Here is a 113942-nt window from a genome sequence, read left to right as displayed (position 1 = left end):
AGATGCTGTTGAGAATAGTATGAGTTGGGTTGATTAATTGGTGCATTAGAAGGATTATAAGAATGAGGCATAGCAGATGAGTAATGTTTAACTCGTTGAATAGTATTTAAAAATGCAATATACACCATTGATTTTTGGTCTTCAGTTAAGGACTTAATTTGCGGGAGTAACGACATTAAAAACACTTTTCCGGGTCTTCTGGTATAGTTTGACGGTTTTGTAATATTTTTAGTAATGAGGTTCCGAAATTCGATGGGGGATTCTTTATTAGGGTTTTTTTTTCTTTCGTGGCGGTTGTTCCTCTGCACCGGTGTCGTCCATAACTTCTTCTATTGTAATATTTTTACCAACAATTAACCCCACGTCTTCGGTCTCTCCTTCCTGTTCTTCAGATACCTCATCATCACTCGGTTCAACATTACTTTCGGTTCTATGAATAAAATAATTATATATTATTTATTATAAATATACGCCCATTGTGTTAATTAATAATCAATAATGACAGTATTAAAAAGGTATAGGTAACGTTTGAAAGTATCTATGGTCATTCGTTTTTTAGTTAAAAAGTGATTTAATATTTTTTTTATTTACCTATAGGTATATACTATATTATAATGAGTAATGACAGATTACCGGATCACGAAATTTACTACCTATACCTATAAATAAAATATTATCTACCTACCGTTAATAAACATAATTATATATATAATATATTATTATATATTTCTGAGATTACTTACGTTCGATTTTGCATGGTCGGTGTCATAGGCGCAAATCGCAGGGGTGCTAAGGGTGCTTAGCACCCTGAATTTTAATGCTAGCACCCCGAATCCCGCGATTATAACTTATAGTACTATTAACATCACATTTTCAAAATAATTACATTTATTAAAAATTCAAAAACAGTTTTATATTTATTTAATTATTTATAATATAATATGTCGAGTTTACGTCTGGATATATTAAACTGCAATGACGTAAAACATATTATATAATATCATAATAATTGTGAAATTATGATATTAACGGGAAATAATAAATTGTTAAACATATAGGTATATGTGTATGTAAATAATAAAATTCGGAGTATCTATAATCTACGCAGACCGACTGCAACACGACACTACAGATATATAGTTTTATTTAATTAGACCCGCAGTGAGTAATTCCATAAAATAGGATTAAAATAATTTTTAGAGAGCGATCTAGTCATTGATAAAGACATAATTTTGAATAAGTTTGCTGAAAATAAGCGCTCATTGCCTTTACATTTTTAATAAATAAATAATAATAATAAAATGTTTAGTTGTGTTTGTTTGATTTTTATTTATATAATATATAGCATAGTACTATTGGGGTGTGTGAGGGGCGAAGCCCCTCACGAGTTTTGTCTGTTTCCTCAAAAATTTTTGGTGCTTAAGCCCCCCTAATGTTTTTTGGTGATTTGCGCCTATGGTCGGTGTTAAAAATCCTAATATATTTGCATAAATATACGGCGTTGACTTTTTAGATGCTTGTCCAGATTTAGTAACGCATTTACGGCGGTAACTATATCGAAACGATCTCCATTTCTTTTGGAGTTCTATGACTTAAAAAAAGTAAATGTAAATTAATTTAACATTTCTCATTCGTCATTACTAAAGTGCGGATCTTTAGGTTTTTAGGTATTTGTAATTTGTATTGGCTTTATGCAACTTTACGAGAATGAAAAATGTGGGCGATTTATACATCAAAGTTCGTAGGAAAAATTTATTTCGCATATTAAAGCATATTTTGGCATTAGAGAATATTTAGCCTATTTTTCATATTTTAAAATATATTCCATTATTATTCATAAAAAAACATATATTATGTTAATTACTCTTGTTGTGAATTTTTATAGCAACAATTTTTTCTAGGTAAAAAAAAAATCATTAAATCACCTACTTGTTTGTAATCAATTTGATAACATATTCTGTTACTCTCAGTCGGTTATTGTACCATATATTATCGTCTTTGACGAAATTTTAATAAATTTAATGAATTTGTTTTTACTTTTATATATTTTTTAATATTTTAACTCATAATATCTTACGATTTAGTTTTGTAATATTCATTTTTATTTTTTAAAATATAAATAATAGGTCAATTATTTAAATATAAAAAATATTATATTCATATACCAATGTATGAACTGTTTTACATTTTTTATATTATAATAATTTACCTGTTAGGTACCAGAGGAATGGCGCATAACAGTTATTACAGAAAAAAAATATCATATTATCGACATATTAGCATCATATTTTAAGCTTTTAAGAACCTAAAATCTGCTCTTTAGCACTCATTACTAACTTTACACATTACATACCTACCTAGGTACTAAATTATTAAATATTTTAGTAAAGTGCATTACAAATCAAATTAAATAATTTTAATAATATACATAGTACACTAGAAAAATAGATAATTAAATAGGAACATTAAATTATATTTACATTATTTAAATTATCTAATATACATTAAATATTTATTTAATACAATGTATATTTAATTATTCAGATATTTGGCAACCGGGACTAACTTTTCTGCTCTCCACTTCGATTTTTTAATGGGTGTGTCAACCATTGCAAAAATTGTTCGAGAAACATGCGAAGTATTATGGATAATTCTGCAACCAAAGGAAATGGCTGTACCAACAATGGATGATTGGTTACATATATCTGAGGTGTTTTATAATAAAACCCAATTTCCGAATTGTGTAGGAGCTGTAGATGGGAAACACATCAGACTAGAATGTCCCCCCAGAAGTGGTACTTTATACTACAACTACAAACATTTTTTTCCCTTAATCCTCATGGCCATCTGTGATGCAAATTACTGTTTCACAATTATAGATGTTGGATCATTTGGGAAGAAGAGTGACTGTAATATTTTTAAAAAATCAGCATTCGGAAAAAAATTATACGGTTGTAAAAATAATTTTCCACAACCTAAATGTTTGCCAGGAGATGAAGGAGGTACTCCGCAACCCTTCGTTATAATTGGTGACGAAGCGTTTGCTTTGCACACGAATCTTTTACGCCCTTTTCCCGGAAGAACTTTAAATGATAAAAGGCGTATATTTAATTACAGTCTGTCCAGAGCAAGGCAGAATATTGAATGTACGTTCGGTATTTTATCCAACAAATGGAGGGTTTTTCACACCGCGCTATTGGTAGAACCAGGTTTCGCTGTAGCGATAACTAAAGCTTGTTGTGTTTTGCACAATTTTGTTAGACGTAGAGATGGATATAACACAGAAGATGCTCAAAATTGTGAAATGGAAGATGCAATAGAAAAAATTGGAGTAGGCAACTCAACCTCAATGGCAAAAGAAGTGAGAGACTATTTTGTCAACTATTTTAATGAACCGGCTCATGAGCAAAACAAGGTAATAGGCTAATTGTGAGGATAATATTATGCAATATAATGTGTAGTGTACTTATCATATTTATATTACCTATACCTAATACCTATACGGCTATACTTATATTGTTTAAATATTTAAAAAAATGATTTATATGTTATTTATGGATTAAGAATATTGTCATGTGCACTGAATATTAAATAAAAACTTACAAGTTACAACATGATATATTTTATGCTTACATTTTTTTTATTTTTAAAAATTTCCTCAAGTTCATCGAAGTCTTTGATAGAAGCTCTGGCCACCTTGGTCCAACTAACATGTTTGGCATTCTTATCATGGTATAACTTATTTTCTATAAATTGAATATGTAATATTATGATGAATGACGTTTTACGTAAGTATAGTATTACACGGTATACATACTCAGAATAATTAAGTTTGTTAAATTCTAAATTCAAATTAATAAATATGATAATGAAAAGAACTTACCTATATTCCATATAGACTCCTCCTTCGATACCTCATTAATAAATGATTCATTGTCAAACATATTTGACAATTTTCAAATACGTAGGTACAAATATTGAAATATGTAAATACTAAATACTTAAGTATTATAGTTAAACAACAACTAACTAGCTAGTAACAACTGTAACTTAGTAAATCACGAACTTCGTAAACTACAAGTATACAAATACGACAACCGTCGACTGTCGTAAACAAATTATGAATGAACGTAAATAAACGCAGGACAATCGCAGCGTTTAAATGGTTCGTGTGTATTGAAACGCCGAAAATGCATTGGAAATACATTGGAAAAATAATGTTTAATTATAGCAGCAAATCGCGACCGAACGCACAAAATTAAACATGAGCGTTTCGGTGCGTTCGAACGCAACCGAACGCGCGTTTCATTTACGTGTGTGAATAAACCCATATAAAAGTACATGTTTAATTTTGAGCGATTAATCGCGACGTTCGAAACGCACGTAGACGTGCGTTCGAATCGTCTAGTGTGTAATCCACTTTACAGTCAAATTTATAATTAATAGGTAGTCTTAAATAACTGATTAACAATATAAATAATTCAATCAACTTTATTCAACAATATTTTTGTACCTAAGTTTTAATAACTAAATATACAATAACACATTATACCATATTATAAATTATAATATACCTAATACTTGAACGAATGAGCTTTAAAATTACGTGCATTTAAATTAATCGTGATATATTTAAAATTGAATTAACATTAAAGATATAATGAAAATTATGTTAGTAATAAAACATAAAAAAATAAAAGGAAGTTTATGATTGATATTTGGTTTAAATTTTTTTTTAAATAATCGAAACATATATATATGTAAGTTAGCTATGATTATAATATTATCCCCTCAAATTATATGTACTTATATCATATTAGTATAATATAATAACTAATAATATTGAAATGTATTACGTAACTTGATATCATTATGTTTTAAGCTTTATAACCTCGTTAACAATATTTTATTCTAGCAAAATAATGTAACAATGTCAAAAAACAAGCAATATCCTACTAGATTTTTTTTATTTGACTAGATTTATTGAAATTTAAACATCTACAGAGACATGTAGGACGTAATAACATCAAGATTTACATCTGTTCCTCGATTTTTATGAGCTCTTTTATACCATCATTCATTTCCTTAACAGCTTGATATTCGGTTAAACCCATTCTCCTCTTGTTTGAAATATCATAAATTCCACCTTCTGCGTCCGTATGCTCTCCACGAGTACCTCTGACCTAAAGTTGAAATATCGTTTGCATATTATTTTGAATATTAACCTACCTACATAATTATTTATCCTAGATTTAATTAATCATTTTAATGATTAAAATTTTCATAACCTGGGAATTATATAGTTTATGATTTAAGAACAGAAAATAATGATAAAACCAAAATAGTATGTATATATACTTAAAAATAATACGATGGGTTGGTTGAATTAATTTGTACCAATAAAGTATTGCATTTAAAAATTTGTTTGATTGTGAGCCCAGCAACTGACCATTAGTTTAGTTATTATAGGGGGGGGGGGGGGGAGTGTTGGTTAGTACTTAGTTTGGAACAAGTGTATGTATAACAAGAATTTATGATTAAGAACTATCACCGTCAACTTGACATCGTCCGGTGTGCCAGACACGTTTTTAAGACTGAAGCCAGACACCATACCACACCAAACCACTGTTGAATTTATTATTACTTATTATAAATTTATTTATTGTAAATAAAATATGAATGTCATTAATCGTGTTCATTTTTAAGTCAATACTGTCATTCAGGTTTGAATATGTTCGACGTTCATAGTGTAAATAGGTATGTAATAGGTTAGGTAAATCATTTAAAAAATTAAAACTGTTATTACTTGTAAATTATATTTTCCAGCAATTTCTTCCAATTTGGCTTTGTCCGCAGCTAATTTAGGCAGTTGAATATGAACTGATGCACGGATAGTTGTCCCCAAGTTTGTTGGACAGAATGTTAAAAATCCCAACCGGTTATGATGCGAAAAAGGAAGTCTTTTTTCCACATCGTTTACCGCTGTTACGAGTCTTGCATACACCTGCAGTAAACAATAATTGACATGTTTGATAACTGCATAATTATATATTTTAATGGATTATAACCTCTCCCAAGTTTCCTCCTTGTTGCATGGATATGAGCCTTAAATGATCTTCTTCATTGCACCAAACCAGGAACGTTTTGTTTTCGTTATGGAATATACCACGGCCGGTCGGCCAGAATCGCGAAGCGTTAGCAGCCTATTTCAACATAAATACCTATTATTATATTACCTAATAAAGTATAATTTAATAGTACCTAACTAGCAACTACTTATTTAAAATTGCATGGATATTTTCGTGAAATTATTCAACGATACATAATTCTTAAGCTATCTTTGAATATTAAGAAGTATACCTGCTATTATATAGAGCTTAATGGATTTTAATTTAAAACGAAAATGTTAAAATTAGGAATAGTATTATATGCCGACTTTGTATTATTCATATAATAAGTTATGCGTAAGATACGCGTTAACCAAAATATTACACCTCTGCCCCTCCTTTTAATAAATTCCTTTAAGGACACGTACTACTATAGAGTATATTTTTACAATAGAGATTATCTCATGGTGAATCTCAATATGAACCAATATTTGTCTAATCTAAATGATTTCAATAGATACATTGGTAATAAATTTAAATTTTAAACGGTGTCATAATAACACCAAAATATTCAGGTTGGTAATAATGACAGACTAAAAACTAGTTAAAATATAATAAATTAGTCCATTGAGATTTAAAATCAAAAATTCGGATGTGTTTCGGAAATGTTCCTGTTATACAGTCGACTCTTGGTAACTCGAACCTTGATAACTCGAAATTTTCGATACCTCGAATAATTAAAATTCCCCTTTAAATAACAATAACACTTAATGTTTAAATAATCTTGTGAACTCGAAAATTAATTTGACAAGTTTTTGATATGTCAAATTTTCTTATCCAAATTTAGTACTAAAAATAGTTTATCAATGCAATTATTTTTCATTAAACCCGAACATTATAGTCAACGACATTATTTGTAATTTAAACCTTGATAACTCCATACAATAGATATCACTTTTAGTTCTATGCCGTCTGTTCGTTTAATCGTTTATCGTGTAAGTATGACAGTGTTAAGACAGTGGTTATTATGGCCCAAAAAAAGAAAATTAACAACATTATCACTTTACGAAAAAGTGAACTTGCTTAAAATTATTGAAAAAGGCGAAAAAAACAAGACATAGCCAAAGACATACTTTTAATAACTCGAAATTTTTAGTAAGTCGAATTTTTTTTTACCTCTTGAACTTCGAGTTACCGAGAGTCGACTGTATTATGTTTAATATTATGCATTTATCGTTGAAATTTAAGTACAATAACCACAAATTATATGCATATTGTGTTTAAAATAAATTATCATATTAATAAACATAAACATTTTGGGATTCGATATTATAATGCGGTTATATTATTGTTTAAAACAACTTATATGCACACATAACCAACAAATTACATGAAATTAAACCAAATGTAGATTACTGTCCTTTTTATCTAAAATTGGCCAGAAAATTTGAAGTCATCATCACCTAACTTAGAATCAACCTCACAAAAATTTCACTCAACTTCTTTATAATTAAAAGGGACACCTCAATACGCACCGCATGAGAGCTCGCATCGACATTAAAACATTTATACCGAATACTGAATATATGCCCAGTTCAGAGAAAATATTATACTTTCGGATATATCTCAATCAAACTCATCATCCCCCCCCCCCCTATCTTCTTAACATAATATAACTATTAACTTTACCCACTCAATGTATTTTCAGCTAGTAATTACAATTCAAGTTGTCTATTAGTATAATTTGTACATTTTTACCTATCATACACATTATGTAATTTGAAACCTTATAAATATCATTCAATAGTCATTGACGCCACGGTTTTATAACAGAAGTATACAAACGGACATATTAAAGGAGTTAAATGTAGGCAATCTTAGATGCACGTTGAATACCATGCAAGCATAGGTACTATGGCAATAATTATCCATAAACATATAACTAGTAATAATAACTAATATGTATTTGTTAATTTTTAATGGATGATTTTTTTTGAATTTATATTTAACTAATAAATATTACTACAAGCTTATTTCATACAAAAGTTCAATATAAAACATTTTAAAAGTGAACCCTAACATGCTAAGAAAATAATAAGATAGTTTCACAAAAATTAAAAAATAGATATTTATAGTTTGTATAAAATTTGAATAGTAGATGTATTTTTTTTTCATTTATAAACAAATCCGTTATTCTAAATTATCAAAATTTAAGTTATTTCATTGTTTATCAAAAAAATGAATGTAGGTATGTAATGTGATGTAATTCCATTAAGTATTATATTATAATAAATATTACACCTACTTGCATTTCGATATTTTATTTATTTTTCTAGGTAAAATAACTACCAAATCTATACATTGTATACCTACTGTGATTATTATATATCAATACAATATTCTAATAATATATTTACAAAACACAAAAATAATTAGTAAGAAAACGTAACACTGGCATTTGTTTTTTCCAGCATAATAGTGCAAAACATAGCAAATTTATGTTTAGCAGATCACGTGTAGCTTAAAAATTAGAGTGAATCGACCTCTTGTGACACTTGATGGTGTGGACATTATCTGTGTTAATGTGTTAGTTTTATATGATAATTCAATTTTTAATTTATGCTATAATATTATGTACACAAAACCTGCTAAAAAATTCAACCATCATAAAAAAACCACTTAAAAACACACAAATAATATACTATCAAGTTTCATAAGAGATCGATTCACTCTAATTTTTAAACTAACGAAGCTATTACACGTGATCTGCTAAGCCCAAATTTCATAATGTTAAGCACTGTAAAACGGAAACAACAGAATGCCAGTGTTTCGTTCTCTTAAACAAATTTTTAACAATTTAAATAGCTATAATCATAATATACACATCGAATATTATTTTTATTTATATTCAACATTTACATTTTAAAGATATTATATTACATACCTATATTTTCTTATATACCCAAAAGTGCTATGTATCTACTATCTGTTAGTACCTACTTAATAGTACGCACCTGTAAAAATCTGTCACCTTCCTTAAATAGAAAATGGTCATCGATTAATTTCTGCTGTACATCTTTAGACATGCCAGTTAAGGGATAAAACTCTCCTTTCAATTCACCGCTAAGTCCTGTGAGCGTGCAAGAAACCTTATTCTCTATCTCCTTGTACTGCTCTTCGGTCAACAATGGATTGAACGGATATCCTTCTAGTGAACGGCCACAACGTACCCTCGTAGAAATTATATACTTGCACTATCGAAAAAATGCAAAAGTTTTGAATTTTTGGTTCAAGTTTGTCAACAAATAAATATTATACTTCTGGATCCAGGTCACCAAGAGTGTTCACGTCCCCCCAATTTTTTGCGGGATGTTTGTCCGTAGACTTAAATCCTTTATGATAGTCCTCGATGATTGGATCGAATATTGGCGCAAACACTGTGTATGCGTCAGCGTCGGGAGCATAGATACCAACTCCCGAATCATGGTTTTCAAATCCTTAAATATATGTGTATATAATCAAATAAATAAATAATAATAATTAAAAAGCTGTAAAATAATATTATTTAAGGTTCAAAATAAAAACTATCGCATTTTTATCTAAATTTTTTTAGTTGTACCTGCATAGTGTATTATTATAAATATAAACTTACTGCTTTATATTTGTATTAAGTACTTTGTCACTTTGAACAAAATTGCCTAAATTATATCGTTTAAGTATATCATCACTCTTTTTTTGTACATTTTATATGAAAAAATATTTTTTAAATCTTTATAATATTATTTTGTTATGTTAAAGTAGCGTATTTTATGTTCTATAAAATCAATCAGTACATTGAAAATGAGATTCAATAAATCATGAGTCATGACCGAAACGTTTAGCTGACTTGCTTGTACGAAAGTATAATATTATATAGAACACTCTTACCATAACATTGGATTCAAAACGCGTCTACAAGCTTCAACGATAACATCTTACTTGATAATAATAAGTAATAACTATTATTTAATAACATAGTCCTCACACATACACTCTGTGTAAGACATACAATTACATAAATACGACTCCCCTCAATCCTTGGTTTTTATAATATTATACAAAGGTAGATTACTTACAATTATTTTTTTAACAACTGAAGAAAATATGATATATATGTGTTATTTAGAACTGTTTTAGTATCTACTATTAAGTTTAAAAAAATTAGTACAACAAAAAAACTGAAAATAGACTTGGACTGTATACACCTTTTGTATTTTGTCTACTTATTATTTCTATATACCTTTTTAAATTCTTTTAAAGTAAACATTTTTTTACATCCAATATTCGTATTTTATTCTTATGTAATAATGCTTTTAAATTATTTCAATCTTAATCAAAAACTTATGAGTATCAAATACATAATGCATATCCGTTAAATTCTGACCTTGAAGATTAATGCAGGTAAGGGTTTCAGTGTATAGGTTTTGGGAAGCAGCGATGCTGAGTACAGAATCCGGGATATTGATCCTGGGGCGTCAAGCAGTCTAGCTCGAATTCCCAGTGACCTACATTTTAACGCGCGACATCCCCGACAACAAAAAAAATGTGTATACGTGCTCGGAGTGTCGACAATGAAAACGTTGTTATACGATTTATTTACTTATGTCATTAATCATTAGTGAAAAAGAATAGTATTTTGAATTTTATTTTTTTCATTTTCCTTAGTGACATGGGCGTTGCCAAAAAGGTGTCTAACGGATACATGATTGACAGCAAATGTTCTAAATATAACCGAAAGACTGAAATGCGTCAAACATATAAAAAATATTTAATTTAATTTGAAACAACCATATATGAACTTACTGCAATTGGTAAAAATTAAATTAACTAAAAATTATTAGCTGTAAATATTTGTAATATAATAAAAAAACGAGAGCACAGATAATTATATTGTACCTATAATTTTAGAAATAGTCTATTTTTTTATACCTATTTTATTATTTTTATAGTTATTCAAATTAAACTAATATACATATTTTTGTGCAATCGTCATTTTTATTTATTTGACTGATATATATATATATATATATACCAACTAAACTATATATTTTATTATTGTACAATTTAGTTGAAAAATACCTATACTAATTTTTTTTATTAGAAAAATAGAATTTTTGATCTGTTTAAAAATTATACGATACGTCAATGCGTATAAATACAGTTAAAAGCATGCATGAATCTGTCGAAGATGTCCATTGATAAATTATAGCAACTTCGAAGAAAATTCAATGCAACCAAAAAAAATTACATTTAAACATCTAGAATATAAAAACATATTTTTTACACAATTCTTAAAATCATAGTGTTATAATATTATCTAAATAGTTGCCTATCTAATACAATATAATCCATAGCAAACATAATGCAATATTTAAAGAAATTCTAGGTATTATGTTTTAATAAATATTGTTACTTTAAACATTTCTATTAGATTCCATTTGTGTGTATAGGATACATTAGTCTATACTTATAATATAATATACAACTCTAATTAATTTTTAAAACAAATCAGGTACCTATTGTGATTAATTATTATATAGCAAAAGACTACAATTTTTTTTTATTTATTATATAGAAGCATAAAAAATGTATACTAATCGTGGTGAAATGTATTTCTCTTCAAGCTATTTGAATAAATAATATTGAGTCTTAAACAAATTATTGAAGTTTTATAAAATTAAAGTTGTTCATACCATATATTTAGAAGTTGTATTATTTATTTCAAACTATTATTTGTGCAGATATTCACCATAACTACGATAATTCTGCACTTGGCAAATGTTATATAAAAATATTTAATTTTCCATTTTAATATATTTGAACTGCAATGCCTACATTAATGTCATAACTTCAATGTACGATATGATAATTAAATACCTAACATGAAGTTAATAACTTTTGTTATTTATTGTAATATTATTATACCAACGTATTTCATAATAATAATGACCTTATATCGTTATATATAATAATGTGTTATAAATTATTTTGAGCGTAGGCTTACCAGATTGCACACAATCCAAAAGTGTCGATCCAAAGTTGGTCTTTTTGTTCTTTAATTCATCTAGTACCTGTTTTGTCAAATATTTCTTTAGCAAAGATTTGCTGTCAGAGGAGTTTAACGAACACCAACCATCTTCTAATTTTGCTAATACTGCGGGATCCATGTTGAAGTAGGTAGGTATACAGAAAAATATCTAAATTTTTAATAAATTAAAAAATAAAAGTTCCTGAATTTTATTTATCACATTTTACAAAAAATTTCAATTTTTAAACAAATAACTATAAGCTAAGATTAAATATATCTATCCATGTACATGTCAAACGAAACTTTTTAGAAATTTTAATTGAAAATAATACATTAATTTCCTAAAACCATAATACAATTTCACAAGTCAAAACAGAATATATATTTTTTATCATTTCATGTTTATAACACACAAATTATTTATTATTTTTTATTATTTTTTAATACAATTTTAATTAAAGAAATAATTATTACCAATATTGTTTTATCATAATATATTGTATATACCTTTAGATAATATTCAAGTTTTTGTGTACCTAATAAAAGTACTGAATATTGTACTGAATACGTTTTTAAATCATACAACTATCGTGTTCTTCAGCTCAATGTAACTGAAATAGTTAATTATTTTAAAGTTTTATTGGTACTCCTTCATCTTTACTACCATTCCACATACAAATAACTATCAAATAAATTATTTTGCCATAACAATTATTTTTGATTTATTTTTAAATATTTGATTAAATAAATTTATAATTATATGTATTAATATTTATCCATAAAATAAGCATTTATAGGTTATTAAGCTACCTTTTAAAACTTACTCTATAAAAAAATCGACGTTTATTGGTTTTTAGCACTGTTTTATTTTACTAAAATATGATGAATTGGTTCTTCGTGTTTATCTTCATCACAAATAAAAACGGAAAATTAAGATCACTATGGTAACTATAATGTCATAATGATTAAGGACAGTTAAACAATAATAAAAATAAATTATCGTATTAGATACTATATATAGTGATCACTGAATGAATTTTCAATGGAGTTTTTAAATGTAATATTATTACTTTTAGGTAACTAAAGTTTTTTTGATTGTTTGTTTTTCAGTCATAATGTACTACAACTTTTAATATTTAAATTAAATTCCTTAATTTATCTTAGTAAAATATTACAATTTATCTGAAATGTATGATTGTATTTAAAAACATTAATTTAAAATAATATGAACTAAATCCCTATAAATACTTTACAATTATTCTAAGAAAAATCGATGTAACTACAATAATAATGTTGGACATCATTAAACAGTCCACTATATTAATCATCTAAACTATATTTATTAATTCATAAAAAAAAATACTAAATAGTATAATAAAATTTAAATAAATAGTTAATAACTATATACAATGTTTTATTGAATTTTTTACTTACGCCTTCCTTAGATTTTTTAAAATAGTAGCAAATTTATGTATCAGTCACACAGGTGAAGTGTACCGTAAGCGATATATTTTGATATTGGGGAGCTTTATCGCCGCCAACAGACCTGCGGCCTTTAGTTTCCTCCCGACGTAGTCTGGCAAAGCCATGCGCTTTACGCAGCACTCACGCCTAGGCGTATAGTATCGATATAAAATTTCACTTATTATTTTATTTTATTAAATTACAACGATTGTCTACTTACAATGTTAAACATTGAACAATTTAAAAACATTGTTCACATTTTTTTGAAATATAATTTGTTTTAAATAGCTTTATGCATAATTATATTTTTAATATTTTGAACAATTAGGTACCTATTCAATTGATATTATTTGTATATTGGGCATTTAAACATTTCGGTTATTACTCCTGTCAACAATGATGAATCTATTTCTCTATAGATAAGTAGTTAAATAAATTATTCTGGTATTTAAATTATATACTATACAACATAAGTAAACCACATGGTTTTATAATTAACTAACTTCTTGTACTATACAACTTCGTCCTGGTTAAAATCAATCGATCTTACTAGTTAATCATCTTCCATTTTGTTTCAGTTGAAATATGATATTTTGTATATACTATGTATAATGCAAACACTATTACAATGATAAATTTTTGTCAACATGACAACATATATTAACTTGAAATAATAATTTAATATATATAATAATAATTATTATTATTATTATTATTATTATTATTATACACTATTATAATAAGCTATAAGGAACCTTGTATTGAGTTTTCAAGCATTACGACCCATGAAAAAATAAATCAATCTTTCTTATGTCTATTATATACAAATATAGGTAGTCAGGGTAGGGGCACAAGGGCCATACCCCCCCCCACCCATGGGCCATATCATATAATGTATAAAAAATAATCGTAAATTTATTAATTTTGGCTATGTATTGGTTGGAAGTTAAAATTTCAAAAAATGTAATGTTTATTTTTTTATCAAAACACCGTAGATTGATAAGCGTGTCATTATCATCAATATTTTCCAAATATTTTGAAAATTAAAATCGCTGCTGTTATTTGAATGTAATTTATTTAATTTTTTTTGCCCCCCCCCCCCTTGTAGAAATTCTGGCTACACCACTGTAAGTAGCTCAAAAATTGTATAGCCGCGTATAGAAAATGCAAGTATAAACATTTAATTAAATTATGATCTACCAACGTTCATCTTTTTTAGAGTTACATCAAAAAAAAATTATAATAACTAAATGAGATAAAATAAAAATATAAAAATTTAGTTTCTGGTTTTTTCTATGTCCATAATATTGACATTCTTAATAATCATATTACTCCATATACGAAATAAACGTTGAACGCTAAGTTTTTTCAAATACCAAGAAGAATAATTATTGTATGTGTATATAGGTATTTTGATTTTCTCACGATTTCCAAGTGACTTCAAATCTAACTTTAGTACGGCCAAATGACAAGAACTGTCCAGTTTGATTCGCCCCAAAATACATTGTGTTTTTACGATCTGTAAAATACACATAATTAAATAAGTTTCGTTAACATAAGTTACATGCTTTTATTATATATATTAGGTACTTCTTGTATGGCTTCTTGATCATCTTTCAAAATTCTATTTAGTAGTTTTTTTATTATTTCGACTGTTTCAGTTGTTTGTCTAGCAACCTTTTTTATGACAAACAATTAATTATTATCTACTAGTACTTAAAATTAAATTTTTTCAATAATAATAATAACTAAAAAATGTCAAAAATATATCATTTTATTGATTCGGTATTTATTATACGTGGTCACTGCAGGTCACGTGGACGAACTCCTAAGTATAAAACGTTGTCGCTATAATTATTCGCAGCATCATAATCGTGAATCAAAACCATAATATTAAATTATGATATTTGTAGATCACAATATGAAAAAATATAAATCTATCATTTTATTGACTACACTAAATTTGAATGTAATAGAACGGAATTTGATAGTCAAAGACAAATTTTGAAAAACGGACACATCCGCACAGAACATTAGTGTTTAAGTTTAAATATAGGTATCAATAGTGTAACCGTGGGAGGAGGGTTATAACTGCATGTAGAGACCAGATTTATATGAATTTAAAATCTTTAAAATAAGATGTTTCTATGCTTTATAATTTCATCAAAATAATATTTTATAAACAAAAATATTATTTTATGAAAAAATGTCGTTTTCATAAAAATGTATTAAATACTGAAAAAACAAAAAAAAATATTTAAATTAATCCTGATTATCAAAAAATTATTCAAACAGTCAATTTTAGTCTATAATATAGAGATAATAGATTGGTCTGCCTACCTATATTGTTTATTTGTATTTTATATGTGTGATTGTAGCACATAGTTATATAGGTACCTAAAATTCAGATTTATATGAATTTGAAAAAACAATAATAATAACATTTATAAGTAATAAAAACAAAAATGTATTGTATATTTTTGAATTTCTTAATTCATGTATAACTTATGTGCAATGCTCGAATTGGGAAAAGATAAGTAGAGGAGCTCAATCCAACGATTTAAAAACTGCGTTCCAAGTGCACAATTAATCAAAACAGACCCGTGGGGGGCAAAGCCCCCCACACCACGCTTCCCACCACCAACCTTACGTACATTTTGAATACCTACCACTTTTCAGCTAGGTACACATAATTTAATTGTATGAAAAATACTGATTGTTATACATATTATAATATTTTTAATGTCTTCCATTATTATAATTTTAATAATTAATTGAACACAAAATGACTCGAAAAGTCGAAATTCGCCAAATTCGATCACAATGAAAAATCGAAAAATTCAAAACACCGATAAATGATAACTATAACAATAATAACTGAAACTGATAACATTTCGTTCGGAACCATAGAGTAAGATCTTAACCTGTATTCAGAACACGACTTTTTTAGATAATACCACCACACACTTGTATCTGTGCACCATATCTATTCTATGAACTGTAGAAAAGTACGGCTGTAGATATTAAACCGTGTAGAAAAGATATGATAAATTATTAAACTATAATATCAAAAATGATTTTGATACCTATGAAAAATAGTAAAAATTTTATATAATTGACATTAATTAAAAATCCATATTTTAATAAAAATTATTTCGGTAATTAGTTTGTACCGTCCCCCCGTCTAAGTAAATAAAAATAGTAGGGGAGCACCGCCCCCCCTGCGCACCTCCCACCCGATTCGAGCACTGCTTATGTTGGTATTGAAATATATATTCCATCTAAATATTAATACATTTTGATAAAAAATAACAACTGTCAAACAATTATTGACAATATAAATTTCATAAAATCTTTATCAAGTCTCGATAAATATTTTTGTTTTATTAAAATTTAAAACTATCTATCACATACTATTATTATCAGTGTTAAAAGGTCCATTTACTCTTTGGTTAGATACCTAATTTTAAAAACAGTAAGTTTTTATAGCTGTAGTTGTAGCAAAAGCATTGTGATTATTCGACCTTTCAAGATTTGAGCCTCTAATAAAATAGCCTCAAGTGTCTACGATAAATACACTTACTGACTTTAGATAATCTATTTCTGTTTCAATTATCATATTTGTCTGTTTCATTGTATGAAACAAAGAAGACGCAGTGTTGCGGAAGTCCGTAGAATCATTTTGTATTTTATGATAAAGATTTCCATATGATTCGTATTGAGGATCTATTTGCATTTCCTATTTAAATTGCATATTTTAAAACTTTATTTGTATATAATAATTTAAAATCAAAAAAATAATAAACTAGATGAGTATAAAAAATATAGATACAGATTTCGATACTGTTAGTGAAACTGAATCAAACCCCAAAATGTCATCATCTAGATCCAAGGGTAATAATTTATCGAACGATACTTGATTACTGTTAAACATTTCTTCTTTAAGCTCTAAAACAATAAAAATAAAAATTATGATATAGAAAATATAATCATCTACTAAAATTTAAAAAAAATGCATGAAATAATAAACTTGCTGGATATTGTTGAAACATTTTTATTGTAAACCATTTGTAAATAATTGTTTTCTTGTTTGGTTTTCTCAATCATCTCACTATAATTTTTTATTTCAGATATATATTCTTCTAATTTTTTATTTTCTTGTCTTAGATTGTTCATTTCTATAAAATTAAGTAGAAATTCTATAAATGCCTTTTTTACAGTGACAGTCATTTTTTAAGTATTGAGTTGGTAGTTGTAGGTACCTCGTACTTATACAGCAATAGGTTAGATATCTATCCAACTAAATACAATTTCAAAATTATTCTTAAGAGTACGTAACAGAGGTATTTATTGTCTCCGTCTTACCAGTGCATAATATAGCAAATTTACGCATTGGTAAGACGGAGACAACAAATACCACTGTTACGTACTCTTAATACAGATAAATTACGATCAACTCATGATAATAGTATATCCTAATTGATTTTAAACGGTCAGCGCCGGCCCAAGATACGAGCGAACCGGGTGATTGCCAGCGGCATTACTTTTATAGGGGCACTTTTAATATATTATGAATAGGTATTTTATAAATTTTAGTGTAATATTCTGTTATAAATTTTTTTTTTTATTGATTATACGTCACTTTCCAGTTTTTATTATTATAATACAAACATTAAAAGTAATATACAATACCTTACATATTATAATCATTAACCCGAGAAAACCAAAAAAGTATGTGTTACAGCCGATACGTTTCAGATATAGGTTAGTCGCCATTGGACTGTGTTGCAGGTTATTATTATAGCTATTAATCAATATTCAACTCGTCTGGAAAAGGAATTTATGTGTCTATCTCTATATTAAGTATGTTGAAAAATTGTAAACTAGAACTAAATGACTGTAGAGGTCAGGGATATGACAATGGGCAAATATTAAGGGCAAAATTAAAGGCGTTCAAGCACGATTATTAATTTTTTTATGCCATGTGGTTGCCATTTACTGAATTTAGTATTCGGAGACAGTGTTTCTTGTTCTATTGAGTCAAAGAACTTTTTTGGGAAGGTTCAAAAAATTTATGTTTTATTCTCTGCATCTTGTATATCGTTAATTAATTGCTTGTAGCACTATCCAAATCTATTAATGTATATCGCTAATTTGTTAACCTAGTTATTTATCACATATTATGTTAATAATGTTTTTATAAATAGCTAAAAATGTTGTACATTATAGTATTATACCTAAGTTTAGACGACTTTGTCGGTAAAACTTTATAAATAATTAAAAAAAAATTCTCTACACCTGTTGGACGTTGGTTTATCTCAAAAAAACATGTAAAATCTTTAAATGTTAATTCACTATGTGAAACTCGATGGGAATATAGAATAGATTTTATTCGTGCTATTAAAAATGAAATCTCACAAATAATAGATGCACTGATAGAATTAACTGAATTAAATATTGCTGATAATTTAGTTATTTCTGAAGGTAATTCATTAATTCAATTCATAGAGAGATTCGATTTTTTAGTTTTGTTGTGTTTTGACAAGATATTTTATCAAAAGTTGACCTTGTAAGTAAGTCAATGCAAAGTTCAAAAATGGATATTAGGACCACGGTTTTACTTTTGGATAATTGTTCAAAGTTTTTACAAGATTATAGAATAACTGGGCATAGAGAAGCTATAAAGTCTGATAAAAAATTAACTTATCAATCAAATGTCGATCCGAAATTTAGAGTCACTCGTGTAATACGTAGAAAAAAACAATTTGATTACAAATCTAGAGACGAAGCTTCAAAACCCCCAAAACTCAGAAGTGTATATCAAACAGCATGACGTATTAAATAACATACTAGACCAAGCAATATCTTCTATTTCCGAACGTTTTGGAAAAATTAAAGAATTGAATGATACTTGAGAATTTTTGTACAACTTAAAATAAAATAAAAACCACGACAATCTATTAAAACCGTGGAAGGATCTACATTAAAAAATTAACGATTAAACGAAAGACAGTGTGCGATTTGAATGGTATAGATTTTTGTAATGAAATTGAGATTGTACCTAAGACCATTATACTCTAAAAAAGATAGCTGTTCATTGAAAATTTTAGCATTTATTAATTATAACAAATTACAAGATACTTTACCAAACTTATTGGTCGCTCTAAGAATTATGATGATAATTCTTGTAACTACTGCAAGCAGCGAGAGAAGTTTCAGTAAATTAAAGTTAATTAAAACGCACTTGAGATCAACAATGACAGAAGAACGTCTCAACAATTTGGCTTTAATCAGTATAGAAAATGATATAATTTTTAAATTAGATCTATACGAAGCAATAGAAAATTTTGCTGATTTAAAATTTAGAAAAAAATGTATATTTAAAAAAAAAGTGTTATTATTATTATTTAGTATATTGTATACGATTAAAGAAATACTTATAATACATATTAACTATAAATAACAATAATAACATATTGTATCCAAATAAGGTTTGCAATTCTTTGTCTATTCATAAACATAAGAATGTTAAACAAAATATGTAGGTAAGTGTAAAAAGTATTAAATTAATTATAGAGAATTTTTTTAAGGGCACCTATGAAAAAATTGCAAGGGGCGTCAAAATACCTTAGGCTGGCCTTGTAAATGGTATATGAACAGTGAACATTCTAATGTAGGACTAGTAAGGAACTATCTTTAAAATTACAAAATTTAACGATTTAAAAGAAAACTGGTATGATATTTCTTGATACTTTTTTACAATATTTTTAAATTTGTTGAATCAATGTGGGTCTATGATAGTCCAATGGCACCATTTTTTTAGACAGATTTTTGCTAACCATATAAAAATTTTAAATTGTATAGTTATGTCATTGATTAAAATTATATAACAGCTGTATATAGTATTATTTAGATACCTCTTATGGCTGTATGTAAACTGCGGCAAAATTTACCTTTTTCTAAAAGTCGATGTGTAAGCTGTGGTAAAAAAAAAATTAAGATTATACAATCTGCGACAAAACCGATAAAACACATCATACAAACTGCGGCAATGTATTTTATATACTTTCTATATATACTACGTATACATATCGTTATGATAATCTATATACACGTTTATCGTTTAATTAGGTAGGTATAATACCTATTACGTGTTATGACAGCTATAAGTATCTCTTAGAGTATAAGGCTTAAATATAAAGAAAAACCAATTTTTAAATATTGAAAAGTATGTTATTGTTAAAAAATATTTTAAAAAATCGTATAATCAAAAAATCAATTTTAAAATTAAAAAAATAATATTATTATTAAAAATTATTTAAAAAAATCGTATAATATTCGTATAATCAAAAAAAAAAAAATAATAATAATATAATATAATACGTATTACGTGTTGTGGCAGCTATTGGTATCTCTTATTAGAGTTTTTAAAAAAATCATATAATCAAAAAAATAAATAAATAAATATTAATAATACAATAGGTATTTTTTACAATAGCTTAATTAAAATTTTTTCGTTTATTCTTAAAACATACTTTTTTCAAAAATTCATATCTTGAAATTTGTCCATCTTCTTTCATTTGTCAAAAGTTTTCATTTTTGTTAGTCATAATATTCATATTTATTTGAGCTTCATGTACTTCAGCAATATCTTTAGGAAGTGGTGGGTGATATTTTGTTTTTTTATTATATAAATTTCTACGAATATATGAAATATCATTAGTTAGTAATTTGTTGTTTTCTAAACTACGAAGTTCTTTTCTTATTATTTTAGATGGCATTTCATTTATATTGCTTTCAGATAATTTGCGTTTGATACTATTACTTACTATTTGACGTTCAATTGTAGAATCTGATTCATGACTATGATCCATAACTGATTTTTCTTGCAGTATAGTGTTTTCCTTTTTGAAGACTAATTTGGCTTTGCATGTTTTTTTAGTGCATTCCCAAGTTTTATTACCATTTATTTTTGATTCATATTTAAATTTGAATTTAAAATCGTTTAACACTGTTAATACTTTGCCATTCTGGCTAAACATTGTTGAAAATTCCATGACGTAAAATATACAAAATGTTTAACTACTTTTATTAAGTAACATCTAACACTTCAACACTTGTAAGTAGGTACTAACTAGTATAATCAAAAGTAAAGGAATCGATAATACCGATATGTTTCTTTAAAACTTAAAAATACATTTGGATTTACCTTACCAATTTGTACTCAAGACGAAACATCACATAATTAATTTAACGATATACGCACATAGGTATGTACTATATATAGTATATATAGAAAGTATATAAAATAAATTGCCGCAGTTTGTATGATGTATCTTATCGGTTTTGTCGCAGATTGTATAATCTTAATTTTTTTTTGCCGCAGCTTACATATCGACTTTTAGAAAAAGGTAAATTTTGCCGCAGTTTACCATCTCCCCCTCTTATCAGTGGCGCCGAACCCTATGTACTGGTGGGGTAATCGCCCCACCTTTGAAAGTGGATGGGTTGGTTGTAGGTGATTAGGGTGTTCGTGGTCGTGAGTATGATTGTGATGTATGAAAATAATTCATACAGGGAGAAATAAAATATAAATATTCCTGAATATCAAAAACCCTTGAGAATACACGATTTAGTTAGGTGTCTCTGGGTGGAGTGGGTATTAGTTTTTGTACTTTGCTCCATCTATAAAAATTGAGTTCGACGCCAATGCCTATTATGATAGAATAATTACTAGCAATATTACCATTTGTGATATATTTGTAAACCAGTGGTGGATTTGAGGGGGGTGACGTGGCGAATACCCCTCCCTAGGGAACCTATTTTACTTAAATTATAGCGCCGTTTGATAAAATGAATATAAAATTCATAAATCATAGCTATAACATTAAACTTATAAATAAACGATACAAAAAATGTGAAAAAAATGTATTTTTTTATTATGAAAATCGGAAATGCGTATTCAGTTACCTACGTCTTTGTTATTACCTATCAATCTATGATACCAATTCGCTCCCTCCTCAAATGATTTTCAGATACGATACTGCTATAAACACTAGTTTACACTACAGACACTACATGCAGTGTTTATTGTACAATACAGAAAATAGATGAAAAATAAATGATTTTTAGTTTATTTTCATTTTAATGATTTTATTTATTTAAGTTTTTTTAGAAAATATACCTTATATATTTAATCCCTCGAAATACAATCGAGATTTACAATATTATTGGTATTGCATTAAATGTTTATTTATTTCATCGTCCCATACCAAAATGTATAAAAGAATGTTAAAAAAAAGTTGAAAAATTAAATAAGAGTATTTGGACGTAATAAACAACACTATTGTACCAATTCGAATACATTATATAGACTCACCTTTTAAAGCATTTTCATATCTAGTAACATTTTTCATATGTTTAATGGTAATTTGGTCATTATTTTGATTGGCCAACTCGAGACTATTCTTTAGTTCATCATAACATTTCATTAGAAAATCCATTTTTGTATTAACTCACAACGTTAACATCTTAAAATATTAAAAATTAATTAAACGCGAATATTGAGACGAACTGATGTGAATTGTACATTTTTTACATTTTAGTCAAATTTAGCGACTAACCTTCTACTTATTAAATAATGAATTAATTAAAATATATTATATTTTTGGAGGCTGATTGGCTTAGAAATTATATCATAAATTTAATCCTTTATTGTAATTTGTAAAGATATTATAGATATCCACAACGATATTTATTTAATTTATTGTGGAATATCAGTGAATGTACCTATACGTAAGGGGTAGACTGGCAGGATGGATAGGTGGCCATCCAGGCCCTCTAGAAATGTTATGTTGGGTCTCAATATTTGTTTGTTAATTTTAATATTTTTTTCAATGCCTAATCGCTACAGATAACCAAAAACGGAAATACAGTAGAACGCGTTTAAGACGCTCTCCAAGGGACCAGTTAAAAATAGCGTCTTAAGCAAGAAATCGTATTACGCGGGAACAATATATTAAATTTTTTACTTAGCAGAGTGTAATACAAGTTACAAAATGAAACAACTTGGACAGACCTGGTGCAGCCGCAATGGCTAAAAATTATTACCTACCTAATACGAGTAGATTTATTTTTGGAATTATGTATTTATGTAACAAGTAATGACTAACGATACACGTCAAGGCATCATGAAATTGTATTATATCTATATTCTATATTTTATTGTCAATTTTCTATAATAGGTCGACCAATATAAATAATTAATATCGTAAATTATGAGTATTTTCCAAAATATTTGTATCTGCTACTAAATTATTGTTAAGTTTATAACATTTTCGAATTTGGATCATTTCATAATTTATTTATGACATGTTTTTATCTTTGAAAGTTTGGTTTTATACCTACTTAAAACTTACAAGCATATTCTGGTAAAGTGAGTAGTAAATACTAAATTTATAACTGTTATTTTTTTGATGATTTATTATTTTATTTGTAATCGTAGCTGTAGGTATTACTGGTATTACTAGTATTATTTTTAAAAGTAGGCAAACAATTTGAATTATAATTTACAGTGCATTTTTAAAATCATTTTTAAATATTTTTGCATATTACAGTTCACTTTTTGTTATTATTGTACAATTACGTTAGGCACTTTACTAAAATTGTAGATTTTTAAAAGGAAGTGATCACATTTTTAACAACAATTGTGTTATTATTATTCCACCCATAAGGCCAGAAAGAAATGGCGTTCGTTAATTAGTGGGGGGGCTTTCATTTGGACGAATGACCTAAAATAACATATCGTTTGGGTGAATTTATACTTATCATTTGGGCGAAATTTACAAGGACCGATGATTTATCTAATAAATCATTTGGGTGAGTTATAATATCTCATACGCATTTATTCAATAAAATGTATTATACTATATTCTCATATAAATTATCATAATAACTATTTTTTTTATTAGTATGGTATTTCATGCCCATTTGTCGAATATAATGAATTATTGTTCATTTTATGTTTTGATATTCTTCCCATGATTTTAATGTATATTCTTGTTTTTCTTTAATATTTTTACGTAATATATTGATTTTTTGTTTGTTGATAGAATTAATTTTTAGTAAGGTTTCTGTTTGAATTTCTTTTAAAATATTAATTACTTGATAAATATTAGGAAGTGGATGATAATATTGTGAGTTATAATTACTGTGAAATAATTCAGCCCCCTTAATAGTACGAGGTTCATCAGATGGATATTTTGCCCACTGCAAAAGTGGGGATTTGGAATCTTCTGTAATATAATTATTTAGAATATAATCTGAAAAATCAGAAATATCGGTCGGACAAATAGACATCAGCTCGGTAAATCCATGTTCAATTTGATCTAATGGTAATAGCGGTAAACCAAAGAAACATTTCAACCAATCGCAAATTTCTGAGTTATTATTCATGTAATACTTATTACTTATATGTAAAACAGTATTTTTCTGAACTTCCTTGAATCAATTTTGTGCAAGATGGAAAACACAGCAAATAATTTGGCATGTTGAAAAACATTTAAGTATCCGAATAAAATTTAGTATTATTTAATTTAGTATTTATTAAAGTTCTACATAAATGAATAATTTCATACCACATTAATTCGTATTGTCGAGTAGTTTTAGGTGATAAGAAACAAAATACGCCGGGTACATAAAACTTTTGCTTGTAGGTACACGTGAAATGTAATATAACTGAAATAAATAATACATAATATTCAAAATCGCATAACAATTTAAGATTAGTTGAGCATGTATTATAATCATATTTTTTTTCTTGATTAACAAAACTGTTCATCATTAGAGGTAATATTTTCTTGAATTTCATAAAGCTGTTTATACGCGCTTCCTCTATGGTATGAAGCAAAGTAGGATAATAACCTTTTCGGACACGATAATATCGTATATACACAGCCTCATAGATGATAAATCAGAATACATAATTTCGTCTTCAGGTTTCGGGAGTAATGTTGTGGGTATAATTTTACCTGGTTTTAAGTTCAAATCTATATTGGCTTTTATTTTTACAGCACTGTTTAATTCATTTAATGCTATAGTCTTCGAAGTCTTCGGAGGATGATTGTAAGATGTGTTATTAAATTTAATAATATAAGACTTATTTGGTGACACTAATACACTAGATCCACATTTTGTATCTGCGCGCCGAAAACGTACTGAACCATCTTTTAAAACTTATTTACAAAATTTATATTTTTCAATTAGGTACTATAACTTCGTTATTTCTTATAGAATCGAATTTGGCATCAACTTTCGTATCCATTTTATTATAAATTTATAAATATAAGAAATGTTTTGTTTAATTTTATAGACACTGTTCCGACAACTATGACATAAAGACTAAATAATAAATATTATAACCACTTTACCCGTAGTGCATTTATAATCAAATAAATTTCACACTTCATTAAATATCTGATTAGATTAGACATTAGACAAATGAAAACCCACACGTCTATAGTACAATCTAACAAATTATCGTTCACTATCTATTAGCCGAAACGATATGCCTAATAATAATATTATTAAGCTGTATTATATTTAGCTGTAGTAAATATTATAAAAATTATTGTAGACGTAGGTACGTTACTTCCCCATAATTCAATATTTTTTTTTTTATTAAAGCCGCAACAACTAAGGTTATTGGCATATTGTACAATGTAAACATTAAATTAGGTGCTAGATAACATTATGAATATTTAAAGTATTTAAGTACAATGTAGATTATTTATAAAGGTATAACGTTAAAATATAGAAGTACAGCATTGGAAGTGAGAGAAAGATGAAAAGAAAAAAATACAAGTACAAAATAGATACAAATACAAATACAAATGTCAGATAAGGTTATACAATTTGGTTATTTTAAGAAACTTTATGATAACTATATACAGGGTGATTGATTTATCATAAAACACTCATTATTTCAAAAAGTATTGACTTTTTTCAAAATATTTTTTACATGGTTTCAAGTAGTTAAAAAACCAACGTTTTTATTAAAAAAATATTTTTTATCCTTATCATTTTTTAAGTTTTTTACTTTTTTGAATGACAACATAGAGTTTTAATTTCATATTCCAAAGCAGAATATTTTTCTAAGTATTTTGATACAAAGAAATCGAATTTGGGGCTAGTAGTTAATGAGTTATAAGTATTTAAAGTTTAGACAAGCGAAGTAGTGGACAAATATTTTGCAGGGTAACCCCGTACCACTTCACTCTGCCAATCTAAACTTTAAATACCTATAACTCATAAACTACTAACCCCAAATTCGATTTTTATATATCAAAATACTAAGAAAAATATTCTGCTTTGGAATATGAAATTAAAACTCTATGTTGTCATTCAAAAAAGTAAAAAATGATAATGATTAAAAATAATAATTTTTTAATAAAAACGTTGGTTTTTTAACAACTTGAAACCATGTAAAAAATATTTTGAAAAAAGTCAATACTTTTTGAAATAATGAGTGTTTTATGATAAATCAATCACCTGTATATAATTTATAAATTCGCCTAAACGATCAGTCAATTATTTCTCACCCAAATGATATATTATGCTTTACTCAGGTAAATGTTGTGTTATTTGCCCAAATGAATGACGCCCCAAAAGATGTATACCTTTTTAGTTTGTAATAAATCCGCCGGTGCAAGATAGATTCTATAGGTACCTAGTCCAGAAAAATTAACGCAAATATCGCACGTCATTATATTATTTTACGTTTATTATATAGGCACCGTGCAGGTACTGAAGCTTTTATATAATAATAATATATTATGCTTATAGGTGCAAATAAGAGGGTGGCTAAGTCCCCAAAAAACTAATGACATACATGCACCACATTATATACATAATAAGTGTCAATAAAGTGTTCACTATAAACATGAGATTCGGCCCCCCTCCATATCTCAAACACGATTTTTGCCTATAATAATTATGCTATATATTTCTATGAGTCGTGTCATAATCCGAAAATCATCATATTATTATGACCGTTTATCTTTATAAGTTTTATTTACTTCATAAGTATTTTTTGAGCGTGGAGGGTATTTGCTGTGATTAGTTTTACATTCTGATAGGTGTACCTAATGATGCTAAAAGGAATTTTATTAAACTAATTTTTTCATTGAAAATTTAACACAACTACAACACGAGTCGCTATTGTTTGATAGTTTACAAAACTTATAACGGGACTTCGGGGCTTTGTCCACCCCTGCCTACTAGGCGTTGACTATATCTTAAAGATATGTGATATATAAATGTTTTGCTTATAGTTACAGCTATAAATAGTACTTACAGCTTTTAAAAATAACAAAATAAACTGTTATGTTCAAAATTCAAACTGTAAAGTTCTCACAAGTTATAACTTTCTGTACCTAAACAGTAATAATATAGCACTATATAAAATAATATACTTACTCAATTGTAAGGAGTAAGGACCAGTTATATGTAATAGGTATACTTTATTTTAAGTGGCTTGAAATAAAACTCACTTATTCGTGTACAAAATAACTAATAGTTTAAAAATAATTTTATAATACTATGTGTAGAGATTATATAGTCATAGCTACATAGGTATATATATAGTTACTAAGATACAAAATTGTTAGTTACCAGAGACGTAACTAGAAAGGTATTAGGTATACTAAAATATTTAATAGGTAGGATAAGCTGAACATAATAATATATTTAGGTACTTGTCTCACTGGATATCTACAATAAAATCACAATAATTTTTACCACTGTACCTATGTTGTGTTAATAGCACTTGGGATCCATTCGATTTTTGTTGTTAGAATGTCTTATTATACTTCTATAGGTATCACTGGTACTAGGTATATTAGATATATTATAGCTAGAGCCCGGAATTGTATTCTTTTGCGTATTTTTTATGAGTCTATGCAGTCAGAATCTTTACGAATCATGAAACAGGTGTAACAATGGCAAAAATTTTTTTTTGCTTATTTGAGAATATTTCAAGATAAAATAATATTTCGTATAATAAAGAATATTATAGAATATATCGATTAATTTATATAGGTGTTCGATATTTTTGGTAGCAGGGACGTAAATAATATAAATTATATTATGTCCGATAATAGTGATAATGATATGATATTGAAAATATACAATATATTTATATACCATCGTCCATCGTATATACGATTTTTATACCCTACGTAGTAATGTGCTGCAATCCACTGTAGTATATAAGTCATAAGATATGTGACTTATCTAAAATAACAATGCCCGACAAAAAATAGATTATTACACAAAAATAGTTAGCTCCAAGCAAAAAGCATATTTTTTATGATTTTTAAAGAATATTGGAAGAATATTTTCAACTTTTTAAGAGAATATTAGCATCTTATTTTGGCTATTTTTAAAGAATATAATTCCGGGCTCTATTTATAGCCAATAACTTATAGAAAAAAACACTGTATTGACTTTTAAGTTTTTAACTTGATACAGACGATACAGTTTTTTAAATTATCTTAAAATACAGAAATTTAAGTTTATTAATCCTTATGATGTTAAATTATTTATTGATCAAAGTCCATATAGGTACCTATATAGTACCTACTATCTAGTACCTATATCATCGATACCCATCTACCTATAATACTTATGTTAATATTTTCCTTCATAAAAAGCTAGTTTACATTTTTCTCTTTTTTTTTTTTGTTTAATTAAAATTATATCAATTTTCATCTAAATACTATGTTAGGTATATATAAAATATTTGGTTGATATTTTAGTATTTTACCCTGTACCGTGCAATATTGTTTTTTTTTTTTGTTTACTGTATAATGAAGGAATAATAAAAAGTAATTTATAATTATTGTCGTATTTCTCTCAAACATTAATTTTAAATTTTCAATATTGTAATTTACTTTTCCTTTTTTTTTTCTTTTTTGTCTTGTTAAACTTAAACTTAAATGTTGGCTAATAACCTTTGTAGTTGAAGCCTGTAAACCTTAAATAAAAAAAAAATAAAATTAATTTTAAACATGATTTAACAATTTTTAAATTCTTAAATACATTGTGAAAATTTCAAATACTTTTTAGCGTTTAAACTAAAAATCAAAATTAGAATCTGAATTGTCACGTTTGCGATTTTATTTAACAACTAATTTTTTTTTTATATAATAATAAATTAAGATTATTTTTTTTGTTGATTTATTGATTCATATTAAACATAATATAACAAAAAGATGATATAGATACAAGCCGGTATCTAACTCTTAATAATTCAAAGGTAATATATCATATATATAATATATATCGGTGTGTAATAATATGTTGATGTATTTGTAAGAAAATTATGATTTATATTTTTTTTTTTTTAGGAAAATGGATACACTATTCAGGTTATATTTTAAACCGGTGGAAAAGGATTAAATATGTATTTAGTTTGTAAGATAAGAAGGCTATCGTATAATTTAATTATTTTAAAATATGTGTACTCTATATATGACTATGGAGTACCTAGACGCTCGTTAAGTTGATTAGGATGACGCACTGGTTGAACGAGTATCTATCGAATAGCTATAGGTAATACTGTAATAGTTAAATCCTTGCCAAAATTAAAAAAGAATAGACTGACAGAGAATACACAAATTCAAAAATAAATAGACATATAATATGACAACTGACAAGTTTGTCTTAAATACTGTATATGTAGGACGTTACGGTTTTTATCTACTATACCAACAAGCTGCTCCGGTTTAGTAGGAATATATTAGGAAAATAACGCACGTTTGGATCTTTGACAACTTTTTTACCTGTGTAATGTGTTAACTATGACAGCTTGTTATGTGCGTATACAAAACAAAAAATGAATAATTAAGTATAAACAAAAAGCTCGTAGACTAAAAATACATACATAATACTTATAGAGATGTTGTGTAGTGTATATAACACTGTAACGACTGAACTACATAATACATAGAAGCAGTCATTGCGATGATATACCTAGGTGCCTAGGTATACGTAATATTATATCACCTTCAAATTATTTCATTTTTATTTTGGCGAGTTTTTACGGTATAGTAGTTTGAAAAGTATCAATTTAGCTTCCTATTAGTACTTTTCTAACTTACCTATTCACAACTTTCTGAGCACTCTGAACTTCTGTTATTAGAGCTGTTAAATGTTATAGCTATTTAATTATCGCTGAGAACTTTACAAAAGCTTTGAATTTTTGATTTATCCTATTGAATCATTGGATGAAATCTTGCAATTATTACTCGCACAAATATCCGAATTGGTTATCCGTTGTAGGCTACCTCCCTCGGATACGGCGTCATGGCCGTCATTGAATATGAATATATCTATCACTTTTGAACGCATGATTTGAATATTTTTCAACTCGAATATCAATAAGTCAATTTAAATAGTTATAATTATGTTTTATATCAATAGTATTGATGCATATTGAACATACAAATATATACAATCTTCAACAAAACATTCAGTGAATTCAGTAGATTCTTTTCAATATTTTATGGTAAGTATCTCAAATAAACCTGCTGTAGAACAGTTATTATGAATCATTGGAAAAAAAACCAACGAAATAAACCAAAAAAAAAAAAAAAAACAAACAATTAAAAACTAAAGGAATAAAAGACCACGGGAAAAAACTAAACGAAAAAAAAACCATGAAAATAAAAACCAAATTTTTATATTTTACCATATTATATTATTATTATGTCATGTTTCATTAGACATAAGTTTTAATTTTCTAATTTAAAATGTAGATCAATAATTCAACTGCCCGTGTGTTCTATCTGTTGAATACTTTCGTAACAAATTTGTAAATTTTGAATAATTAAAAATTATATATATATATATATTTATATTTAAATTGTTCATATTTAAATATATATATAAAACAGCTTAACTTTGTTATGCTATTATGTTTTGGGAGTAGTATTTCCGTGTTGGGAAATTTTAGTTAACATCATTCAATTAACATTCTATTTTTTTTTTTTTTATTAGCTACCTATTAGTATAAAACTATGATAGCTCATATTCTATATCTTATATTTTGTACCTATACATATATGGCTATATGCTATAATTTGTGTATATATTGTATATATGGTCATAAAGATACAATAGAGGCATAGAACTATCATTAAGATTAAAAAGGCACACTGGGCTACTGGGCTATACGTTATTCAATTGCATTATTGTATACGAGTATATTAGGTACCTCATTCATACAAAGTGCCAAAGTCGGCCCTAAAAGTTGTTTGACTTATTTAGACTGTTAAGATTATACAGACGTCAGGCACATCTGCATCATTTTATTGTAGGTATTAGTGGTATTACCTAGTGGCTAGTTATTATATAGATTATTTAGTAATTACACAGTGTAGTCGTATAACATAGGTATTTCATCGAACTGAAGTCATTGAATTGTCGTGTTTAAACTTTAGTTTAAGCTTTTAAGTTGTCATTTTCAAGTTTTTCGAGTTAGTTTTTGTATTTAATTATGGAAATAATTACATCTAATAAAAAAAAGTCAAAATAGCGTTTAAAGGCAATTTGTTCGTTATGAAATACGCGGGTAAAAAATATTATACATGGAGATGTAGTAAAAAGAGTTGGTTCTTTAAACTGCCCAACTATTCTCCACACCACTATATTTTTAACACAACCAGTACTCAAAGTAATGCATGAGCACCCAGCTGAACCAGCAATAATTTATGTTGCAAAAGCCATCAATAAAATTAAAAAGACTGCAAAGTGTTCTGGAGCTAATCCGTCGCAGATGTATGCTGAAGCTGTGTCTCATTTTCTCAATCAGATGACTACAATAGACTCGCCAGAGCAAGGATGAGCTTGTAAAAATTGACGTTTTATACGTGATCATGGCCGCTTAGTTTACTTAGATTCCAAATGACACTGCTATGATAGCAGTGCTATCTATATCACATTATGCAATTACAGTCCTGAGTACAATGTTATTTTATTTTATAGCATCATCAAAAATCATGAATTCTATTTTCTTACACCTCCAATAATATGAATGATATCAGATGTCAAAATGTCATCAACATCAATAGAAAATATCAAAATCAGATCAGTTAAAAATATTTTTATCTAATGGTCTATACACAATACGTCTATCAACATAATTATTAGTTACCTACCATAAAAACATTTTTTTTTTGCTTTGTAAAAAGAATGGTCATACCCTAAGAAACATAACATTTATTTTTGTAAGATAATTATTATTATGTTTCTCATTAAAAACTTAAACTCACATTTTATATTTCAGATGATGGATTTCTTTATAATAGGAATTTATATTTGGCAGTTCTCTTAAATATTTTACTTGTTATTTCATATTTACCCGAGAGTATTGTCAATGTTTTCATAAAAAGTAAATGCTAAATTGTATTGTTATATTATGATTAGAGAAACTATATTATGCTAAATTATGCTAAAATTAACTTCCACATTTCTGATTCATATTAAACATGGGTGATGGGTGTGATATGCCTGTAAGTAAAAATAAAATTGAGGAACCCTATAAACAAACAATAAAAACTAATTAGGCATTGACATTATTCGTTGGTTACAAAATGCATTTGTAATCAATTACAAAATTAAAATTATAAATGTGCATATTTTCTGTCCTAAGACCATCAATTTTAATTAGATGTTATGTAATAATTTATTGGATTAAGATAAATTAGTTTTAGCAAGGAGCTAAATTAAAAATTTATTTTTGAAAAAAATAAAAAATGTTGGTACTTTTCGGTTATCGTACCCCCAACGGTCAGCCGGCCGACTGCGGCGGCGGTCGGGATATACCGATTCCACCATCGTACCCCATTATATTTATCTCAATGCTTCCATCATTAAAATATTTTTTATTTACAATAATTTTTTTGGTATTCATATTGTATTGGTATTAATACTTTTTAATAATTTGTTTTTGTATTGATGTTTTATTATACTTTATTAGTATTCATATTTTATTATAATTTCTTTGTACTCATATAATTTCATATCATATTATTTTATTAAAATAAATTACATTTTTGGCAAATATTTATTTATTCATATGGCAATAAAACTTGACAATATTTAGATAAATATAATGGGGTACGAGAACGGAATCGGTATATCCCGACCGCCGCCGCAGTCGGCCGGCCGACCGTTGGGGTACGATAACCGAAAAGTACCAAAATGTTGTGAAAAATTATTTCATTTAAATGACGATCCTCTTCGGCGATGCACTGCTCAAGACGGTCCCTGAAGTTGCCACTTGCCCATCACTTTCTTCACCATATCGTCCAGAATTTCGACAATTTCACGTCTAATTAACTCCTTCAACTCCTGAATGTTTCTTGGTGGTTTGTCCACATACACTTTTTACTTTACAGGGAGTGATATCGGGGACCGCGGAAGCCAGGGAACATCATTTAAATGAAATAATTTTTCACACTCAAACATTTTTTATTTTTTTCGTTTTGTAAATAAAAATTACCATGTTCCTATACAGATTCTTTTTACTTTCAACCCAATATGATCAAATTTAACAATTTGACAGAGTTTTTAAATGTATCCGCCTTTTCTTGACCACCCTGTACTACACTATAGTATAAATACAAATAAAAATGTTTTAATGCAAAAACATATTTTATTTTAAAGTTACAATAATATTATTTAATGTCATTGAGTAGGGCTCGGATTTAAATGCCCTTTCAAAAAATGCATTTATGACCTAAAAACTCTAAAAAATGCCCTAAATATATCAAAAAATGATGTTTCAAAAAATGCATTATTTATTAAACGCACACCACCGATATAATATTATCGCTCGATAAGAAAATAATCCGATAAAAGTTTAATTGTGTGCAATAATATCGGCTAATTGGATGGTGTGACATAAAGGTTGTAAAAACCGGAAAACCTGATGTTAAATTAGTTCAAATAGTTCAAAATGAAAATAATTTTTATTACGTAGTACTATATTACTATGTAGTATTTATATTTCAATAATGAGGTCAATTTTTTTAGTCATAATACGACAAATAGGTCAAAAATGTACTAAAAAATTAAAAAATGCATTAAAACCGTCAAAAAATGCCCTAAAAATGATGAAATCCATGCAAAAAAAAGCAAATGCCCCAATAAATTATTGTGGTTAGATTGCAAAGTACTTGAAACATATTTGTAACTTGGAAAGCATCGCGTAAGATATCCCAAAAAAAAAAGATGCAAATGCATTGAAATCCGAGCCCTATCAATGAGTAATTAATAAAACTGAGTTAGGAAATGCTATGAATCAGTAAGTTTAATAAAATATTCCAAATTATTTAGGTAGGTACACTTAGTTTACACAATATTTTAAATACAATACACTAGCTTTTTTTTAAATGAAAATGTTTTAACTATATGAAAATAAAATATTTAATAAAACAATATGGAAATTGAATAATTAACATCACAACATTGTTATATGTGTATATTTATGGGTTTTCTTATTCAACAAGATATTATTTGATTTAAATATTCTTTTCTGCAATTCATATCATCTGCTGGTCTATTATGTGGTGTCCAGACTGGTTCTCCAACAAAGAATCTTTTGGCTTTGATAAAATTCTAAAAATAAAAATAAAAAATATAATATGTGTTACCTTACATTTTTAAGATTACAAATAATTGACATTTCATCAAAAAAATATTTATTTTTTTGGTATTAATTACTGATGCACAAACATCATCCAATATAAATGGGAAAATAATTAAAATTTAGTTATAAGTTATAACCATAGACCTTTTGGATTTTACTAATAGACCCTCTTCATCTTTTTACATTTCTACCATACCAAGACATATGGCGCTTATTGGCGCCTTATTTATACAACATATATATTTATATAGGCGGATAGGCCTACCGGGCAACCGGGCATTTCCCAGTGGGCCTCCTTCATATTTCGGTAATGGGGCCCTTTAATATCATATGTTATTAAAAAAAATTTCATGTGGGGGCCCCTTTTTAAAATTTTCCGGTAGGCCAAAAATGGCCCATGTATATTATATATTTTTAATATACTAAACGCCATATCAACACACAACTAACAATATATTTGGTATAGCCTATGAGTAAAAGGTCTAACAGATTAAAACTTGTTTCTACATCTTTATATTTTAAAAATAGCTTTTAGATAAATATTTAAGGTTTTATGATTTTAGTTTGGTAAAAAAAATAGCACTATTCTCTGTAATATATATATTAAGGGCATTATTTTGTATGAACCAATGTAAATCAAATCACACTTTTATCATCAAAGATGTTCATATATTATTATACATACATTAGTATCTAATGTGAAACGATGATAGATTCCTTTTGGAATGATTAACAAATCACCAGGTTCGACTTTAATACGTATCCATTTGTCATTCACACCATCTCTAACATCAAAGTAGCCTGAGCCTTCCAAAACCAATCGAATTTCTTCATCTGTATGTAAATGCTCCTCAAAGAACATTTTTAACTAAAAAATTTTTTTATTATATACCGTGTGTCCGCAGAAACAGGGTACACTTTACCACTCATTACCGGCCTGTACATATTTTTCAATTCTGTTTTCGGGACATTAAATTAAACTATTGGATCTTTAATTTCGATGACTTACAATTTTTTTTACTCACATATTTTACGCATGCGCAACACAACTTCACTTTTTTTAAATGGCAACCCCTATTTTGAATATCATTTTCGGATTAATGGATTTTTTTTAAGTAATTTTGATCTAACAACTACTACTCTCAATCCAATATTGACCGAATGAGCGTTTTAAATAATGGAGGGACTTTCGAACAATTTATCGAGTAACTTATGTTAGTGATTTTTGTAAATTGAATTGTAAATAAAAAATATGTAGTTAAGTTTAAAATAATAAAATTAAAATTAAAAAATAAATGTTAACAAAATAATTTTTTAATGTTTTTTTTTTTTAAATTTTAAATCGCTCTCATTCGGTCAATATTGGATTGAGAGTAGTAGTTGTTAGATCAAAATTACTTTAAAAAAAATCCATTAATCCGAAAATGATATTCAAAATAGGGGTTGCCATTTAAAGGTTAGTAAGTAAAGTAAAGTTGTGTTGCGCATGCGTAAAATATGTGAGTAAAAAAAAATTGTAAGTCATTGAAATTAAAGATCCAATAGTCTAATTTAATGTCCCGAAAACAGAATTGAAAAATATGTACAGGGTAATGAGTGGTAAAGTGTACCCTGTTTCCGCGGACACACAGTATATATATTTTTGTATTCTATATAAAACAGAGTAATTGATATTCAGATGATTTTTATTAAAATTTATGTGAACAAAATTAATTTTATTTATTTAACAATTTACACTATGCACCTACTTTACTTTCATAGTTTGGTAAGCATTCTTTAGAACATGTTATCTCATCCTCGTAAGAGTAACCTCTATCTTTCTTGATGGAGTTTAACAGTTTATCATTGGTAGGATCTAATTCATTAATCTGCAAACGATTAAAAATGTAACTATCAATTAGGTACTGAAGATATTTAATCGATTGGGGGAAAAATACAACACTCATTAAACGATTTTAAGTATTATATAGAAAATATTGTAAAACACCAATTTTTGGTATTAAATTAAGTATTACTCATTATTATAACTTGAAAATTTGATAATTTAATATAGATAAGTTTTTTTAACTGTTCAACATTCATTTAGTCTTAAATATTTTTAAGATTAAATAAAAGAATAGTGTATTATATTAAAGTAACAATCATTAAATCATATTAAATAATATTGTAGGTACTAAAACTATTTCAACTTTCTACCATTTACCTACTTTAACACAAGATATTATAAAAATATGATTGTAAACATTAAAAAATAGTTTCTTATTGAAAATCAAAATTTAGGAGAGCCTACACAGAAAATACCATTTGGTAATCTATTGGGAAGTTATTAAATTAACTAATCATTTAGGTATATTATTAGATACTTTGAAATGTTCCACTAAGGTGAGTTTATATAAAGTATCCAGATCAACAAATTTGGGTGGCTGCATGTGGTGTTCTTCACGTTGATCACCGCTCCAACTTTCTGCCATGAACCATGCTTTTACCATTGTGAAGAAGTTGGTACTAAAAGTTTAAAATGAAAATAAAATGTTGAAAAACATATAAAAATATAAAATAAAAAGTTCTTAACTAAACTTACAATAGATAAAATGACTATTGCTCCTTTCACTTAAAAATTATAAGTAAACAGCAATTCAAGATGTTATTGAGTACAAGACTGCAGAATAGGTACTGTCGTACTGAATACTGGTTGTAAATTATTACTTATTATATTCAGTGAGCACTTGGCACCATGGACATATTATAAAACATTTAATATCATCTTATCAATATTAAACGATTAAAAAACTACTTGTTCTGAATAAGTTGTTCAAGGTAACAATGAAAAAATAAATAAAAATTTACAATCGCCAATCGGGTAGCAGAAAACAGTCGTACTCGTACGACTAAAGTCTATAATATTATAAGATTATCAAAATAATTAATTAACAACTTAATATATTATCTATGACCTCCCACTACTATGTTACCTAAAATGGCTACAATTAAATGGGCTGATTAGAAAATAGATTAAGAATTTTATGGTAAATATAATTTTTTTCAGGTTTGGACTTTACTTCTTCAGTGTATATTATAGTAGTGTACATTTTGTACAACCATAGACATATAAATATATGTTATATATTTATATGTCCATGTGTACAACACAGTTTAAAAGGACGCCACACGCTTGTGTTGTCTCTGTCATACAACTGCGGAACATTGAACATTTTACGTTCAGCAATTCACGTTTAGCTCCACTAGTTTACAATTTAGAGTGAATTGACCACTTTTAAAAATTAAAGATAACATCATTATCTGAGTTGTCATTCGGTCTTTTTATTATATTTAAATTTTAAAGTGAGTAATGAGTATTTTAAGATACACAATTTTCAATTTTAAAAATACTCATAAATCGCTTTAAAATTAAAATAAATGTAATAAAAAGCCCGTGTAATAACCTAGGTAGATAATAAATAATAATATAACATTTAATTTTATATGAAGTCAATTCACTCTAAATTTTAAACTATATATAACTCGCTTATTCTGACATAATATCATATCCATGAATTAAAAAGTGTATTTTAATTCGTAACCATAACATTGATTTTTTTTTTAAACGATACAGAGTATTGCCAATGGTCAATGGCATTGGCCAACTTTTTTTATAGACTTAATAGTTCTTGTAAAAACTAAAAACATTACGAATCATAAATCAAGATCATAATTAATAATTATTAATTAACCAGAACCAGAGCGCATTCTGGTAGATGTGATAAATTTGAAGTTGGGCCATCATTTTTTCACACCAGCTGGCGGTCGTGGTTTCTGGCTTTATGCACCTCGGAACTTCGACCATTGCCACACAGCCGTCTGCGGTAGTGCGGTCTGCCACACTGGATAGTGGATAGAGCATTAGAGCAATAGAGCTATGATTTAAAATCTTGAAGCATAGCAGCAGTTCGGGCCCGAAGTCATCACTACGCATGCGCAAAACTGTTTTATGATAAGATATTTCAGATTACTGATGAATACACAAAACACAAGTCACAAATCACTCAAATCAGTAGTCACTAGTCAGTACTCAGTACCCAACCTTGGCTATACTTCAAGATATTTTTAAATCGTAGTAATACCACAGATTATATAAAACATTTTAAATAATATGTGGTAATACTATTATATTTTTAGATCATAATAATATTAATATTATTAATATTATTTTATTTATTCCGTGATAGTGGTGTGGACCGTGTGGTTAATGGTTATATCACAGAATAGATTAAATCTATTCTGTGGTTATATACTTTTATCACAGATAATTATATAATCACTAATCAGCTGTGGTTATATTCCGTGAAATTCTGTAGTATGAAATATGAATCAGTTGATAGACGTCAGACGATAACAACAATTATATACAATAACATTGAACATTGAATAGTGAATATTGAAATGTCTGAAATTTAAGCAATAAGGCATTGTAACAAAAAATTTAAAGTATTCAACTGGCCCACTGAACTATTGCAATCTGGAGTATAGTGTAGACAAATCAGACAAATTAGGTTTTATGAGTATTATAGTCACACAGACATCGAAAATGGGAAATTCATAGAATTGGGATTTGTAATGTAGCATTTGCAATTAATCTCTCTTGTGGTGTTTGAGGGTTAATGCTAGATTCAATTATCTTTAGTGTTTATTTCGATTTTCAATAATCAAACTGATTTTCTGGGTTCACTTTTTCAACACAATTGAATGATTTTTATTGGATAGATTCCAACGTTGTTTTCCACAATGTGCTTGTATCCATCTCTGGTGTTGCAGAATATTTACATTTAAGTTACAGTAACACATCCAAATTGACTGTTAATCTACCGAAGTTAAAATATGTCTTTCGATGATGGAGTGCAAGCAACCAACTGCGATGCGACAAAGTGCAAGTATTCAGCTGTGAAGATGGGCTATTGGCAAGATGATTTCATACAGTATTTTGTTACCGGCTACGAACGTAAAACGCCGGAGATTAATCGAGGATATTATGCTCGTACTAAAGGTGTCGCCATGTTTATGGACAAATTTTTAAAGGTATTTTTTTTTTTATTCTTCAAGAAGATTTCCAAAGAATAATGATCAACTATACTTTATAAGTGCAGTCATCACTTGATTGTTTAATCTAAATACTTTTAATTTTATGTTTTTGTAGAAAACTGGATCAAACTGTCAAATCATTAACCTTGGTGCTGGGTTCGACACTCTCTACTGGAGACTGAAAAATAGTGGAATAACAGTTAACAGTTATATTGAAATTGACTTTGCTTCAGTTACATCAAAAAAATGTTTTTTAATAAAAAAAAATAAAATTTTATTACAGACCATTAGTCCCCACGGTATGTTGACTAATAATTGATGACTATTGGTACAACATTTATTTTTATTAATCTCTAATTATTAATTATATAGAGGGTGAAGTCAAAATCATAGGACCAGATTTACATGCACCTGATTATCACATAATTGGAGCAGATCTTCGAAATCTGACAGAACTAGATAAGAAATTAACTCAAAGTGGCATACAATTTGATGTTCCCACAATGTTTTTAACTGAATGCGTTCTTGTCTATATGGAGCCAGAAAGTTCATCAATGTTATTGCACTGGATTGCTAAGAAGTTTGACGACATTTTTTTTATTAATTATGAACAAGTAAAAAATTGAAGTTCTCTATACCAGCGTTTCCCAAACCATGGGTCGCAAAAATTTTTGTTGGGTACTCGCACTTACGATTGCAGTTATTTTAGCAATTGACAAATACTCATGTTATATTTTATTTCATACTCTATAATTCTATAATCTATACAAAATTAAGCAATTTTCTATTATACTAATTTTTTTTTTATATATATATATTTACTAAGTTATTATTATTCAGTATATTGTATTTGTATTGTATTTTATAAAAAACTCAATGTTAAAATTTAGCTGGGGGTCGCGTACCTAATAAAGATCCAATTTATGGGTTGCTTTTGCAAAAAGTTTGGGAAACGCTGCTCTATACCTAGATAAAATTGTCTATAATGTAAATATTGATTGTTTAGGTTAATATGAATGATAATTTTGGAAGAATCATGCTTGATAACTTACGTAATAGAGGATGTCAGTTAGCTGGTGTTGATGCATGTTTAAGCCCTCAAACCCAAATGGACAGGTATGAGTGAGCATTCAATCATTATTTAAAATAATTAAAAGATATTTATATTTTATTTGTCAAATAGATTTGTAAGAGTTGGTTGGGATAGCGCACGAAGTTGGAATATGATAAATGTATATGAATACTTGCCTGAAGAAGATAAATATCGTATGGAAAGATTAGAAATGCTAGATGAACTGGAACTGCTTCAACAATTGTTACAACACTACTGTATTACAATAGCCTGGAAAGGCATAACCATGGCTGACGTGGATCATTTATAGCAGTTACAGCGGCAGGTTATCAATGACTTAGCTCATAACCTGCATATTGGATGTTGAACAAAATTTCATACATTTATATATTAATATTCAATTACATCTAATTGTTTTTTTTTTTTTTTTTTTTTTAACAATTTATCTCATTATAATACTATGGTGTAATATATAATAAGGTTATATAATTTGATCTTATATTAAATAGTAATAACATAATATTTAGCAGTAATATTAAGTATTCATAATCAATGGTTAAAACTACAATACACAACAATGAAAAATTTTGATAAGCTTGTTTATTTTGAAAAAATAATATAACATACAATTTTAAGTACATACAGTATATTGCAACAAAAAACAAATACACCAAGTTAGAAAAGAATCTTAAAAAAATATATCACAATTATTTGGCTTAATTAATTGTTAAAATGGTTCATTAAATAATACATTTTTTATAAAACAATGTACCTACTTATTTACACCTATTAACTACAAGTAATTGTGTTTGTCTTCCCTATATTTATTTATTTCATTAATTCACTGAACGACAAAACAGTTTATATTCAAATATTTTTGTTAAGGTGTTTAAATATAAGTAGACTGATTAGATATTGTGTAAACTAAGTATCTTTTTTGAATTATATGTTAAGTTTCATAAATAAAAGCTTTGAATATATTATTTGGTATTTACTTGTACATAAAATACAATTTACTACTAACATATATTTTTATTTGTCAATAAATGTTTAAATATTTATTTGCGTTAGTGATTAAAATTTAGGAAGGTTAATATGAAATTCTGTTTGCTTATATATCATAACTAAAGCATTCTAAACAGTATTTTGGAATGTACATACTACCGAGTTTAGGTAAATCTCACATTGTGTTTAAAACCTTAATATTTAACATCATTAATTATTACAAATAATATAAATACTGAAGTATGATTTAAAAATTTTAAGCATAAGACATAATACTCTAATTTTATTTCAAAATGAGATGAAAATAATTGAAAATTAAAAAAAAAAACCTATCTAAATAATTTTTTTTAAAACACTTGAATAAACATCAGTTGTTTTGTACAATATTAGGCTAGTTAACACTTTAAAAACAAATTCGTCATTTAAATTAAATATTTAAATACATAGGTAGAATGTTAAATTATAAACTTCTCATTCATAATTTATCTGAACAGTTTAATAAAACAAAGGTATAAAAAATTTTTTTACATATTTAAAAATTATACTTATTCTAAAGTTACAAAAAGTGGACGGAACACAAATGTTCTGATAAAGGTGAAATCATTGTAAAACGATGTTATGTCTTCCTGCTTTATTTTGATACTTGGACAAAGAAGTTTGTTGTAATTATTAATTTGTTTTAAGAAAACTTTTTATCAACAAGTATATAATTTTAGCATTATTTTAATTAGCAGATTATATTAAATACATTAAAAATAAGAATTTAAATTTGATACACTTATATAAAAATATATTTAGAATCATACATATACTTTGAATTTTAATTCGGTAAGAGTTGTATAACTAAAATATTGAAATTTGAACTAACTGTATGAATATTTAATACATGTTACAACTAATGAAATATTTTTAAATTATAGTAAGAAATACTCTATAATTTATTAGAATTTCAACGCACTATTTATTTTTTCTGTGACTCATAGACACAACTAACGTGGACAATTTTCTATTGTTAGTTAAATAATTAAAGGTGAATTGATCTATTACCAAACACACAAGGAAAAAATATGTATGAATGTTATGAGTATGTAAAATATCACAAACAAAATGAAAAATTATATAAAAGCCAATGTACAAACACAGATATGTTCAAACTTAGTTGTTTAAGATTGATAATAAATCAAATTCATTCTGATACAAAAATGAATGAACTTAGAAAGAAATTTTACGTGTTACGCATGAGTTAGGCAGAAAATAAATAGTTAACTACCATCCTCTTAAATCTAATAATTCAAAATAATTTTAGTTTTTAAGTGACAGTAATGTCAATTAAAAATTGATTAACTCAAGTCTTGACTAACTTTTGAAAAAACTATTTGAGCTGTTATTTTAAATATATAATAACATATATACCTAGTAGAGGACACAATGTATGATACATCAATTTATATTAATTATACACTGGCAATTCTATCGTTAACTGTGTTTAATAACAGGAACTATCTAAATTTTAGTCAATCATAATAAACACTTTCAAGTTTTGGTATATACTAAGAAAACATATATTGTAAAAAATAAAAACTATAGCCAGATTTGAAAATTGCAATAATAATGATCACCATTAATACTTCGTTGTTTAAATTAACCCTTTTATTTTATACTTTGATACATAAATTTTTTTTTAATCCAATAAGAAAAAGTTGATAAATAATAATATTATATTACATAAAAACAATCTTGGATTTTAAATTCATTACTTTAAGGTAAAATGTTTTGAATTAAATTGAGTCACTGAAAACATATAAATCATCAGAATCATTAATTTAATTTAACTTTATAATACAGAACTCATTTTAATTTAATCTTAGTAATTTAACAATTCAATGAAAATATTTGTAGATATTCTAAAAATGTACATATTTGTTTTCAATATGTGCCGTCATAATATTTTTAATTTTTTCAAATTTATATAAACAAATTTTCATTGAGAAAATCTATCAATAATTAAATATAAATATTGCGTACCAATTATTAAAATTAAAAAAAAAAAAACGAAAATTTAACAGTTACATAGTTTGATATATTACAAACAAACTAAATGCATTTTTTTTCTACATTTAACAATTTAACTTTTTGTTATTTCATTTTTAAAAAAAATATTAGCTTGAGTTTATTTTTCACTAAGAATCATTTCCATACTTATTTAGTATTTATTATAATTTTAATATAATTTACTAAAATTATGATATTTGAAATAATAATTGTAATTTTTCTAACTGCAATTTGCTAATAATAGTTACTACAAGATAATAACAAAATCTGTTTACTATATAGTGTATATGATTTCTAGAAAAATAACTTTTGAAACTTAAGTATATTCATTGTTCTAATCATATTGCTATAATTCAATTATCTTAGTGTAAAATAGTAGGAATAAGTGTCTTTTAGCCTCTTATTTTTTTTAAAAAAAATCATTGAACACACATAAGAAAAATAAGCACATTTAAAAAATGAAGGTAGCATTATAAATTACCATACATTTTTTTAGTTACATTAAGACAAGTAGTAACATAATTAAAACAAAAATGAGATCTTAAAATTGTATCTACTTTGAACTTTTTTCTACATTTGTTCTAGTTATATAACAGTTTCTGAATTAACAGAAGCATTACTACGATAAGCTGGTGGAGGTTGATCTGATGGGGCAAAAAAAGTGGAATGAGTGTTAACTTGTCTGGGCCGACCTCGTGCTCCGTGGAAATTTGAGTATGTTGAACGCGCTGATGTTGGACGTTCAGATTCTGTGTCTAAGGCAGGATTTACAATGCCTCTGTTGACATGTCTTAATTCAACTCGACATTCTGGGAACAATGGATGACTTGAATCATTAGATGTTGAAGAATCGTTCAAACCATTATCTAAAAAAAAATTTTAAGTTTATTAAATAATAAATACAGAGGTAATAACACAATTAATAACTATTTATTCACATACTTGAATACTGTTGTTGGATAAGTCTAGAAACAGGATTTTTATGTTTTCGACTAGAATATTGAGAGCTAGATTGTCGTCTAAGATATGGCGGTGGCGCTTGATGTGGAGGAGGTAGAGTACCCCTTGATGTTACACTTCTTCGTTTTACTCGTCTAGGTGTCATGGGTTTAGTATGAGAATTTTGTGGATCTAAATCACCATCTGGTATGAAGTGCCATTAATATAAATAATATTAATTTATAATAAATTTAAAAAAAATACTATTTCAAATGAATTTTACCTTCACTGCCACTGATGGTGCTTATTTCTTCAATTTCATCTCCTCGGCGTGAACTATATTCAATAGAGTATATTGGTGTAATAGTTTTTGGTTGCTTACTCTTGTAGTAAATTCCTAAAAAATAATTAATTTATATTAAACACAGAAAATTTTTTTTTTAAGTGCAATAGAATCTGTAGTGTCAAAAATCAGATCCTTTGTTATATATTGGGAAGACGAACACATTTTACTTTAATCTATGAATTAAAATAATGTCAAACATACATTTGGTTTCTCTTAAGAGGACGCCACACCCGCATGTGTTGTCTCCGTCTTACAAACGTATAGCATAGCAATATCTGTTTAGCGCGGGACAACTTTACTCCCTTTGTATTTATAGTAGAATTACCAAAATTCCACAATGCATAGGTAAGAACTTTATCTGTGTCATACCGTCGTTATTTTTTTGATAACATAAATATAATTAAAGTTATAAGCTTAAGAAAATACATTAATTTTTCATTAAATTACTTAAAATTATTGGTTTGTGCTATCAAAAAAATAACGACGCTATGACACAGATAAAGTTCTTACCTATGCGTTGTGAAATTTTGAAAATTCTATTATAAATATTGAGGGAGAAAAGTTGTCCCGCGCTTAACAGATTTTGCCATATTATACGTTTGTAAGACGGAGACAACACATGCGGGTGTGGCGTCCTCTTAAACGAATATCATTTATAACTATTAATTTCCAATAGTTAACAGGTTTTTAATTTTTAATAATTAATTTACTTAATAATTATCACATTTTATGATTAAAATTAACCATTACCCAACATTTTTAATTAAAATCTTAACACAATTTTTTTTGAACGATGGAACTTATCTTGAACGAACAAAATCGTGTATTATAGCCTATAGGTACTAAAAAATATTATTGTTCTTTTATTTTACCATGGAACATAACCTAGAATAATGCGGAATATAAAATGTAGACACTTATTGGTGTTCTGAATGATTATGTACATTAATAAAATGGTAAATTTATAATTATCAGATTAAATAAGTTAACAAGAATTAAAAAAAAAAAAATATGTTTAAATTGTATAATAGGTTAATTCACGCTAATATGTATTAAAAAACAACAAAATTATATTGGAAATGTAGAGGAAAAACTTGCCATGTGGGTCAGAGAAAGGAAATAAATGGTGTAATGGTATTCTCTAAGACAATCACATTATTTCTTAACAGAATGTGAGAATATTCTATTAATTATAACTTAGATTAAAATTAAAAAGTTAGATAGTCCATTTTTAATATTTTAGCTGCTGTTACCAAAATAAAATATGAAGCATACATGAGATTAAATGCATGTGTAAGTTACAATGAATGTGTGTATAGCGCTAATGCAATTAAAAATGTCATACGCATAATCTAAAAATAAAATTTGCATATTATTAATTATTATCATGTTTAATTTTTCTGATTTATAGGTATATAATAAACATACCTTCATCTCTAGATTTTGAGCAACATGATACATACAAGCTGCAAAGAATACCAAAAACCTAGAAAAAAAGAAAAGTTAATGTTGGAAAAATATAATTAAATATTGCATTAATAAAAACTTACAGCAAAAAGTATTTGTAAGGACGCTTGAGCAGTTTCAATTTTTTGATAATCCATAACACATCCAGTGATCAAATCTGGTCTAACTGGCTTGATAGCATCTTCTTCAATGCCTGTGTGATTTGGATAAAAGAATACTCTGCAACCAGGACCATTAGATTCCCACCAACTAACACTATTTGCACCAAGACTCATCACATCAAAACCCTATAATATAATAGGTAATAAATCATTTTTTTCAAATTGAAATGACTGTAGACATTTTATAACATCAAAAACAAACAATCTAAGATTTTTATTTTATTATTGCAAAATTAAACTTTATTGGTAACATACTTACATCACTAAAAATTGAAAATTCCAAATAATATAAAACTACAAATATATTCCAAATACACCAAACAATACTCCATGCTGAATACTATAATAAAATAAGTAATAAATCAAAAGGGCCAACTAATAACTAATAAAATTATAATGTAATCTACATTTTATCAAGCATCAATAAAATGTGACATACCGATAATAAGTATAATACATCTGATTGCAGTACACCAAATATTCCAAAAATAATAAACAAAAGTTCAAAAAAATTTGCTAATACTGATCCCCACATAAATCCGAGAAAATCAAATGCTTGTCTTGCTCCAACTGAAACCTGCAAATGATAAATTATATATTAATTAGTGAAATATTTATTTTTTTCATATAAATAAATAATTGGTACTTTTCTGTTATCCCTACTACCGCAACTCTCAATTCTGTTATCTCGACTACCTTGCTGATGCTGCGACAAACTCAATTCTGTCGTTTCGACTACCATAGTACTATCCATATAGTTCCTATTTTAATACATAATACACATCATGAATTACCATTTAAGAAATAATGTATATTAGTATAACATTTATTATTAGCAATCACATAAATAATCACAGTAGAGTTATTATATATAAAACAAAAAGTCATCAAAATTATCAATAAAACGTCAAGCGGTAGTCGCGGCATCGAGTGGTAGTCGTGGCATCGAGCGGTAGTAGGGATAACAGAAAAGTACCAAATTATCTTAAGAATTGTGGAATTCTGAAATAAATAGATGTATATTTGAGTAATCATAAAAGGTCCATGTCATTAATTATAAAATAAATAGTATACCTAATAGTTTACATTAGTATATACTTCAATTAATAATACATAAGAATAAAAGTGGCAATATTTGCATGAGACAAAAAAAGGCTAAAAAAAAAGAATCGCCCTTATTATTTCTGATGTCGTAACATTGGGATAGTCTTTAATAAACATATAGGTATATTATATTAAGGTTGTTCAGTATGTCATTTATAAATTTGGAAGTTAGAAATCATTCACTATGAACATGATTTCAAACTAAAAATCTGTAAATGTGTCATGCTGATGTAGTGATTATATATATTATGAACTTTAACAATGTAAATCAAAAAATGCAGCATACAACATACATGTAATTGTGAAGAGGGACTTAGTCAATAATGATGGCCGAGATATCACAAACAAGATGGAAATGGATATTACATCTGTAATTTCCAAATTGTTCAATGCTTATTATATTTTATAGATTACTAACATTGATACCTAACACATTTTATGATTACCATAGACATTAATAGTACCTACTTCATACTTGCTATAACTATAGTAATACATTTATATAAGTAGGTACTTATTTATTTAAAGACCAGAAGTGTTTCACTTTACTTAGCACAATATACCAATATTATAAATAACTTACTAACACAAAGGATACAAGACTGACATGAAACATTTTATATTACTGTAATAACAACATAATTGTATCACATAAATGCATGTGTATAAGCCAACAGAAATCTTCCTAGCGGATATAATTACCATTTGAAACAGGAAAATGGTGAGCAACAAATATTTACAAAATTCCATGAAATTAATGTATGCGTTCGAGGCTACGGTAAATTACTACGTTTTACAATCAATTTCCCGTTGTGGAGAGCAGGCGTCATCTTCAGTAGCATCATCACGACCAGCTAAGCGTTCCATTGTTATTAGTCAATCGTACTTCCGGTTAGATGACAACGATGATGATACCTGTGTACGAATATCGCGATTGAAAAGACAATGCCAAATGGCAAATTCACAGTCCTACAGTCGAACCCGATGTACCGATGTCCGTCTGAAGTCGAGACACTGGTCCATACGAGTAAATTACTAAATGGTAAATTGATTGATCGAACAGCGGCTGACGAAGATAATAATAACACCAACCTATTACCTAAACATAAACGAATGTATTGCGTTTTGCGTATTATGATTAAATATTTTACTCGATAATTTACTGTATCAAGAGCGACTGTGTTGTGTGAGTCAGTACGAATCTCGCGAAACACGATATTAAAATAACGAACAGACGTGTGGAGAGTGGGGATATGCATGCGCAATGCACTTATACGAGTACATGGCTGGAGGACAGGACAGGACAGGACAGGTGGCAGGTGCGTTACAATTTTCAGGATGTGATTACATTATTAAATACAACAACTTGTCGTTGTAATGGCCAGTGGGTAGTTGGTACACAGCACCACTCACTACCGTCTAGACCAGAGGTTCCCAAACTGTGCGCCGCGATGTGTTGTCACTTTGTCAGGGGAGCCGCGGCTGTGCCTCATTGCCGACCATGTTATATGGTCTAAAAATAAACAACGATATTTTACGACGACGAACACGGTTAGAAAAAAACCCACGGAAAAAAAGCCCAAGAAAATTAAAGTGCAATCATTGTAAATTGTAATATTTTATAAAATATTGTTGATTGTTGATTATACAATGGATTTACAATCATATAATATTTTTATTTCTGTGATAGAAATATAGAATTATACATTTTTAACAAAACATAAGAACAAAATATTCACGTTTCTGGACTTGTGGTAACATAATAATATAGATTGTATTGTTAATTATCACACGTACAAATCAAGTGTTGAATTAACAACAAAACACTTATTAAGGCCATTAAGGGTTAATTAATAATAATTTACTTGGATTAATTTAACTCATTTATTAATACAATTATTAGAATCAATATTTAATACAAAATGATTTTGACATTATAGCTATTTTAAATATAACTTATTTAGGTTGAAGGGTTGAACTATAAAGTTAATTCAGCTACACGCTGGTGTTACCTTTAACTACCCAAATCACATGATTTACTTGTAAGTTAACTTAGCTGTACAATAATGATAATTACTATAAAAAGCTAAGTTAAAACAATACAAAATTTAACTTAAGTTAAAAAGTTTAAAAAAATTAATTAAATACTATGTATATTATTTAAAATATGTATCTATATATAAATGTAAATACATTATGTATAATATATTTTTTTGGGCTTTTTTTCCGTGGGTTATTTTTCCGGGGTGTATTTTTTAGTTTGGGTTTTTTTTGAGGGGGGGGGGGGGGGGTTCCGTGGCCATTTTTTCCGCGATTCAATTATTTTATTTGATGAAGATAAACGACTGTTCGTGTCTGCCGTCTGGTGAAATACAATTTCTGCGTTAGACGTTAGTAGTACACTACTACACTAGTACCTACCTATTTAGTATTTCTTACCTTATACACTTCGGTATTAGTCTTGGTATGGTATAATATTTTGTTCAAGTTTCTTAAGAATATATATTTAGTAAGTTCTGTGATTTTCTTTAAGATGTGACTTTGTTCTGTGTTTAATTATTATGGATCGATTTTTATTTAATTGTTTTCTACAAATAAACTATGTCTAATTTATACTTTACCTAATAAAGTTAAAATTAAATATTTCAGGGTATATAATTATATAAAATAAATATTTCCATATTATCTATTGAAAATTATACATGTTTATTATTTTATCTATTTTATTTGAAAAAGGTCATACATTTTATTAAGGGCACTATGAGCAAACTTCAGTTCTAAAAGGGCGCCACAAGTATGAAAAGTTTGGGAACCTCTGGTCTAGACAGTGTTTACAGCAGCTGCAGCTGCAGGCTCGTCCGCTCGGTACACTTGTTTGTTTGTTTTGTAGTTTTGTTAACGAATGGATCAGGGGGGTATAACTCTATACGGTGGGTCTGATATACACTTTTAAGACACGCGCCATACCAACGTAATATATGTCGCGTACAATTATAAATATTTGCGTGACGGGTCACTCTGTTTTTGCCGTTCCAGCACTCGGCAGTAATTTTGTTTACATCTAGTGACGCGTCATCGAGTATCGACATAACCACATAACGCAACGCCATAACGGTTTTACTAATTTTTCAAAACTGTTCCGTTTTAACGATTTTCAATTTAACTTGCTTTTGTTTTTAATTGTTAAATTAATAGTTTTGGTGAATAATTGTTACTGTTTCGCCATGCCGTCAAATAGTTGTGTTGTGATTGGTTGTGACACCAAATACACTGACAAAACTGTTCTTCGTCATAGGTTTCCAAAAGAAAAAAACACATTTGACGCTTGGGTGAAGAGATCAGGAAATAACAAATTATTAAATAAACCAATTGACATAGTTTATAAATCTTTTGTTATGTGTGATAAGCATTTTGAAGAAACTTGTAAAAGTCCTGGATTTAAAAAGTTGATTACTAATTCATTGCCAACTCTGAATTTACCAGGTAAATATATTATTTTAAGTTTATATAATATGTTGAAATTTTCAATATTTTGTAATATTTGTTTTTTTGTTTATATGTTCTATAGTGATATATGTTTTGTCAGCCTAAATGTTCTTACTTCTTAGTTATTCCTATAACTTAAGATAATAAGATATCTACGTATTGGGTGCATATAGCCAATACTTGACATCAGTTTTAATCAAACGGTTGAAATCAAGTATTGGTTGTATCAAAAAGTTTAAATTACATTTCTATGGTTTGACAATTTATCTAATCAATGAAAAATTATCCAACCATACGAAAAAAAAAACTTTTTTTGTACGTAAGTACAATTTTTGTCATGTATAAACACCGTCAACTGTAATATGGTGCAATTATGCATAAATATTATAAACACTAAAAAATGGTTTTGTTGATATTTTGCTTCACCTTAGTGAGTGAGTTTTTTTATTTATTTATTTTAAAATGTTTTGGAATATTGCATGCTATTACTAGTTTGTTTACATGTTATATAATAGCATTGATAATGAGTACCGTTTGCAATAACCATAATCAATAGAGAATGCCTTTAGTGACTGTAGTGCATGAGCATGAGTTGATTATTTAAAAAAAAAATGTAGTGCATGATATTTTGCTATTAAGTTTATTGTTGGTGTAAAAATGTACACTTGTTTCTTTTTATTTTGATATTGCAGCACATTATTAATTAAAGGTAAATTTGGATTTAGGTATAATTGAAGAAGACATGATTAATATAGTAGACAATCTTGAAGACTCTATGGCAATGAACATCAGTATTGATAAAAGTAAAAACTTTTTTTAATATTCAAATTATTGTTTTAGTTAAATTATCTAACACAATTTTTACTATCATTTTAGGTATAACTATGGCAGCATTTAGAGATCCTGAAGATTCTTATGCCATGGATATTAGTTTAGTTGGAATAAGTGAAAGTGAAATACCCAATTCAAATCCAAGTGTATCTGATACCATGGATATTAGTTTAGTTGGAATAAGTGAAAGTGAAATACCCAATTCAAATCCAAGTGTATCTGATGAACCTAGAAATGAAGGTAACTATAAATGGGTTGAATGTTTTTTTGTTTTATTATTAATCAAATTTTGATTTTAGTTATCAGTACAGATGTTTTATCGTGTCAATCTAAACAAATCAGAAAAAAAAACAAAGTTAAGGGTTTGTTGGTAGAGATGAACATGTGTAGAAAATCACAATTGACTCCAAGAAAAAGTCTTCTTTATGATGCTGTCAAAATCTATAGACAAAAAAATTTAGTTGTACACAAACGATACACAGAAACTAGAACTCGACTAAAAATGGCTGATAAATTTATAAATACTAATAAAAAGTCTTTATGTGGACTAAACCAGTTCACTAGACAATTTATTGAGTCTCAAATTAGAATGCAACCACAGAAGCCGCGTGGAAGACGTTTCACAGTAGATGATAAAGTGTTTGCCCTGTCTCTGTTCAAGCAGAGTGGAAAAGCGTATAAAACACTTTCAAAGGTCTTCGCTCTTCCTTCCCGGAAATCAATTATGGATTTATTGAATAAAATACCGTTTGATACAGGAATCAATAAAAGGATATTTGATCATTTGAAAACTGCAGTAAAGAAATTGAAAAATAAGCTAGATCGTTATTGTTCAGTCATTTTTGATGAAATCTCAATTTCTTCATCATTGCAATTTACTGAAAAAAATGGAAAAGTTATTGGATTTGAAGACCTAGGTAACAATAATTGTTTACCAAATTTTTCTGATAAAGCACTTGTTTTTATGGTGAGAGGAATCAGAAAAAAGTTTAAACAACCAGTTGCTTTTTATTTGACCAATAGCAGCATGAACAGTCTTAATTTATCAACTATACTTAAAGATGTTATTAAAGCAGTGCAGTCAACAGGCCTTACTGTAATTTCTACAGTTTGTGATCAAGCCCCATCCAATGTTGCTGCTATCAATCGGTTAATAAAAGAAACTAAAGATACTTCTAATCTTAAAGCAGTGGAAAAAAATGATACATTTGGTTTCCAAATTGGTGGTCAAGAAATAATTCCACTTTTTGATGTCCCACATTTGCTAAAAGGTCTGCGGAATAATCTTATAACTAAAGACTTAAATTTCACATATGAAAATAAACAGAGAAAAGCATCGTGGAAACATATTATTCAATTTTATGAATTTGATAAAGACCAAAGTACAGAGGGAGACCGTCTTGTACCTAAGCTTTCTGACTCTCATGTTTATCCAGAAAAAATTAAAAAAATGAAGGTATCAATTGCAGCCCAAGTCTTCAGTCAGCGTGTTGGAGCAATCATGAAGAGAATGGCCTTAATGACAAACAACTCTAACTTCACTGGTAAGCTATATATATATTTGTAACAAACCATTTAAAAACATGAAACAATATTATTTTCAACTTATGTTATTGCTTGAACAATTAATGTTATTTTTCATTTTATACAGTACTTATAGTTTTTATTAATTGTTATAGAATACAAAGGCATTGACTCTGGGGCAGAAGATACTGGCCAATTATGCCTATTTATTGACAACCTTTTTGACAGTGCCAACGGAAATGTGATCAAGCCTAGCCCAGGTAAAGAGCTTAGTAGTGCAGTAACATTAAATTCACCTCATTGGAAGTTTTGGCCAAAATGTCTTGATGTCCTAAGTACCATGAAGTATGAAACAAATAAATCAATTCCATCAGTTTCAAATTGGACAAGAACTATTAAAGGAATGCAGTTAATTTGTAAAAGACTATTGAAAGATGGTTTCAAGTATGTTTTACTTAGAAATTTCAACCAGGACCCTATTGAAAACTTTTTTGGTTCAATAAGAAGTCATGGAATACGAAATATTAACCCAACCCCTGCGAACTTCATTTCTTCTTTTAAAGCTCTTGTTATTAATAATTTTACATCTAATCATTCCGTTGGTGCAAACTGTGAAGACGACGACTGCGATGGAGTCTTAGATAATTTAAAAGAATTTTTATTCAATGAAATACCAATTGAATCTGTTGTTGAAGAAGCTGATTGTAATGACCAATTACAAACTACTTTAGTGTCAATGCCACCCAATAACGATAATATTATAACCTCTGGCAGTAGAGCTTATGTTAGTGGGTGGATTATTAAAAAAGTAAAGCAATTGACTAAAAATTGTTCTACCTGCATTTCAAAACTTTGTGCTACTTATCCTTTGGATGAACATTTTTTAATTCAAGAACGCCAATATTCACAATGTCACTTATTTTACCCGGATAAAGAAACAATAGATGTGTACAGTTTGATAATAAATCTGTTTAATTCTAATTTCCATAAGTATGTATATAAAAATAATGCATTTGGTGAATTGTATTCATTTGTGTTTCTCAGAATGTGCCTATCCAAAATTTAGTTTGCAGTGAACATGATTTATTTAAAATTTTTCTCAAAACAGCTTGTAAACTATTAATTTATTCCTATGTAAACCATATAAATCGTATTTTGAGTAAAGGAGAAAAAAACAACTGCACTTCTGATCCTATAAAACTTGCTGCTATTTCTTATCATGATAAATATTCAAAAAAAAAAAGGGTTTTGTTACGGCAAAATGTTAATTATGTATAGACAAAATTATTGCATTAATTTACCTTTAGCAAATACCTCTGTATTAAATTAATTGTATTTTATGATAACAATGACACAATGTAAAAAAATAGTAAATAATTAATTGTATTTTGAACTAATATTTTGATGTTTTTAATTAAATATTTACGTAGATATTATTATGTATAAATCTATAACCCTGACAAAAATTATGTTTGTACTTTGTAAATAATTGTATATATTCTAATATTTTATGACAAAAATTATGTTTGTACTATGTAAATAATTGTATACATTTTATGTTTTATGACTTAATAAATATTTATTGACATAATGAATTTAGTATATTATTTTATTTTATTTAGAATATTTGAAAATTTTATTCTTAATTTTTAAAATAATTTCGATAGCAATTATATCGATACAATAGTATAAATATCGATATTCTATCAGTAATATCGATGGTTGACAATCGATTGTTTAGTAATTAAGACAACCGTCGGGAGCGCTAGTATCGAACTTAGTATCAAAACGTTTCACGGGAGTCGCCTTTCTATTTAATCTCTTTTCTATGGAATGGATCTTCACCATAGATATTAAAGATCTTCACGGGAAAAAACCATAGATAATATATACATTATCTATGGCTGACATACCTGTTTATTTTATCATGGTTTGAACGTTTGAAGTGTTTCTGTCGTACTGCTGTACAGTATGTTCATTATTGAGCAAGTATAACCATAGAAAAGAATAACTGAGTATAACTGTTATTATATTAAATCAATTAGAATAGGTATGGTTTTAAAATATAATTTATAGAGACAAAATTGTCAATAATGTACTTTTAATTTATTATTTAAATTAATCAACATTTAAGCACAAAATTCTTTTAAAGTATACATTATATAAAATTACTTTCTACAGTAAATTATACATGTTAAAAAATATTAAATCACAAATTAGTTAGTATAATTATATATAGTGTGTATAAATAATATGCAAATTGTAAAAATAATGTATAATTGTGTAAATATAAACATTAGTCAATAGTCTTTGTTAAGTAAAAAAATAAAATAATATTATTTAAATGTAAGAGTGGTCAAACTTAGATTTGCTTATGTTAATTATTTCATCAGTGCAATCTTTTAAAGATTTTTTGATAATTATTCCTTAGCAGAGGACATAGTAGTCGTTTCCAATTTTTTTTTTACATAAAACGCGCATATATAAAATTCATCTGAATTTTTTTTAAACTCAAGTCTATTTTTAGCTAATATATCAAGTATTCTTTTAGAGCATTATTCTGGTCTTCGTTATTTAAATTTGATCGATTGCACATTCCTGCAAATATCTTCTCTATTTTATTTTTTATTTTACTGTTATTATAATCATCAGTGTTATTTGTAATATTCATTAAGCCACGATATATCACTAATGGTTAATTAACTGGTGTCATTACAGTGTCGATACCTCTATACCATAGAAAAAAAAAAAAAAGGAACTTTTGATTCAAAGTTTAATATTTGGTTTGGTTAAAGTGGCCAGATAATAATTCTATAAAAGCGGGACAAGTATTTAAAAGGAACCAGAGGCTACTTATATATCAAAATGAAGTATATTACTTTATATTACGATAACAATAATGTAAAGCCGGGATCCGGCATCAATTACTATTTTAGACCGTTCTGTGACGTTTTATCGATTACTCGTTTCATGCAGCGTGTAAGAAAACATTTACAACCTCTTAATTATTGATTATTTGATTATTCTCATTACGGCGTTTAAAAACATATTTGAGGAACACAACTGGTAAAAATCGGTTGAACGGCTTAGCAGTTATGAATATTCATCGGGATTTAGTCGTAACCACAGACGAAAAAATTGATACTCCAGCTTTAAAAAATAGACGCATTAAATAAACTAAATTAAAATTTATTTTAGATTCTGAGCGGAGCGATGAATGTATTGATTTTACCATGATGTGTGTTTTTATTTTTTGTGTCTGTCATCACGTTTTGGGGCAGTAAAAATGCTTCGATTTTTGACTTCAGTACCTCGTTCGATTAAAAAGTGAAATAATCTTATTTTTATATATATTCTCATTTTTCGACAAAATCGATTTTGGTTTTTGATGTAACTTTAAAACGAACGACCATAGATACATGCAATTTTCACCGAATATTTATATAAGTATATTCTATCCACCATGCAATTTTCAAAAAATTTCGACTTAAGTTGAACTATTCATAGGCATTTGAAATTTTCGATCATTATTATAGTTTTTTTAAAATTAATATCGATAGCAAATTTATTTGTTAGGCAGAAAAGCTTGAAAATTTAATACAAGGCTCTTAACATATTATTACAATAGCAGTAGAAAAATAAAATAAATTCATAGTCACAATTTTTTTTTTATAAGCATTCAAAGTTTTAACTTTGACAAAATACGTAAAAATCACGAAAATTCACAAATTATTTTAAGCTTTAAGCTAGAAATTCATAAAAAAATTTCTTTTTAAATCTAAGATTTCAAAATTTAATACAAGATTCCTTACAAGTTTTTCAATCTTTATCACAAATAAAAAGTCCACCGGAAATTCAAATTAAATTTTTATGAGCATTTGAAATTTAAATTTATACAACATTGGATTTCCACTGGATTTCCACTGGATTTCACATTTAGCGTGATTTTCTTATTTTGGTGTAACTCTAAAAGTCTATAACAAATGACCGCAGATTCTTGAAATTTTCACTGAATGTTTATATAGATATTTCATATATTTGATAACATTTTCAAAATATTTAGATTTGTTTTGAGCTGTTAACTGACATTTTAATTTTTCAACTTTTTTAGTTTTTTTTTCTATAAATATCGATAAAAAATTATTTGTTCGGTAGAAAATAAGCTTGAAAATTTAATACAATGCTTCTAACACATTTTAACAATAGCAGTTGAAAAATAAAATAAATTCATGGTCACAATTTTTTTTTACAAGGATTCAAAGTTTGAATTTTGACAACATGTAAAAATCACGAAAATCACGAAAATTCGCAAATTATTTCAAACTAGAAATTTATTCATAAAAAATTTTCTTTTTAAATCTAAGGTTTGAAAATTTTTAATAATCTATAATATATCCTAGACAGATAAACCGTCTTCGCTCAGAATCGTTTTTCGTATACAATGATATAATTATATCATTGGATTCAAATTTAATTCCATCCATTACAGTAACCTTCTTGTAACCTACTGTACAGCAAAGCGACATCCACGACTTACCCGCCTTTTTTTATTTTTTTTATTAATTATAATAATATGTATGTGAAAAATTTAAAATTTAAATATACCTACGTAAAGTTATCAATTTTGTGTGTATAATTTTCAATTAATTTTGAAAAAAACCGGGGGGGGGGGCCTTAGAAATATCCAGCTACGCGCCTGTACACAAGTAACATTAAAAGTAATATAATAATAATAATAATAATAGTATATTTTATTATTTATGAGAATGGTATTTATCATTTGATGTAATAGCTTTTGAGCAATATAGGAGAATTTTTTCAAAAAATTATAAAATTCTGAACAATTAGGGTCGAAAAGTATAAGTCGGTACAGTTTTCTGTCCCGCTTTGATCATAATATTTAGCGGGACACCTACTTGAAAATCGGTACTGTCCCGCCAAAATCGGGACGTCTGGTCACTTTAGGTTTGGTTCACTTGGTGTTGTAGTCAGTGTGGCGGCGTGAATAACTATTTTTTTAATTTAGGTGGTGGTGGTTAACCACTAGCGACTAGCTTCTATATTTGCCTCATGAAATAAAATAGTTCACGCCGCCACTGGTTGTAGTGTATGTATGAATGTGTTTACAAATGTTATAGTTAATAACATTATTCAAGCCAGTACATTAGTAAGAATGTATACAAATATGACACATATCACAGCGTATACCACATTCAAAACTACATGATGAGTAACTCTTTTCCACTTTATATTTAATATTATTATCTTTTTCAGAACTTACTAACCAATAATTGTACTACTATATTTGATGGGCATACATACCCAGTTTTTACAGACCCTCCACGTTTTGAACTTTTTTTACCCTATTTTATTACCTAAGTATTTAATATCATTGATATTTATTTTTTTACATATTGTATGAATTAATTTAAATTTCTTACATTATTAGTAGTCCTTGAATTAAAAGATCTTTGACAAAAGTAGTATATATATATTCTTTATCTCTACTATGTTTTTGAGATGTTTGTTTTACATACTGGCACCCTTCCTTCGACACCAAATTTCCATTTATTAAATTCTTTTAGAATTATCTTAGTAGCATCAATGCTCACAATAGATCTTATTGCCAGTGGCGTACGCAGAATTTTTAATGGTGGGGGGGGGGGTTACCATATTATTACCATACGATTTTTTCATAACGACGTACTTGCGTACTAAAAAGTAAATGTACAATGTGAGTAAACAAAATCATTATTCATATTTTATTTGGTGGGGAACCCCCCTACCCGGTACTCCACTGCTTATTGCATCTATATTGTACCTATATTGTATCCCTTGTTTATGTTAATTATATTAAATTGCTGATAATTGTTGTGTGCTGAACTAAATAAGGAACTAAATTTTATTCCGTAAATTAATTAATATTAATAATAAAGTTATATATAAAATTAATTGAATACAATACAATTATAGTACCTATATTAAATTCAACTCATAGGATTCGCCAAAGTCTAAAATACCAACAGAATTCAAGCCTCTCAATAATTATACAAATGCTATCATAAATGAGCAAACCACCATAATTACAATCATAATTTTTATATTTTCATATTTTTTGTACCAATAATATATTATTTAAAAAACGTGCAAATAATATAATAACTAAGTTATAATAGTAGATATAGGTATATACTAAATAAGAAAATAAATAAATATTCCATTTGTTATTAAATATAATAACTGCACTGTAAATATTTAAATTTAAATTATTATTTATTTTATTTTGCCCCCGCCGTCATTAACTCGTAATCTGTCTATGACAAATTAAAATATTAAATAAATCACGGCGCATTTAATCACCATAACATTTGATAAGTACAATATTGATAAGACTAACTAATGACGGTCATGGATCCGGAGTTTTTTTTCTGCGAATATCCATTCGTGTTTTGTTGTTGTTGATTACTCTGCTTACCCCTTTGTCCATTGATTTCCAAGTCTATAATAAATTAATAAGTATAATAATGATCATATCATTAGAACATGGTCATATCACAGATTATATAAAAAAATGTATTGTAATTATTATTATTAATATTTTATATAATCTATTCTGTGATATTAACCCCGTGGGCACGGTTTAAGATATATATATATATATATCTTAAACCGTGCCCGTGGGTGATGGACGCATAGAGTAATATTACTCTATGGTTGCCAGGTGGACGGCGGTGTGGTGCCTGTTATCACACTGTTATACACGGAACACAGTGCAGCCATAAATCATAATGCGGTTTAGTGCATAGACAATATGAACCACAGATATATAAAAACAGGGGGGTATAACTCTATACGGTGGGTCTGATATACACTTTTAAGACACGCGCCATACCAACGTAATATATGTCGCGTACAATTATAAATATTTGCGTGACGGGTCACTCTGTTTTTGCCGTTCCAGCACTCGGCAGTAATTTTGTTTACATCTAGTGACGCGTCATCGAGTATCGACATAACCACATAACGCAACGCCATAACGGTTTTACTAATTTTTCAAAACTGTTCCGTTTTAACGATTTTCAATTTAACTTGCTTTTGTTTTTAATTGTTAAATTAATAGTTTTGGTGAATAATTGTTACTGTTTCGCCATGCCGTCAAATAGTTGTGTTGTGATTGGTTGTGACACCAAATACACTGACAAAACTGTTCTTCGTCATAGGTTTCCAAAAGAAAAAAACACATTTGACGCTTGGGTGAAGAGATCAGGAAATAACAAATTATTAAATAAACCAATTGACATAGTTTATAAATCTTTTGTTATGTGTGATAAGCATTTTGAAGAAACTTGTAAAAGTCCTGGATTTAAAAAGTTGATTACTAATTCATTGCCAACTCTGAATTTACCAGGTAAATATATTATTTTAAGTTTATATAATATGTTGAAATTTTCAATATTTTGTAATATTTGTTTTTTTGTTTATATGTTCTATAGTGATATATGTTTTGTCAGCCTAAATGTTCTTACTTCTTAGTTATTCCTATAACTTAAGATAATAAGATATCTACGTATTGGGTGCATATAGCCAATACTTGACATCAGTTTTAATCAAACGGTTGAAATCAAGTATTGGTTGTATCAAAAAGTTTAAATTACATTTCTATGGTTTGACAATTTATCTAATCAATGAAAAATTATCCAACCATACGAAAAAAAAAACTTTTTTTGTACGTAAGTACAATTTTTGTCATGTATAAACACCGTCAACTGTAATATGGTGCAATTATGCATAAATATTATAAACACTAAAAAATGGTTTTGTTGATATTTTGCTTCACCTTAGTGAGTGAGTTTTTTTATTTATTTATTTTAAAATGTTTTGGAATATTGCATGCTATTACTAGTTTGTTTACATGTTATATAATAGCATTGATAATGAGTACCGTTTGCAATAACCATAATCAATAGAGAATGCCTTTAGTGACTGTAGTGCATGAGCATGAGTTGATTATTTAAAAAAAAAATGTAGTGCATGATATTTTGCTATTAAGTTTATTGTTGGTGTAAAAATGTACACTTGTTTCTTTTTATTTTGATATTGCAGCACATTATTAATTAAAGGTAAATTTGGATTTAGGTATAATTGAAGAAGACATGATTAATATAGTAGACAATCTTGAAGACTCTATGGCAATGAACATCAGTATTGATAAAAGTAAAAACTTTTTTTAATATTCAAATTATTGTTTTAGTTAAATTATCTAACACAATTTTTACTATCATTTTAGGTATAACTATGGCAGCATTTAGAGATCCTGAAGATTCTTATGCCATGGATATTAGTTTAGTTGGAATAAGTGAAAGTGAAATACCCAATTCAAATCCAAGTGTATCTGATACCATGGATATTAGTTTAGTTGGAATAAGTGAAAGTGAAATACCCAATTCAAATCCAAGTGTATCTGATGAACCTAGAAATGAAGGTAACTATAAATGGGTTGAATGTTTTTTTGTTTTATTATTAATCAAATTTTGATTTTAGTTATCAGTACAGATGTTTTATCGTGTCAATCTAAACAAATCAGAAAAAAAAACAAAGTTAAGGGTTTGTTGGTAGAGATGAACATGTGTAGAAAATCACAATTGACTCCAAGAAAAAGTCTTCTTTATGATGCTGTCAAAATCTATAGACAAAAAAATTTAGTTGTACACAAACGATACACAGAAACTAGAACTCGACTAAAAATGGCTGATAAATTTATAAATACTAATAAAAAGTCTTTATGTGGACTAAACCAGTTCACTAGACAATTTATTGAGTCTCAAATTAGAATGCAACCACAGAAGCCGCGTGGAAGACGTTTCACAGTAGATGATAAAGTGTTTGCCCTGTCTCTGTTCAAGCAGAGTGGAAAAGCGTATAAAACACTTTCAAAGGTCTTCGCTCTTCCTTCCCGGAAATCAATTATGGATTTATTGAATAAAATACCGTTTGATACAGGAATCAATAAAAGGATATTTGATCATTTGAAAACTGCAGTAAAGAAATTGAAAAATAAGCTAGATCGTTATTGTTCAGTCATTTTTGATGAAATCTCAATTTCTTCATCATTGCAATTTACTGAAAAAAATGGAAAAGTTATTGGATTTGAAGACCTAGGTAACAATAATTGTTTACCAAATTTTTCTGATAAAGCACTTGTTTTTATGGTGAGAGGAATCAGAAAAAAGTTTAAACAACCAGTTGCTTTTTATTTGACCAATAGCAGCATGAACAGTCTTAATTTATCAACTATACTTAAAGATGTTATTAAAGCAGTGCAGTCAACAGGCCTTACTGTAATTTCTACAGTTTGTGATCAAGCCCCATCCAATGTTGCTGCTATCAATCGGTTAATAAAAGAAACTAAAGATACTTCTAATCTTAAAGCAGTGGAAAAAAATGATACATTTGGTTTCCAAATTGGTGGTCAAGAAATAATTCCACTTTTTGATGTCCCACATTTGCTAAAAGGTCTGCGGAATAATCTTATAACTAAAGACTTAAATTTCACATATGAAAATAAACAGAGAAAAGCATCGTGGAAACATATTATTCAATTTTATGAATTTGATAAAGACCAAAGTACAGAGGGAGACCGTCTTGTACCTAAGCTTTCTGACTCTCATGTTTATCCAGAAAAAATTAAAAAAATGAAGGTATCAATTGCAGCCCAAGTCTTCAGTCAGCGTGTTGGAGCAATCATGAAGAGAATGGCCTTAATGACAAACAACTCTAACTTCACTGGTAAGCTATATATATATTTGTAACAAACCATTTAAAAACATGAAACAATATTATTTTCAACTTATGTTATTGCTTGAACAATTAATGTTATTTTTCATTTTATACAGTACTTATAGTTTTTATTAATTGTTATAGAATACAAAGGCATTGACTCTGGGGCAGAAGATACTGGCCAATTATGCCTATTTATTGACAACCTTTTTGACAGTGCCAACGGAAATGTGATCAAGCCTAGCCCAGGTAAAGAGCTTAGTAGTGCAGTAACATTAAATTCACCTCATTGGAAGTTTTGGCCAAAATGTCTTGATGTCCTAAGTACCATGAAGTATGAAACAAATAAATCAATTCCATCAGTTTCAAATTGGACAAGAACTATTAAAGGAATGCAGTTAATTTGTAAAAGACTATTGAAAGATGGTTTCAAGTATGTTTTACTTAGAAATTTCAACCAGGACCCTATTGAAAACTTTTTTGGTTCAATAAGAAGTCATGGAATACGAAATATTAACCCAACCCCTGCGAACTTCATTTCTTCTTTTAAAGCTCTTGTTATTAATAATTTTACATCTAATCATTCCGTTGGTGCAAACTGTGAAGACGACGACTGCGATGGAGTCTTAGATAATTTAAAAGAATTTTTATTCAATGAAATACCAATTGAATCTGTTGTTGAAGAAGCTGATTGTAATGACCAATTACAAACTACTTTAGTGTCAATGCCACCCAATAACGATAATATTATAACCTCTGGCAGTAGAGCTTATGTTAGTGGGTGGATTATTAAAAAAGTAAAGCAATTGACTAAAAATTGTTCTACCTGCATTTCAAAACTTTGTGCTACTTATCCTTTGGATGAACATTTTTTAATTCAAGAACGCCAATATTCACAATGTCACTTATTTTACCCGGATAAAGAAACAATAGATGTGTACAGTTTGATAATAAATCTGTTTAATTCTAATTTCCATAAGTATGTATATAAAAATAATGCATTTGGTGAATTGTATTCATTTGTGTTTCTCAGAATGTGCCTATCCAAAATTTAGTTTGCAGTGAACATGATTTATTTAAAATTTTTCTCAAAACAGCTTGTAAACTATTAATTTATTCCTATGTAAACCATATAAATCGTATTTTGAGTAAAGGAGAAAAAAACAACTGCACTTCTGATCCTATAAAACTTGCTGCTATTTCTTATCATGATAAATATTCAAAAAAAAAAAGGGTTTTGTTACGGCAAAATGTTAATTATGTATAGACAAAATTATTGCATTAATTTACCTTTAGCAAATACCTCTGTATTAAATTAATTGTATTTTATGATAACAATGACACAATGTAAAAAAATAGTAAATAATTAATTGTATTTTGAACTAATATTTTGATGTTTTTAATTAAATATTTACGTAGATATTATTATGTATAAATCTATAACCCTGACAAAAATTATGTTTGTACTTTGTAAATAATTGTATATATTCTAATATTTTATGACAAAAATTATGTTTGTACTATGTAAATAATTGTATACATTTTATGTTTTATGACTTAATAAATATTTATTGACATAATGAATTTAGTATATTATTTTATTTTATTTAGAATATTTGAAAATTTTATTCTTAATTTTTAAAATAATTTCGATAGCAATTATATCGATACAATAGTATAAATATCGATATTCTATCAGTAATATCGATGGTTGACAATCGATTGTTTAGTAATTAAGACAACCGTCGGGAGCGCTAGTATCGAACTTAGTATCAAAACGTTTCACGGGAGTCGCCTTTCTATTTAATCTCTTTTCTATGTATAAAAATATATAAAGTATTTTTATATATCTGTGATATGAACCCGGGGCTATCAAACATTCGTTAATCGTTATGTATTATATTTATTTTAGCCTTTGATAAGGAAAAATTCATTCATCTATAAGGTTAGGTACTGATAAAGTGATAACTGAATATGAAATATGAATACTACCTATAGGCTATAACTAAACCTAAAATTACTTAATAGTTAATACGTCTTATAGTTAGTAGATATTTATAATAAAAATTAAATTTATTATTTTTGTTATTTAAACTGTATCTGTGTTAATATATTTGGTAACTTGCCCATTTTTTGATATTGTAGTCTTGTTTATATTATTACTAAATAATAAATTTATAAAATCAATAGGTAACATTTGAAAATGGAAACAGACTATCAAAATGTTCAGAAAACTCAATTTTGTAACTATATGGTAAGTTGAACGTAAAAATCGATTGTTCCAACTACCTATGTCCATATGTTTATTATTATTTAAATACTGAAAACTGAACTATAATGAATTGTATAATATTATTGATAAATAGAAGTATGTATTATATTCTTATAAAAGAATGTCAATATTTAAGTCATTGTTTATTATATGGTTGTACATATTTTTATTTTAGCCAGAACGAGTGCAGACTGAGGGAAGGCGAAAACTTATGTCTTGGTTGAATCAGCAAATGAAAATTAATTTAATAGATGGTCGCATTTTGGTAGGAACATTTGTTTGTACTGATAAAGATGCTCATATAATACTTAGTACATGTTATGAATACTTTAACGAAAAAGGTGAGTTTCTTAATAAAACAAATTACATTATTTATGATGTTGAAAATTTTCATGAATGAAAAATAATCAATATATGTTTAGATTTAGATACTGGAGAATCTCGACTTTTAGGTTTAGTAATGATTCCTGGGCGTCATATTATTTCAATTCATACAGATGTACAGCAAACAAATGAACAACCTATAAGTTCATAAAATTTTGAAGAAACATGAAAGTACTAAATAAGTGCAATTATAATGTAATTGTTGTGCATACTTTGTTTACTTTTATTGTTGATATTTAAACAATTGAATAATATATAATATAAAAGTTCTAAAACATTGACACTTTTTGAAGGATAGATAAAAAAAAAATTAAAAATTCAGAAACTTCATGTAATAGATTATCTATCTTGTAATAAATATTGATCTTTTATACTATTTATATTTTATAATCAATTGCAATACATTAATTTTTGCTTGTTATAATCACCGATTTATAAAACTGTTTGTAGGAATCTAAAATTTAAAACCTAAGTTAAATTGTATGTTTGCGATGATAAATTGGTATTTTATTGGATATTATATTCTCTGTGTGAAGAATAATTGTCTTTCCTTTATAGCTTTAGATTACCAGAGCTGATTTTAATCATGAAATAATTTTAGATTGAAAATAAACATGTGACACTTAAGTGCAATCAATTTATTTGAGTTTCATAAGTATCTTTACTTTATTGTTAATTTTATTTTGTACTATTTTTTTTCAATTATCTATCATGTGTATAATGCATTTTATTATTATTAAATTTGTTAAGATAGTTTAACAAGTTTATAAATCGACTAGTTAATTTTAGGAACAAAAAAGTTCTTCTTTACATAGTGAATTAAAATGGCTTATAATCTAATGAGTATTACTACTTAGATGACTGTTAACAGACATGGGTGTTTTTACTCTGGATAAATCAATTTAATTACAGTATTCAGAATACTTGAAAGTTTGATTTAAAAAATACCTCTGTATTAAGGCAATAAAAGAATCCTTAGAGAATGGATATATTACAGTATTTTTATTACTGCATTACTCTAGTATCTGAACATTCATACAGTCATTTATTTTGCTGATAGTGTAGTTGTATGAAATCGTCCATAACATTAAATTATTAATAATATAAATAATATACATATAATTTAAAATTTTTTATTGAATTGTAAAACATGACTTGAAGTCTTGTATTGAATATTCAAAGCAATAACATTTAAAAAAAAAATTAAAGTATTAGGAAACCGAAATTGCCTTAATTTTTAGTTTGTTTTTTCTGCCGTTTTGAAAATTGTTGACGTATGACTTCTGAATGTACCAACTAAGTTTATTTTTCTATCAGAAAAGATATTGTTGAAGAAAATCAAAGCGTTTTTACTGCTCTTAAAGGTGATGACAGATTCAAAAATAAAACACACATCATTATAAATTCGATACATTCATCGCTCCGCACAAAATCTAAAATTATGATATTCAGTTGTAGTTTATTATATTTAAAAAAAATGATTATCATATTTAAATTCACGCGGTAATTTGAATGTTATCACCGACGTAGATATAGAATAAATAAATGCATGAAACCCATTTATGATGTGTGAAACTACGGAAACTACGGTGGCTTAACAATCATAAATCATAATAGTTGTCAGTTTGACATCGGATCTATACCTCCATAGGCTATGGCATTTTTTTTGTAGGCTCATGGCGCTCATCACTTTTTAAAATTTTACCATAATATGTTAATTTTATTCTGTGATGTTAAGTTATTCACCAATCACCACTCGGCACTCACTCAACTGGTCGCATAAATCAAAGCCTAATGATTGGAGAATTTAACATATAGGAAAAAGTGGGGATATGCAAACAAGATTCAAATGTTATATTTTACAATGGTTATTGGTTAATACCACTTCTACCTTATTATTATTAATATTATTACCACGGTTTAAGATATACCTATATATATTATATACCTGTATATCTAAAACCATGATTATTACCATAGACCTTATACTCTGGTATAACCACAGGTCTATGGATTATTACACATGATACAATATGTTGTTGCTGATAATGCTGATATACCTCAATGTTAAATTGTTAACTGTTAACGAGTTAAAAAGTAAAGACTATAAACACCAATGTGTAAAAATAAATAGTTGAATTCTTATTAAGTAATTACCTATTTCTTATACTTTATTTAACATTTTCAAATTAATATTTTAGGATTTAATTCAAGTATTACATTATATTGTTTAAGATAATAGGTATATCTTGTAAGTTATAAATGCGTTGTATTATATTCACAAACTTCTATGCTGCACACATAGGTACTAGGTAGTATAGGAACATTTGATGATATTTAAAAGCATTGACAATTGTTTTTGTTAGAATGAACTCTAAAGAGGAATTTTTATCCAAAACTGAACGGACTAAGTGTTGGTTGTCTCGTGATAATTTTTGGGAATGTTTGCGTTCCAACAATGATAAAGAAGACAAATGTACCGATCTCAGACTAACCTATGAATCATCTTGTCCAGTTCAATGGGTAAATCAATGTTCTAATACTTTAAAATGAAATTATTACTTTCATATTAATCATCAAATTTGGTTTGAGGTCATGGTTTTTTTAACTTCTAGTGAGGCAATAACTCCAAAAAATAACTAAGTTTATATACTGTTTTATTTTCAATTTCAGTACTTAACCAATTTATTTTTTAACTTATGATTTAATATTTAGCTAAAATAATATTTGCATACTTTAGATTTAGTTATTTAGGAAGGTACTATACCCTATTCAGTTTAAAAATGGCTCACTCTATGCTATATGTAAAAATTGCACATTGATTAGGGATCTACTTGCACTGCTGCTAATCTATAGTTTTCCATTAACAATTGGTACACGTAGAAATCGTACAATGATTCTCAACTTCATTTTTAGGACGGAGGAGTGGGTTGAGCTTATTCAGATCCTTACAACTAGCTATTCTATAACTGAATAGAGTAGAAACCTACCGGTGTATTCAATTAAATGTTAAAAATTTGAAAAAATAATATATTAATTGAATTACATTTTCAGGTAAAACACTTTGATAGAAAATATAACTATTTGAAGTTTAAAGAAAAAATGGAAAAAGATGGATATGAGCCTTTAAACGAAAAATAATATACTCAATTATGATGTTAGTTTAATTGGTAGGTAACATTAGTAGTTATTATAGTTTATTTGAAATTAATTTTACTATATTAATTTATTTATTGTTTAAACATTTTGTTTGTTATGTTGAAAAGTTAAATTTAGGCATGATTTAAATGTTGTACCTAATATAGTAATATGTAAGAATAACAAAAATTAAAAATTGCTTAAATAATAAATATTTATTGCAGTTGTTATTACCTATTTCAGTATTTTACTTTACATACCGTCCACCGATATGACTTAAATCAATTTTAACTTTCTTCTTGGTATTCTTAGCTTGACTTGAATAGTTATTCAAATTGTAATTTGAATATTATTTCAAGTAAATTATAGGTAACTTGTAACAAAATATGTGTTTTAAAAAGGTTGGCAAGTCGAAACTACTACTATACAATAGGTTTAGGGTGGGTCACTGTAATGGATCTGTTAGATTCAATGAGAATTCAAATATTCAATGATTTTGTCTAAATCACTGTAGTGTTGAACACAAAAAATAATTCGGCACAGTCCATAGTTATTATGTTTCGTGTTAATTATCACAAAAGCTATAAAACGTATTTTCATAGTGGTAGAATTAAATAATTGTATTAGTATTGTAATAATCTATGCTATTTTTCTTGTAAATAATATGATATATTTAAGCCAAAACCAAGTAATCTCATCTCACTTCGGTTGACAGTACTAAACTATTTCAATTTCACACCAAATGTATTAATGACTTTTGTTTCAATTTTTACTATTTAAAAAATTTTTTTTTCAGTTTTAACTGTAGTAATACTCTTTCAAATATGTTGTCCTCTCAAGAGTTACTTGACAAGTTTAGCGTGGAAGTATTTAAAAACAATTTTCAATACAATTATACTTCTATGACCGTAAGTATGTTGTAACAGGGTGATTTATTTTATGTATCATACATAACATACAAACAAGCTTATCCATTTTTTTATGATTAGAAGAACAGATTTTTAAATTCTTGAGATTTTTTTATTCTACTTAAGGAGTATTCTGTGGAGATATAAACTTATATTTTTAAAATTAGAACTCCTTGTCAATTGTAAAAGTCAGTGGGTAATTTTTCTGAAAAATGTAAATGAGCAGTTTTTGAGTTTTGTAACTGTGTTCTATTGTATGAATGGTCTATTATTAATGGGTTTTTAATGATATAGATGAAGGCTATGATAATTTAAAACTTAGCTATTAATTTTAATAATTTACAAAAATGCCCTAAGTATAATAGTTTCATTACCAATAAGTTAAGACGACTTAGTGTCTGGAAAATTTTAATAAAAATAAGTATAATAAACACTAGATCCATTATTAGTCTCATCTATTTTATAATTTTGTAAAACATTTGACATGCTTGTCATCCTGTATAATATTGTTAAATGTAGTACATTTTGAATTTTAAAACAGTAAAAAACTGTAGAAAATACGCTTAAAATAAAGCAATTATTAGCTCTAAACATCTTTTAAATATTATATATTATATGTCAGAGGTTTTCATACTTTTCATGGTATAACCCAATTTGGAAAATTCTCAAATTTTGACAACCCACAATCTTGTAATGACATTTTTTTTATTGATTATCACCGTTATTGCGATGACTTTTAGTCCAGTAGGGTAACAGTAACATGTCACTGCCAGACTGGTGCACTTGTAATTGTCGTGGATAATGATAATAAGTATGATAAAACTAAATTCAAACATCCAAAGTATATATTTTATAAGATTTAATCGCATGGAAATTTTGTATCATTTTTACTTTAGTTTATCCATATTATAATATCTTTTATATTTATATTTATATATTCTCAAATAACCTATAATATTAAATATCTAACATTTTTGAAGTATATAATATTCTAAACCATTATGTGACCCACCAAAAAATTGAACATAACCCACAGTTTGGAAACCTCTGTTATATAATATAATCTAAATTATTTAATATTTTAGTAGTTCATCATAATCATTAAACTGTTTAATTTCAATTTTATTTTAAAATGAAAAAAAAAATCACTAAAAAAAAAGCTGATTAAGATTTATTATAAACTGAATTTAAATAATATAAATATATACTCAAGTAAAAAGTATATATTTTAATGATCTTTAACATTTAGATAGAAAACATTTTAAAAGCTCAAAAGTTTAACACATTATAGTTTTATAAATTTTATTTTTAATTAACAATTATTTTGTTTAGTATTTACAATTGCAATAAATAAGATCAATCAAATTTTTCCACTATGTATTTTAATAATTATTTTACATAAAAGTATAAACTATCTATATTTTATTAATGCACAATAAATGTGTTCAAATCACATTTGAATCGATTTTGTCATAATTAAATTTATATTTACATCTGTTATATGATATTTTTAATTACTTTTCAGGAGTTAAATACTTATCTTCAAAAAAGTATTGATAGTGATGTAGACTGTTTCACAAAAAATCATAAATTCCAAGATATTTTTAAAAATATTCACTTTCGTTTAATAGACATAGTTGATTACAAAAAACATGCATCAGACTATCAAAGTTCTCTTCCTGAAATTTTATATCGAACATTTTATTTAGTTAATCAATGTTTAACAAATCAACAATCTAATAATGAAGAAACAAATAAATGGACTTTACCTATGAAATTAGATGAATCAGATATTAGTGGTTCTAATATTACATATTTTACAAGTCTTGGAAAAGAATTTAAATTACCATCAGATAAGTATGATCGATATTGTTTGCTTATTCATGTTGGTGCTGTTAAATGCTTTCAATTTGAAAAACAATTAAATTATATAAATAATTCAATTGAAAATATTTGTGATTTTTGCTTCCATAATAATGAAATAAATTTAGAAGCTTTAAAATACTTAACGGAATGTATGACAGTTATAACAAAAGATCAGTGGAAAAAGTCATCAAAATGTATTTATAAGGTCCTAATGGGTCAAATTAATCATTATTTACCATCAATCCATGATCAATGTATTTTACTTTTGAACAAATGTTTAGACCTTGAAGATTTAGATTATATAATTAATATAGTAATGATAGAAATATCATGGTCTTTGAGAACTAAATTTTATATGTTGACTGTTATTGCATCAAAATACGGTGCCAAAAAGGTATATAATATTTTCTAGCTCATAAGTTCAAATATATTATTGGTTTATTACCTATTATTATAATTTTAGATTTTAGAGAAGTATGATATTTTATCAATTTCAATGTGGAAATGCTTAGATGAACCATACTTGATGTCCCCTTGTATGGATCTATATAAAACATTCATTAAAGATTTAAGTGAAGATGATTTTAGTACTTTAGTAATGCAGCCAATTATTAATTATCTGACTAATAACAATATTAATTCTGAGTAAGTATTATAATTTTTTGTTGAAATTTTAAATGTAATTTATGTCAATATTTTGTATAGACATATATTTAAACAACTACAATAAAATTAAGTGCCACTAGTGGGTGGCTTCTTATTAAGTACTCATATTATTTATTGTCCTTATCATATATGCTTATTGTGCATCAATTGTACAGATTGTATATATTATTGTGAAAAAAAAGTATTTACTATTAATATTTTTTGGAAAATAATAAAAATTGTTAAATGATAATTCATTGATACTTTTTTACACATACATTTCAAATTAAAAATGTATATGGCTTTATACATTCTTTTATTTCCAAAATCATAATATCAAATCTTGTGTGGTATCTCATACTATATTTTCTATCATTAATTGTTAAAATTGAAAATGTTAAGAATTTTTAACTATGATAAAAATAATAAATAATAAATAATTTAAATCATATTGTTATCTTTATAGTTAATTCTATACAAATTTTAACATGTAATGCGTGCAAATTTTGTGTCTTTTTAACTGATTAACTGTTATTATAATTTCTAAACTGTAAATTATTAGCATTAATATTGTTTTGAAATTAGTAAGAAATTTAAAAATTTAATTTTTCAGGTTAACAAGGTATAATTTTGTGACTTACCTATTACCTCTATTGAAAACCAAACATATGGACAGTTTATTGATGTTATATGAAAAAATTAAAATTTATAAAATATGTAATATGAAATCTGATTTATATCTTCAAATACATGTATTAAAAATGGTTTATAATACTGAAGTAGAAAATGTTCAAGAAATACTTGATTTATCTTTGAATTCTGGTGATGCTAAAATAAGATCTGTAGCATTCACTATTTTGTGTTCTTCAAAGTTATCAACCAATATATTGGATTTTATTTACAATTTTATTGTTGATAATATAAACAGCGATTGTTCAACTCTCAGGACAGAACTTGTTTCTGGATTAAAAAATATTTTATACAAGTCTAAGAAACTTAATACATCTATACTCACATTTTTAAACAGATTGCATGTATTCATCTTATCAAATCTAGTTCCTGGTTCAAATTATCAAAGAAAAATTACATCATTGAAAATATATTCGGTTATACTTAAGTATGAAAACAAAAATTATGTTTCATATTCATGTAGACATTTACTTTTTATAAATTTATTAGATTCTGAAGATATTAGAAAAATATGTAGTGAAATATTAGTGTCATATTTTAGTGTTGTAAAAGAAGACAAAATATATTTAAATAATTGGATGAAACTTGGTATAAACTTATGTTATGATCCTTTATTTTATAAAAATGAAAGTGGTTCAACTATAATATATACTGTAACTACATTAGCTTACAAATCTAGACTTAAAATTGATATATTCAACATAAACAATTCGTCTGTGTCTGCATACATATTAGATTTAGCAAAAAAACAAGAAAAACAACTAAAAGATAATTTTGTTAGCAATGTGACACATGGCACACTTTATGGTTTATTAGATGCTCTAAATAATTTGTCATTTGAAAAAAATTCTCCGGAAAAAAACAAGTTAAATGAATCACAGATTGAGTTGATGTTAAATTTGATTGAAGACAATTTGAATTTAATGCTTGACACATTATCTTCTAAAATGGATGAAGAAGGTATATTTCTTATATATACATTTTTAATATCATTATTTTTATTATTGGAAACTTATTATTCAGGTAAACCTGAGGCACCATCTTTTGCTCAGATGGATGTAGCATTAAGTAGTTTACGTACATCAAATCAAGAAAATATTCAAACACCAACGAATCAATTTCTTTTAAACTTCATTTGGATAAATATTAAAGTATAAATATATCATACATTTACAACAATTATTTTATTCCTTAAATATTAAATAATTTGTACAGATTTGTTGTGATGTTGCGAGCAAATATGCAGTTATGTTGGCGATTGGTGATGTTTCAAATAAACTGAATAAAAATACTCAAATAAAAAGATGTGCGGATATAATAGCAGACGTGTTAATTAGGTGTAGACATAAAGGTGCTATGGAAGCTACTTGCAAATCACTGGGGATAATAATTAAACATTGGAAAGAGTCACTAAATTGGTGTCAAAATATGTTGACTGACCATATTAATTGTATGAAACCAGAAGATGAGATATCAAGAAGATCAGCTGGAGTACGATACCTTATACATGCAATTGTATCAAATAATAAAGTGAGTTTTTATAAACATTATATAAATTGTAGACTCTGATTCCATTTAAAATAAGGTTTTGTACTTTTGTAGTTAAGTCTAAAATAAAATTTTTAATTGTGTTAGATTTTTAGTTTCAGTATGACCTACTTATGAGAAATTTTCAAACTTTTGACTGATAATTATCAATTTTTATAAAAAAAAAAAATGCTAATTTAAACATATGGTGAAAATTTAAAATATTTACAGTTACTCATTTTGGAGTTAAGTACAATATAGTATATACTATAAAGTATTAACAAAATATCACAGGCTTAATGAAACAAAATAAAACCGGATAGTTTGCTATAAATGATTTTATCCCTTATAATTGTCATTGAATAATTATTGTAACTGATACAATTAAATAAATAAAAATTAAACTCAATGATAAATCATTGTATAAAATAAGGGAAATATAGCTGTGGTATATAAGTAATAAGTGCAGGGCTGGGCTGATCAATAGCTGCACTCCTTGTAAAATAAAAATTTACGCCCTCTCCCTAGATTTTCAAATTTAATTATATCAAATTTTGCGCCCCTCGGCCCGGCCCTGAATAAGTGTATTTCAAACTTCTATGATTAATAATTTTTGAATAAAAACAAAATAATACAATTTTATTGAAGATACATTTTTGTAATTATTTAACTATATATTTGAATATCTGATTTTTAACATTGAATAAATTTTTTTTTTTAACACTTATAACAAAAATTGTAATGTATTCTTGATATTTTTTAATTTATGTTATTATAACTTTCAAAAAATGTTGTATTAAATTTTCAAATTTATTATAACCCAAAAAAATGTATTATTATAAATGTTAATTGATAACAAAAAACTGTAATATAAAATTAGAACATTTTAAATATCTATGATTACTCAATAAATTTTTAAAAATTATAATATGACTAGAAAATGCTAGTATAATCATATGGTAGACATTTCAAGTCTACTGATATTTCTTTGTAAAAACAAAAAAATCAAAACATTTTGTTGAAAACAAGAGTTACAAAAATATTTCCGTTATAGACACTTATAGCAAGAAATCAAATAATAAACTGAATACTTTGAGAGATTGTAATAAATAGTTAAAAAGGCGTGTATACCAACACCATTTCATAGTTGTTCATGACTATTTTTTAGGTAACTAAATTCTGCTTAGTTACTCTTCAAACACAATAATTGGTTGTTTCGATTAAAAAATTAAATAAATAATATTTCTATCATCTTAAACTTTTAAAAATTTATTTTATTATAATACACCTATTTATTATATACGTGTATTTTTAAAATTTTAGAACACTGTTAGAGATTGTGTTGAGCAATTATACAATATAGCAAAAGAAAATGTGTGTGTTGGTATTGATACTATTGTTGATTTACCCCAAGCAAGAGCCCAACATCTATTAACTGCAATTTTTTCGAACGCGTCAATTTCTACAAGTATTTTATATTGTTTTATGGAAGATATGATCATGCTTTGTATCGATAAACTCAATTCTTCTCTTTGGACAATCAGGTGAGTTGAATGTTATTGAATAAATTCAGAGAATGTTATACTAACATTTTGAAGACTCTAAAATTTTAAATTTTAAAATGCTCATACCTTGATATAAGATTAAAATATAAAAAACAAAAACTTACAATGTGCTTTAGATACCTAGGTATCTTAGACTTCGCTTGTTATTTAATAATAGGTCAATTTACTCTAATATTAAAAATAATAAGAGTTAAATGAATAAATTTGATATGTTATGTGTAGGTAAGGTGGTGGCAGGTAAGTAGACAACATTTGTGGGTATAATGTTCTCTTAAGAGGACGACAAGCCCACATTTGTTGTCTCAGTCTTTTAAGTGTGTTTTATACCAAATTTATGATCAGCAGTTCACATTTTATTTCGTTAGTTTAAAAATTAGAGTGAAAAAAAACACCTATTATGAAACAAGATGGTATGAACATTAAACTGAGTTTTTGTTGGAAGTTATTTTTACGAAAATTCAGTTTTTAAGTGTGTTATGAGCATTTATAAGACTGATATAAATTTATTATAAGGGCATAACTCTCTTAAACACTGAATAATCTAAAACAATCTCCAACAAAACACAGATGATGTTCTTTCCATCAAGTTTCATAATAGGTTTATTCATTCTAATTTTTAAGTTTATAGAATAAAACGTGAACTGAGTGTAAATTTGTCATGTTATGCGTTTGTAAGACTGATACAACAAATGGTGGGTGTGGCACGGCGTCCTCTCAAGTCTTTGATAAAATGTTTGAAATTATTGGTTTATATTAATTTTTTTCAAGGAATGCTGCTCTTCAGTTTTTCAGTTCACTCCAAGTGAGATTGATTGGTCAAAATCGTTTAAACAATGATTGTTGGTTATCTCATTTACCACTAGAGCCATTACTATATCATTTTCCACGATTGATGCAACGTTTACAATCTTTATGGTTACAAACAAACTGTAAACTTTCAAGTCAAGCTCGATTAATCCCATTCATGTCTCTATTGAAGGGTGCAAAAATACAGTCATGGAGTTTGTTACCATTAAACCATCAACAATTTTTAAAAAGTCTTCGATGTAATTTGTGGTCTATTGGTTTTGGTATTGAAATATATACTGTAAGAAACATGGCAGCTCAAGCTTACGCCAACACAATACAAGTAAATGAAATATCATCAACTCTGAATAACATTAGTTATGAAATAATAAAATGTGATGGAAGAATTAATTTTACAGAATTTAAAGGTTTTAATTATTTGCACGGGTTGATGTCAGTGTATAAATGTTTGAAAGATGTTTATTATATGGAATTTAACCAAGAATATGAGGTTTTTAAAATAGCACATGAATATTTACCACCATTATGTAAATCAATATATGTATCAATAAACTGTGAAGTAATAGATCCACTTCCTTCAAATTCATCGATTGAATACATTCATGTTAAACAATTAATGATAAAAAATTACATCTCACAACAAATCACATCAAACTTTTCAGACTTTAAAGAATTTTTTAGGAACGCTGATAAGCACACAACTTTAAGCTTTTTTAGATGCCTTAGAGATTGTAACACAGGATACGAAAATGGCGTACATTTAATAAGTAAATTAACCGATTTACTTAGATGGGAAGTTGACGACAAGGACATATTAAAAGAAATTATTCTGAACATTGAAGTGCTTTTATATGTAAGACATGAAGATATTAGACTTGAGTTAGAACTTTCTGATACTCGGTTTTCTGAAATATTACAAACATGTTTATTATGTTCAGAAAAAGATTTTATCGCTATGCTACCAGTTCTCACCTGGTTATGTCCTAGAAAAGTTTATACAACATTTTTGCCGATTGTGCTTAAATTCATCGATTGTGACTCTTATGACTCTATTGATAGATGTAGTTCATCAAAATCTCTATTTTATTGTAAATACACGAAGAATGATGCCAGACTGTGGTTTGCAGTTGTTGAGTTATTGCAAGATGAAGACACTAATGTACGAGTTGAGGCGACAAGGTTTATGAGTCACATAACTGAAAAAAAAGCTTACTTACTAAATCCTTATATGTGTTTAAGGAAAATGTTTGAGATTGACATAGTATCTTCTATAATAAGCCCAAGGGTTGCATTTACCTGTTTTTGGGACCAGTTATCTAAAATTAAAGTACGCACTAAATTTGATGAAACAATAAATCCATTCTTTAATGAACAGTCTAATGTTTATCAAGAACATTCAAATATCATGAAATTGGCTTTTGAAGGTCTCAAATCTTTGATTAAGTTAAATGATCATCTTGATTATTATAAAGAAGAAGTAAAAAAATGTCTTGGTACTTTAAAAAATGAATGTGAATTTAAACATACATTAATTGATGAAGATTTAATGATTTTAGACACATATTCGAGTGTACATTACCAGCAATTATACTATAAAAGAGAAATTTTAGTTTTATTGGATTTCAAAGATTATTTAAGTATGTTTTTTCCAATACTGAAGTTTATTGATTTATCTATTAAACTCTCTAATGCTTAAGACAATGTTAAAATTAGTGTTCGGTAGGTCTTAGGTTATTGATTTAATAATGCTGTGTATTAAATATTAATTATTACATTTTTTTCCAACTGTATAAACTACTGAAATTTATTAACATGGGCCTTAATGTACATAAGTGCATTTAATTAAATATTATGTTATAATTCTATTCTTAAAATGTTTTAGCTGTATGGTTTTTTTTATTTTCTAATTTCAACTGTAAGTTATGTCACAACTATGTATGTATGACTATAATATTTCCCATTGGAAATAAAAAATTCATAAATTTAATTTAAAAGTAATGGTTTTAATTTTTATTTATTTTATCATTTGATACTGACTACGTTTTGAATTGAATGATAATCATATCAACTGCAGATTTGTTTTTTTTTCAAAAATTAGTATTAAAAGCAATAATACTGTTTGTTTAAAGTATATTATACAGTCAATAAATGAATATATTTTAATTACAAATAACTTATCTATCTAATGGTTAATAAATGGCAGATCTACATTGATTGAGGATAATAAAAATTTAAAAAAAAAATCCAGTGTTAAGTCAAGTATATTATATTCAATATGACAGAAAAAGGTATTAATTTACTAAGTAATACATGATACATACGTAAAAATCTTATTTATTTATTGATACCAAGATCATTAATGTATACATACAAGTAATAACTGTACTTTAAAGTAACAGTGCAAGTTAAATAGAAATATATAATCAATAATTATGTAATATTATTGACATTTTATTTTTATTTTGTAATAATAAATATTTTAATAACAATTTTAAAAAGGCAAAAAATGTAAACAGATCAGCAAACATATGATTTTGTATACTTTTATTGTAAATTAAATATAATATAGATAGATACTGTCAGCCTGTATTTGAATTTTAGGCATCCAGTTATGAAGTTTGGTATATGGTTAATAAATTTGTCCATAGTAATTTAAACAATACTTTTATACAGTTGAACTAACCATGAATAGGTGTGCATTAAATTTGGAAAGTTCAAACACTTGACTAGACTGTTAATTTTCGTCTTTATTTGAATATTATTGGCACAATTTAATTAATACTAAAACAAAATATTTAAGCTTTTATTAGAGAATTGTTAAATGAATAATGTTATTCAATTAAATTTAAATTGGCTTTCATAGTTTAAACATCATAAATAAAACATGACAAATCAAATTTCTAGTAAGTTAGAAAAAATAAATTTATTCTCATTTATTTTTCTATTTAACATTTATAAATAAAATAAAAATAATAAATATAGTACAAAGATCAACAAAACAAAAAAAAAAAAAAAAAAAAAAAAATGAAAAACTATATTACGTTCTTTTTTAAATTATCCAGTGGCAACTGAAATATTAATTAATAATTAAACATAGAGATGTACTTTTCTGCTCAATAAGTATTTATCAGAACAGAAATATTCAATGATACAACTTTTAATTTACAATTTTTCGTTTAAAAAAAAAATATATATAATAATAATACATACATACATACATACATATAGCCTTGATAAAACTAATTAAGAATATAACAATAATTATTTATTTGTATAATACATTATGTGTATGCTTGTTTTTATATGAATCAATAATAAATATGTTTATTTGTGTTTGTATGTAGCATTCAGGCTTGAGAAAGATGGAAGGTGCCATGTTTAAAAAAAAAAAAGCTATAATTATGATAAAAAATGTTCTGTGACATGAATTAATAGCGTATCAAAATGGTGGAAGATTTATAAAAAAAAATTTAATATTCAAGGCAGATGAGATTATAAATTAATATAAACTAGAATTATTATTTTTTACTGTAACAGACTGGAGTTGGATAAAACTTACAATTTAAACATCAACAACCATTTTTTTGTGTATATCTGTATTGCCAACAACAGAGCAGAACTCTTCAAAATTAATCTTGCCATCTTCATCTTTGTCTGCAAACAATATAGTTTTATCCACAATTTGCTGAAGCTGAGTATCTTTTAAATTATTTCCAACCATCATTTTCAAAACCTAAAGATAAAAATAAAACGTAACAGCTAATTAATTATTAAGACAACCAAGAACTTCTAACTAATTAAAAAGGTAGTAGTTTTACACAAATGGAGGTAATTAAACTCAATAATTATATAGGTACATACTTGGAATAATTCACCATTTGATATATATCCGTCATTATCCATATCATAGATTCGAAAAGCAAACCGTAACTTAGATTCCTTGTCTCCTTTAACACTGAATTGAGAAACTCCTTGAATAAATTCTATAAAAAAATATAAATTGTTAAAACAAAATACCTAGACACAGACAGTAATACCGAAATCCATGTAGACATAACCATTACCTTTGAAGTCAACTTCACCATTGCCATCTTCATCGAATATGTCTATAACTCTTTGTACAAGTGGGTTCTGTTGAAGCTCGGGCAAAGATAAAAATTCGTCCAAACTCAAAGCACCGGAGTTGTCCAAATCAAGTTTGCGGAACCGTTTGCCCAAACGTCTGATTTCATCGGCATCGACTGACAAGAATAAAATAAGAAACATATTAGTCCCACACAATGGTTTGGGTACGAAAACAGAAATACGTGTAGGTACTTACAGTTTGAGCACAGCTCCATCGGAAGCGAGTTTTCGTTCCCCTGGAAATCATTATAAGACACATTTAGTTTATGGTCCGATACTCAAGCACAATTTTTACATACCATGGTCGGAGGTGAAATACGGTGGAGATATTGAACTGAAATACAGTTATAGTAGCAGACGACAATAATGGGTGGCCGCAATACGAAATGATTAGAGATTTCTGTTTCGGTCGCGTATAATGTCTAAACGTCGTATGTGTATTGGATTTGTATAGAGTAAGGGAGCGCGAGAGCGTAATACAGTAATACTAAATGATAAATACCTATAATAATGTGTGTGTGTATAATGTGTATGTGTGTGGGTGAAGTGTTGACCGGGGAAGTGGGGAGAGCTATTATTTTTCGTTACCACTGGGCCCTGGGGAGTCTCGAACCACCGCCCTCAATCCACGGTATATATTCCTACCTATATAATAATAAATAAGCATAGCTGATAGTATCAAGCAACAAAAATATCGATTTAGATAACATACGAAAACAGCTGTAGCAACGACTTCGTGCCCCGCTCGTTGACGTGCCTTGGTGATCGCCACTATAATAATTATAGTCGGCTACCCTGGCTAAGGCCCTACCCTGGCCCAAGACGATGATAAATTGATAACACAGCTGCTGGTCACAGAGACACAGAAACCTGAAACAGAATACAATCTGATAATTCTGATAATATTGTACATTAATTCTGTCGCCACAATTCTTTATAATCATGGTACATTAATTGTATTTTATATGTCGTACAGTTATGTACTGTGACTGTCGTACTGATGTACGCAGAAAAAGTTTTGGGGAATGTTTTAGAAAAGTAAAACATGTTAGCCGGTTTTTCACAGACACAATGTAATATAATACCTGTCTATTAAAGAATAATATTACCATTCACATTAAAATAGAATAAGTACATAACCATACAAAAACCAAATATTTCGGCGGATGCTTGAACATCCAAAACATCCCCGTGTGGCCGTGTATATATGACATATGTTCATGGCCGTGTGTATGTGCCTGACGAACGGTCGAATTGCGTATACCCAACAATTCAATTGTTTAAATTTTCTCTCTCGGATGCACTGCCAAAGGCCACGTCGTCGTCGTCTCCGTCACCAAGTAGTTACTAGTTGCTCCACTACACCAGTACTACCGCACTACACATTGTACACCACGACGTCGTCCACAACTGTCAACTACTTACTTAGTTACCACGGTTTAAGATAGAATGGTTGAGCGACGATTCATACAATCCCACGGTATATTACGGCGGAAAAGTTTCTTATCCAATAAATGTTTTTACTCACTGGATACTAGCGCTTCCAGTGCGGCCATGTTGGCACCAAAAACAATAATCCCAGACAGCATTTTACTATTTACTATTTAGCCATACTTCAAAATAGAAAATAATATTATATAGAATTTTATTCTGTATGACTGTTAATATACTACAGTATATAGCAATAGCCATTCACATAAACAGCGATAAAGGATGCAGCTGCTGGTATTAGATTGGAAAGCTATTAAATGCCAATATAAAATTGACATTTGTTAAAAAAAATTACATTGTAAAGTTCTTCTACGTTTTCAATCATAAAGTATTATGAAGTAGGTCCTATATAACAGTGGCAGTGGCGTGCAGACAAAACACAAATGGGGCCTGGGCTCCACTTGAATGTGGGGTGGGTGTGGATTTATTTTTATTTTTTTATTTAATAAATATTGTGTTTTCATATAACTGTAGAGAGGCCCTTAATAAAACATATATTATTTGTAACTTTTAGTTTTAGGTGGGTGGTGGGTGAAAAAAATTAGCTTTGCCCCACATGGAAAAAGAGATCTGCACGCCACTGCTATATAATAATAATTAATTATTATAATATAGTATTAATTATTATTATTATTTAATGAATTTAAAGAATATCAAGAGTATGGTGGTAATTTTGTAGATCCGAGATCGCGCCACGGGGCAGTGAGTTTTTCAAATTTTTGATAAGAAACTCTACCGCCAAAATATCAGACCTCGTCGCTTAACCATTCTATCTTAAACCTTGCTAGTTACTACTCTGGTACACCATTTATTTTTTGTTCGACGCCGCCTAAATGCCTGATTACAGCCCCCACCACATCATCAACAGTACTTATTCCCACCCCCCGACCATCTTCAACACAACACACGAGTACACGAATCGTCATCGTCTCGCCGCTGTAACCGTCGACCGAATTACGTTTCTATAGTTTCCTTCTTTTATCACCGACCGTTCGCCGTGAACGCAGCGCTCACGTCATATATATACACATACCCACGTACGATCGCAAGCAGAAAAATGGCGTCAGGCGTAAGTGCACGTTCCGTATCCGGGCTTATCCCGGTCATCCCGTTGTCATCGCAGTCATCCTGTTGTTTTTCAGACCCTGTACACGTATTTGAACAACTTCCGGGCGTACAAGGCCCTTATAGCGGCCCAGTACAGCGGAACCGATGTCAAAGTCGACCCGGCGTTTGAATTCGGCGTCACCAACAAACAAGAGGATTTCCTCAAGAAGTTCCCCCAAGGAAAGGTGAATGAAATATTTCAAACAAACGCCGAAAAACGCCAGTCAGTCGGCAATTCGGCGACATATGCCCACCTCAACACCACCCCCTCCCATCCACCATAAAGCCCTTCGGCGGCATCTATGTGGTCTATGATATATATTATATAATATGCTATATGTTTTCCAGGTACCGGCGTTTGAGTCCAACAAGAAAGAATATCTGACTGAGAGCAATGCCATCGCCTATTTTGGTTAGTAAGGGTACGGTGTAACAAAACACTCGGATTTTTCCAAAATATATATATCGATTTATTTATTTAATTTGTAGAAACTAGTGATACCTTGTACAGGATTCAATGAATATTTTACACTTAAGTTTTATCTCGGTTTTATACATTTTAATCTCGAAGAAGAAATTTTACATTTATTTTATTTTTGATACTCTTAAATTATAATCTTGACCCAATTTCTTGGATACTTGTGTCATTCTTATTGTTGAGACTAATTTGATCTACAGGTGACAATATTACAGAATATCATCAAAATGTATGTTACTCAAAATATTAATGTGTATATTCAATTTTATGTTATTTTTGGGGTTGAAAATACAAGTGTTTAGTGTTTGATTATTAATTATATTTGAATTTTAATAGTGTTTGTAATACATATTTTTAATTAATATATAATTTAGTATCCAGTGAGCAACTCAAAGGGTCTACTCCATACGAAAAAGCCCTCGTACAACAATTTATTAGCTATGCAGACAATGAAATTTTACCAGCTTCCTATGCATGGGTATATCCCTCACTTAGCATTGCCCAATTCAATAAATCGGTAATATTGAATTATATGATTTATTACCTAATTATTTTAAAGTTTTCAAAAATATAATTGTAGTTTATTTTTAGTCTGTTGATAAAGCTATTGAAGATGTCAAAGGAATTTTGGAGTACTTAAATAATTATCTACTAACGAAAACATACTTAGTTGGTGAACGTATTACATTGGCCGATATAACTGTTGCTTGCTCATTACTACAATTATATCAACATGTCATAAATCCAGTTTTCATGTAAGAATATATATTTATAACTATTTATAACCTCAATCAAAGGCGAGCTATTCATTTTAAATTTGTTTAATTCGTAACAAAATGAGGTATATTGATGTATTACAAAGTATTGATCTGATAATTTGTAATCGCTTATCAGACGGGCCTATGTATTCAACATTTAGATTTTTAATTTATTTTATCATACTTCCTATTTAACTGTTAAAGTAATCTTTATTATGTTTTGGTCAGACATTTCAAAGTATAAATTTTTTAGGGAACCATTCACCAATGTAAACAGATGGTTTGATACCATTGTTAACCAGCCTAAAGTTATTAAAGTCATTGGAAAGTTTGAGTACTGTCAAAAGACTCCTGAATTTAACCAAAAGGTCTACTCTGAACTCCATGGTGGATCTGGAGATAAGAAACCACAAGCTAAGAAAGAAAAAGCACCTAAAAAGGCAGCAGCACCCAAAGAAGTGGTTCAAGAAGAAGAACCAGATGCAGCTGAACTCATTTTAGCTGCTGAGCCCAAGTCCAGTAATCCTTTTGATGCTTTACCTAAAGGGTATTGTATAATATACATATATACATTGTTAATAGTTAAAGTTAACTTGGTGCATTTAAATTAGAACATTCAATATGGATGAGTTCAAGAGAGTTTACAGTAATGAGGAAGAATCCAAATCTATTGCTTACTTCTGGGACCACTTTGACAAAGAAAATTATTCAATTTGGTTTGGTGAATATAAATACAACAATGAACTACAGAAAGTGTTCATGAGTTGCAATCTGATTTCTGGTAAGATTCAATATATGAAACTTTATTTTTAGAACCATTAGTTAGTAACTATTAGAGTTCAAAAATTACAGATAGTGGTTACATTATACCAATTAAAAATTAAAATAACATAAGCCAATAGAAATTGGGTATGATCAAACAAATATTTGACACAGTCCCTGGTGTTATGGTTGTTGCCACATTTGACACAACGTAGATTCACTATAATGCGACTGTGATCGTATTGCTGACATTTGCATTCAAAAGAGTAATGAGATTGATGTGGTTTTTCGACAACTATTTTGAAGTTAAGAAGGGAGGATGATTCGAAGATGTTCCGGTTAAAATCCATTGCTTCTAGGACAACGGTGAATAGTAGTAGAGCCTGTTTGCTAATTCAGTGGCGGATGTTTAGCACACTTATGATTGAGAAGCCCAAATCCTGGAGGGCCTTCTCTTATCTTCAACAAGAATAATATGATTTAGATTGTAGATAAACACTTTGAAAGGGTGAATATGACAGGGTGCCCACGTATGGCATTCTAAATCCTAGCCAGTTGTTGCAGTAATCGACAAGTTTATTGTAACCATCAAAATTACAAGGTTTGATAGTTAGAGAGGAACCCTTGGCGATAGCCTTAAAGTCATCGGTCCCTACCAGAGATATAAAATCTGCTTTCAACAAGTAGTTAGTAACATTACTTAGGACTATTGGCGGTGCTGGCATGCTCAGAACCTCAACTTTTCCATCACTGGGTTGTTTTTTTGGTGGCCTAAGACTTGCTTTTCTTTAGACTTTTGATGATTTGACGAAGAGGAAGACGACAAAATCTGTTGGGTTGACTTCTGTGTAGTTGGCGGGACATGACAGACGTGTCTGCGTATTATCGTATGAACATGATTAAATAATAAAACTGATAGTAATTACGTGCGTGACGGTGGATGACTCAGACTTACATATGAAACATAAAAGTTATACTCTAACCCACAAGTTTTGTGTATGCATTCTGAATTAGAATTTGATAATTTGAAAGCTTGGTTTCCTCAATTTCATTCTAGATATAATTTATACAAATATTTCCGTATTGGCAAGTGCAGGAACAGAACATATGTTTCTTTCTGCTCTTGTGTGCTGAAGATACAATTATTAAATATTATTATTCAATTAAATTTAAGTTTAATGTACAATTGATATATTAATAATTTTTGTGAGGAGAAAGTGTATTCTGTTACATTTTTTACACTAGTTTTGATTCAACTCTAGAACTTGAATCAATCAATGTTTAATAATCGAAATTTAAATTTGTTTTGTAATAACTCGCATTAGTGTTCAAATCAAAATTTAGATTCTGCAAATAGAATATACTACAACCAGCACGTTATCTCCTATAAATGTGTATTAAAGAAAATACTGAGTCGTGTGGAACTATATCTCCCTCTGTAATTATAATAGAATTACCAAAATTCCATGACATGAGAGAACTTGATCTGTGTCATGTCGTTTTTATTATTTAGATATAACCACGGTTTAAGATAGAATGGTTAAGCGTCTGAGGTCTGATATTTCGGCGGTAGAATTTCTTATCAAAAACATGAAAAACTCACTGTCCAGAGGCGCGATCACGGATCTACTAAATTACCACGATACTCTTGATATTCTTTAAATTTATTAAATAATTAATACTATTTTATAATAATTAATTATTATTATATAGTACCTACTTCATAATATTTTATGATTGAAAACGTAGAACTTTACAATGCAATTTTTTTTAACAAATGTCAATTTTATATTGGCATTTAATAGCTTTCCAATCTAATACCAGTTGCTGCATCCTTTATCACTGTTTATGATGTGTATAACTATTGCTATATACTGTAGTATATTAACAGTCATACAGAATAAAATTCTATATATTATTTTCTATTTTGTGGTATGGCTAAATAGTAAATGGCAAAATGCCGTCTGGGATTATTGTTTTTGGTGCCAACATTTAGTGATAGGCCATGTTGGCACTTTAGATCATATACAATGGATGAAGCCATCGGGCTAATTCTTGAAGCCAGAATAATCCAGAGCCCAGACTGTTTGTGCGCATGCGCGTAATTCTGATTGGTTAATAAATTATCACAAAAAATAATATGATCATAATATCACATGGACATATGTCTATGTAATATCATATACTATTATCAGTCACTTACCCATTTACGCATGCGCAGTAATAACCAAGGCTCTAGCATTTTCAGTCATTTTGACACAAGCATATACCGAGTGGCTGCATCCATAGTATATGATCTAAGGTTGGCACTGGAAGCGCTAGTATCCAGTGAGTAAAAACATTTATTTGATAAGAAACTTTTCCGCCGTAATGTACCGTGGGATTGTATGAATTGTCGCTCAACCATTCTATCTTAAACCGTGGATATAACATAATTACAATTAAAGTTAATGATTAGAGTTTGAAATTTTAATGTAACTATCAAAATTATTGATTAGTGCTATCAATAAAAAAAATCTGACACAAATTATCTTCTTCCGACTTCCCTATGTGTTGTGAAATTATGATAATTCTACTATAAATACAGAGAGAGTAAGGGCCATTCTTACAATGCTCGGTTAGTGCCTGATAACACTAACCGTAAGAATTTATCATGAGTTAACCGATAGAATTCTACCGGTTAGTCTTAACCGACACTTAACCGGAGATTGTAAGAACGGGTCTTAGTTAGTTTTGGTATGTTGTTCAATTACACAAGACTGAGATAACACGTGGCGTGTGTTGTAGTATCTCTCTAGTATTTATCGGCTTAGGTTAACTAATAATTATAATTTGAAAAGAGTACTTTAAATCTAATTTTCCAAATATTTGCTTTTTTACATTATCAATGTTGGTATTTAGTTATTATTTATCCAATTTACTCGGGCCTTAGATATATCTAAACTAAAATATTAGAATCAGATGCGTTTTTAGTTTTATAGTTCTTATCTTATTGAAAGTAGAACAATGATTAGTTTGGAAACTTATACTACTGAATGTTTTACTCTTAATATTAATTAGTTGATTAGTTAACATTTTAATTTTATAAACATTAAAAAAATGTGAGTGCTATTATTTCTTTATATTATAAAATTCTTTAAAATACATTTTTTTTATAGGAATGTACCAGCGATTAGATAAGATGAGAAAGCAAGCTTTCGCATCTGTATGTCTCTTTGGTTCAGAAGGCGACAGCACCATCTCTGGTGTTTGGGTTTGGAGAGGACATGATCTTGCATTTGAAGTAAGAATACAATTTTTTTTTTTGTTGCTCATTTCATAAAATATTAATTGTTTTTTAGATGAGTAATGATTGGAAAGTTGATTATGATGTTTACACATGGAAAAAATTGGATGCCAACAGTGAAGAAACAAAGAAGTTAGTTAACGAATATTTTGCATGGACAGCCAAGGACAAGGATGGCAGACCCTTTAACCAAGGGAAAATATTCAAATAAATACTGGTTGCTTTATATCTAACATTGATCATATTTAATAATATAAAAAGAAAGAAACAAATGTTTATATTTTGCCAAGTTTTGTTTGAATTCTTTCTAATCCTTTCCTGAAAATAACAAAATAAGTCTAATTAAATGGTTATGATGTTAAATGTAAATTAATCTAAACAGAGCATGTCAGCACAATATTTATCTGCTCAGACCCTGCACAACATTGATAAAACACATTAAATTAAGTGCTTTTTATGACTGTTAGGTAAAATTATTTATTAATTAATAGGATATTAATAAATTATAAAGAATATTTTTGTGTATTGGGTAACACAATTATTTGTCATTTGTTGTGCATCTCCCACCAACAACCAGTAATAACAAGCAGTCTGCAGACGACTTAGGTAAAAAAAATGTACATGGTACTTGAGAGAATTGATGTCATTTACAAAGTGAGAATTTCACACTGAGTAGCCCTCAGTCATATGTGCGAATGATTATGCTCTTTTGGAATAGAGTATTTTATTATTTTACCCAAAACAATATAGTAAAGGTATGTTTTACTAAAAAAATGTCTTAATGTGTTTTGTCTACTGTGCATAACGAGAGAACTGAAACAGCAATGTGATGACACTAAAATTAAGGGTTTTAGGTCCAGTAATTTATTAATATTAAAGGACATTAAACATATTATCATATAAAATATTAAGATAAAAAGTGTTTTACCTTAAAGTATAATCTGAGCCAATGCCTCTTTTCCATTCAACTTTTTCTATTTGTGCTATAAGTTTGGGTAGGAAACAAGTGACAAAATCTGATGAAATTGATATCATGTGATCAAAAAATTCAAAAATTAATTTTGAAGAAAATGCTAAGTGTTCTTCACAAAGAGTATTCAATGATGATATGACTTCATTTCTAAACATAAATAGCTAATATTTAGACATTGATAAAATCAAAAAATTATTTATGGTGTGTACTTGATTTCATCATTAGAATGTGAGACACTTAAATTAATAAATGTATTGATTATTTCATTTGTGATTCGCTTACAAATATTGGTTTCTTCGCAAAACATTGATACTGAACAAATCCGCATTAATGTATGTTGGATAATTGATAAAATTACTAATTTATTGTTATAACTCATTTTTATAATACCATTTATGTACTCTAAAACCTGTAATTAAAATATTAATAAAATGTAGTATTTTGAATTGGGATACCTATATATACTTGTGCAACACTGCTGTCTGGTGTTCGGTGACGTTTGCTCAAAAATGTTGATACAAGTAATTCTAATAACAAGGCACGTTCAGGGATTTCGTTGTCTGGTTTTTCTTCAAAAAATTTTAATAATGGTAACTCATCTGATGATTTAATTCCAACCAAAATTTTTGGAAAATATAAAGAAATCAGTTCACGGAGACAACGGGCTATATACGGATCTGTTTTTGGATCTATAAATAAATAAACACAATTAATTAATAATAAAACATAAATAAATATATTTAAATTATGTTTTGGAAACTAATCTATTGAAACTTTCATACTAAGGCGAAATAATCCTATAAAGTAGCGATGTAAACTAGATAGTAAGGCAGTTATGACACTTGGATGTGTTTTGAAGTTAGGACTTCTCAAGGTTACACCCAGGAGCATGGAGTCCAATAACTCTTGAAGGATAGTATTTGGTTTACCCTAAAAAAAATAATTTTTTTTTCATTTCAAATACTTATGAGAATGCAATTGTTCTCACTTTAATATAAATTAATGGCGAAATCTTTTCAAACACATAACCAATGACCATATATAACCTATATATTTCATCATTTTGTTTGTGTTGTTTAATTAAAATATTCACCCATATTTTGATACTGTAAAAATAGTCAGATACTTTTTCACTCATCTTTTGGCGGAATTTTATATCCTAGAAATTATAAAACAGGTAATAAATTATGAATCGCTATCAATTATTTTTATTTCATACCTATTTATATATAAACTAGGTATTTGTTAATAAAATAACTGCATTAATATTTAAATTTTAAATATGGTTTCAATAATTGTAAATTTAAAATAAAGATATTTGGAATTCAACTAATAATAGTTTATTAAAAACAATGTGTATTTAAAATTTTTTCAAATATAAAATAAAATATATTTTTAATTTACTTGATTCTGATGATACTTAATGCTTAGTAAATCTAAAAATGTGATAAAAGGGTCCACACTTGTTTCCAAATCATTTCCAGAGTTTTTAAATAATTCTTTAATCTCGCTAATATTTGATACAAATTGAGTAATTGTCATTGTTTCATTAAATGTCCAGTTCGTGATCAACATAGAACTATGTAACCATGCCTAAATAACATAAATATTTCATACATTTTATTATTTTTATTTATTTTCATATCCACACTCTAATAATAATTAAATAACATAAGCTAAAATTAATTCAAAAAGTTTGTACTTACTTTAATTAATGCTAAATTGTTGTATCCATGAACATTAGCAATGACATTTTCTTTAATTATGGTTGATAAGTATCGATTAAGCAATCTGAAAATTTACCAAAAAAATTATACTGTAATAGAGACATAAATATTATTACTTTTAATTATAAAATAATCACTTTATATTAATTCCTTGATTTATAACAAAAAAATTGAATAACATCACTTTTGTGTCAGAAAATGCAGGTATAGATGAAATAATTGTAAATTTTGCAGCAATATCTGCTACGATTGTACCACAGTCGACTGTTAAACACGACTTTTTTAAGAACGGCAACAAGTAAGTGTATAATGAATTATATAGTATAAATATTTCATTTTCTGTAAAAATAAAAAAGATTTAATACAAATAAATAAATCAAGTAATCGATTTTTAATGTTATTTTTTTTTTTTTATGAGTCTATAGACACAAAACACAATATTTAAAATTGAAATAATTATAAGCTCTAAGCAAGTCATCATATTTAAGTTTTTTTAAATAATGGTTCTAATGTTCCGAATTATGAAATAAGCATAAAGAATTATTGTCATCTAAAAATCAAAATATGTTGGGTTCATAAACTAATAAAATATGTGAAAAAATATGTATAAAGTAAATTGTAAATTGTACTTTTTCATTTTTATAATTTAGATTTATAAGAAGAACTTATTTGAAATTTGGAACATTAAAAAAAGTATATTATATAATTTGAATATAATGCATTATAATTATTTTGTTTCAGTTGTTTCACCTATATTTATTGTTTTATTTCATACAGAATTTATCAATAGATTTTATCAGTAGATAGATTTTTAGATGTCCACAATAAAAAGAATATATTATACCTAAAAAATTGTTGATTATTAATAATTACAATAACATACAAATTTATAGTATAGTGTTGTATTGTTGGTTTGATAGCCCCCACCATACGTTTATTTTTTAGATATTATAGCATACTTATTATAATTATATTTAAAGTACAAAAACTAACAGGTAATGTCTTAAGAATAAAATATAAAAATACATTTTAGTTTTATTTTATATAATTAGAATAGCTATAATATAACATTACCATGTGAGAAAGGCATGGATTGATCATTTCCTACTTTTTTTAGCTTCTTCAGTATGATTAAAACTGTTTGTAAGACTTCATTACTATCCAATGGTTTAATTGTACTAAGATAATTTTCAAACCAAGGACCTTCAAAAACAACTTATATTAATTGAAATTGAAAATTGAAAAATAATATATTTTAAAATTACCAATAAGAGTATGTTGCCCATAAGTTAAACATTCACTAAGTACAAACACTTCTTTAAGACCATCTAAGTAAAGGGTTATGTATTCTTGAGATGTGGTATTTAATGTATCTGAGAGTGCTATTCCATATGCATTCATTGAAGTGTTTTGCTGTGAATGCAATATTAAAAATGCAACGGTACCTTTCCAATATGTCGATCTAGTATTAGGGTCTAATTTTTGTTCAGAAATTAATTTTACAAGATGTTGATATTTAAGTGCCTAAAATATTTTTAAAAATATAATATATAATTAAAAATATAAATTAATAATTTTTTATTATTTTCTTACTATTTGTGATGTATCATCTGACATAATTGACAATGTCAAGAACAATGTTGTAAAATTATAAAATCCAACATCATTAAACGACATGAGTTTACTTGGTGAGAATTTTGAAAATATTCTACCTTTTATTTGATTCCAATCTTTTGAATTGTATTTAATGTTTTGTAAATGGAGACCTAACAAAATACATTCAATTATTTAATTAACAATCAATTCCAGAATTTGATGCATAAACTTTGATTTCCATTATAAAATATTGGTATAAAATCTATGAATATGACATTTTTACATTAATAAATAACAATATTTTCACAACATCAATAAAAACATATTGCTTCTTGATGTTTAATCTAAATTAAATCTATATAAAGTAAATTATTTAAAAATATAAATAAATAGTATAAGTTACACAACATAAACAGTAAAATAGGGAAGTTACATACCAAGTAGTCTTTGAAATAATTGAAAACTATTGTAATTCGATAATAATTCAGTTTGTTGAGCAGAAAAGAGATTGTTTGTCTGAATAAGAAGTTCAGAACCATTTTTACTAAAATATCAGATATTACATGACAATAAGTACTAATTTATTTAATACACATACCTATATATTATAATACATTTTTGTATTACCTGATACAAGCAATATTCTGTATCTTCATGTCTGATGAATAAAATGTCGAGTTCAGTCTTTTATGAAAATATTCCCACAACACAATTACTGGTTCAGTATTTAATGACAATATTACAATATTTTCCAATAAATAAACTGATAATTTTAATTGAACTTCATTAGGCTCATTATTAAGAAATTCTTTAAGAATGGATACCAAACCACTATCTTTCAAGTCCTAGTTAAAATAAAAATAAAAATAATGAATTCTATATTTATTAAATCTAACTTTAATAAAATAATCAAAATATGCTGTGTTAGGTGAATAAATTTACACAATATTTTAAACAAAAAATAAAATAATTAAAGTACCTAAAAACAAAACATTGGACAATTTAAATTCTAATTTATTGATACAACATTTCTTGCCACATTCTTCACATTTTCTTTGAGTGCCGTTCTTAATTTATTTAATTCTTTTATTTTTTTATTTAATCTATTGTTTTAATGACTGCTAATGCAGAAAAAAACAACTGTTGAACATCAAAAAAATTTCATCTTCCAAACAACTAATTGTAATTCTTCTTACTTTATCTTTTTATATATATATATAACTATACCTGCTATATCAACTTACTGCTAATATCTAACTGTCTAATATAATTAAAAATGGTTCATCATATTTATCATCAAGTCTAATAATTGTATTTGTGATAAAAGAATCCCATATATGTTCACTTTAAAAATGACAAAAGAATTACATGAACACTTAAGAAGTATTTCAATAATTTAAAAACAAAAAAATGTTATAATTAGTTTAAAGCAAAGTTGTTATAGCTCAACAATATTACATCTGATAAGATACAGATAATTAAGTATGCACTATAATGACGAGGAATAAAAATTGTAAATTGTAAATAGTAAAATTGATAACAAATTAATGAAGATACATAAGTGTACAAATAACTTTCTCATATTTTCTAAGAAAAATATATTTGAAAAACTGATTTCCTTATAGCTTTATTAATATTCTAAATTAATTGGGTTTATTATCATAAATGAAAAGTAGAACTTTAATTCTATTTACTAAAGTTTATAACTGGCGATAACAATCAAATAAACTAATATCATTATTAATTATTTACCTTTGAGTATTTATAAGCAATATTAGTGAAACTTACTATTGATGTTGATTTGTCAGATCGTAGTAAACTATTTAAAAGCCATAATCGAAAAATAAGTTCATCACAATCAACATAATTGACATTTGTTAATGCTGTGTTGAAATACTGCCAGAAGTTCTAATAACAAATAAATGGAAATTATATTACTTCTATACAAAATAATTGATGATGAAATACACTTACATCAGAATTGTATAATACTTGTTGTTTATTAATTAAATGCTGTATGAGTACCAAAAAGTCATAGGTACAATTACAAAGTAATGCATCTTTGAATTGGAGATCTTTGAGTTGTAGCTATGGCAAAATATAATAAGGATAAAATTACAATATTGATCATAAGTAGAATTATATAAAATAAGATCAGTTTACTTTTTTGAATCTATTTCTTGCTAACTGTACTAAATCATTTAATGCATTATGTAAAGAATGTTTAAAAGTGTCTTTACTTTTAGGTAATTCTGAGAGCAAAGATAATTGAAACCATCTTACATCCAAATGACAATGATATAAATGATAATAAATGTTATTCTGTAAAAATAAGAAGAAAAATGTATGTTTTAATATATATTATTAATTATGCTATTTTTATCCAATGCTATTGAATACAATTTGAAATTTTTGAACATGATGGTTCAGTTATAAATTTACATATACAGGGTGATTTTTTAAGCATGCTCGCCCCATTTTTATGCTTAAATTATGCATATATTCAAATTTCGATTTTTGGAATATTTAAGTGTAGTTAAAGGCGATATTTTTAAGTACTTAGATTTTCCACAACTTTTAAGGAGTATCCTGTAGCGATACCAACTTTGGTTTTTCAAATGACAACCTATATGTTTTAAAGCAAAATGTGATTCAGATAATTTTTCTGAAAATTTTGACATATTGCAATCAAAATTCGAACGAAAACTTCCAGAGTTATTCTACTTGAAATACTAAGGAATAAGGATAAAAGTCTAATACTTAAATGCCTACGTTGTAAATGGATACACGTACATATTTCGCATTTGTGCTATTGTACACTATTGTTCGGTATTTTATTATAAGTAGGTATACCTATGCTATACAAATATTAACGTTGCCTATAAGGTATAGGTAACATGGATAAAATAAAAAGGATATTATTTTATTCATATTTTCTTTTCTTTTGAAAATTGTCAGATGCAATATTTGGCCATTTAGTAATAAGAAGTGATTATTAACAAATATTTTATTTTTATATTGTATACCGAATTATAATTATCGTATCCATTTACAACGTAGGCATTTAAGTATTAGACTTTTATCCTTATTCCTTAGTATTTCAAGTAGAATAACTCTGGAAGCTTTCGTTCGAATTTTGATTGCAATATGTCAAAATTTTCAGAAAAATTATCTGAATCACATTTTGCTTTAAAACATATAGGTTGTCATTTGAAAAACCAAAGTTGGTATCGCTACAGGATACTCCTTAAAAGTTGTGAAAAATCTAAGTACTCAAAAATATCGCCTTTAACTACACTTAAATATTCCAAAAATCAAAATTTGAATATATGCATAATTTAAGCATAAAAATGGGGCGAGCATGCTTAAAAAATCACCCTGTATAATTATATACAATTGTAAATTTATCAAAATAGTTAAATAACATATATTCATTAATAACTTCAAAGAACAAAATTAAATGCATTGAGACAGTTAATGATGGATACTAATCAAAAATCAAAACCCTACCATTTATATTAAAAATATTGTCATTCTTAAATTAATTTTCTTAAACATTATACATAAATATTGATTGTAAATGCTTGCAAACCTTCTGTTTTCTATGCATATAATATAAAGTAATTGACAAATATTAGTACATTATGTTGCCCAGAATATTTAAATACCATTTACTTATTTTTTATTGGTGTAGATACTACACAGTAGTTTGAAAAAATATATTATAATAATTAATAGCAAGTATGTTTAAAAAAAATGATTGCTACCATATAATAATGAATAAATTTGGTATTGTTATTTGTATGGAATAATTGTTTTTTTTTACCAAGAACCTACTTTAGATTTTCATATCTAACTATAAAAGATAATTGTTTATTTCACTGCCCCATCCTGTATAGTGAAAATATTTTACTTTGCAATCAGATGAAGATAGTGCATGTTGTATAATAGTTTCAGATAAATTATGAAACTGTCCAAGTGTAGAATATAAATGATTTAATTCAGATTCAATTTTTTTCCCATGACATTCAATCAACCAATTATAACTTTCGCACGCCTTCATTCTGGAAGTATAAAATAACAGATACAATAGGATCCAACAATTCTATTCATATAGGTATAGAAAATAAATAAATTACCTTTGAAGACAGTCTCTTAAAAATATAAGAAACTCAGAAATTTGCTGTCTAATACTATAAAAATTAATTGTTTTGCAATTACTTTGTTCGTGAGACCTGATTGTCTTATATTGATCTCGTACAACAGAACTTATGCTTAACAAATGTTTTCTGAACATGAAAGTAATATTAATTATTAATTTGTAGTAATATTACATTAATTACATACGTACTTTGCCATTCTGAATAGTATAGGAATATCGTACACAAAACTATTACCCTTATGAAACGAATTGCCAAACAATATCAAACGGTCTGATTGATTTTCATCATTATTTATAATTGAATTATTGAAGTTCTGTTCACTTCTAACAAATTGTTCATTAGAAATATTTGGTCGTCCTTTGCAGTTAAAACAATTAAATGATATTGTGGTCTGATCTAAATATTAATACATTCAAATATTAAATAAATATATATGTTGTACACAAAATAATATTATTTTAAGCACTGATCAAAAACCTATATAGATTATAGATATATTAGATAAATATTTTTCTGATATACTTACTTTCATTTTCTACATCACGTCCTGCTGAGAACAAATGCATGATATCCACAAAAGAGTGAAATTATGTTAAACGACGAAATTAGTAAAGCACTTGGGTAGAAACCTAAATGTCACCCTCAGAACCTCTACGGTCGTCCTGCCGAGAGTTGATACTCTCCAGTCTCTGCCGAATGTTACCAATGCACTTAGTTGGAAATTAGAAAAAACAGTAAGAATCAGAAAGGTATAGTCATATAGAATATATTATTTAATATTGTAAATTGAGATGTACTAATTACAGTAATTTGTATACTATAATGTTATCAGTTCCTTTCAAATGTCACGTTCGTATGAACATTCTGGCGGGAAAATGTTAGTTCATGACATGACCACTTGGTACTTATCGCTTTTTTATGTTTGTAACCACATTTATTATATATATACATACATAATATTATATTTAACTATTGTTCTGTGGTTTTATAGAGCCGCTGCCGCCTGTTGGTTTAAAGTACGATGATACGAATACAAAACACAAAGCACGGTAATAGATATCTAAATCCGTGTCACTAAGACGTACTTCCGGACTTCCCCCCCCTTGTCTACGCCACTGAGACGTAGTGTAGTAATAGTATTACAGTAATCTGGTACCGACTGTACCTAGACCATGGCTAAATATTTAGCCATGTATTTAGCCATGACCTAGACTACGAACTACGAATTGAAATACAGAGATGAATGAATTACTCAAATTTAATTAGTAATAATTATGATTAAACTTGTATTTTAATATTAATTTATAATTATAATCAACCCTTATGAATTAACATAATAGGAATCCAAGTTTAGTTAATATACTCTGAACGTCTGAAAAAATGGACATGGTAATGGTACATAATAAAATGAACAATTATTGTAATTAATATGATTAATTAAATAATCTTTATTACAGCTTATAGATCTGAGTATCTTACTGCCAAGTAGTAAGTTGGTAAATAAAAATATTATGATTTAAATATCAAAGTACCAGTTTAAGATTGGAATAAACGCAGTTTAACTCCCAAGCCAACATTTGGAATTTTATTTTTAAATTTGTATTTTTTATGATAGTTGAAAAAATCGCCAATCTTGATTTGTAAGTTATGGTCAAAAAACTTGTAATCGCTTGATTTTTGGAAATATTGTGTTTTAGAATTAAATTTTTTTTAGAATTTATTAATATTAATATTTTTGTGCTCTAAGTGTTGGAAAAATCATTAAAATTTACCTATTTAACTTGTTTCTTATATTATTGAATAAACCACCTAAAACCTACAGTTAAATTTTACTTCATAAAAATATTTAAGACCATCAAATTATGTCTTATTTTTCGACTTCAAGACACTAAGTGACTACTGAATTATCTACGTTATGTATAAAACCCAGAACCCTTAGATCATATACTTCTAAGATAAAACCAATAAGTTGGGTTCCAAAGTTGTACCTACAACTAAAGAAGAGATTATTTATTTATTAAGTAACGTTTAATTCATTTAAAATTAAAATTTTTTTATTCCATTTCATATTTTAAATTATTATTATTATTATTGATTCTAAATTTTGATAAATGTATTTGATCTATTCAGTATTCAGTTGAGATCTATTATCTGGTCCATTAACCATCAAAAATTAAAAAAAAAATGTTTGTAATAATAATGTTGGGTAGGTATGTATTCTAGTATACGATTAAATAAAAACATGTTTTGAATTTTTATGTTTATTAATAAATTGTTTATAAAAAAATTTAAGAGCTTTAGTGCTTTACAAACTATAATATCAGTAGTTCAGCAAATCAGTTAGCAGCAATCATATTTCATGTTTCATTGAATAAAGAATGCCTAATTATCAACCTGCCTATAACTCATAAAAATAAAATTGTGAACCAAAATGTATTATCTGACAATCAAAATTTTCAGGAAAAAAAACTATCAGAATCATGAACTATTTTTATTGTTAAATACAACAGTGTGCTTAAATAATTTCAAACTATTGTAAGTACATTTATGTTAATGATGAATTTTTTTTTTTAATTCCATTTAGTTAATTAATCCTCAAAAAATCACGTGATTTGGTATAAAATATAAAAATTACATATCATGTATATAATTATTTATTAAAAAATAAACAAATATAAGTATATTATACCTAATGTATAAAATATATTAGGTACTTACTGATAATACCAAACAATAATTTCATTGTAATGTAATACACAGATCAATACTTATTTTAGGTTAGGTCCTCTTGTTTAATGAAAAATATACTCTTAATTTATATAATAACAAGAAATAAATCTTATTTCATTCAGTATCAAAAATTTAAAAAAAATAAAAAAAAAACAGTTACAAAATATTGCTTTGTTCATTTAACTTGTCCAACTTGGCACAATTTGTTTAAATATCCACTGTTGATTAGCATTATTTGAATCACACGGTGTTAATATTACTTGATCAGATGATGGATGAACACTAAGACACTTTCTTGTAATTGTATGTTGTAACAACTTGTTAGTCTAAAAATAAGTGAATACAAGTATTAATTATATTTTATTTAATCTTATATTAATATTGCTTTGGAGTGTATTATAGTTGGTCGCATCATTGTCTTTCTGACTGCAATGTCGCATTATAAATTTAAAATAAAAATAATCATATTTTATTCACAATTGTAAATTGTATTAAATAAAATCTCTATGTACATGTATTAATGTTAAGTATAAATAATTACAATCTATGAATAATGAGTAGGAACAATAAGGTAATTTTAATTAAGTTTTTAGTAACTGGAATAGTTGAATTGATAAGTGTCACCTGATAGATTAAATTAGTAAATTTCTAAGGCAGGTTTTTTTCAAACATAACTAAAGATTTTTTGAGTTATTAGGGTTTGTGGAGGAACATAGTCAACTAATAAGTGAGCTTTAACAATGGGTTAGCTTGGGTGAAAAAATAAAATAATATCATTTAGTCCTTTTGGTGGAATTGAGAAAATTATTATTTTGAATAAACCAAGGAACAAAGACAAACTGATTGGAAGGCCTGAATAATTCTTAAGTGAAAATATTTGGCAGAGCGGCCCTATATCTAAACACCACAGAACTACACTAGTCTGATAACAGTTTATTACTAAATGATATCTTAGATCAGAAAAGTGGGTAGAGTAGGTTGATTTTTCTATTTTAAGTAGATATCAGGCATCAGCTCTCCATTTGTTTTATCTTTCTGACCCACAACTAACATAGCAAACAGAACCAATCCTGTGTTGTTTAGTAAGTGTTAAGGGTACTCTGTTGGGTACCTATGTCATTCTAACTGATTTGCTCAATTTTAATTAAATTATGAGTATTTTGATATGTAGTCAAATTATGAATATTGGATATTTGTAATAGAATAATAGAAGTATAGGCCTACAATATAAATATTACAAAAATTAATATATTTATCTTAGATTATTACGAGAAATAAATGTGATTATAATTATTATCAGATCATGTTAAAGCACGCAACACATCACAAATGATTATAAATATTAAAATATATGTTTTATTTTATTACTATTTTTAATTCATGACAAAATAGTAGTTTGGAGATCTCAATTGCTGATAAAAAAAAACCTTTGAAAAATGAACTTATTTAAGTTTTTTTGGAATGAAATATTTTTTTTTTAACCACTTAAATTTATTACTAGTCAAGTAAGACTGCTGGGAGCCTTCCTATTCTATAGTTAATGGTATTTTATGTCACCACACTTAATCATTATATCTTGTCTGTATAGATTGTAAATAAAATAAATAAATAAAATAAGAACTACTTAAATATAAGGTTGTAAAATACAATAAAAAAAATAAGTACCTATATAGGGAGGGGACTAAATAAATATATTATTATATATATATGTACATTTTATTTATACATCATACTTACAGATTCATATTGCCATGGCCCATCAACAGTTCCTAATGGACATACAACTAATTTTACATTTTGCCGATCAGCAAAAATACAACGTTCACCAACACCAAGCTGTCCTTTTGTATTCAATCTAAAAAGCTATAACCAAATTAAAAAAAAAAAAATGTATTAGTGCACAATTTAAAAAAAATAAATATTTTTCATATTTGATATTTTAATAAGGTACAAAAAAAATATTTATTTATTTATCCTACAAAAATCAGAGGGGTTTTAAATGAATCAAATTTCCTAAGATAAATAATAATCAAAAGATAGGTTAATATGTAAGAGTTTGAATAAATTAAGAGGCGCAGATTGTTTTACCCAAAATCAACCTTTCCCATTTTGACAATTTTAGTTGTTGTAATATTAAGTTGGTTATTTTTTTAAATAATATATTATATTATTATTATAATTTATAATTATTGTTTGCCAAAATGTTGGTTAAGTCATCCCAAAAGTTTGTAAAAATCCATATTAAATAATACACTATTACAGTAATAATACAAATTACAAATAATAATTATTATTATCTACCAAAAACTATTTAAAAAAATTGTCACAACTACAAGTCTGTATAATAAATAATTTGTTTTTCTTCAACGTGGTTTTCTCTGTATAAGGTTAAATGAAACTCAAATATTATTTAAAATATTGTATAATGTTTTTTTTTTATACATACTTTTTAATAGACAATAATATGAATTATTTAAAAATTGTTGAGATGACAACAATTTTACTAAAGAATAATAATATATTATATTATTTAAAACCCGTTGATAACTTTATTCTAAAACAATTAAAATAGCTTTAGTTTTGGGTTTGGTAAAGGATGTAAAGGTAACAGGTCCTGGACAATTTAGATACAAAAAGTTAATTTAAAATACCTTTTTATCCTTTTTTTTTTCATTATAATCACAACTACTATTAAATTTTAAATTACACAGTGAAATATCGTTGATTATTTCAATTTCCTACAGTACTACATCTGCTGTTTCAATGTATAATAATTAAATAAATGTACTTTATGGATTTTTTGCCAAAGTGACAGTGACAGTAAATGATTGTTAATGACAGAATTTAAGACCAATTAAACGAGTATGGAAATACTACCACAGATTATATAAAACAATATAATATAATAATATATAATTATTTATATAATCTGTGATACTACAGTAAGTTTAAACAATACTATACTTAAATGCGTGAATTATGGTAGACTACCGAAAAGTCCGGTATATATAATTGGATAAAAGGAAAAATGTGATACATAGTTGAACATTCCATTAAGTATTAATTTAAATTAGAACTAGGTACTGTAATTGTGTATGATTTACTTGAAAAAATAAATCATTAAAATATATAATGTATATTGTTTTTGAATGAATAATTTTGATTTTTTTTATATAGGCAATGCCAGTAATGATAATTATTGTTTTATATTTTAAATATTATTCTTTGTATACCAAACTCATTTACCGCAATTTGTGAATTATGTTATGTATAAGGTCTAAAAACCAGAAATATACAATTTTGAAATAATTAAAACTTAATGGATAAGTACCAACCAACAAAAAATATTGAAACTATTCTCTAATTCACTAGTACAAAAAGTGGTAAGAAATGTGGACATCTAACAATTTGATTTTTCTTAATATCAACAAATCCTACAAAATTTTAATGTAATGACTACCGATGAGAGTTGTAAGATAATCAACACATACAATTCTTTTAGAATTTTTGTTCAATAATATCTATTTTATTTAAAGCTTTTAATTTATTTTGTGTAATTTACCACAACATACACATAACGTCACTGGTTCCTTACTATTTTAGTAATTATATTTTATGAAAGTGAAAAATTAAAATTTTTAATGTGTAGTCAGATATATTGCTTATATTTTATAGTATTATGTGTATACCTAATAGGAAATGTATACATTTTACTCATAAGTACTAATCAACCAATAAAAAATAATATCACATTATTTAATAATTAAATTTAAATTTTATTCTAAATATAAAAATGTAACTAACATTGTTAAAAGTTTAGCACCTTAAAATCAACACATACAGAGTGTCCCGCGAGGATTTACTCATTGTGATATTTCCTTAGATAATAAATATATCATAAATCTATTTTTTTTTGTTAGACTCACATAGACAAGGGATACATTTTTATTCAATTAATTTAAGGTTAAAAAATGTTGACCTTTCAATATTTTATATTCATTAATCACATGAATTTTTTTTTATAAATAAATCGGCAAAAAACGGGATTTTATCTGAGTGGTAAGTCTCCCTCTACGGCTAACTGGTATATCCTCACGGGACACAATTGTAAATCATAATATATCTATAATCTCTTAAATGCAGTGTTATGTTTACTAATATATTATAGTAAAAATATTTAAGTTTTTCTTATGGTGGTAGTATAAAGTATACATATATTATAATCATAAATGTTTATATTAATTGTTTACCTGATTGTTTCCTTGTCCATGACATAACTCTACACCTACTAATGATGGTGGTTGATGACCTCTGGTATCTAAACAAGTCATTTTGCCGACATTTTTTAACTAAAGATAAAACTTGTGTTATTAAGTTATCAAGTTAAAATATTTTATACACAATCAAATAAATTACTTACTTCTCCCCAGTATAGATTTGGAGGAAGTTCAGGAAACTTTGTATACACATCATATGCAACGTTTTTCATGAACCATGAGAAATCTTTGCATTGTAGTTTATCCTTCAATTCTAATTGTTTGGATATATCACCCATGTCTAAGTAGCGTGCTAACGGTTCTCGAGTATAAAAGAATTCTTTGTGTTTATTGTCAAACCATGTCTCAATCACACGTTTGTAATTCTGAAATATTAAATATAGTATTGTAAGAATAATATTTTAAAATGTAAATGATCAAAAATATTTAATACGCACATAAGTAATCAAAGGTCCTTTAACCTTTTTGCCAAGTTCACCAAAATTATATGGCATAAATCCACGGTAAACATGTCCAACTCTGGAACAAGGGACCCATTCAATACTACCACCACACTGCCAAACCTAATATTAAATATATAAATCCTATTAACTTTAAAATAATTCAATAAATATAGGCAATTATACTTTAACTGTAAACTTTAGATTCAAAAATGTGCGATATTTCTACTGAATATAGCTAAATTTAAAATTGTGTTAATATGCATTAAATATAATATAAATTTTACTTTGAATGACAATTCAAAATTTTCTCCTCCCCAAACAAGTAACCCTGGATCATATGCTCCGAGTTCTAGAAAATAATTTCTATCTATGGCAAAAAGACCACCTGCGTGAGTTGGGGACCTTGAAATAATTAAAGTGTATGTATTATTATTTTGAAATTAAATGTATTTATGCACATAGAAATTAAAAATGAATATTTATTACTTATAAGGTTCACTTTTGTAAATTCGTTTTCGTTCTTCTTGAGCAGGTATTTCAATTTCTTTATAGAGCATACCCCATTCAAATATACCACGGAATAAATGATCTTTTTCGTAAACTGGACGATACTCCCAAGTATTATGATCAATTCCATCAATCACAGGTACTGTCATAATTTTTCTGGTAAAATAAAAAGTAATATTAAATCTCATGTGTAAATAAAAGCTTAAGAATAATTTCTACCTATCTCGGGCAATTGGTGCAATTAATGGTGGTAACCAATTGTATCCAACTTCGCAATGAGCATCTAAGAATAAAATTACTTCCCCCCTAGCATTTGAAGCACCCTTTGATCGAGTTCTAATCAGTCCTTCACGTTCAGAATTTCTAATTAGTCTTACTTTGCCATTAAACTTTTCAATATAATATTCTAGTTTCTTTTTTAAATTTTCTGAAAATATATTAAATTTAAAAATGAAACAGCTTTTAGTAATTTTTCTCAATAGGTACTAAAAATTACCTTTATTACTAAAGTCGTCAACCAAAAGAATTTCTTCCAAAAATTGAGGTGGAGTTCTATTGAGAATACTATGTACAGTTCTCAATAAAGAAGACCAACCTTCATTATGAAATACTATTATTACACTAGTACGTGGTAATTTTTCTGGATAAGTCCAATATTTACACCTGTGGAATTTAACTAATTAAGTAAAAATGTCAATATATAAATTGTATATAATGTAGTATTACTCCTCTTCGCGATGATCTGGAATTGATCTATTTAGAGAGATATCGTCTGAGCAAGCCATATTCATGCCATATTCGGATAGAGACTGTAAAGCTTCATTTTCTCTGTCACTCGGAACATGATGAGCTTTACCTTTTTCTCCAGGACCCGGTCTATTAGTTGAAGTAGAATACTCAAAATTACCAAGGATTTGATCACGGTAAATTGGTACCTAGAAAAGATGAAATGCTTAGTAAACATTTCATAAACAAACATAAAATTCATAAAATAAATATAAATACTTAGATACCTGATTTGAAAATCTAGAATGTTTGGGAAACGTTGATTCATGTGAGTTTTGTATATTTTCTGAACGTTTATATAAAGCCAATAATAATAGTAAGATAATAAAAGTACCAATACTAATTTTGGCGAATTTGTTGCGCTTTAGCTGAATAATTCTAAATCTTAAAGACATTTTTGATGATAGGAAATGAATACCTAAGATTAAAAATACGATTAATTGTATTTGATATTATATGCATTTAAATTTTAAGCATCCACTGTGTGACATGTAAATATGTAATGGTAATTCTAATCTGAGTATAATTGTGTTATATATTTTATAGAATAATTAGGTATCACATTAAATATAAATAAGACGTTGTTGGTATTTATTTACTTACATTAGCAATATCAAATATACAAACGGTGTAAAAATATAATTAAGTAGTTTAAGTAGTTAAGTCCCGGTGTTATATAATCGAATGCAATCGTATTAACGTACGCAATAATGGGAAGATGACATTATACCAAATAATATAGGAGAATTTGTACATGTTTAGGTATGTTTATTGTTGACGTATTAAATTTTAAATTTTATGGTTTTTGTTTGCGTGATAACGCAATCGATGATAAGAAAAGCACTATCAATTTACAATAAAGATACACGTCGTAACCACAATAATTTATATCTTTGTGGTTGTAACCATATATTTTTGTATTATATTATCTATGGTCATAACAAAAAATACCACAAGTGGTGCCAATTGGGAACAAATCTAATTTAGCGCCCAACCGAATTTTCAATTTTTCTTTTGCGGAAACCTGAGTATTTTAACGAGTTTAGAACGATGGTGCAAAATTAATTGGCGGAAACTATAAGTTTTTATGTTATACCCTTTCGAAGTTCACAATTTTTGGTATTTTACACATGCCCACAAGTGCAAAACGCTTTATTTTACCTAACAACATTTCAATTTTTTTTTTTTTTGAAAACTATGTAAATCAACATTTTGAAAACGATGGCATGAAAATAAATTATTTGAAATCAATAGTTTTTAGGAATAGGCCTCAAGATAAAAACAATTTCACTCGTTATTAAACGAAAAGAAATGTAGGTAATATAATATTAATAAATTAAATATTTATTTTATTTAAAAAAAAAAAAAAAACTAGTATCGCCGTTTCGGCCTCAGCCCCAGATTCCAATTTCGATTCAGTCTCAGACTCCGACCATGCAGACTCGACTACATTATTTATGTTGGCAGGGTTGTAAAGATAACTGACCTAACTAAAGCAACTAAAATAATAGTTTCCACCAATTAATTTTTTCACCATAATCGTTTTAAAATTGTGAGCTTCGAAAGAGTATAACATAAAAACTTATTGTTTCCACTAAATTATTTTTTCACCATCGTTCTAAATTCGTTGAAATACATAAGTTTCCGAAAAAAAAACTGAAAAATTCGAGTGAGCGCTAAACTAGATTTTATGCCCTAAATGTATGCCTCATTTTTTAATTAGGTATTTATAATTTATACAACAAATAAACAAAATTGATTTTATCAAAAACTGGTGTTGCATAAATGTTCCTGTTTTCCCGATTTTTATTTTTTGTTTTTTTTTCGATTATTTTTAAAAGTAGACACTGTGAATTTCTTAAATACCAACTATATATCCCACTAGAAGCCTAGACCTAACATAACCCTCACTATTTGAAGATATATTTGGTATAAGAAATGTCACAATCACTGTAAAATCAATATATTTATCACACGGTCGGGAATTTAATATCCTATATTTAAAATTGGTATATCTATCGGGAAAAATTATTCTAAGACAGCGGTGTACCAGATTAGCCTATCTAGAACGCCGCGTGACCATGACATTTTATGGAAGTGTATTAGTTATAAAATAAAATCATCCTGAATTTCTTTACAAAGAACTATGAACTATTAATTTGCTTAACCTCAAGGCAAAAACAATGTCTTTCATGACAATGTGATTGAAGCAAACTATTTTAATACCTAATAATATAATAAAAAAAGTGTACAGAAATACCTGAAAAATTAAATAACTTTTGTTTTAATCAATATATTTATGATTTTTTAAAATGGTAAAATTTATTAAATTAAGACTCATTAATCCAAAAAGAAATAACATTAAAATAAAAATAGATTTAACTAGTATTTATTTAAAAATTCTCATAAAATATTTCTAAAAAATATATACCTTTTTAAATTTAAAATTACGTTTTTTACAACTATATCAACTTAATTTAATTAAAATAATGAGATTTCAATAATTTGACTTTTTTTTTTGTTAGTTTAAACATAATATGTAATAATGAGAAACAAAATGTGATGTAAAACTGTAAAAGTATATTGTACCCAGATAATGAGCTTAGGCTTTTGTATTTCACCTTTTTGACTAAATTTCATAATCAGAATAATCTCTTAATTAACAGAGTCTGTGAATGACACAGACCTTTCTTCCAACAAAAAGTAAATTCAATGATCTTTACTAATTATTGTTCTATTATTGTTCTAATGCTCAATATTAACTGGGTGCTTTTGTGAGAATTTATTGCAAGAGCTTATATTTTTTTGCGCTAATAAATATGAGTTTTGTTTATAGAAGGAAAACTGGAACTATTTATTTAGTATAGGTACATTTTATGGATAGAGTGGATAGACACAAGAAAAGTTTCTTATTAAACACCACCGAATATTAACGTACAATACGACCTGTTGTATCTAAATCTATTTCACTGGTATTAGTAGTTATCAGTGTGAAAACAACGTTACACAAGTAAAAAATTACTGAATTTATATTTTTAAATATTACATAAATATTTAATATAAACTCCAATTCAATATGTTTATCGGCATTCAATAAATATTGAATATATTTTATTCAATAGTATTATCAATTACTAAAAAATTAACCATAGATATTTAATATTAAAATTAGATATATCATAATATTATTCAAATAGTTTTTGACCAAAACACATAAAATGTAGAGTTTCGTTCTTCGTCGATTTTCAGTATCTTTAGTTGAATATTGAAAATAGTTCATTTTTACTGTAAGGAATAAACATTTAATTAAATTAAGTATATTATCTATATATAAATAGTAAATCGTTATTTATGTTTATTATCATTGATAAAGTTATTTTATATGAATATGCCATTTACTGATTAAGTTTATCGGAACCATTCAAAGTTGTATATTACTTACTATTTCGTGTTCTATAGAATTGTCTTATGTTTATCTAACACATAGCTGGAAATGGGTAATTCATTAATTCGTGTTGTTCGTTAGGTATAGTCGTATAGATAAATTGACGATGATTATAGTACCTAATATTACTAAAATGTTATACAAATCATAGTAGGTATAATATTTTATATTATAAAATGTGTGGTGACTAAAACTAGCAATTACATTTTATAAATGTATCTATAACTATAGATGTATTTTAGTTGGTAATTAACAATTAATTATAATTACAGAAAACTCATCAAAAGCTGTCATAATATGAACGATATGAGTAATAAATAATAAGTAGGTATATTATATACTAATGTAACATTACTAACACGTTCGAAATAAATCCTAGTTATTCTGAATTTATTAATAAATTTAAAATTGGGTATATACTTTTTAGTAATTTATAGATAAAATTATGTATTTTTAGATTCTGAGCGGAGCGATTACCATGATGTGTGTGTGTGTTTTTTTTTTTTTTTTTTTTGTGTCTGTCATCACGTTTTGGGGCAGTAAAATGCTTTGATTTTTGACTTCAGTACCTCGTTCGATCAGAAAGTGACTCAAGTTGGTACTATGGGGGGGGGGGGGGGGTCAAAAGTAAAAAATTCTTAATACTTTTCTAAATAATCAAGAAAAACAAACTAAAAATTAAGGGAAAAACCGGAAATTTTACGCACACTCATTTTTCGACAAAATCGATTTTGGTTTTTGATGTAACTTTAAAACCAATGACCATAGATACATGAAATTTTCACCGAATGTTTATATAAGTATATTCTATCCACCATGCAATTTATTTAGACTTAATTTGAACTATTCATAGGCATTTGAAATTTTCGATCATTATTAGTTTTTTTAAAATTAATATCGATAAAAATTTATTTGTTAGGCAGAAAAGCTTGAAAATTTAATACAAGGCTCTTAACATATTGTTACAATAGCAGTTGAAAAATAAAATAAATTCATAGTCACAATTTTTTTTTATAAGCATTCAATGTTTGAATTTTGACAATATACGTAAAAATCACGAAAATTCATTTTAATCAATTTAAATTATTTTAAGCTAGAAATTCATAAAAAATTTTCCTTTTAAATCTAAGATTTCAAAATTTAATACAAGATTCCTTACAAGTTTTTCAATCTTTATCACAAATAACAATTCCACCGGAAATTCAAATTAAATTTTTATGAGCATTTGAAATTTAAATTTTTACAACATTGTGTAGTTAATCATGTAATTAATAAACCGTTTTTTTCAAATTAAATATTGATGTTTATTTATTTCTACAATTGGATTTTCACTTTTAGCGATTTCCTTATTTTGGTGTAACTCTAAAACAAATGACCGCAGATACTTGAAATTTTCACTGAATGTTTATATAGGCATTTTATATATTTGATAAAATTTTCAAAACATTTAGATTTGTTTTGAGCTGTTTACCGACATTTTAATTATTCAACTTTTTTAGTTTTTTTTCTATAAATATCGATAAAAATGTATTTGTTCGGTAGAAAAACTTAAAAATTTAATACAAGACTCCTGACATATTTTTATAATAGCAGTTAAAAAATATTAAAAATTCGTATGCACGATTTTTTTATTAAGCATTTAAGGTTCAAATTTTGACTAAATACATAAAAATTACGGCAATGTTCAAATTATCTTAGATAGAAATTCATAAAAGTTTTTCTTTTTAATTCTAAGATTTGAAAATTTAATACAAAGCTCCTAACATATTTTTACATTAGCGGTTGCAAAATAAAAGGAATACATAGTCACAATTTTTATTTATAATAGCATTTAAAGTTCAAATTTGGACAACATATTATGTAAAAATCACGAAAATCACGAAAATTCGTAAATTATTTTATGCTAGAAATTCATAAAAAATGTTCCTTTTATATCTAAGATTTGAAAATTTAATACAAGGCTCATAATATATTTTTACAATAGCAGTTGAAAAATAAAAGAAATATATAGTCACAATTTTTTTTTATAAGCATTTAAAGTTCAAATTTTGACTAAATACGTAAAAATTACGGCAATGTTCAAATTATTTTAAGCTAGAAATTCATACAAAATTTTCCTTTTATATCTAAGATTTGAAAATTTAATACATGGCTCCTATCATATTTTTACAATAGCAATTGAAAAATAAAAGAAAAGCATACTCGCAATTTTTTTTTACAAGCATTCAAAGTTTGAATTTTGACAACATACGTAAAAATCACGAAAATTCACAAATTATTTTATGCTAGAAATTCATAAAATATCTTCCTTTTATATCTAAGAATTTCAAATTTTATATAAGGCTCCTAATATATTTTTACAATAGCAGGTGAAATATAAAAGAAATATATTGGCACAATTTTTTTTTACAAGCATTCAAAGTTTGAATTTTAACAACATATGTAAAAATCATGAAAATCACGAAAATTCGCAAATTATTTTAAACTAGAAATTATTAAAAAATTTTCTTTTTAAATCTAAGATTTGAAAATTTTTAATAATCTATAATATATCCTAGACAGATAAACCATCTTCGCTTAGAATCGTTTTTCGTATACAATGATATAATATCATTGGATTCAAATTTAATTCCATCCATTACAGTAACCTACTTGTAACCTACTGTACAGCAGAGCGACGTCCACGACTTACCCGCCTTTTTATTATTTGATTTTAATCTTAAACTTTTGTCATCTGCTGATTTTAATGAGACCCCTTTTTGTCATTAATGCTGAAAGTATCATTGGATGGTTGTTGAATGTGTTTTATACTGTAATAGGTATACTGTGTTAATACAATTGACTAGACAGTGCACTCGTACTATTATACTAGTTGTGTTTTTGTTTGAACGTGTTGTGGTTATTGTTTGTCGCGTAACTTGTACTTAACTTTGTTTTGAAATTCCAATTTTCGCATATATAATGATATTTAAGGTAATATTATGGCGCATGTTTATTCAGTGTTATAAGCGCTATAAAATCGTAACCCTGCTAATTAGTTAAGAACTCAGACCATTGTATGGCACATGCATAATATATTAATATCCTTAGCAATTGAACACACATTAATAAAATAATCCTCAGTCAAAATTACTCAATAGCACATCATATCTTCTCAACAATTCAAAACCATCAAAAAAAGCTCCCAAGTATCAACGTTCACAACATTAGATGATATATTTAAGTTTTTTAAACATACCTACCTAGCGAATAGTAATTAATAAAAACCTAGATAAAAATAATAATATTTATCCCTG

General features: G+C 27.0%; 12 protein-coding genes and 1 pseudogene across 22 annotated transcripts in view; 5 read left to right on the top strand and 8 right to left on the bottom strand.

Moving 5' to 3' along the window:
- The window catches only part of LOC149058138 (uncharacterized), a 4450-nt pseudogene extending 351 nt beyond the window's left edge, over positions 1 to 4099 (bottom strand). The window contains exons 1-3 of the transcript XR_016190391.1: positions 3884 to 4099; positions 3634 to 3746; positions 1 to 430 (exon numbers count right to left, since the gene is read on the bottom strand). The exon at positions 1 to 430 is cut by the window's left edge and continues 351 nt beyond it. The product of XR_016190391.1 is annotated as an uncharacterized LOC149058138 (transcript). The remainder of the gene's footprint in view (positions 431 to 3633; positions 3747 to 3883) is intronic.
- Positions 4100 to 4473: 374 nt separating this feature from the next.
- On the bottom strand, positions 4474 to 13761 carry Argk1 (Arginine kinase 1). The gene is made up of 7 exons (XM_089220141.1): positions 13609 to 13761; positions 12151 to 12343; positions 9426 to 9604; positions 9122 to 9361; positions 6069 to 6203; positions 5807 to 6004; positions 4474 to 5183 (listed from the first exon to the last, which is right to left on the bottom strand). Exons 2-7 carry the CDS (start codon positions 12311 to 12313, stop codon positions 5034 to 5036), a joined length of 1065 nt encoding a protein of 354 aa, XP_089076267.1. The 5' UTR covers positions 12314 to 12343; positions 13609 to 13761; the 3' UTR covers positions 4474 to 5033.
- Positions 13762 to 21221: 7460 nt separating this feature from the next.
- Positions 21222 to 21695, bottom strand: LOC149058137 (uncharacterized). Its single transcript, XM_089219299.1, has one exon. It carries the CDS (start codon positions 21693 to 21695, stop codon positions 21222 to 21224), a length of 474 nt encoding a protein of 157 aa, XP_089075425.1.
- Positions 21696 to 35168: 13473 nt separating this feature from the next.
- On the bottom strand, positions 35169 to 38646 carry Adi1 (acireductone dioxygenase 1). Its single transcript, XM_015511594.2, has 5 exons — positions 37932 to 38646; positions 37714 to 37855; positions 37099 to 37218; positions 36036 to 36218; positions 35169 to 35319 (listed from the first exon to the last, which is right to left on the bottom strand). The coding sequence occupies exons 2-5, from the start codon at positions 37837 to 37839 to the stop codon at positions 35203 to 35205; spliced, it is 546 nt and encodes a 181-aa protein (XP_015367080.1). The 5' UTR covers positions 37840 to 37855; positions 37932 to 38646; the 3' UTR covers positions 35169 to 35202.
- Positions 38647 to 39606: 960 nt separating this feature from the next.
- LOC107163947 (leucine carboxyl methyltransferase 1) lies at positions 39607 to 42092 on the top strand. Its single transcript, XM_015511595.2, has 5 exons — positions 39607 to 40423; positions 40542 to 40725; positions 40799 to 41040; positions 41433 to 41542; positions 41610 to 42092. The coding sequence occupies exons 1-5, from the start codon at positions 40226 to 40228 to the stop codon at positions 41806 to 41808; spliced, it is 933 nt and encodes a 310-aa protein (XP_015367081.2). The 5' UTR covers positions 39607 to 40225; the 3' UTR covers positions 41809 to 42092.
- Positions 42093 to 42981: 889 nt separating this feature from the next.
- On the bottom strand, positions 42982 to 49920 carry LOC107163954 (sodium/potassium-transporting ATPase subunit beta-1-interacting protein). Of its 5 annotated transcripts, none has more exons than XM_089218687.1 (9): positions 49546 to 49920; positions 49275 to 49487; positions 47908 to 48045; positions 47728 to 47808; positions 47391 to 47594; positions 47269 to 47326; positions 45778 to 45891; positions 45498 to 45698; positions 42982 to 45421 (listed from the first exon to the last, which is right to left on the bottom strand). In XM_089218687.1, exons 2-9 carry the CDS (start codon positions 49320 to 49322, stop codon positions 45141 to 45143), a joined length of 1125 nt encoding a protein of 374 aa, XP_089074813.1. In that variant the 5' UTR covers positions 49323 to 49487; positions 49546 to 49920; the 3' UTR covers positions 42982 to 45140. The 5 variants fall into 5 exon arrangements, with proteins under 5 accessions (XP_089074813.1, XP_015367091.1, XP_015367090.1 ...); XM_015511605.2 differs by having other exon boundaries at positions 49672 to 49920; XM_015511604.2 differs by having other exon boundaries at positions 49275 to 49671; positions 49736 to 49920.
- Positions 49921 to 66154: 16234 nt separating this feature from the next.
- On the top strand, positions 66155 to 67483 carry Sbat (LSMD1 domain-containing protein Sbat). Its single transcript, XM_089219259.1, has 4 exons — positions 66155 to 66307; positions 66381 to 66444; positions 66638 to 66803; positions 66885 to 67483. The coding sequence occupies exons 2-4, from the start codon at positions 66394 to 66396 to the stop codon at positions 66995 to 66997; spliced, it is 330 nt and encodes a 109-aa protein (XP_089075385.1). The 5' UTR covers positions 66155 to 66307; positions 66381 to 66393; the 3' UTR covers positions 66998 to 67483.
- A 1434-nt stretch (positions 67484 to 68917) lies between these two features.
- On the top strand, positions 68918 to 70198 carry LOC149058136 (cytochrome c oxidase assembly factor 6 homolog). Of its 3 annotated transcripts, none has more exons than XM_089219260.1 (3): positions 68918 to 69158; positions 69213 to 69369; positions 69901 to 70198. In XM_089219260.1, exons 1-3 carry the CDS (start codon positions 69109 to 69111, stop codon positions 69985 to 69987), a joined length of 294 nt encoding a protein of 97 aa, XP_089075386.1. In that variant the 5' UTR covers positions 68918 to 69108; the 3' UTR covers positions 69988 to 70198. The 3 variants fall into 3 exon arrangements, with proteins under 3 accessions (XP_089075386.1, XP_089075388.1, XP_089075387.1); XM_089219262.1 differs by having other exon boundaries at positions 68918 to 69097; positions 69901 to 70016; XM_089219261.1 differs by having other exon boundaries at positions 68924 to 69151; positions 69901 to 70016.
- A 587-nt stretch (positions 70199 to 70785) lies between these two features.
- Positions 70786 to 79990, top strand: LOC107163942 (uncharacterized). The gene is given in 9 exon segments (XM_089219252.1): positions 70786 to 70892; positions 72418 to 73152; positions 73222 to 73403; positions 74017 to 75053; positions 75117 to 75244; positions 75309 to 75623; positions 76944 to 77164; positions 77954 to 79677; positions 79680 to 79990. Coding segments are annotated over 9 exon segments (4446 nt in total). The 5' UTR covers positions 70786 to 70808; the 3' UTR covers positions 79700 to 79990.
- A 245-nt stretch (positions 79991 to 80235) lies between these two features.
- On the bottom strand, positions 80236 to 82968 carry LOC107163945 (calcineurin subunit B type 2). Of its 2 annotated transcripts, XM_015511593.2 has the most exons (7): positions 82830 to 82968; positions 82417 to 82762; positions 82314 to 82353; positions 82057 to 82233; positions 81854 to 81975; positions 81552 to 81725; positions 80236 to 80773 (listed from the first exon to the last, which is right to left on the bottom strand). In XM_015511593.2, exons 2-6 carry the CDS (start codon positions 82417 to 82419, stop codon positions 81555 to 81557), a joined length of 513 nt encoding a protein of 170 aa, XP_015367079.1. In that variant the 5' UTR covers positions 82420 to 82762; positions 82830 to 82968; the 3' UTR covers positions 80236 to 80773; positions 81552 to 81554. The 2 variants fall into 2 exon arrangements, with proteins under 2 accessions (XP_015367079.1, XP_089075384.1); XM_089219258.1 differs by lacking the exon at positions 80236 to 80773 and having other exon boundaries at positions 81316 to 81725.
- Positions 82969 to 84502: 1534 nt separating this feature from the next.
- On the top strand, positions 84503 to 90288 carry eEF1gamma (elongation factor 1-gamma). Its single transcript, XM_015511598.2, has 9 exons — positions 84503 to 84677; positions 84751 to 84900; positions 85064 to 85127; positions 85568 to 85710; positions 85785 to 85948; positions 86205 to 86498; positions 86563 to 86732; positions 89872 to 89996; positions 90055 to 90288. The coding sequence occupies exons 1-9, from the start codon at positions 84666 to 84668 to the stop codon at positions 90208 to 90210; spliced, it is 1278 nt and encodes a 425-aa protein (XP_015367084.2). The 5' UTR covers positions 84503 to 84665; the 3' UTR covers positions 90211 to 90288.
- Positions 90222 to 99255, bottom strand: LOC107163949 (protein MMS22-like). Of its 3 annotated transcripts, XM_015511597.2 has the most exons (21): positions 98985 to 99253; positions 98647 to 98854; positions 98435 to 98584; positions 98209 to 98359; positions 96459 to 96617; positions 96270 to 96383; positions 96084 to 96203; positions 94923 to 95140; positions 94733 to 94839; positions 94293 to 94465; positions 93965 to 94223; positions 93774 to 93902; positions 92837 to 93038; positions 92679 to 92763; positions 92377 to 92565; positions 91961 to 92131; positions 91755 to 91902; positions 91438 to 91661; positions 91182 to 91381; positions 90928 to 91119; positions 90222 to 90317 (listed from the first exon to the last, which is right to left on the bottom strand). In XM_015511597.2, the coding sequence occupies exons 1-21, from the start codon at positions 99022 to 99024 to the stop codon at positions 90275 to 90277; spliced, it is 3282 nt and encodes a 1093-aa protein (XP_015367083.2). In that variant the 5' UTR covers positions 99025 to 99253; the 3' UTR covers positions 90222 to 90274. The 3 variants fall into 3 exon arrangements, with proteins under 3 accessions (XP_015367083.2, XP_089075380.1, XP_089075381.1); XM_089219254.1 differs by lacking the exon at positions 90222 to 90317 and having other exon boundaries at positions 90950 to 91133; positions 98985 to 99255; XM_089219255.1 differs by lacking the exon at positions 90222 to 90317 and having other exon boundaries at positions 90980 to 91119; positions 91255 to 91381; positions 98985 to 99255.
- Positions 99256 to 101094: 1839 nt separating this feature from the next.
- On the bottom strand, positions 101095 to 107994 carry Pgant7 (N-acetylgalactosaminyltransferase 7). Its single transcript, XM_089219256.1, has 12 exons — positions 107805 to 107994; positions 107429 to 107619; positions 107142 to 107350; positions 106912 to 107078; positions 106635 to 106842; positions 106395 to 106571; positions 106193 to 106310; positions 105903 to 106028; positions 105609 to 105830; positions 105439 to 105537; positions 102926 to 103051; positions 101095 to 101514 (listed from the first exon to the last, which is right to left on the bottom strand). The coding sequence occupies exons 2-12, from the start codon at positions 107594 to 107596 to the stop codon at positions 101368 to 101370; spliced, it is 1767 nt and encodes a 588-aa protein (XP_089075382.1). The 5' UTR covers positions 107597 to 107619; positions 107805 to 107994; the 3' UTR covers positions 101095 to 101367.
- Between the last annotated feature and the right edge of the window lie 5948 nt (positions 107995 to 113942).

This window comes from Diuraphis noxia, unplaced genomic scaffold (assembly GCF_037042655.1).
Source record: "Diuraphis noxia isolate RWA-SAM2 unplaced genomic scaffold, SU_Dnox_SAM2 contig0002, whole genome shotgun sequence".
Taxonomy (NCBI): domain Eukaryota; kingdom Metazoa; phylum Arthropoda; class Insecta; order Hemiptera; family Aphididae; genus Diuraphis; species Diuraphis noxia.
This window is presented reverse-complemented; position numbering and strand designations above follow the sequence as displayed.

Coding starts and splice junctions, on each gene's coding strand:
- Argk1 (XM_089220141.1), bottom strand. CDS start 12,313: ATGGATCCCGCAGTATTAGCAAAATTAGAAGATGGTTGGTGTTCGTTA. Junction 9,362..9,425: donor TTGGTGACCTGGATCCAGAA/GTATAATATTTA, acceptor TTTTTTCGATAG/TGCAAGTATATAATTTCTAC. Junction 5,184..5,806: donor CTGGAAAATATAATTTACAA/GTAATAACAGTT, acceptor TTTCAACTTTAG/GTCAGAGGTACTCGTGGAGA.
- LOC149058137 (XM_089219299.1), bottom strand. CDS start 21,695: ATGGAATTTTCAACAATGTTTAGCCAGAATGGCAAAGTATTAACAGTG.
- Adi1 (XM_015511594.2), bottom strand. CDS start 37,839: ATGGTAAAAGCATGGTTCATGGCAGAAAGTTGGAGCGGTGATCAACGT. Junction 36,219..37,098: donor TACCAAACTATGAAAGTAAA/GTAGGTGCATAG, acceptor AAAATTTTTTAG/TTAAAAATGTTCTTTGAGGA. Junction 35,320..36,035: donor GTTTCACATTAGATACTAAT/GTATGTATAATA, acceptor TTTTATTTTTAG/AATTTTATCAAAGCCAAAAG.
- LOC107163947 (XM_015511595.2), top strand. CDS start 40,226: ATGTCTTTCGATGATGGAGTGCAAGCAACCAACTGCGATGCGACAAAG. Junction 40,424..40,541: donor TTATGGACAAATTTTTAAAG/GTATTTTTTTTT, acceptor ATGTTTTTGTAG/AAAACTGGATCAAACTGTCA. Junction 41,543..41,609: donor CCTCAAACCCAAATGGACAG/GTATGAGTGAGC, acceptor TTTGTCAAATAG/ATTTGTAAGAGTTGGTTGGG.
- LOC107163954 (XM_015511602.2), bottom strand. CDS start 48,222: ATGGATAGTACTATGGTAGTCGAAACGACAGAATTGAGTTTGTCGCAG. Junction 45,699..45,777: donor CACCATCAGTGGCAGTGAAG/GTAAAATTCATT, acceptor ACTTCATACCAG/ATGGTGATTTAGATCCACAA. Junction 45,422..45,497: donor TATCCAACAACAGTATTCAA/GTATGTGAATAA, acceptor ATTTTTTTTTAG/ATAATGGTTTGAACGATTCT.
- Sbat (XM_089219259.1), top strand. CDS start 66,394: ATGGAAACAGACTATCAAAATGTTCAGAAAACTCAATTTTGTAACTAT. Junction 66,445..66,637: donor CTCAATTTTGTAACTATATG/GTAAGTTGAACG, acceptor TTTTTATTTTAG/CCAGAACGAGTGCAGACTGA. Junction 66,804..66,884: donor TGAATACTTTAACGAAAAAG/GTGAGTTTCTTA, acceptor ATATATGTTTAG/ATTTAGATACTGGAGAATCT.
- LOC149058136 (XM_089219260.1), top strand. CDS start 69,109: ATGCGTTGTATTATATTCACAAACTTCTATGCTGCACACATAGGTACT. Junction 69,159..69,212: donor GCTGCACACATAGGTACTAG/GTAGTATAGGAA, acceptor TGTTTTTGTTAG/AATGAACTCTAAAGAGGAAT. Junction 69,370..69,900: donor CATCTTGTCCAGTTCAATGG/GTAAATCAATGT, acceptor TTACATTTTCAG/GTAAAACACTTTGATAGAAA.
- LOC107163945 (XM_015511593.2), bottom strand. Junction 81,976..82,056: donor TGGTGAAGTTGACTTCAAAG/GTAATGGTTATG, acceptor ATTTTTTTATAG/AATTTATTCAAGGAGTTTCT. Junction 81,726..81,853: donor CAAATGGTGAATTATTCCAA/GTATGTACCTAT, acceptor TTTTATCTTTAG/GTTTTGAAAATGATGGTTGG.
- eEF1gamma (XM_015511598.2), top strand. Junction 85,949..86,204: donor GTCATAAATCCAGTTTTCAT/GTAAGAATATAT, acceptor TAAATTTTTTAG/GGAACCATTCACCAATGTAA. Junction 86,733..89,871: donor GAGTTGCAATCTGATTTCTG/GTAAGATTCAAT, acceptor TTTTTTTTATAG/GAATGTACCAGCGATTAGAT.
- LOC107163949 (XM_015511597.2), bottom strand. CDS start 99,024: ATGCATTTGTTCTCAGCAGGACGTGATGTAGAAAATGAAA. Junction 93,039..93,773: donor ATCCATGCCTTTCTCACATG/GTAATGTTATAT, acceptor TTATTTTTACAG/AAAATGAAATATTTATACTA. Junction 91,120..91,181: donor CATTCTAATGATGAAATCAA/GTACACACCATA, acceptor ATTTATGTTTAG/AAATGAAGTCATATCATCAT.
- Pgant7 (XM_089219256.1), bottom strand. CDS start 107,596: ATGTCTTTAAGATTTAGAATTATTCAGCTAAAGCGCAACAAATTCGCC. Junction 106,572..106,634: donor GCACCAATTGCCCGAGATAG/GTAGAAATTATT, acceptor TTATTTTACCAG/AAAAATTATGACAGTACCTG. Junction 106,311..106,394: donor TACAAAAGTGAACCTTATAA/GTAATAAATATT, acceptor AATTATTTCAAG/GTCCCCAACTCACGCAGGTG.